At 38.1% G+C, this 144,179-nt stretch overlaps 1 protein-coding gene across 1 annotated transcript; it reads right to left on the bottom strand.

Moving 5' to 3' along the window:
• Positions 1–31,536: 31,536 nt before the first annotated feature.
• SLCO2A1 (solute carrier organic anion transporter family member 2A1) lies at positions 31,537–130,568 on the bottom strand. The gene is made up of 14 exons (XM_053709796.1): positions 130,246–130,568; positions 74,237–74,374; positions 72,011–72,173; positions 71,349–71,579; positions 71,164–71,262; positions 68,298–68,431; positions 61,114–61,195; positions 59,432–59,596; positions 58,772–58,970; positions 58,175–58,322; positions 54,601–54,761; positions 54,453–54,517; positions 50,263–50,386; positions 31,537–34,101 (listed from the first exon to the last, which is right to left on the bottom strand). The coding sequence occupies exons 1-14, from the start codon at positions 130,324–130,326 to the stop codon at positions 33,981–33,983; spliced, it is 1,911 nt and encodes a 636-aa protein (XP_053565771.1). The 5' UTR covers positions 130,327–130,568; the 3' UTR covers positions 31,537–33,980.
• Between the last annotated feature and the right edge of the window lie 13,611 nt (positions 130,569–144,179).

The raw sequence follows: 144,179 nt of genomic DNA, 5'->3' as shown, positions 1-144,179 counted from the left end.
ACGTACAGGTTCAAAAGTGACCATCCAACTGGCTAATTTCAGCTCATATCATTTCCCTTATCTACTTTAGTAATCAACATAATTTATGAGTAGTCCTATGGATTCATTATTATTCCCAGTTAACATCCCTCCTGTCCTATGTTGTATGAGTCTTCGGGACCTCAGGAACAAAATTGCTGTTAAATAAAAAAATTAAAAAATCGAGGTTTATGAATGAGGCCCAAAAGTGGTCTCCTTGGGTACAATTTCCTTCTTTCGCTTCATTATTTCCTGTTACTTTTGTTGGCCCAAGAGTAATATATTGTGTCATATAGAAGGTTCCAGAAAGATCAGTATCCTATCTGTATAATGTTTGTGAGTCATGAAAATTGTTGGCTATACGTCTCTTTCATGTTTATTTTATTACTCCTGTAACATTGAAGCCTTTTCTCATGTGACATAAGAATGCTATTATGATCTATGTATACCTTTAACTAAACCTCAATAAAAATTACTTTAAAAAAAAAAAAAAAATCTGTTACACATCTACAACCACCAAAAAACACCCATGCTAAATAGTTTCTAAATTTTGTCCTGAGTTTAGAAATACCCAATGTTTACATTTTCTTTGCTTTTTTTGTAACTTATAGGGCCATAAATACAAGTAGCACTTTGCTATTTTCAAACCATTTTTTTTCAAAATTAGCGCTAGTTACATTGGGACACTGATATCTTTCAGGAATCCCTGAATATTCATTGACATGTATATATTTTTTTTTAGAAGACATCCCAAAGTATTGATCTAGGCCCATTTTGGTATATTTCATGCCACCATTTCACCGCCAAATGCGATCAAATACAAAAAATCGTTCACTTTTTCACAAATTTTTTCACAAACTTTCAGTTTCTCACTGAAATTATTTACAAACTGCTTGTGCAATTATGGCATAAATGGTTGTAAATTCTTCTCTAGGATCCCCTTTGTTCAGAAATAGCAGACATATATGGCTTTGGCATTGCTTTTTGGTAATTAGAAGGCCGCTAAATGCTACTGCGCACCACACGTGTATTATGCCCAGCAGTGAAGGGGTTAATTAGGAAGCATGTAAGGAGCTTTTTGGGGTATTTTTAGCTTTAGTGTAGTGTAGTAGACAACCCCAAGTATTGATCTAGGCCCATTTTGGTATATTTCATGCCACCATTTCACCGCCAAATGCGATCAAATTAAAAAAAAACGTTAAATTTTTCACAATTTTAGGTTTCTCACTGAAATCATTTACAAACAGCTTGTGCAATTATGGCACAAATGGTTGTAAATGCTTCTCTGGGATCCCCTTTGTTCAGAAATAGCAGACATATATGACTTTGGCGTTGCTTTTTGGTATTTAGAATGCTGCTAAATGGCGCTGCGCATCACACGTGTATTATGGCTAGCAGTGAAGGGGTTAATTAGGTAGCTTGTAGGGAGCTTGCAGGGTTAATTTTAGCTTTAGTGTAGAGATCAGCCTCCCACCTGAAACATCAGACCCCCTGATCCCTCCCAAACATCTCTCTTCCCTCCCCTACCCCACAAATGTCCCCGCCATCTTAAGTACTGGCAGAAACTCTGCCAGTACTAAAATAAAAGGAAAATTTTGGCTTTTTTGTGCATTTTTTTTAGCATATTTACATATGCTTATGTGTAGGATCCCCCTTAGCCCCCAACCTCACTGATCCCCCACCAAACAGCTCTCTAACCCTCCCCCTCTGACTTAATGTGCGCCATCTTGGGTACTGGCAGCTGTCTGCCAGTACCCATTTTAGTGAAAAATATGCTGTTATAATTTAAAAAATGTCCCTTTTCTGTAGTGTAGCTTCCCCCCCCCCCCAATACCAACCCCCCACCCCTTCCTGATCCCTTAGATGCTTTTAAAAAAATAAGTTTATTTTAATTTTTTTCACAATTTACTTGTAACTTTTTTCTGTAGTGTAGCGGTTCCCACCCGCTCCCGCCCCGTGCACGCGCCCGTCCGCCACCCCCCGTGCACGCGTGCGCCCCCGTGCGCGCCCCCGGCGATCCCGCCCCCGATCCCGCCCCCCTCTCTGACTAAGAAGCCATCGATGGCTGCCCACCCACCTCCCACTTCAGCTCCCACCCACCAACGAATGCGGCCATCGATGTCCGGTGCAGAGAGGGCCACAGAGTGGCTCTCTCTGCAACGGAGGGGTAAAAAATGTTATTGCAGGATGCCTCAATATCGAGGCATCCTGCAATAACCAGAAAACAGCTGGAAGTGATCAGGATCACTTCCAGCTGCTTTCCAAACCGAGGACGTGCAGGGTACGTCCTTGGTCGTTAAGTGACTTTTTTAAGAGGACGTACCCTGCACGTCCTCGGTCATTAAGGGGTTAAGTTTACCAGAGTTTTGTTTTTGAAGTCTATTGAAGGGCACACACAGATTCTTTTTGTAAAAGGCATTTGTCCTGATCTCCTCCTCTCCCTGATGTTATGCCTCTATCAATTCCTATTCTATTCTTAGACAGTCAGGATTTGCCTCATGTGATTCTAAGAAATTTCGGGCTACGCTGGTATCTCATTTAAATTGAATGTCATCACGATGCACTCTTACCCTATCTTTTATCTGTCATTTCGTTTTTCCCATGTAAAATTTTGGGCAAGAACACGATAAAAGATAAACTACCCCAAATGTATCGCAATTAATAAAGTTTTTTATGTAGTAGTTACTTTTTCATGTGCTGAAACTTTTTGTTCTGTGCATAAATGGACAATACACACATTTTTCACATGGGTGGTTCCCTACCGTGCTGTGTGCTGTAAGCCATATGTAAGCCGTATGGAACTTGATGCTCCATGTTTCTGGCAAGCCTTCAGGCTTTCCAGAAACACAAGTTATGAAGCAAAGACCACTGCTACATAACCTGTCTGCCTGCGCTGAGGTGGCGGCAGACATCGCCAAAAATCAGCCCGATCGAATATCGGATCATGGGGTCTATTTATCAAGCTCCGAATGGAGCTTGATGCCCCATGTTTCTGGCGAGCCTTCAGGCTCACCAGAAACACAAGTTATGAAGCAGCGGTCTAAAGACCGCTGCTCCATAACCTGTCCGCCTGCTCTGCTCCAATATGATCGGGTTAATTGACACCCCCTCCGATTGACCACGAATCTGCAGGGGGCGGCGTTGCACCAGCAGTTCACAAGAACTGCTGGTGCAATGATAAATATCGAGAGCGTATGCTGTCGGCATTTATCAATGTGCAGCGGACATGGTTCGCTATAGCGCACAATGATAAATGGACCCCCATGTCCGCTCGCACAATAATAATTTGGCCCCTATATTGGGACTACACCCTATTTTACCTCAAAAAATAGTGCTAGCGGCCTTTATTATGTTTACATTTAAATTTGATTCCTTTATATAAAAGGAGGTGCAGACCCTTGAACAATCATGTTTGATAAGGAACTAGAGATAAGAGAAAAACTAGGAAACTTGTAACCCTTAGTTTTTAGAAATAGATAGGGAATTCAGCACACTTTGTTCAGATAAAACTTATACTTGGTTTTTATTCATTCATTTATAATGCACACAGAGGTAGAACACACACAAAAAACACACATTTAAAATATTGCAGCAATAGAACTCATACAGGTAGCTGTAGAAGTCTCCATAAAGTTCACTGAATTAACCACATGTGGTAGACATATTATTCTTCCAACAATCATCCAGCATAGAGTAAAGTTAGTTCATGCATGAAAAAGCCGGCAAGCTTATTTGTTACACTGCAGTGTTTTGGAACTTTATGGAGACTTCTACAGCTACCTGTATGAGTTCTATTGCTGCAATATTTTAAATGTGTGCTTTTTGTATGTGTTCTACCTCTGTGTGCATTATAAATGAATAAATAAAAACTAAGGGGTCGATTTATGAAGCAGTGGATGCTGCTTCCGACCCACTCCGCTTCAGGTCAGCCTGAAGCGGAAGTTAAGAAGCAGCGGTCCTAAGACCACTGCTCCTTAACTCGTCCGCCTGCTCTGAGGTGGTGGACAGCAATCAGCCCAATCAGATACGATCGGGTTGATTGACACCCTCTGCTAGCGGCCGAATCTGCAGGGTGCGGCATTGCACCAGCAGTTCACAAGAACTGCTGGTGCAGTGATAAATACTGACAGTGTATGCTGTCGGCATTTATCGATGTGCGGCAGACACATACAGCGTATCATGTCTATCCGCACCTTAATAAACTGACCCCCAAATATAAGTTTTATCTGAACAAACAGATAGATTACGAGTCTTGCGTTAGCCTTAAAAAGCAGCGTTGAGAGGTCCCAACGCTGCTTTTTAACGCCCGCTGGTATTACGAGTCTTGCAGGTAACTCTCTCCCGCTCTGGTCTAGTTACCGCTTAAAATAATGTTATATAATTCTACACTGTGTGCCGAATTATATAACATTATTCTGATCCTTTACTGTCCCTTTAAAAATAAAAAGAACATTTTATTCTATGTGAAGAACATTGGAAAATAAAATATTTATAACTCGTGTCGGCTATAGTGCACTTGGTTAAATGCAGTTGGGTTAGCGCACTAGCGATAGGTGTTCATTTTTTTTTCTTACCTTTGCAACTTTATTGAAGTCTGTGGGGAGAAGAAGCTAGATCAGTCGCTATATCCAAAGTCCTGAAGTTATCGCACGTCGGCTTTCACTCGCACGCAAACAATTTACTTTCAATTTGTAATAAGCCAGCTAACCCACAAGTGTTAAAAGTTTACTTCTGGCTGTGTTTGTGTGCGAGCGAAACGCTAAATAGTGCGCCACTTGTAATGAACCACTTAATGGTAATACAAAATGTTTGCAATGACTGTCCTCAGAGTAATAACAGTTGCCTCAGACTTATTTCTTTGGAAATGTTTACATATAACTATCAGCTAGATTACGAGTTGTGCGTTAGGGTAAAAAAGCAGCGTTAAGAGGTCCTAACGCTGCTTTTTTACGCCCGCTGCTATTACGAGTCTTGAAGGTTTAGGGTCACCGCACACTTCTTTGGCCTTACCGTAAAACGACTTACCTAAACTTCGTAAAGTCTTTTTTCTATGGGACTGAGTCAGTCCTGGGAGGCCAAAAAGTGAGCGGTACACCCGTACACCGTAACGTATTTAAAAGTCAGTAGTTAAGAGTTTAATGGTACAACACCGTAACATAAAACTCCTAACTAAAGTGCTAAAAAGTACACTAACACCCATAAACTACCTATTAACCCCTAAACCAAGGCCCTCCCGCATTGCAAACACTATAATAACATTTTTAACCCCTAATCTGCCGCTCCAGACACCGCCACCACCTACATTATATTTATGAACCCCTAATCTGCTGCCCCCAACATCGCCGACACCTACATTATATTTATTAACCCCTAATCTGCCACCCCCAACGTCGCCAATAGAATCAGCCAATAGAATGCAAGCTCAATCCTATTGGTGATTGGATCAGCCAATAGGATTGAACTTCAATCCTATTGGATGATTGCATCAGCCAATAGGATTTTTTCTACCTTAATTACGATTGGCTGATAGAATTCTATCAGCCAATCGGAATCTAAGGGACGCCATCTTGGATGACGTCACTTAAAGGTACCTTCATTCGTCTTTAGTCGCCGAATGAAGAGGATGCTCCGAGTCGGATGTCTTGAAGATGGACCCGCTCCGCGCCGGATGGATGAAGATAGAAGGTGCCGTCTGGATGAAGACTTCTGCCCGTCTGGAGGACCACTTCGCCCGGCTTGGATGAAGACTTCTCCCGACTTCGTTGAGGACTTCGGCCCGGCTTGGATGAAGACTTCTCCCGGTAAGTCGATCTTCAGGGGTTAGTGTTAGGTTTTTTTAAGGGTGTATTGGGTGGGTTTTATTTTTAGCTTAGGGTTTGGGCTTGCAAAAGAGCTAACTGCCCTTTTAAGGGCAATGGGGAGCTTAGGTTATTTTAGATAGTATTTTCTTTGGGGGGTTGGTTGTGTGGGTGGTGGGTTTTACTGTTGGGGGGGTTGTTTGTACTTTTTTTAAAAAAAAGAGCTGATTACTTTGGGAAAATGCCCCACAAAAGGCCCTTTTAAGGGCTATTGGTAGTTTAGTTTAGGCTAGGGTTTTTTTTTTATTTTGGGGGGGGGGGGTTATTTTGATAGGGCTATAAGATTAGGTGTAATTAGTTTAAATATCTTGTAATTTGTTTATTATTTTCTGTAATTTAGTGTTTGTTTTTTTTGTACTTTAGCTAATTTAATTTAATTGATTTAATTGTTGTTAATTTTGTTAATTTATTTAATTATAGTGTAGTGTTAGGTGTTAGTGTAACTTAGGTTAGGTTTTATTTTACAGGTAAGTTTGTATTTATTTTAGCTAGGTAGTTATTAAATAGTTAATAACTATTTAGTAACTATTCTACTTAGTTAAAATAAATACAAACTTGCCTGTAAAATAAAAATAAATCCTAAGCTAGCTACAATGTAACTATTAGTTATATTGTAGCTATCTTAGGGTTTATTTTATAGGTAAGTATTTAGTTTTAAATAGGAATAATGTAGTTAATGATAGTAATTTTCTTTATATTTATTTAAATTATATTTAAGTTAGGGGGTGTTAGGTTAGGGTTAGACTTAGGTTTAGGGGTTAATACATTTAGTATAGTGGCGGCGACGTTGGGGGCGGCAGATTAGGGGTTAATAAATGTAGGTAGGTGGCGTCGATGTTAGGGACGGCAGATTAGGGGTTAATACTATTTAACGAATGTTTGCAAGGCGGGAGTGTGGCGGTTTAGGGGTTAATATGTTTATTATAGTGGCGGCAATGTTGGGGCGGCAGATTAGGGGTTAATAAGTGTAGGTAGGTTGCAGCGACATTGGGGCGGCAGAATAGGGGTTAATAAATATAATGTAGGTGTCGGCGATGTTGGGGGCAGCAGATTAGGGGTTCATAAGTATAATGTAGGTGGTGGCGGTGTCCGGAACGGCAGATTAGGGGTTAATAAGAATAATATAGGTGTCGGCGATGTCGGGGGCAGCAGATTAGGGGTTAATAAGTGTAAGATTAGGGGTGTTTAGACTCAGGGTTCATGTTAGGGTGTTAGGTGTAAACATAACTTTTATTTCCCCATAGGAATCAATGGGGCTGCGTTAAGCAGCTTTACGCTGCTTTTTTGCAGGTGTTAGATTTTTTCTCAGCCGGCTCTCCCCGTTGATTCCTATGGGGAAATCGTGCATGAGCACGTATGACCAGCTCACCGCTGACTTAAGCAGCCCTGGTATTGGAGTGCGGTAAGGAGCAAAATTTTGCTCAACGCTCACTTCTTGTCTTTTAACGACGGGTTTGTAAAAACTCGTAATACCAGCGCTGTAGGGAAGTGAGTGGTGAGGGAAAACTGCTCGTTAGCACCGCATAGCCTCTAACACAAAACTTGTAATCTAGCCGTATGTGTTTAACCACTATCAGGGGGTTAAACACGTAGTTAAAGTCAGCTGCAGAGTACCAATGCCTCCTGATGGGGCCTAGCTGCAAGCAACTGGTGAGCCAATGACACGAGGATATGTTAGTAGTTAGTAATCACAAGATTGCTGCCAGTAGTGCATCACTGTTCCTGAGCATACATTTTCGACAAATATACCAAGCAAAAAAGTAGTTTGACACCAGAAGTAAATTGATGTCTTTTTATAATTGTATTCTCTATCTGAACCATGAACGTTTTATTTTCCCTTTTGTGTTCCTATAAGAAATAAAGTATAAAAGTAAAGACGTTAAAATGAAAGATCACTATAAACCACAGTGGTTTACAACGAGAATGCAAAATTATCAGTGCTATTGTTCATTAACATTGCTAGAGCACAATTATAAGGATATACATTTCTAGTTGCCTCTCCTACTATCAAACCCAAAGATCATGAACCATTCAGTTTGAACTCTTAAATAAAAACACTGCACACTTCCTTTTTGTGTGAGAAAATACCCCCCTTCCAACATAGATGGAGGATTAACTTTATTAATAACTTAAAGCAAAATAATTTAACCAAATAACTCAAATGTAGAAAATGACTGGCCGGCAAGACAACCTAGACTACCACCCACACTAGAAGGGGTGCAGTAGAACACCCTGGGGAGGAGGATGCCCCCCTTCCCACCTACAAATGCAGCAGGGGAGATCTTGCAGCGGGCCACCTAGGTTAGCCCTTTGTGACTGATGTCCTATTGTACCACTTGTCCTTCCTCTCTAGAGCTGGCAAGTTGAATCCTGCCTTCCTGGAGCCCATGTGTCTCCAAACATTCCTCGATATAATGTTGGACCACGTCTGGAAACTGTGCTAGCAGCCATTTGACATAAGAAGCCATCACACTTAACAAGCCACCTACATCATTCCCACCTAAATGGAGCACAATAACACCTGGCTGCACCCATCTCCCTCTTGCCTCTGAGATTTGAGCTGGTAAATCTACCATACATAACACCCTCAAATAATTCCAACAGGTTTAACTGCTATGTAAAGGCCTAAAATGTTTTTTGTACCTGGCAGATGTCCACCTACCTATCAATTTTATTTGCTCGCTATTACATCCTGCCAAAGCTACATCTGTCATAGCCCAAATCCTAAAGGAATGGGGTGCTACCACCCTGGGATCCCAACCTAATCTAGACACAGCTTGCATCACAACAGTCCTGAAAGGAACTATCCTGATGTACCAAAAAGCCCCCCTCAACCTTTTGGTCTAACTGCAACATATATTTTCCCTAATGCTACTAGACAAATAAAAGGCTCCACCTGTGACTTTAAATTGAGCCATTTTCTCCTAGCCAACTGGCCAGTCTTTATATTTGTCCAATAAATGAGAATGGTCTTCCCCTTCACTATCACATGCTCCATGAACAAGCAAGACCCCGACGCTGACATGGACTTCGCTACCAGTTCACTAATCTGTAGAACTATAAAGTGAGAAAAAACAAAGGCAACAGCAAGCAATTGCCGTTTATAACTGGAACTACATAAAACAGTCAACATACCAAACAACCTAGTTCTCTATGATTTATACCCTTTCTACCTAACTTCTACACACCCTTTGATGCTACCCGAGCCAGAAAATTCCTGGGAATTTCCTCCACTCCATACAAATTTGAAAAAAGGAAACTGAAGCGATGCACCCACCTATAACCCCAGGTGATAAGTGTCTATCAGACAACAAAGCCAACCATTCAATAAACAAGGGTACTGTAGGGTCTTGCCTCAACACCCCTTTGGATAGCAGAAACTCATGTCACTCATGCCACTGCATCATACGCCTGTTCTAGGTGCCAGCAAACCTCTCAGAAGCCGAAATGCAGTTCCCCAGAATGCATCACCTGCCAAAGATAATTTGGACAAGTTTTACCTCTGGCCGCAGCACGGGAAGCTACTTCCCTAATTTTGGACCACTGAAACCACAAAAGGGAGTACGCTATAATGTTATGCACCCCTGGAACATGGCAAGAGCTAAAATAGAATATTGTGTCTCAAACATTTCAGCACAAGCTGCCTAAGGACAGGGTGAAGATGCAGAGAAACGATTAATGTAATGAACAACGCTCAGGTTTCTGACCAAAAAAACACTGCTCTATCCTGCAAGCACTCCTTCCATAGTTCCACCACCACTTATGTTGGAGATAGCTCTAACAGTGTCAAGTTCCTAAGAAAACCTAGCCATTCTAGGGACCAGGGGGCAGCACACCAATTGTGACCAAAATATGCTCCAAAACCATGACTGCCTGCGACATCAGTAAAAAAATGTAATGCTTGGTTGGAAACTGGAGGAGGCAACCATAAACTCACCCCATTAAATTCCCTGAGAAATAACAGCCAATCTTTTAAGTCCTCCTGATGCCTGCAGAAAGCCTAACCTGCACTCTGGGATGCTTCAACCCTCTGGTGACCATCTCCATCCTGCTGTTAAAGACATGCCTCATTGGGATCACCTCTGTGGCAAAGTTGAGCAAACCTAGCAGTGATTGCATCTCGCACAATGTAACCATACCCCCCATCCAGAATGCTTATAAAATGTATTTAGGGCTAGATTACAAGTGAGGCACAAAGTTTTTGCACAAGCAATAATGTGTTTCTGTGAGAATTGTTAATTGAGCTGATATTAAGCTACAATTCTTACCATGATCTCAGAGCTGTGGTTAACTTTTTTTTCGAAACAAAGGGCTCCAATGGCTATGACCCAGTTATAGTGAGACTCCAGCCCTTGGCTTACACCTCAATGAGACCCACTTGAAAGCTCCTGAACTCGCTCTATCTCTCGCCCAATCTGGTTGATGAAATCTCAACCAAAATTATCTTTTATCTCACAATCAATGACAATGAAGAAGTAAATGACTTCACCCTATGGAGCTCCCTCAAGGCCTACTTGAGAGGACTTTTTATAAAAAAAGCGGGTGGAAATATGTAAACAAAAAGGGTCTTCCTTGTGGACCTGCAAATGTCACTTTGCCAACTCCAGGCTCTACATAAGCGGACTCTTGATTTTAAGGTCCTAACGAAATTAGAAAAGATTCAGCAGTCTACACAAAATTTGAACAAGACCACATGCAATCTCACATTAACAAGTTTTGACTCACTTTCTAGGCGAAGGGGAATAAAACGCATTATATGTTATCCAATTAATTGAGAGATAGAACAGAATTAGCACGTATTCCACAAATTCAATCTAGAGGCCGCACCTTCACCCACCCGGGAGATAGAGGGAAAGAATTTGCAGCTTACTATTCACAATTATACAATTTAAAGTCATCAGACAAGCAACTTCCTCTGTCCTCAGAAGCAATTCAAGCATTCCTATTCTCAATGAAACTCCCTCATCTCTCCCAGAATCAGAAGGAATATTTGAATAAACTCTTCTGAGAAGTTAGCCACATAAATCCCCACGTAAGTCCCCATATCCAAGTGTATACACCAGTATTTTCTATATAAAAAAATTGTGCCTTTCTTATCCTCATTGTTACCTCAGGTGTTTTGGAAGGTTCTGCACTTGGGTCATTACCCCCTGAGTATCCTCAGGCCTCTATTATCACTATACCAAAACCATTAAAAAAAACCCCTGACACATGTGCTAACTTTCGCCCAATTTCTTTGCTCAATATTGATGTTGTTATATGCCATACTAATCGCCTCTCGCCTTAATAATATACTACCTACTCTAGTTGATACCAATCAGGTTGGCATTAAGCTTGGCAGGCAGGGACCTGGCAATACAATGTAGATTCCTTAATGTATTCATGGAAGCCCACTGACAAAGTCAGCAATGTATAACATTTTCCTAAGATGCCGAAAAGGCATTTGACCTTGTTGATTGGGGGTACATGATGTCTGTGTTGGGCAAGTTTGGATTTACAGACACCTTTTGTAAATTAGTATCTGCATTATACTTCTTTCCATCTGCGCAGGTTCGAGGCCTGGGTTTTTTCTCCCCCTCCTTTCCTATTATTAATGGCACCTGCCAGGGTTGTCCTCTGTCACCATTATTGTTCTCTTTAGTCGGAGCTCCAGAGTAATTGAAGGGGTCCCACTACATGGTGCAACTCAAAAAGCAGCACTTTTTGCCAACAACCTAACTGTAATGATATCTAATCTGAGTAGTTCAATTGCCAGATTTATTCTCTCTCTAACGTAAATTCAGTTCCATCAGCTATTACAAGCTTAATCTTACTAACAATAAGACGTATGCAATTTAATTATTGCCACCAGAACGGCTAGCTCTTCAATCCCGATACACTTTTTCCTGGTCCTGCGAGAAACTTAAACACCTTGGGGTTTATCTTTCTCATAACATCTCGACAATCCTTTCATGCAATATTACACCACTTCTTAAAACAATTACAGAACTCAGAACCAGCTGGTGTACATAAAATCTCTCATGGTGGGGTACTACCTACTCTAGTTGATACCAATCAGTTTGGCATTATGCTTGGCAGGCAGGGACCTGGCAATACAATGCAGACTCATTAATATATTCATGGAAGCCCACTGACAAGGTCAGCAATGTATAATGTTTTCCCAAGATGCCAAAAAGGCTTTTGACCGCATTGATTGGAGCTACATGATGTCTGTGTTGGGCAAGTTTGGATTTACAGACACCTTTTGTAAATTAGTATCTGCATTATACTTCTTTCCATCTGGGCAGGTTCGAGGCCTGGGTTTTTTCTCCCCCTCCTTTCCTATTATTAATGGCACCTGCCAGGGTTGTCCTCTGTCACCATTATTGTTCTCTTTAGTCAGAGCTTCAGAGTAATTGAAGGAGTCCCACTACATGGTACAACTCAAAAAGTAGCACTTTTTGCCAACGACCTAACTGTAATGATATCTAATCTGAATAGTTCAATTGTCAGATTTATTCACTCTCTTATGTAAATTCAGTTCCATCAGCTATTACAAGCTTAATCTTACTAACAATAAGACGTATGCAATTTAATTATCGCCACCAGAACGGCTGGCTCTTCAATCCCGATACTCTTTTTCCTGGTCCTGCGAGAAACTTAAACACCTTGGGGTTTATCTTTCTCATAACATCTCGACAATCATTTCATGAAATTTTACACCACTTCTTAAAACAATTACAGAACTCAGAACCAGCTGGTGTATATAAAATCTCTCATGGTGGGGTAGAATAGCAGTCTTAAAAATTAATCTCCTCCCCAAATTAAATTTTTTTGTAGGTGCCCACCTATCCCCATTCCAAAATCTCTGCTAGCTCAATCCCTAAAGGTGTGCAATGCTTTTGTTTGGAAACAAAAGCATCCTAGGGTTGCAATGAAAATTCTGCAACAACCAATCTTGGGAGGGGGAGCGGCGGCTCCAAACATTTCCGCGTATCATGAAGCCTCGCAATTGACCCATGTGCTGGCTTGGGGGACAACTGAAGGAAGTAGTAAGTGGTTAGAACTTGAACAGGCCTCTCTAACTGGATCTCTCCAGATAAGAGACTTAATATGGGTTTCAAAACACTCTACTTTTATACCTAACATCTAATTATACTGTTTGTTCTATCTTAAAATTTTGGGACAAAATTCACAATGTACCCAATGTTGCTCCCCACCCACCTTCAGTTTATTCTATCGAGGGACTGTTACTAGCTCTCCAGAATTCCCACCCGGTGTTATTCTCTAATGGCGGGGTAGCCATACTCCAGGAATTATTTAATAAAGACACCCTCCATCCTTTGCACCAATTTCAAAGTCAGTATTCGCCACATAAAATTCTTAACTTTGAAAATTTGTGCTTAACCAATTTCTTGAAATCTTGGGGATTCACCTCTAAGCCATTCTACAAATTGTGAACATAGGTGGCAATTAGGTAAACCAGTCCCTCATGCCTTGTATATTTCATATTTGGATGTGTTGTATCCCTTTGTATTTGTGAAAACACCTTACATCAGACAATGGGAATTATCGCTATCTTTTAGTGGAGATCTTGGTGAATGGAGTAGAGCGGATATTACAACTTAAAAAGCCAAACACTGTACCACATTGTTTGAACTATACTTTAAATACTCACACAGTGGCACCTTACACAAGTGGGCCTCTTTAAAATTTCCCCTACCAACTCAACACTTTGTTGGAGGAATTGTGGAGAATTGGGTTAACAAACACGCATATGTGGGAATGCCCTAGAATTGGCTGACTTTGAGCTCATTCCGCCATTTTTGTAATAAAATAGATACACAGATAATGGTTACCCCACAAATAGGTTTTGTTCCACATTTAAAATCTGCCATTCAAAACCTATGCATTTATCACTTTATGGCAGTCCAAATGGTCAGCCAAAAACTGGCATTGCCCAGCTTGTCCTAGATGGTCTCAAGTTTTATGCATATATGGATTATATAGAAACAGTGGAAGTGAAATATTCACTAGCAATAATAATACTGAACTCCATTGTGCGACCTGGACCTTATGGGAACAATGTAAAATTGAGAGAGATGGGTAGTCTAGTCTAATTGACCGTTAAGTCTTTTGAAATAATTCAAACTCATACATACCCAACAGTGACACCAGAGTTGATGGGAAGGAAAGAGAGTGGATGACTTATTTAGTATGTTCTCGTTCTTCTTTCTCCCTCTGTATCTTTTTTTTTTTTTGGAAAAAAATATTATTAAATATACAGTACATGTCCACATTTTTAGCAGTGTAAATAAACTTGCCCTAACCTACAAAAATAGCTTGTCTTCTCCATGATGTGGCCCCATGTACCTTTGAAATCAGACATCTTGACCTCTACTCTTGCAGAATCAAAACTAGGTTCTCGAAAACAAACACTCTATTTACATAGTCACCAGCTTGTCCCTTGTTCAATTCAGTATGTATATAGTTTATGAATATTGTGTGCAGTGCAGTACTCCCACCACAGAGGGCGCTGTAGCATTAGTCTCATTGCTTAAAGCATGTATTTTTCTGCAGTTTTCTGTGGTCTTCTGTTACGCTGAAGTTTAGAATTGTGAGCTCACTTGTAAGTGAAAGCCATGACATGTGCTATATAATAGCAGGGAGGGTAGGACACAAGGGGCGATTAAGTATATACTGAGGCTTTGCTTAGCAGGGGCTTAACACATCAGGTTTTTTATGTGCTTGGACTGGAATTCACAGAACATACAAAACAATCCAGATTTACTGGGGCATTTCAGGGTCTATTAACCTTTTGCTATCAATCAGTGCAGCAAGAAAGATAAAACATGGAAAGTTACCTCATAAAATGCCATCAACTTTTGAAACTTTCAATAGTGTCTTAGCAAAAGTAAAACATAAAAACAAATCCTTAATATATATACATACTAGGTGATAAGCCTGGCCAGAGGGCAGTCTATTTAAAATTACTGGGGGAAAAAAATGATCAAAAAACAAAAAATAAATAAACCTTACCTAATACCCCTATGCAAATAAACCCCCTAAAATAAAAACACCGCCTAATCTAACAATAAACTACCAATAGACCTTAAAAGGGCCTTTTTAGGGCATTGCGCTAAGTTAAACAGTTCTTTTACCTAAAAAAATTACTAAGTACCCCCTAAAAGTAAACCCCCTCACCCACACAACCCCCCAAAATAAAAAAACCTAAGTCTAAAACACCTAAGCTACCCATTGCCCCTAAAGGGGCATCTGTATGGGCATTGCTCTTAAAAGGGCTATCAGCTCTTTTGCTGCCCATTAAAAAAAAAAAATCCCTAATCTAAAAAAAAATACCCACCCAAAAAAATAAAAACAAATTCCTAAGTCTAACCCCGAAATAGGTGCTCACCGTTCACACCGTTATCATTAGTCCTAGAGGTGTCAGTGTATGTGTGTAGCATCAGTCCTAGAGGTGTCAGTGTATATGTGTATCATCAGTCCTAGAAGTGTCAGTGTATGGGTATATCATCAGTCCTAGAGGTGTCAGTGTATGTGTGTATCAACAGTCCTAGAAGTGTCAGTGTATGTGTGTATCATCAGTCCTAGAGGTGTCAGTGTATGTGTGTATCATCAGTCCTAGAGGTGTCGGTGTATGTGTGTATCATCAGTAATAGAGGTGTCAGTGTATGTGTGTATCATCAGTCCTAGAGGTGTCAGTGTATGTGTGTATCATCAGTCCTAGAGGTGTCAGTGTATGTGTGTATCATCAGTCCTAGAGGTGTCAGTGTATGTGTGTATCATCAGTTCTAGAGGTGTCAGTGTATATGTGTATCATCAGTCCTAGAAGTGTCAGTGTATGTGTGTATCATCAGTCCTAGAGGTGTCAGTGTATGTGTGTATCATCAGTCCTAGAGGTGTCAGTGTATGTGTGTATCATCAGTCCTAGAGGTGTCAGTGTATGTGTGTATCATCAGTCCTAGAGGTGTCAGTGTATGTGTGTATCATCAGTCCTAGAGGTGTCAGTGTATGTGTGTATCATCATTCCTAGAGGTGTCAGTGTATGTGTGTATCATTAGTCCTAGAGGTGTCAGTGTATGTGTGTATCATCAGTCCTAGAGGTGTCAGTGTATATGTGTATCATCAGTCCTAGAAGTGTCAGTGTATGTGTATATCATCAGTCCTAGAAGTGTCAGTGTATGTGTGTATCATCAGTCCTAGAGGTGTCAGTGTATGTGTCTGGCAGTAAAGGTCTTCTTCCAGGCGGTGACATCTTCATCCAGCGCAGGGACATCTTCTATCTTCATCCGGGGGGAAGGCGGCGCAGAGCGGAGGTGACAGCGGAGCAGGACCGGCAATTGCAGAGCAGGACCGGCGATCGCGGAGCAGGACCAGCGATCGTAGACCAGGACCGGCGGTCTCGGTGCAGGACGGGTGTGGAGGATTCACTTCATGCGGTCACTGCTGCAAACTGAATATTGAATGCAAGGTACCCCATTAAGGTACCTTGCATTCCTATTGGCTGAAATTTTGAAATTAGCCAATAGGATGAGAGCTACTGAAATCCTATTGGCTGTTCAAATCAGCCAATAGGATTTCAGTAGCTCTCATCCTATTGGGATGATATAAATGGGGTACCTTGCATTCAATCTTCAGTGTGCGGCGGCGACCACATGAAGAGGATCCTCCATGCTGGATGGCTCTGCGGCTGGTGTTCTTGCTCCGCAGTCACCTCTGCACCGCCTTCGCCCTGGATGAGGATAGAAGAGGTCCCCCCCATTGGAAGAAGACCTTCACCGCCTGGAAGAAGACCTCCGCAGGACTTCAGGAACTGTGAGTACCTATTTTGGAGTTAGGCTTAGGGTTTTTTTTGTTTGTTTGTTTTTGGGGTGGGTGGGATTTTTTTATTTTTTTAATGGGCAGCAGGCAAAAGAGCTGATAGCCCTTTTAGGGGCAATGCCCATACAAATGCCCCTTTAGGGGCAATGGGTAGCTTAGGTTTTTTTAGACTTAGGTTTTTTATTTTGGGTGGTTGTGTGGGTGGGGGGGGTTAGTTTTACAGGGTAATTGGTACTTTATTTAGGGGGGAAAAGCTGATCACTTTAGGGCAATGCCCTACAAAAGGCACTTATAAGGGCTATTGGTAGTTTAGTGTTAGTGGGGTGTTTTTTTAATTAGGGCTTTTTTATTTTAATTGGCAGCAAAAGAGCTGATTGCGCTTTTAAGGGCAATGCCCATACAAATGCCCCTTTAGGGGCAATGGGTAACAGGTTTTTTTAAACTTAGGTTTTTTATTTTGGGGGGTTGGTTGGGTGGGGGGTATAACTGTTAGGGGGTACTTTGTCATTTTTTTAGGTAAAAGAGCAGTTTAACTTAGGACAATGCCCTACAAAAAGCCCTAAGTTATTGGTAGTTTAGTGTTAGATTAGGGGTGTTTTTATTTTGGGGGGCTTTTTTATAGGGGTATTAGTTTAGGTTTAAAAAAATTATTTTGGATAATTACGTTTATTTTTTTTCTGTAATTTTAGATTTTTTTTAAATTTTTTGTAATTTTAGTGGGGTTTTTTTTAATGTTAGATTTTTTAAATTTTTGTAATTAGTTATTTTAATTTAATCTTGAATCTTGTAAAATAATTTGGGTTAATTTATGGGGTTTTAGGTTAAGGGGCTTAGAGATTAGATTGATTTTTTTGCATTGTGGGGGGTTGACGGTTTAGGGGTTTATATTGTAATTTGGTAGTTGGCGTTAATAGTGTAATTAGGTAGTTTGTGTTGTGGGGGTTTGGCGGTTTAAGGGTTAATATTTTAATTTGCGGATAAGTGGTTTATTTATTTTATTATTTTGCGATGTGGGGGTTTGCGGTTTAGAGGTACATTTTGCGATAGGTGTTTGTAAATATTTAATAAAGAAAAAATGGTCCTAAGAAATACTGTGGTTATATATCTCTTTTGGGTGGACTTGTTTATCTGAATTATCTTATTTATTCAAAGAGTCAACATCCAAAAGTGTGCTGAAGCATTATATTGTATAAACATACACAAATAATCTATTTATAGATAGGTGCACAAAGAAAATGCTGTAAGCACAAGGAGCAATATCAGTATCATTGCTGAGCGGTGATAAGTCACTATCAAGTATACCCTTAGTAAGTGACGTGCTGTCATAGGAGGCAGGAAAGGCAGCGTCTCACCTGTCCTATGTGTGTATTTACACCATTTTAATAATGTTTAAAAAAAAAATAATTAAAGTTTTTATAAAAAAAAATGTTTTGTACTTATTGGTGCCCCCCCAACCCCCCGCCACCCGCCTCATCAGCTATTATATTCTGAATTTAATTATTCTCAAATTACACTCATCTCTAATATTCTACCCATTACAGTATTGCGCAAGGAAGTAGAGGCTGTCCGTTCAGCAGCTCCCCTTCCATAGCGCAATATGATAGCATTGTTTGTATGGGCTGCTAGAGACTGCCACCCAGTGGCGAATAAGCTTATTGCTTTTCTCTTCGCGGCCCATACCATTTCCAATAGAGGCTGGTCTATAGCAGCCTCAGGAGCCCTACCCTCAGGCTCAGCCAAATTAGCCAATCAGCGGTCTGACTCCAGTGGACTGGTGCCGTGCGGGAGATCCGACGCGAGGCGTGGTGTGAAATGCGCTGTCACGTGCCGGGGTGAAGAGAATTGCAGCCAGTCACTCAGATAGTGACGGTGTCTTGTGGGCGAGAGGATTAGGTGTGAGAGCTGCGGCTGCCGTCCACTCCCGTGACCCGCGTTGTGACGGTGACCTCAAGAAGTAACTGTGCTCAGTGACAGCAAGGCGTGGAGTAAGATGCCAGTGAGGAGGACACGGTCAGTTGTCAGTGTGAGCTGCCGTCGTGACTCACTAGCCAAGCCACCCGTAAGCCTTAGCCAGCTGAAAGCTAAGTCAGCGTCTATTGTCTTCTTTCTTCTTCTTGATAGTACGTAATGACAACTTCAAGTGACTCACTCGTCTCAATCAGGTCAGTGCAAACTTTAGTAGTTACTTTGTGAAGTTTGTGGACTAATGGTAGTACTGCTGTACTGGGATTGAATGATAACCTTACCGTTACCCAAAAACAATTCAATGCATTAACTCTTTGTTTGCTTTAATTTAATTTAATTTTTCCACTGCCAAACTCTTCCTTTCCCTTGCTTTAAAGTTTAAGAGGAGCCAATAAGTAGTAGGGCAAGGACAGGGCAGGCCAGGGGGGCTTTATTAACGTTTCATGGCGGCAGTTATGTTTGAAACAAATACACACATACACTCATACAATGCACATTAGTACCACATCCATATGGGTAGGGTTGTTACTGGTTAGCATGGTTCCTTTTGTTTTGGGGGCATTGAAACCAATGACAGAATAAACATATAGTCATTAAACAAAACAACCCTGCAAATGCTTTTTATATTTGAAACTACAGTTTCATGGAGCTTCCAGTGTGTTTTCAGTGTCACTTTCTTCATTGTCTATCTCTTCCTTGTCTCTTCATTAAGTAATAAAGACAAAAGGAGAATAACTAAATAAATCCATATGCCTGAAACCATATATTATGCCATAACATACAAAATAATCAATATTAATCCACTCATAAGTTAACCATAAGTTAACCAAGAACAGTCATCATATGATCTGCTAACGTTTGTCACCCATAACAAAAGGAACCATGCTAACAACTCTACCCATATGGATGTGGTACTAATGTGCATTGTGAGTGTATGTGTGTATCATCAGTCCTAGAGGTGTCAGTGTATGTGTGTATCATCAGTCCTAGAGGTGTCAGTGTATGTGTGTATCCTCAGTCCTAGAAGTGTCAGTGTATGTGTGTATCATCAGTCCTAGAGGTGTCAGTGTATGTGTGTATCATCAGTCCAAGAAGTGTCAGTGTATGTGTGTATCATCAGTCCTAGAAGTGTCAGTGTATGTGTGTATCATCAGTCCTAGAAGTGTCAGTGTATGTGTGTATCATCAGTCCTAGAGGTGTCAGTGTATGTGTGTATCATCAGTCCTAGAAGTGTCAGTGTATATGTGTATCATCAGTCCTAGAGGTGTCAGTGTATGTGTGTATCATCAGTCCTAGAGGTGTCAGTGTATGTGTGTATCATCAGTCCTAGAAGTGTCAGTGTATGTGTGTATCATCAGTCCTAGAGGTGTCAGTGTATCATCAGTCCTAGAGGTGTCAGTGTATGTGTGTATCATCAGTCCTAGAAGTGTCAGTGTATGTGTGTATCATCAGTCCTAGAGGTGTCAGTGTATGTGTGTATCATCAGTCCTAGAGGTGTCAGTGTATGTGTGTATCATCAGTCCTAGAGGTGTCAGTGTATGTGTGTATCATCAGTCCTAGAGGTGTCAGTGTATGTGTGTATCATCAGTCCTAGAGGTGTCAGTGTATATCTGTATCATCAGTCCTAGAAGTGTCAGTGTATGTGTGTATCATCAGTCCTAGAGGTGTCAGTGTATGGGTGTATCATCAGTCCTAGAGGTGTCAGTGTATGTGTGTATCATCAGTCCTAGAGGTGTTAGTGTATGTGTGTATCATCAGTCCTAGAGGTGTCAGTGTATGTGTGTATCATCAGTCCTAGAGGTGTCAGTGTATGTGTGTATCATCAGTCCTAGAAGTGTCAGTGTATGTGTGTATCATCAGTCCTAGAGGTGTCAGTGTATGTGTGTATCATCAGTCCTAGAGGTGTCAGTGTATGTGTGTATCATCAGTCCAAGAGGTGTTAGTGTATGTGTGTATCATCAGTCCTAGAAGTGTCAGTGTATGTGTGTATCATCAGTCCTAGAGGTGTCAGTGTATGTGTGTATCAACAGTCCTAGAGGTTCACTGAACACACACAATCATAATTAACCTGCCTGATTAGACTGACATTTCATGATAACCAGATCTGTAACAGCAAGAGCAGCAAGGAGAATACATAGCTGGAATGCAACTAAATAGGGGTAGAAACTTAAAGCATTCCCTTTTTCACGAGAATTATTACAATAGTGTGTCCTTGCAGTCTGTTTTTTTTATCTCTTACTGCTAAACATAAATATATTTGGTTTGTCCTTTTGCAAACTATTGTAGCAACCCTTGTATGCCGCAGTATACAGATTACAAGATTATAAACAGAAAAAAATACATCAGCTTTGTATATTTTTTTCCAATAAAAGTCAGAGCTTCGGTGATCGAGATAGCTATTATCTCATGCTTGAGAACTTAAAATACATAGATATATTTAATGGGGGGGAAATGATAATAATTATAAACAAAATGTAATCCTTGGAGCTATTTAAAATTATACATAGATAAATGAAGCAAATTTGCTAATAGAAGTAAACTGGAAAGCTGAAATTTTATGTTCTATCCAAATCATGAAAGAAAATGTTGGGGTTTCCTGTCCCTATAAGTTGTATTTAGTAGATGAAGGTTAATTTGTTTTACAACGTTAAAGGAGCATTAACCACATTTTTTTTCTTTCATGTTTCAGATAAAAAAAAAATACAATATTGAACAACTTTAGATTTTTATTCTGTTATCTATTTTGCTTTTTCCTTTTCGTATCCTTTGAAAAGCATACCTAGGTAGTCTAAGGCGCAGTCATGCACTACTGGGAGCATCTGCTGATTGGTGGCTGCACACATATGCCTCTTGTTATTGGCTCATTTAATGTGTTCAGTTATCACCCAGTAGTGCTTTGCTGCATATCCTTCTACAAAGGATACCAAGAGAATGAAGCAAATTTAATAATAACAGTAAATTGGGCCTGCAACCTGCCAATTAAATAGCAATTTTTTTTATTTTTTTTTAATTTTTTTTAAATTTTATTTTTATTGAAGTTCAGTTAAAGGCTTACATGCATGTCATCAAAAAGAAAACATATAGAATAACTGGTAGGTAACATACAAGCAATAGAAGGTTAGAATACACAGTACGTAATAATGACACATTGTGGAAGTATATATATATAATGCTTGCCTATCCAAACTGTATACCTCCTAGATGATGACTGAGGCCGCTCTTGGACCTCCTATTAATATGAAGAGTGCAAAGCTACAGGAGGTACCCTCTAACTGGGAGAGACCACTCTTGGATCCCATATGTTTAACATTTATTTTTATTACTTTTATCTTTTATGTTTCGGTATATTTATGAAATAGAGGAAAAAAATAGAATTTACTATCTAACAGGATGGATTTACCTTAGGAGTTTTGTACAGAAGGACATGACTGGAGCCATACTACACACCAACATCAAAACAATTACATAGGGTCCCGGATGAGTGCACATTTGCTAAAATATGGGGAGTTAGGGTCATGGGTATAACCTAGTTCAAGGGCATAATATTGATTAGTAGGACCTGAGAGACATAAACTGTAAATAAAGAGCTATTGGTTATCAGGGGGCATGCTTTAACTGGTAAAATAATACAGCTCATATCCTTAGCTAAGCAGTCCTTTTTAAGTCATATAATGTAGGCTTGAATTTATTAATGGGAGTATCAAACAAAAAAGAAATAAGGGGGTAGTTTTGGCCTCAGCTGACGCAGGAGCGTTAATGTTTCAGGGATCAAGGTGTGAACCAGGCAAAAGAGCCGCTGGGTTGCTATAATAGTCAAAAGTTGTTAGGAATGCTGGAGCAGGATGATATCTTGCGACCTGTCATGGCCGCCGCCCGGAAGTTCCCCCCAAATAGCATTTAAGCTGCCTCTGGTTCAAATAAGTGTTTCTCAGGCGTATCACAGCCAGTGCTTCCCCAGCCTCACTGCACGTCACTGTCACAACCCATTTTTGGACAAACAAACATGTAATTTTAGGCTGGACACAAACCAAGCAGAGAGCTCAATAAAACACACACACAGAACTCCTGACGCGGTCGCATTACACATTACGCTTCCTCAGAGGGGGTGTGCTGGGCCGCAAATTGCCGATATTTATGTAAGTCAAGATCACGCCTACTTGGACGTCGGAACATATCCGAAGCCGTGATTGGCTTATACCTTATTGAATTCTACCAATCAGAAGTTTGCTGCTATTATCGTCATGTTCAATGGTCATGTTGAGAAAGCATGCACGCCTCCGGTGACGTAGGGACATTAGAACGATTTTAATTGGCTATTCGAATATGAGGGATGATCAGGTCTAATAGCGATGTTTGTATACAATGCAGCTACTGGTTTACTATTATATTATAGTTGATTATCATGTTTAGTGATACGAACTTGATGTATTGTTATATTCAATGCAGTTATATTGTGACTCGCCTCCGAATGCTAGTGCGATCGCACATGCAGAGGAAACTTACTCATATAACTATCATAGTATATTTTAAGAGTTCAAAGGGAATATGGTTTATTACTTTCTTAGATAAAAGATACTGTATATGATTGTGCTTTAAATAAACAAAGTGTAGAGCGCCAAAAGGTAAATTAAAAGGTTTATAAAAGGTTTACAAAGATAAAAATACCATTGGGTATATGTCAAATATCCATACCATCTATGGATATAAACAGTAAAAATCACAAAAAGTAAATTAAACAATGCTATGTGGTATTAAAAACAAGCAAGTAATAAGGTGCACCCTAAGCATATATATAAAAAGAGAGTCTAAAAGATTAAATTTAAGATAAGTCCTAGTCCCTGTAATCCATTAAGCAAAAACAAAGTCAATGTCAGTAGTATCCAAAAAAATAAGTATCCAAAAAATATGTATAGGTGATATGTGGCTCCGGTGTATGTATTTTTTTACCATTTTTTCACTATTTGATCTCTTTTGAATTTTTTCCTGACGGTTTAACACACTTTTTACGATCACCTATATATTTTTATATTTTTGATATTTTTTATTTTTATTTTATGTTTTCTATTTTTGTTATTTACATCTATTGGATTCTTCACGAACATACACCGGAGCCACCTTAAGCATATATATAAAAAGAGAGTCTAAAAGATTAAATTTAAGATAAGTCCTAGTCCCTGTAATCCATTAAGCAAAAACAAAGTCAATGTCAGTAGTATCCAAAAAAATAAGTATCCAAAAAATATGTATAGGTGATATGTGGCTCCGGTGTGTGTATTTTTTACCATTTTTTCACTATTTGATCTCTTTTGAATTTTTTCCTGACGGTTTAACACACTTTTTAGGATCACCTATATATTTTTATATTTTTGATATTTTTGATTTTTATTTTATGTTTTCTATTTTTGTTATTTACATCTATTGGATTCTTCACGAACATACACCAGAGCCACATATCACCTATACATATTTTTTGGATACTTATTTTTTTGGATACTACTGACATTGACTTTGTTTTTGCTTAATGGATTACAGGGACTAGGACTTATCTTAAATTTAATCTTTTAGACTCTCTTTTTATACATATGCTTAAGGTGCACCTTATTACTTGCTTGTTTTTAATACCACATAGCATTGTTTAATTTACTTTTTGTGATTTTTACTGTTTATATCCATAGATGGTATGGATATTGGACATATACCCAATGGTATTTTTATCTTTGTAAACCTTTTATAAACCTTTTAATTTACCTTTTGGCGCTCTACACTTTGTTTATTTATATCAATTCCTTAATAGGTGAGCTAGAGCCCCTTTGTGCAGAGCGACTTAAGGTACTGCCCCAAGCGCTTGGTCTGTCCTTCCACAATTATGATTGTGCTTTATTTGACACATTTAAATAATGTTATTCAGTTTGTGCTGATGATTGTTGAGAATATGGATTCGGTCAATATTTAAACTAGGAGATTAAATGTAGGTATCAGAGTAATACAAAGATACTGAGAAATGCCATTGACATGTCTACTTGTTTTCATGATGGAACATTTGTCTTGGTTATATAAAGATAGCATATTTAAATATGAATCTTGAAAGAACACTAAGCTAAAATTATATCTTTGATGCTCTGTATGGTGATAGATATGTTCATTTTGAATTTATTATTATACAGATTGCAGGATCTTGTTGTATTGTTTATAGTGAGACTGATCATGTGAAACTTACATAATAAAATGAAACGGGGCGGAGCCAGCAACCTATCATGGCAGGCGTGTTAATGTGAGCTCCGTCATTATCTAAATGGAAAATCTTTTTACATGAGCCGCACCACACCAACCTTTGCATTTTTTATATGGGAGAACATTCCTATTTCTTGAGACGATCTTCAGACTAGCCCTGAGTCAGATTGTTAACTCTAACACCAAATGAGATGAGATACAATTAACTGCGCCATCGAGGCCTACTCTGTCTGTCATACCCAGCTCGTTAATTCTACCGTGCATAAGAAGGTCAGAGAATGAGTAATATACCTCGTCAGATGTATGGAATAGGTCACTGTATGGGAGGAGGATGTCAAACGAATGTTGGACTACCATTTTAAACGCCTGGAACAGTGCCTTACAGCATTGATAACAGATGTGATGCAGGCTTCAAATCCAGACATCAAACAGGAATCAGTGGTAGTGGACTCAATTGATTCACTAAATGGAGAACAAAGCAGACCGATATCTACTACGGTAGTTGAGTATCCTACTGCGCAACCCCTTTTTTTCACCTAGCGCAGATCGTTCAGCTAACAGGGGGCAATCTGACTTAAAAGGGTACCGCTTTGAATCTTTTCCACCTTCTGAGATGATCATCAGGGATCTCCTTCAGGAATCGGCAACATGTGGTTCTGCAGGAACGATGATGCACTGGAGATTGACGGCCATCTTCCCCAAGTAGTTTTTCACTGAGGTGTTTTTTAATCTGACCAGCATTTCACTTGGTTGCAATAACTCAGTAGATGAAGATGTGCAGCTGGCTAAGATTCTGATGCCTTAGAAGATTTTCAAAGAACAGACTTTAAAAATTCTAAGACTTGGAATGGGCTAAGTAATTCTATATTCAATCTGAAAGTGGACTCTGCACGAAGTCTATTTATCCTTGTATACATTAATAAGCTATAGATAAATATATGGTTGCCTTTCTTATAGTTTTACATGAGATTATGGCTCTAGGTTCTTTGTTTTAAAGATGTAAGTTTCTTTGCTGCAATACGGTTTGTTGAATAGTTGACCTGATATAAATAATATGCTCATTATATTGTTGGAGCTTCCCTGCCAGATTTTATTATAACAGTCTTGATACCTATCTAAATTGTTTGATAAGCATCCCTATTCATGTAAATCTTTATTGGTTAAAAATATGCTGTTGATATGTTACCTTCTGTTACATTATTTAGCTCTACTAGGTCAGCAGCCACATGTACTTCCCCATAACTATAGATAACCCTATCATATGACCATGAGAGTGGATATGCTAGGGACAAAGAATAGCTCATTATTAGGACCTATCTAATTTTTAATTCAATGGATTCACCTGCCGTTGGGTATAGGGCCCATGCCCAAGTGCAGGATCTCATTATCCAAGATGGTGGAACATGAATCTCCCTTTATTAGGGTATTAGTATATTCGGAGTTAGGTTCTTAACTAATATGGGACTGGTCTGATTTTATTTGTAACAGGACTGCAGATCCTCTATTTTAGCAGTTAGAGCTCCATAGTTTTATAGTTAACAGCATAAATATAACTTTTTAAGTAACTAAAGATAACTATCCTTATTAAATGCAAATTACACTTTGCAACCACTGTGTAGCTCTTATCCATAATTAGTAGTTATCTTAACAGCTTTCAACTATTACACAATAAATAAGAGTCAGAGTTATTTATTTGGAATAATAGATTTTTTTTCTAAGATTGCAGGCACCTTTAGGCTGGCAGCTCCGCAATTTGTTGGCATGGTGTAGTGTATAACAAGACGAAGCAACTATTTTAATTTATATCAGGAGTCAGATTGTGTTTTTTTTGTTAATATCCCATTACTTAATGTAGGCTTCATGAGTGAACTGCTGTGATTCAAATGATCTATTTAACACCATATACTGTAGGTAGCTTTCAGACCTGATAAGCTTCATATTGATATATGTTTGTGCAGTTACATGTTTAAATGCCACTTGAGTTATAACTGTTTATCATACAATGACTACTTTAAGCCTTGTTTTAGAAATATATGCGCACAAAACCTATTTTGCTACATCTTTATTGGTCACACACTATTAGTAGTTGTTTGTTGGCTATCCGTAAAAATACTCTATACTAGGCGATATGATACAGATTTGTTTTTCACCATATACCTCCTTTATACATATAATCTACTAAGATCGCTAACACAGCTATACGTCAAAAGTGCTTATTAAGTATGATCCAATGTTTTGAACTTTACTAAATCTGACACTATGAAACATATTTAAGGTACCAAGCCTACAACACTCCTCTTGTTATCAGGCACACTGAAAGCTTGCTTTTCTTTCCTTTTGTATTGTTGGGTGGCTGGTCTCCTGCCCCCTCTCCCCCCTCCCTTCCCCATATGTTACACTCTGGCGCATGTGAGTGTGTCCAGAGTGCTCTGTGTGGTATCCCTTGCAACATACCGCATATATCATTATATCCCATTACATATACTATATTTAACGTTTTATTAGTTCTTTATATGCTTCTGATAATACATTCTAACTGGATACATTAAGCTTGAGAGGCTCCTATATGCTCTTTAACTCAATTTTTCTGACTAGTCTTATATATAGGGTACCTCAGTTTAATGTCTATTTTTTCACACCTTCTATTGGATGTTAACGAAGCACCTTTTGACTTTTTGGTATGTCATAAAATAAGTTATATATATTTTTAGAATATTTCAAAGCAAGAAAAAACTAGAAAATGTGAGGTTGTGGCCCCTATTTAAGAAAGTCTAGCGGACCTGATCCGACAGTGCGGATCAGGTCCGCCAGACCTCGCTGAATACGGCGAGCAATATGCTCGCCGTTTTCAGCATTGCACCAGCAGCTCACAAGAGCTGCTGGTGCAACGCCGCCCCCTACAGACTCACGGCCAATGGGCCGCCAGCAGGGGGGTGTCAATCAACCCGATCATACTCGATCGGGTTGATTTCCGGCGATGTCTGTCCGCCCGCTCAGAGCAGGCGGACAGGTTATGGAGCAGCGGTCTTTATGACCGCTGCTTCATAACTGCTGTTTCTGGCGAGTCTGCAGGCTCGCCAGAAACACGGGGCATCAAGCTCCATTCGGAGCTTGATAGATAGGCCCCTAAGTGTATTTTTTGCATGTGATGTTACAGGCACGACTTTATATTCTCAACGATATGCATGTTGTGATTCTTTTCTCCTGTATTCATGCATCGTTTGACATCACATGTGGGTTGTATTATGACTTTAACCTCAATAAAAATTATTTAAAAAAATAATAATAATAAAATGAAACAAATAGTTACAATCTCTCATATGTATAAAAGAGAATAAAATAGACCATTTGTGAATGAGAAAGTGAAACAAATTATAATTTGAGACTGATAAAAGAATACTGATGATAAAAGAAAAGAATTATCATTAAGTGCTCATGATTGAGTGGTAAAATTGTGAGGATGTGAGTGGAATGATGTGGGTGAGTTAATTGTTAATCAGTGACTGAGAAAAAGTAAAGCTACTTAAGTAGCTGGGATTATATTAGAAGTGAAATTATATGCGTTGGACTTCTATTTGTGACCTAAAATGGTGTTGAGAGTTATTACAAAAAATGTCATTTGGTGACCTTTAAAAATTGAGCTACCGAACATAGCTAGGATGGTGTGAAATTTTAATAATATACGCATTCTAAAGGAACATGCATTATGGGCTAGATTTATCAAGCCCCTACGGCAGCCCTACGGCAGCAAGTTCTCACAAGAACTTGCTCGCCGTGATTTAGCAAGCAGCGGTCACCAGACCGCTGCTTCCCTAAGATCTTCGCCACCTCTAAACTGGCGAAATTCAATCTCCCCGGTCGAGTCCGACCGAGGAGATTGACAGCTCCTGCCCGTGCGTGATTGGCTGTGCGCGGACAGGGGGCGGGATTGCACGCGAGCGCAAAATTGCGCTCGTGTGCAATGCCAAATACCTGCGGGTAATTTCGCCCCGCCACAGGCGAGCTGAGGCATACAGGGGCGCGTATACGCGCCCCTGTACGCCTCAGCTATAATAAATCTAGCCCTAAACATCTATCTGTAACCTAAATTGAAATTATGAGTTATTTTAAAGATATACACCAAAATTGTTGAAATAATTTAATCCGAAAGGTTTTACACAGTTCAAAAGATGGATCCACTTGCATTCCATCTGTAATAATAGACGTTCCAGAATGCCACCTCTAATGCCTAAGGTTGATTTTTGAATTACAGCAAATTTAAGATGTTTGTCATTATTGCTATGTTTTAGGTTGAAGTGTTTAGCTACACTGGTAATAGTTTTACCATCAGCTAAATCTTTTGGAGCATTCCGTACATTTCTGCAGTGCTCTTGAATTTGTTTGCTTGCCTGTCTAGTTGTCATCCCTGTATAGATTAAATTGCAAGGGCATTTTAATATATATATATATATTACACCAATGGTGGTACAAGAAAAGTAATTTGGTAATGTGTGTATATAATTATATCGCCACTGCTAAGGCCAGTGCACAGATTTAACGTGTCTACATGGGCATTGATGAGTTGGGCTGCTTGCTTCAACTACTATTTGTGGATCAGAAGCTGCAAAGGCTTAGATATTTTTTCTGTGGTAGTACAACTTTGATTCAAGATAAACAAGCACTTACATATATCCAATATGTTTCCTGAACATATTTTAGAGACTTTCAGCCGTAATACATTGCCATTATTTAAATACATGGGCGATAAATATTATATTAGTGTCCCTTTAAGATCAATCTTTTCAGGGGGCTTAACCAATCAAATGCCAGATTTATTTCCACTTAAAAACAAGAAAAACACAAAAGTGTAAATATTAACATGTAAGAAAAATATTTAAATTTTTAAAAATGCCTTTTGTACCTGATATATGCTGTACATATATCATGCCGTAAAGAGTTTGTAAAAGTTTGTGAAGATTAGTTAGTAATTCACTGTACGGGAGTGTCAGACGACCTCCCTCAGCTCCAGCCTTTTTTTAGCTCCAGCCAATCGGATTGTTACAGATTGCGCTTATGCATACATTGATGGCGCACAAGCAGACATACCTTACACACAGTGCTGTTTACCCCTGTGCTTGCACTTGCATTTGGAAAGTGGAGGGCTAACTAAGCACGCAGCAACTTAAGGGTTAACTTTTGTCTTAACTGCTAGTTGTTTCTGTTTAAGTGTATTAGCTGATGTTGCAGCTAGAGGGAGATGTTGCAGAGCCTATATTAGTGTCTGCAGGCAGGAAGTAGGGTCACTAACCTGTTTCTTGTCTTCCCTCCCTTCCCTCCCAAGTAACAGGTGTTCCGGTTTCCAGTTATGGATGCAAGGTTGGACCGTTCCAGTCCACAGCAGACCGCAGAGACGCCGGAAATAGTTTCACTTTGGCTGGGGGCTGAATAGTCATTCGGACCTTGGTAAGACCAAAGTGATGTAGTGGTGCTCTTAGGGACCCTCCTTCGGAAATAACAGTCTTTTGGCAGAGGAACCGTTTGTCTTATAAGTTTAGGGGTCCCTCGACTCCAATTTTCATGGTAGGAGCATGGCGTAATGTACCCTGTTGCGGCGGCAGCGGGGTGCGACATATCTGTGGTAGGCTCAGCCTGGCGGGGTGAAAGGGGAGGGGGACATGTGAGCACATTCAACGTCAGCTGCAAGGGCTGATGCTCGGTGGCTCCATGCACAATCTCTCCTAAAAAGCCTTCCAGGCTGACGGAATGGGGGCATCCCCATTCCTTTAGGGCGGTCGCACCCCTTTCTTAGGAGTTGTAGGACAGGGATGATCTTGCTGGCCAACGTTAAGTTGTTAAGTTATTTAAGTTAAGTTTAAGTTATTGTTTTAAATAAATACAACCCTTGTTCCCGGATGGGGAAAGGGTTTTTCTCCCATAACTTGTGTCTGTGTGTTTATTTGGGTTATTATGTTGTTAAGGGTATTGTCATCCCCTAGTGGGTAAGGTATAGAAAGTTTTACCTTTAAGGCCCACGGCAGTAGATGGGTAAACTATCTTACTGTTTACAAATATTGTGCATAGTGTCTTTAAATCAAATCGCTTTTTATATAACAAGCATTTTTATTATATATATATATATGTGTATATATATATATATATATATATATATATATATATATATATATATATATATATATATATTTTAATCTGGATATCAACACACAATAAATAGATTATAATAATATTCAAGGAAGATTACATAATTATACATTTTATAATTATGATTGCTCCTTTTAACTTATGCAAATGCTGATTTCATATTTTTTTGTCTACTTCTATATTTGCCATCAAATAAGATTTTACAAGGCAACATTTATTTATGTATATCTTGATTTGTCTCATATCTTCTGCGGGGGAACACGGGAAGCTCGTGAGCAAGATTAGTTGGAAGGGCAGAGGGCGGGTGGCATCTTTATTGTGGGCTGTAAACGCTCCTTAGAAAAGTGCAGCTTAGGGGAACGGCTGAAGGAACCGTGAAAAAAATGTAAGGTATAATATCTCTTAATACAGTTGTCATTGGTCATATGATATTTATTATAATTGTGAATTTAATAGTGATTGTTTACTGAACCTTTAATGCAAGAAAATAATCAGACAACAAAGATAGATATAAATGTTTTTTATATATATAATTTATAAGAAAACATGTATATTATACCAGTGTTAGGTTTAACAAAATATTTCTTCATACAAAATACAAATGCCCTCAGCAGGACAGTAATGGTTACCGAAGAAGTTTACGGCAACCAATCTACATTGGACCTCTTTACCAGCAAACAGATAAAGCAGGGTCTGGTTGTAGATGTACATATAAAATAAACAAAATATATTAGTGTACATATTTCAATTAACCTCTGCACCTAATTGCAAGTCTATGTTTTTTGTACACAAAAATTGACATTGTGAGTGAATAGTAGTCAATGTCATCCCAGTGAACAGATTAATAGCAAAGTGGCATAAAGAAAAATTACAAACAGATTTATATACAATTGGCATTTTGTTGTGATACATACAAAATGAGTTGCAGCTGGTCAAAGGAATTCACTGTAGAACTTATCTAAATGCCTTAATGATATCGAAAACAAGGTTTCCAGTAAACTCACCACACTATGCTTCAGCAAAGGATTCTGGGTAGGGACATGCAAATAACTATTGCTCATCTGCTTATAGATGTAATAGTTGGAAACCTAAAACTACGTGGATACATTTATTTCTATTTTTGGTGTATAATAAATCAATATGTGCTATACTAGAAAAAAAGGAGTTTCGGAAGCTCACAGAGAGTCTTTCACAGGATGTGATGTAAAAGAAGGGCCAGCTTCTCAAAAGAGGTAGACACTGCAACAGAAATACTTATAAAGATCAAATGGAAAACATTAATATTTTAACCCTTGAAACAAGCTAACACATAGTTTGGGAAATCTTACAGTGTGTTTCTGTCATTTACAAATTCATTATACCAAACTCCATAAGGTGGCAGCACTATACTGAGTATTCCGGTATAGTTTCCGCCTTAAAACTATTATTAATGCCATATGCAGAAATGAGCTTCAAAGCTCTCTGGTGAAGGAAATTATTTAAATACTCAGATCACAAAAGGATTTTTTTTAACATTTCAAATAAACCATAAGCAAAGCATTAGAAACTCTCAATTCTATCTAATTATTTAAAATAATTATATAGCAGAAATGAAACGCATAATGAATAGCACTTTGTCATCTAGAGAGGGCTGCAATACGTTACAAGGGAGCCAATTAGTTTACGTTTTTTAATCAGAAGTTAGATGGATGTCCCCTATAAATGTTTTTTTACTAAAATGAATTCAATTTAAAAAAAATCCCAAATAAATATCTTAACCTTGTCAAATCTTCCGACTGAGGTCTATTTAGCCAATCTCTGCTAAAGCCATATACTATAATCATTTTATATTTCTAATTTCAACCACATATCCTTGAGTTTGCAACCTTGAATAACCCTGTAACCTTTTACAAAGCCACTTTCATTAGTAAAGTCCCGGTTATCCACCATTCACAAGATAAGCCTGTTCCTTCCTGCAAATGGTAGGGCGATTATGATCAGGAATTCATTTCCAGCTACAGTGCTGAAGGTGAAATGACTTTAAGGGGCACATCTGTTTTTAGTAATAAATTACCTGAGCAGAGCACTTTCACTGTAATCACTGGTGAAAATTTGGTACATACACTAAATTCTGAGTCTGACTCACTGTTGCCTACCGGATTCATAACATACTTGTTCTTAGCTATCTGAGATGATGATAAAGACCAATAAGAATGGGTATTTAGAATATAATTTGGCAAAACACTGTCAGTCAAACTGATGATGACAGCTGAAACTCTATATGATCTACTGAAAATGAAACACAATAATACTGTCAAATATATCTAGAGAAACGCGCTGCTCCCCTACAGGATTAAAAAAAATACACTAATTTCTCTTCAAAATGGTGACTACTGACCTAAGTTCATAGGTAGTATAAACATTTAGTATCCCCATATCATAATATCTGATAGAAACTCAGACATGCTTTTATCTTCATTTCTTTGTTATAGTTCACAATCTTTTTCATCTTATCTATAAAAAGATAATGTTTCATCTTGTAAAACAAGGAGTCATGCATGTTGATGTGATATCTTCACACAACCCAACAGTTCATACCTCGGATAAAATAAAGAATTCTGATTTCTTCTAGCTAAATTAAACTAAGCAAATAAGGGTTGGTGAGATATGAATATTGTCATGTTCTGTGATGTGTTCCTGTAACATATATGCAATATGTTCATTATTTGCATCTCACAGGAAAGTTTGCTAAGAACATAAAATTTCATAAACATGCAGCTTTTTATCTCCTTGGTTTAATTGGGTCTTTGAAAGTTTTTTGTCTTGATAGCATAAATTCTTCTCTGTGCTGTAGCTCACATTGCTAGGAGGGACTCTGGCAATGCTTATAATTTCAGGACCACAAGGAATAGCAAGTCTTAGGGAAGAGCAAAAGGTTTGAGTACAACAGTCTCAGGGCTGGGAGAAAGGCTATGCCAAGCCAGCTTCCTTCTCTTGAACATTGTATTCTTTACTCTTTTTAACCTTCCAAACAATAAAACTGAGCAGCAATATTCCCAAAACTTTGTATCCCATCTGTAGACCAAGGTACCTGCAGAGAGAATGGAGTTGTGATTTAATCTGGTAAAGACAAACATCATGACATAAACCTTTAATATTTTACACATTATTTACTCATACTGCTGATCCTATAGCATTGTTATTGAGCTGACGTTCTCTAGTTATTATCCTTACCATCTCTATTCTATACTATAATCATTTCTCCTTTCCAGATTTAGGCCTTTCCTCTGCTCCCCAAACTTGCCCCCATCCACCATTTTTACTTCAAAGAAAAAATTGAGATTAGTAGACATGCCATCTCCATAAGACATTCTTCTCTTGACATCTGAATGTGTTCATTTCCTCAAGTCTGTGAAGATCTGCCTCAGGGCCTATTTATCTCAAGTTCGCAAGACTATTTAAGACGTCTAGTCGGTAGTGTGAGGTATTATAAAGGCAAATTTTAGCTTGAGAGTTTTTTTTATCTTGCTATGTTGGGTTCTGAATGTGAAGGACAGACAGATACATTCCAATATAAAACTAAAATAATACAAAGACTTTCTGTGATTTCTCTCCTTGCCGGGGATTTTCTTGGTAATCAGGCCCTCAGGGAGAATAAAATCAAATGTATGCTTACCTGATAAATGTATTTCTTTCCGGATATGGTGTGTCCACGATGTCCTCAATTACTGTTGGGAATATCACTCCTGGCCAGCAGGAGTAGGCAAAAAGCACCACAGCAAAGCTGTTAAGTATCACTTCCCATCCCACAAACTCCAGTCATCCGACCAAAGGGAAATAGAAAAAGGAATAATACACAGGTGTAAAGGTGCCTGATGTTTAGTCAAAAAGAACTGTCTTATAAAAAGGGCGGGGTCGTGGACTCACCATATCCGGGAAGAAAGACATTTTTCAGGTAAGCATAAATTTGGTTTTCTTTCCTAAGATATGGTGAGTCCACAATGTCCTCAATTACTGTTGGGAACCAATACCCAAGCTAGAGGACACAGATGACTAGGGAGGGAGAACAAGACAGGCAGACCTAAACAGAAGGCACCACCGCCTGAAGAACAAGACAGGCAGACCTAAACAGAAGGCACCACCGCCTGAAGAACCTTTCTCCCAAAAGAAACCTGAGCCGAGGCAAAAATATAAAATTTGGAAAAAATATGCAAGAAGACCAAGTTGCAGTTTTGCAAATCTGTTCCACAGAGACATCCTTGTTCAAAGTCCAAGAAGAGGAAACAGCAGTCTCATTAGCAGACGAATTACACTTCTCAACCATAAAGAAAGAGAAGAATCAGTAGCTTTCTGACCCTTACGGTTTCCTGAGAAACAAACAAGCAGGGCAGAGGACAGGCAAAAATCCTTAGTTGCCTGTAGATAAAATTCAGAGTATGCACAACATCCAGGTTGTGCAACAAACGTTCCTTATGAAAAGACGGATTAGGACATAGAGAAGGAACAACAATTTCCTGATTAATATTTCTATCTGAAACCACTTTAGGAAGAAAAACCCAACTTCGTACGAAGAACCGCCTTATCAGCAAGAAAGATAAAATAAGGCAAATCACACTGCAAAGCCGAGAGTTCCAAAATTTTCCGAGCAGAAGACATAGCAAAAAGACACAAAACCTTCCAAGATAATAACTTAATATCTATGGAAAGCAAAGGCTCAAAATGAGCCTGCTGCAAAACTATAAGAACAAGGTTAAGGCTAAAAGCAGAAGCAACATTCTTAAAGACAGGCCTGATCCTGACAAGGGCCTGACAAAAGATTAAACAGTTGGATGTTAAACAAAACAGATAATGCAGAAATCTGACCTTTAAGAATACTGACTGACAATCCCTTCTCTAGACCTTCCTGGATAAAGGACAAAATACTAGAATCCTGACCTGATTCCAAGAGTAGCCCTTGGATTCACACTAATAAAGGTATTTACGCCATACCTAATGGTAAATCGTTCTAGTAACATGCTTACAAGCCTGAATCATGGTCTCAATAACAGATTCAAAAAACCATGCATAGATAGAACAAAGTGTTCAATCTCCAAACAGTCAGCTTCAGAGAAGTGAGACTTGGATGAAGGAATTGACCCAGTGTTAGAAGATCCTTTCGCAGAGGCAACCTCCAAGATGGAAGAGATGACATCTTCACTAGGTCTACCTACCAGATCCTGCGAAGCCATGCAGGCACTATTAGAATTACCAATGTTGGGGGGGCGGAGCCGGAGCTCAACTGAGACAGACGTGTTCCTGCAGAGCTCCTGAGCCCAGTGCTAAATAAACATTATAATATTATCAAAAAAAGTGCTGAAATAATGAAATTTCGATTTTGACTACAGAAGATTACCACATCTCAACTGTGACTGCAGTCCTGCTTTCCCAGTACCGAAGGGAGAGAAATCATTTGACCCACTCGCCTGCGGAGCTGTTAGCTCCGGATCGCTCACGCTTCCAGCTCGGGCACCTGCCACCTACGAGGTGTCTTCTTCACTCCGGAGGGTCGGGGCTCCGCTCCGGAGTGCACCTACACTACCGTCTATCTGGGCTGAGGTGACCGGGCCTGACCGCACCCAAGATCCGCTAGAGGAAGGAACTGCTCCAGCGATCTCCGGTCTGTCGGTGACTAGGCCGTCAAGTTAACCACGCTGTGGGAGAAAGCCCGGCGACAGAACTCAGCGGGTAAGCCCAATAAGCTCCTAATACACCCTACACCTGCCGCCTCACAATTACCCACTAGCCGGTCTGAGAGGCCTTGAACCGCATCATTGTCAGCCCCCACCATAACGCGCCATCTTTAGAAAGTGCGTGCATAAAATAGACTTACGATTTCAAACCTAAACCTTTCAAAAAGGGGGTCAACACAACATAAGGGAGAGTATAGGCAAGTTCTGGGGAAAGTTTTGAGGCTACACAATATCTGGAGAGGAAGACTATAACCGCTGTGTATTCAGAAAATTATTAAGACACGCAGTCATTTTCCAGTTTCTACCACGAGGTATTAATTAGGCCCACCAGCCAGCAAAGGAGACACAGTTCAAAGAAGTGGGACCTGTCACCTTTTCCCCACCTTATAATCTGGTGTGGGGGTATCTATAGAGATCACTGACTAAATACACAGCAGAAACCTATAACCTGCACAGTTGTGAGGGAAGTTTTAACACCGCTCAGCACCTCAGATTCTATCCTTCAAATAACTGAAACTTAAGAAGCACTGTGACATATTACTCCCTGATCATTCTTAACATAATCAGAGAGGTTGACCCAGCTTTCATAGACAGTCGCTGCACTATTCACACCCCAGCACAATCTAGGCAGCCACGTGGACAACATATCTATAAGAGACTTTTTTGGAACGCCAGTGAACTGGTACTGGACATTAACCAGCCACATATCTAAGCTGAACCAAGCTCTTAGCACATTCTGTGATACCCCCTATACTGGCTTCATATTGATATCCCTTACTTAGAAATCCCAGCCCAGCTCAGCGTTCAGTCCACATAGCCTTACCCCACTCATCTCCCTGCTACCGGGTGGCAACAGGCCCAGAGAGGCTCTTGACTTTTGCACTGCACCATCCCCGTGAACGAAACATACAATATCCACCCAACTATAAAAACCACCCAGCTGCAACCTAAGCTGCCTTAGCGATAGCATAACTTACCCAGCTTGATCTTTCCTCCCTCCTCCCCACCGGCCCTTCTTGCCTGTGGGCCATACCCCTAGTGCCTTCTCCCATACCACCTTACAGAGGCAGCTCCCCAGGTGAGAGACCAGCTACCCTGAATTACCTATTGGATAAGGTTACAGACTCTCTTATGTTCCCATAGAGACTTGGACCCTAAGGTATTCTAGGTACACCCCCCTTTCACCAAGGGGCTCTAGAACACTATAACATGTAAGCTCTCTAACAACGGCCCATACCCCCGCCAACCCATGAGTGCTTAATCAACATACTAAAAGTAAGCGGATTCCCAGGAACAGAGGATAAACCATCAATAACAAGACAGCTTAAGATCACGCCGAGGGGCCCTGATTTGAGATGTCTCAGCTCCATAAAAAAAAACAAAAGTCATATAATACCCCCAAGAGAACGGTCGCTGACCACTTCCAGCACCCAAGCAAGATGGCACACACTAGATCTGAAGACGAGGGATCTGACACTGTGAGTTTCTCAGATACCCATCCTGGCAAAACGCTAACAAAAAGGGCCTCCCGACTACCATCAGTAGAAGGTGCTCCAAATAATTTAATGGACTCTATCACAACACTGCTGGCATCCCATCATGACTCTCTATCGAAGAAATTCGACAAATCCCATGCTGACCTCAAAAAAGATATCGGCAGCATTGGTGAACGTACAGATGGGCTGGAGCGCAGACAGGAAGATCTGGCAGTGGATCACACGAACCTTCTCAGTTATTCCCAATGCCTGGCCGGCCAAATAACAGACCTGGAACTAAAACTGGCGGACCTGGAAGACAGGTCGGGCCGTAATAACATACGAATCCCAGAGACTGTCCCACCTCAGGAACTGGATACCTACCTACAGGACCTATTTAAAGCAACACTAGGCACTGATCTAGGAAATTAAACCCTTATTGACAGAGTGCACAGGGCGGTCAGGCCTAGATCTGCAGATGAAGGGAAACCCCGTGATGTAATAGCCAAACTTCACTACTACACGTTTCGAGAAAAGATTCTCAGAGCCCGTGCTCGAGAAAAGTCGCTGCCAGACAAATATGCCGACTTACAGATCTTTCCTGACCTCTTCCCACACACCCTACAGCTTCGAAGACACTATCAACCATATACCAAGATCCTTAGAGATAAAGGCCTTAAATACAGATGGGGCTATCCGGTACGTCTGTTCATCTCCAGAGACAGCCAGCAATTTCTTGCCACAACACCTCAACAAGCCAGAGAATTATTACAGAAATGGGATCTGCTCCCGCCAGACTCGGAGGACCGAGAAATGGGCCCTGCTAAGAACAACGGCCTTAGGGCCTCTGCACCGTCTTGGAGACCCCTCCCACAACGACCAACACCTACCTCCAAAAGATCCTTGGACTCTAGAGACCTAACTATAGCTGAAGATATATAGGAAATCCGCTTACAACCCTATGAACATAACTTCACATCCATCCAGAGACATTGAGTCTACCCCATGCACTTTCCCCAATGAAAACTCAAGACCGCAGATGAAGATGGGTGAGACCTTTAGGTCCTATGCTAACTCAGACTGTCTAACATAGTATCTCTGTAATATAAAGCTCAATTGGTACCATTAATATGCATTGTAGTTCAGATACAAGTCACCACTGTTCTCTCTGCTACCACCCTATCCATAGAGGGCTCAATATATGTATCAGTAATACTTAGTGTAACCAGACCTGCTATTTTTTCTTTCTTTTATACCTATTTTTTGACAAGAGTAGAAATCACATTGCAACACCACCGGTCTACAAAGTACTATGAGAGTAACCTGACCAACTATCCCCACACTACTTTTTCCTACCTGTTCCATGACCACACAACCAGTGAGACTTTATCTCCTTTATCCCCACCTGACAGTATAGTAATATCAGATTATTGGTGATTCTGGACCTACCATGGTCTCTAAGAGAATAGCAGGAAACGGGTACATAACTTAGCCAATGTCATATTACAGGCCCACCCCAGCTCCTTGGCAGATATAACTACAGTGACGGAATGAAGACCCCATACCTCTCTAGACATGACACATGACAAACAGGATACATAAGATATACCAACTTACTATTCCGGTCACGACACATAGCCAGACACCCATGCAGCTCTGACTAAGCATCACCCCACCCACCTGGTCTGAGAGTCACCTGGTCTGATAGTAGAATATATGTTTTTTTCTCTGGTTTAAATATGTTTTGTGTTCTTGTTCATTAATGTTTGCTATGTTACGAATTCATTTAAGTATGTTTTGTTGTATTCATGTTTGACTTATGAAAGCAGCACCGCTTTCTGGGTTTGGCGGGGATTACGGCTGATTTTTGCTAATCTCCACCCCACAAAAATAGTTGTGCCCCCCTGATACAATTCAGGGGATACACTCATTGCGAAAGTGATTTTCCTGACACTTTTCTTTTGTTACTCCTTTCTTCCTAGAGTCAAATCTGGGACATTTGATCCTTTAACCATAACAGGCATCCCAGCTTGGTAGACACCAGTGTCTGGCTCCTCGGCTACAAATTTAGTGATCCCCACGTCCCCCACCCAGATCTTACCCTTCCCTCTGTCCACAACCGATATTCATATGGCCCCAATTCGAATAGCTACCCTTAATGCACAAGGGTTAAATTCCCCAACAAAGAGGAAACTCCTACTTAATTACATCCGTACTCACAAGGTCCATATCCTGTTTCTTCAGGAGACACATTGGTCTACGGACTCACATACCATTAGGAACTCAAGATACTACCCTATCTGCGAGATGGCCTCAAATAATACGGGGAAACTAGAGGAGTAGCAATTCTACTCAGTAGGGACTTGACCTTCACAGTAGAACACATAGAGAAAGACACGGAAGGCAGATTCCTCATACTAATCTGTAAGCTTAATGGCATACAATACACCCTAGCTTCAGTATATGCACCAAATGCGAAACAGATCCCCTTTCTAAAGCAGTTCCTTACCAGGATAGACCAACTCAAAAGAGGCCACCTAGTCATAGGAGGAGACCTTAACATGGTATGGGACCCACACAAAGATAAGAGATCCCTCCTCACCGCTCATTCAGATAGAAATGTCTCGTCAACCTCCAATGCCTTCCGAAAACTTATGTTCCAGTATCACCTTTATGATGCTTGGAGATGCTTAGCCCCCACAACTACCGACTTCACACATTATTCCAAAGCCCACAATTCGTACTCAAGGATTGATTATGTCCTGTGTGACTCTTGGTCCCTAGACAAAATGACAAACCCAACTGTACAGCCATGCACATGGTCAGACCATGATATGGTCTATCTAGACTTCTCTGAATTACAGACCTCGACCAGCAGACCCTCCTGGAGACTCTCTGACCACTTACTGACCGAAAGAGAGATGCCATTGCTCCTTAGGGAAATAACTGACTTCTTAACACACAATGACACAGGTGCCACTGACCTAGACATGGTCTGGGCAGCCCTTAAGGCGTATTTGAGAGGGTACTTTATCAAAACCTTAGCTCATCAACGTAAATCAGGTAACCAATCTTTGGCCAAGCTCTATGGAGATCTTTATGCCCTAGAGACCAGCAACAAATCCTGCCCTGAATCTCTATTATCCCAACAGATAGGCCACATTAGGGAAGAAATTGCTAGAAGGGAAACTTTACGAGTGCAAGACAATTTACACAGACTTAAGCAGTTATATTATTACTAAGGCAATAGAGCAGATAGGCTACTAGCTCATAAGCTCAGGAAACGCACGCAGCAGAGCAGAATAGCATCTATCTCTACTCAACAGGGCCCAGTCCACTCCCCAAGAGCAATAGGAGTGGCCTTTGCGGATTACTATTCCTCTCTCTATAATATTGCGTCGACAGAGTCAACGCCTAAGGCCACCATGGATGACATCCGTCAATTCTTGGGAGAACTGCATCTACCCACATTGACTGATGATGCCAGAACCGCACTAGAGCAGCAATTCACACTGGAAGAGGTCAGCATGGCCATAGCCGATCTGACCCCCCACAAAGCCCCAGGACCAGACTGTCACCTTCTATCAGAACCTTAGTTCTACCCTCACCCCGATACTGCTCTGCCTCTTTAATAGAGTAGCCCAACGTGGTGTGTTTCTACCAGAATTTCTGGAGGCCAACATCACCATAATCCACAAGGAAGGCAAAGATCCATCACTATGCTCTAGTTACAGACCCATATCACTAATTAATGTTGATGCCAAGATCTACGCCAAGATTCTCGCCAACAGGCTGAATGTGCACCTTCAGTCACTCATTCACTTGGACCAGGTGGGTTTCGTCCTCAATAGACAGGGCTCTGACAATACTCGCCGTCTCTTGAACATATATACGGAGGCAGCAGACCTGGGCCTACCCATGCTCACTCTGTTGCTTGATGCCGAAAAGGCATTCGACGGAGTGAGGTGGGACTATTTAACCCAGACCCTGGAGGCGTTTGGTATGCCGGATATGTATATCAGAGCCGTTATGGCACTCTACTCATACCCCACCGCTGTAGTGAGAGGCTTGGGCTTTGGCTCCCCCACGATACGGATCATAAATGGGACAAGACAGGGATGTCCCCTGTCCCCCTTACTGTTCGTCCTAGCGATCGAACCCCTGGGAGCAGCCATCAGGAGATGCCCTGAAATACAGGGACTCCAGCTTCACGACACCATACAGAAGCTAGCCCTGTTCGCGGATGACCTCACGGTCTTCCTTACGGAGCCTCTGGACTCACTCCCTTCCCTGTTCCGACTGCTACAGAGATTTGGCGAACTCTCCTATTACAAAGTAAATGTCAGTAAAACCGAGGTGTACTCCCTTAACCTCCCCTTAAAGGAAGAGCATAGCATCCGACTCCTCTACCCTTTTAAATGGTCCAAGGAGGGGATCAGGCATCTGGGAGTATTTCTTTCCCACTCTAAACAGATTACCATCAAAGAAAACTTTGAGAAACTACTGAAGGAGATAACATTTGATCTGAACACCAACAGATACGGTGAGATCTCGTGGTTCGGTAGGGTGGCGGCCCTTAAAATGATGATCCTCCCCAGACTCACATACACGTTTCGGTGTATACCCATCCCAATTCCGACTTCCCTGATTCGGAAGTTCCAAACTCTCTTTAATGCCTACACTTGGCGAGACAAAAGACCCCGGGTAGCGGCCCATATACTGCAAGCCCCTATAGAGAGGGGAGGAGCAGGCCTCCCTAATGTGAGGAAATACCATGAGGCAGCAATGATCACCCACGCCTCGGCGTGGGGTAGTGGCCTACCTGCAACCAGATGGAGAGAGATAGAGCAGGCTTCCCTGCCAGCACTGGTGGAGTTGGAGGACCTCCTGTGGCTTCCTCCGCATTGGAGGACGAAAATCCATATCTCTAATGGCATAGTCAAGGGATGCCAGGAAACCTGGCTGAAATTGCAACATAGCAGACTTATTGCCCCACATCCCTCACCTGCACACTCTATCCGGGGCCTCCTTCTGGGATTACCCGATATCCCTATCGGATCGCGGTTTGCTACAGAGGTAGCCTCCCTGTCAGATTTCTATGACAACAGGAGACTGAAAACCCATACGACCATGCTAGCACTACCTACGGTAACCCCGAGACTCCATTTCACGCTATTACGCCTTCGAGCGCTCATGAAATCCTGGGGCTTCCTGGAAGATGAGCTAAGGAACCCCACAGTGTGGGAGCAGCGTTGGAGGGCAAATCTCCAGCTTTACAAACCCCTTTCAACGCACTATCAGTGCTTATTGGGAGATCCCACTCCCTCCAAAACAATCCATATGGAGGCTTGGGAAAAAGAGCTACGATGTACTTACCCTTTAGAAGTTTGGGAAGAAACAATATGCATTACCAAAAGGGCTACTCACTGTGTCACCTTATACGAGCTTTATTTCAAAATAATAACAAGATGGCACCTGGTCCCCACCAAACTGCAGAGACTCTAGCCTGATCACTCCCCCATGTGTTGGCGTGACTGTGGAGAACGGGGCACTCCGATCCACATCTGGTGGTCCTGCCCAAAACTGGCGGGCCTGTGGAGAAGGGTCGAATCCATGTGTAGGGAACTTGGACTGGTGGAAACACTGGGACAGGCCCTAGCGCTCTTACATTTAGGGGTGGACTCACTCCCTAACACAAAACGATGCCTACTCATATACATACTCATTTCCACCAAACTGCTAATAGCCAGAAACTGGAAGAAAAGTCAGCCCCCCAAGTGGCGAGGAGTAGTAGAATGTGTGAATTACATAAGAAGCATGGAAACCTATGTCTATAGTGAATGCAAGAAGCTTACTGATTTCTGTCTTATCTGGGAACCCTGGGACGCTAGCATGCCCAGGTGAATTCACAATTAGACTACATAACCTTAGACGTAACCAATATACCCTTACAGACCTTACCTGAGACCCTACCAGCCGAGGAGACCAGACATGGGATGTCCAAGAAAACCAATTACCAGATGAAAATGGTTTCTCTTGACCCCCATACAATTAATGATGAGATGCCTGAATCTCAAATCTCCAATTTCCAATTCCCAGTTGTCTACACCCCTGATGTACCTGTAACACATGTTACTCACTAGTCCCTATGACTCTATTCATTGAATAAAAAGCCGTCCCAGTTACATATCCGCTAAAGTGGGCAAACATGTTTCATACTGCCCAATTAGTTCTCAAATTACGGCCTCTGTAAAAACGAGGTACAAGCCCCATTCCAGGGGTAAACCCGCCTTATGTCTCACAGTTTATATACCATGTCATGATGTTGTTGTTTATCTTATTGCAATGCATAAGCTGTATGCCTTTTGACTTACCTCAATAAAAACTTTTTGAAAAAAAAAAAAAAAAGAATTACCAATGTTCTCTCCTGTTTGATACTAGCAATGACTCGTGGAAAGAGAGCAAACGGAGGAAACAGATATTCTAGACTGAAATCCCAATGAACTGCCAGAGCATCTATCAGGGCGGTCTGCAGATCTCTTGACCTTGAACCGAACCTTGGAATCTCTGCATTTTGCCGAGGTGCCATCAGGTCCGACTCCAGCATGCCCCATTTAAGGTTTATCCTGGGGAACACCTCCGGATGAAGAGCCCACTCCCTGGGATGAAAAGTCTGTCTGCTCAGAAATCCATTTCTAAGTTGCCCACTTCTGGAATGTGGATGGCAGATAGACAATTGTCACAGAAAATATGAACCACCTCCTTCATTGCTAAAGAACTCAAGGTTCATCCCTGGAGGTTGATGAAAATCCACTGAAGTGTCAATGTCCTACTGGAACCTGATGAACCTGATAAGCCAAGCCACCAGAGCATTAAAAATCGCTCTCAACTTCAAAATGTTGATTGGTAAAGCGGACTCCTCCTGAGTCCATAGGCCTTGACTTGAACAAGTCCCAAACTGTTCTCCAGCCTAGCAGGCTGGCGTCCATGGTCACAAACACCCATGAAAATCTCTGGAAGCATGACCCCCGAGACAGATGCTCCTGAGAAAGCCACCACAGGAGAGGGTTTCTTGACGCTGATCTAGATCTATTCTCTGAGAGAGATCCGAATGGTCACCACTCCATGCAAAACTACAGAGCTCTCAAATGGAATCCAGCAAAAGAAGATGTACATGGAACTATCATACCAAGTACCTCCAAACATCGAGCCACTGATGCCAAACAGTAGACTGCAGAGAGAGGTAAGAGGAAAGAATCTAGATTTTTTCCCCTGTCAGAATAATCTGATAGATAGAGAATCTATTATGGTTCCTAAGAAAATCACCCTTGTAGCAGGAACAAGGGAACTCTGTTCCAGATTCTCTTTCCATCAATGGGAACATATAAAAGACAAGATCTCTTGAATGAGAGTCTGCTCAAGGGAGGGATGACACACAAACAATATATTGTCCAGGAAGAGCACCCCTGCAATTCCCTGAGACCTGAAAGAATCTTTCTAGAATGGGAATCTCATTATCTTGAGAAGATCCCGAAGAATGGGAACATGAAAATACACATCCTTCAGGTCTATGTTCATCATGAACAGACCCTCTTTGTCAGGGTTTTTTCCCTGTTGTGTTTGCCATGTGCTGCTGGCAGCCATTTTACTCACCTCTCTTCCTGGCTATGGTGCATTGTGGGGGATGCTGCTCAATTTCTGCACTTCCTTTTATGGCCAGACTGGTGTGCATCATCCATGTGAGACAGGATGCAGTCTCAGAATTGTGATGTCATCACTTATTATTTAAAGGGCCTCTATTCAGTATGCTTTGCCTTTGCGTTGTCTCAGACCTGTTTGTGAGAGTTCCTGTGTATTACCTGGCTGCCTGACGTCCTTCCTGGTTCCTGATCCCTGACTTGTTCCTGACTCTGCTGTTTTCCTTGTTCCTGATTCCGGCTCATCTGACTATTCGCTTTGGCTCCTGACTCGGCTCGTCTGATTACCAGCTCTGGTTTTGATTCCTGGCTTGTTATTTGACTTGTGGACATTTTATTATTTTTTGCTATTAATAAAGGTGTGATTATTTTTGCACTTCTCGTCTCAGTCTGATTCCTGGCACCCTGACACTCTTGAACCAAAGGAGAATGAATTCCATTTTGAAGGATGGTACTGTGAGAAACTTTGAATAATACCAAGACCTTGTTCCCTTACCGGAAAAGGAATTATCACTCCCACAGAGGAAGGTCCTGAACCCAGTTCAAGAATGTCTCTTATCCTACCTGGACAGCAGATATTCTAGAAGGAGAAATCTGCCCCTGGGAGAAAAGCTTAGATTGCTTTCCCCTGGACCAGGACTGTTTGGGTGGGAAGACTGTACTGTCCCTGAAGTCAGAGGAAACGGAAGACTTTCTTTTAGTCTATTCCTCTTGACGGTATTAGAAAAGACCCTTTTCCACCCATAAAGACAGAAGTGATGTCTGCCAGACTAGGTCCAAACAAGGTCTCACCTTATAAGAACGCGCCAGAAGCTTGGACTTGGAGATAACATTAAAAATATACCAAATAAGGCACGGATGGCACGTATCTGTCAATTTGGATACTGAATCTGCATATGCAGAGTTGAAGAGCCTAGGCTGTACCACTAAACCACAGGTAGGCTTCTCAGCTGACCATAATTTCAGCCACTAAGCCACGGGTGCTAGCACAGCAAGTCCAATTAGACAAGGCATCGCACCAAAAAGATGCTGCATTTGACACAGAGACAATACAAACTGCAGGTTTCCATGAAAACCTAGATGATCAAATAAACCTCCAGCTTCTTGTTCATTGATCCGTAAAAGAGCAGCTATCCTCTGTAGGGATCAAAGATCTCTGAGCCATAGTAGAAATGGTCCCTTCTACTCAAGGCACCATGCATTTGATGGAGTCAGCGACAGGAAAAATCATTTAAAAGATAGTAGACAGGGAAAGGTATCTCTAGCTTCTCCTGTTCATGTGAAAAATCTCAATAGCACGTCTAGGAACACTTCCACATAGGGAGGAACATCAAGTAATGATAAGTTTACTAAACTTCCAAGGGTTGACAACGGCAGGGGTATCAATGTCGTCCAAGTATCCAAAACCTGCTTTAACAATATAGGAGGTGTTCAAGCATACATCTGAAGGAGATCACTTCAGCATCAGATGAAGGAATTATACTGTTTACATCTGAGATTTTATCCTTAGAAACTACCTGTGAAACCTCCGCACCAGATTTAGGAGTGAGGAAAAAAGGATAAAACCACTGATACCGCAAAGGATACCTGAGCTGCAAAATCTGCAGGCAAATACACTCCTCCAGGAGATTGAGAGAAACTGCAGGACACTGCATGTGACGCCAAAAAGGCTTGGGACGTTAAGGAGAAAGCTGTGGCATTGCCTGAACAGCATAATCCTGAGAGACATGAGGCTCAGAAAAATCAAAAGGAATTTTCCTCTAAATTTCTCATTAAACTCTATAATGCAAGGTAGAGCAGACGTATGTCCGTAGGAGCAGATTTCAAGCTCTGGAAACAAAAACAAGCACACAAAAAAGAATTTAAAAAAATTGTGCTGTCACATTAAAACATGTAAAAATGCCTTAGTACATAAAGCACTAAAACACAAGAGCAACCCGTTCCAAAACAATATAAAGAACTGCCCATAGTATTTATTAAGGATTTTCCATAATATATACATACTGTCACTTTAAGGACTTTAATAAGAACTGCCCATAACATATATTTAGGACTCTATATACAAATATACTGTCACTTTAAAGGCTTTTAGAAGACATGAAAAGATAAAGAAAACTGCAGGTTTCCCTCCTCTTAACCAGATCTCTACAATTGGTACTGAACCCCTTAGAACTCAAAAGTACAATTCCAACTTAGCCCCTTAGACTACAGATGACCGTAGCACACAGGGACAGAAGCCATCACTGCTCCGATCTCGGAGAAAGGAGGTGGGGTCACGTGACCAAGTTCAGAAAGAGATTGAAAATGGCGCGGCCACTTCATTCCTAAAGTAAAGAAGGAAGGCGGAGACAACATGGCGCCTTATACTCTAATAGGAGCGCAAATATGAAGGACTCTATGAGAAACAGAGCACTAGCTTTCTCCTCATCTCAAACAACTGACTACCCCTGACTAGATAATTAAAAACATAACAAGACAAGGCTGTAAAAAAAAGTAAAATAAGCCTATACGAATTTTGCATCAACATAAAAAATCCTAATAAACAATCTGTTTCCAAAGAAAATGAGCCTCACACACGGATTAACCCCTTCATCACCCATGAAGGAGAAGCAGTCTGTCTCTCACATAAGTCACAATAAGTGCTTGCACGCTGCCAAAGAAATATCCCAACAAGGGTATATAATGCCCCAATCAGTGTTGCAGAATACTTAAAAGTGCGCAGTCTCCCATACTTCGAAGATCAAAGGCACTTACCTGCATCAAGCCGTCCGGCAGGAGGAGAGCTTGCAAGGCATGAGAGGATACATCTCCTCACAGAGACCTGCAGAGAAAAAAAGAACAGAGTAAACCTACTCTGGCTTTCTGTATCATGGGCAGCAAACATGTTAGGAAAACACAACAAGGTCCACCTTACACGTTCCTAACTGCTTTAAAACCACCCCTGCCCTACTGAAGAGACTAATGTGAAGTATGGCTAGACCTAGACTGAAAAGGAAAGATCAGAGTAAAACTACTAAGGCTTTCAATTAGTTAAAATCTTGCTTGAAGTAAAGAAATCCAATTTTTTTCAGACACAAAAACTTCACCTCCTCCATGCACCAAAGGCAAAGAGAATGACAGGGGTTTGTGGGATGGAAAGTGATACTTAACAGCTTTGCTGTGGTGCTCTTTGCCTCCTCCTGCTGGCCAGGAGTGATATTCCCAACAGTAATTGAGGATGTCGTGGACTCACCATATCTTAGGAAAGAAATTAGGCCTTTTTTTAAATCCACTCATCGTTGTACTTATTCTCCAGTCCTATGCTCTATTTGAATTGTGAAAGGCAAAATGTGGGTTTCACATCTCTGTAAAGATACTTCTCATGACTTGCCTTGGATATTTTTGACCACGGAATATTTCTACACATTCTAATCTCCCCTATCTTCTCTATGGTACTATCCTTTTATTATTCCTTCTGCTTCTCTTTGTCCTCATTTCTCTTTCACTTCCTTTGATCATAGACAAATATGCAATGTCTACTTGTGTTGCTTTTGAACTTTTAACTCATGCTCCTATTCCATTGCATATGTTTGTACCTACAATGTCATGAATATTTTATATACTATATAAAGGAAAATTTATCAAGGATACAAGTGGACAAGTTCTCAAGTAGGGAACCTGTCCTCCTGCAATCACCACTTGCAATGCAGCAACATGTGGTGAAACTCAACATTGCACAATGCCGCCCCGGTTCTCCCACATCCAATTGTGCGAGAGCAGGGCATGTCAATCACCCTGAACAAGCGAGTGTTGGGATGATTGATTTCGCCATTTCTAAGGTAGAGAAGAGGCTAAAGAGGCAGTTTTTACTTCTTACAGGTGTGGTTGCAGGCTCACTAATGCGAGCCTGCACCACAAAGCCTCAAAAGCTGCGAATGTAGCTTGGTACATTTTTCTCTATATTGCTATTTAAATAGTCTTTGCTAATATCTGTTACTTTCTCCCGAAAACTGCATAGTTTCTGAAACTGAACTTGTACCACATTGTGCTATTGTTTCTTCCCAGCCATATCCAGCACCTCTCTGCAGATGGTCACTGCTACAGGTACCTCTACTGCATATGCCAGCTGCCTTGTAGTTATATTTCACAACATTCTCTTCAGCCATCATAATCTTTTAATTTCACAAATACTGACAAAATTTAGCAATTCTGTATTGATAATTAATATTATCGGTGACAACAGTATTTACATTTAAAGCTGTCAGTTTTTATGTCTGACTTGTTCTCCATTACATCTTACTATAAAGCATCAATAGGTATAAATAATGTTAGTAACAAAATAAATTACAAAGGATAATAAATTATAATTTACCTGTTGCGCAGTAGATCATTGTTGTAGTACCGGCATGCTCCTCCCTTCCCCTGGCAGGTCATACTCCACCATATGCAGGTAGAATCAATGACAAGTCCAAACAGAGCAGGTGCAGGCAGCCAGGCTGTAAGAAGCAAAAAAACAAAACAAAAACATTATACCATTATACACACACACACACATGCTGGCTTCCAACCACACACACTGAGAACTCCCTAGGGTGTCACAAATATTTGTAAACTTTCCTAGACACATACAAACCCCAGGTGGTTGTATTTGCAATCAGTGACTCGGGCAGTTAACCCCAGATCAGCCTGGGTGCCAAGCTCACTAGGAGAAATGACACAAAAATATCAAACACACAGAATAGTCAGTACTCACTTGGATGAATAAAGCTAGTCTAAAACTATAAAAGTAAGGAGCATTTGGCCAAATGGTTATAAGCCCAGGAATCACTTCATGGGGGCCTGTTTATTATAGTGCGAGCGGATATGATCCGATTTTGCGGATCATGTCCACTGCACATTGATAAATGCTGACTGCATACGCTATCGGCATTTATCATTGCACCAGCAGTTCTGGTAAACTGCTGGTGCAATACCATCCCCTACAGATTTGCAGCCAATCGGCCACTAGCAGGGGGTGTCAATGAACCCGATCGTATTCGATCGGTTTGATTTCTGTCCACTGCCTCAGAGCAGGCGGACAAGTTATGGAGCAGCGGAGCTTGATAAATATGCCCCTTGGCCTCTTCTTACCTGGGTCCTAACCTACAGCCGACACATGCTGACTTCCAACTAAACACAATGAGAACTCCCAAGGGTAGCACAACTATTGGCAACCTCCCCTAGACACATAGAAAACCCAGAAGTGGGCTGCACTCTCAAACCAGAGTGGGCACAAATCCCAAGCCAAGCAAAACAACAGGGAGTTGCCTGAGTCACTGATTGCAAATATAGCTGTCTGAGCTGATGAGAAAATGACAAGAGGTATATGTGCATAGCCACCAGCTAGCTCCCAGTTGTGCATTTCTAATCCAGAACCTGCCAAGGTATTCTTTTCAACAAACTATTCCAAGAGAAGAAAGTACATTTAATAATATAGGTAAACTGAAAAATCTTTTTAACTTGCATGCTCCATCTGAACCATAAAAGTTAAATTTTTGGCCCTTTATGAATTCCACATAAAGGGCCAGATTACAAGTGGCGCGCTATTTAGAGGCTTTGCTCTCGTGCAAAAACCGCTGGAAATAAACTTAATGCGGGCAGGCTCGCTTGCATAATACAAGTAAAATGTTTGCATTCAAGCGACTAACTTCAGCACTTCGGATATCGCGACCGCTATAACTTCTTCTTCCTATAGACTTTAATGGAGCAAACTATTAAAAAACAAAACAAAAAAACCCTACACTTATTGCAAGCTCTCTAAGCTGACATAGTATTAGACCTAGAGCGCTAAACCCAAAGGTAGTTATGCATATTTTACATTCCAATGTTCTTCACAAAAAATATTTTTCTTTTTAAATATATATTTCTCTATATATCTGATTGATTTTTTTAATATATATATACCTACCTATATATCTATATGAATATATACAGATATAGATATATACAGATATACATATAAGAATATATACTGTATTTAAAAATTCTAAGAACACTTTCTACTATGTGAAGAACATTGAAATGTAAAATATTTACAGTAAATACACAGTAAAACACATTATAAAATATGAAAATGTAATAAAAATTATTTTTCATATTTAAAGTTATTTGAGTGGAAAGCGCTCAAAGTATGTGTATGTATGTATAAATAAAAAGAGAGAAGCGCTCAACCTGGGTACGAACAATAGCATAATAGCTTGTTCTATGGCTAGTTACGACCCAAGAAGCAGCCTCTTTTTGTTCAACATGTGCCTTTCACAGAGAAGAACTTTCCTGAAGCATATCAGTCTGATCCTGACTTAACAGTACAGTCCAGCCCCAGGAATACCAGGCAATCCCTCCATGAACAAGAGAAACAGCAAAACCCCAGACGTACGTTTCGGCCTATTGTGGGCCTCGTCAGTGAGGTGCAGCCATATCCCTCTAGGCACACTGAGCAACGGGTCCACGTCTGGATTCCTGCATCAGACTTAGGGAGACTTCCCTAAGTGTCATAATTTGCATAAATAAAAAGAGAGAAGCGCTCAACCTGGGAACGAACAATAGCATAATAGCTTGTTCTATGGCTAGTTACGATCCAAGAAGCAGCTTCTTTTTGCTCAACATGTGCCTTTCACAGAGAAGAACTTTCCTGTAGCATATCAGTCTGATCCTGACTTCACAGTACAGTCCAGCCCCGAACTACCAGGCAATCCCTCTCTGAACGAGAGAAACAGCAAAACCCCAGACGTACGTTTCGGCCTAGTGTGGGCCTCGTCAGTGAGGTGCAGCCATATCCCTCTAGGCACACTGAGTAACGGGTCCACGTCTGGATTCCTGCATCACACTTAGGGAGACTTCCCTAAGTGTCATTATTTGCATAAATAAAAAGAGAGAAGCGCTCAACCTGAGAACGAACAATAGCATAATACCTTGTTCTATGGCTAGTTACCACCCAAGAAGCAGCCAATGTGCTTAGAGGAATATGGCTGCACCTCACTGACGAGACCTACAGAAGGCCGAAACGATCGTCTGGGGTTGCCTTTTCCTTATTCAGAGGAGAATTGCCTGGTGTTTTGGGGCTGGACTGATATACTACAGGAAAGTTTTCCTCTGTGAAAAGCACAATTGGGCAGAAAGAAGCTACTTCCAGGTGGTAAACGGGCCATAGAACAAGCTATTGATGCTGCAGTTTGTTCCTGGCAGATTGCTTCTCTTTCTGTTTGTGTGTATATATATATATATATATATATATATATATATATATATATATATATATTTATATAAATATGTGTGTGTGTATGTGTATATATATATATATATATATTTATATACATAAATACAAGTGTGTGTATATATATATATATATATATATTTATATAAATATGTGTGTGTGTATGTGTATATATAAATATATATAAATATGTGTGTGTGTATGTGTATATATATATATACATAAATACAAGTGTGTGTATATATATATATATATATATATATATATATATATATATATATATATATATAAATATGTGTGTGTGTATGTGTATATATATATATATATACATAAATACAAGTGTGTGTATATATATATATATATATATATATATATATATATAAATATGTGTGTGTGTATGTGTATATATATATATATATACATAAATACAAGTGTGTGTATATATATATATATATATATATATATATATATATAAATATGTGTGTGTGTATGTGTATATATATATATACATAAATACAAGTGTGTATATATATATATATATACACACATACACACACACATATATTTAGAGATATCTGTGAAAGTTGAAAAGAAACAGAAGTGCCACATGGCCTAGTACTGTATGTACTCTTATAGTAAGATGCATAAAGTTTTTCACTCACATGTGAGAAAGCACCCCTCTTGGTGCAAGTAGCGCAGGCTGGAACCCACCCTATACAATATATGGGACTTCCTTTTGCCATTTTACGTCACTATTGTAATATAATTTGCATTTAATATATATTTAATTATTTGTTCTCTCATTCGTTTAGGGAGATTTTCATATTTAAATTTGTTATTGACTTAGGGCGCCCCCTATTTCTTTTTGTATTTATATTTAGAGATATATACATTATAGCCCTTTCCATTAAAATACCTTGTCATATACCATATACCTTTTAACCCTAATATACATTTTTTATTAATATTTATATACAGTGGGGCATATTTATCAAGCTCCAAATGGAGCTTGATGCCCCGTGTTTCTGGCAAATTTATTTTTAACTCTTACACTTTACGTTAGGTCTCCACTTGTGCAAACCCAGCGCATACTAAATTTGTTTGTGCTCCAGCAAACAAGTTTACTTTCATCTTGTAATATCCGTGCAAGTTGGCGTAGGAGCGATATTGGTTATCACAACCAGCACTAACAATAGCATGCCACTTGTTATCTAGCCCAGAATGTTTAGCCATTTAGTTTCTCCTGATAGAGGCTGCAAAAAAGGTTCCATATGTTTAAAGTCTCAATAATAATTGAGTCTGACACTCACCTAAAAGTCTCATAAGAAGAAACTGAACACCAATTGCAAATGACTTTTCATCTTGAGGTACCACCCTGTGAAACAAAATAAGTGGTTATTAGGGTATTAAGGGATAAAGATTGTGAGTGCAATACAAATACTTTCTTATTTTGCTTACCGTAAGACCATCATATACATGGGGTTGTGAGACAGGCAAGCAATAAGTCCAGCAAAGGAGATGAGGAACATGACTGGCAACAGAAGGTGGGAGCAGCTAACAAGGCAAGATCCAGTCTTTGCTGTGAAATCTCCACCAACACAGGAGCAGTTCACATATGTCTAAGAGACACAAGAAAAATAGGAGGTTACAAATGTAGTCATAGCAATATCTAAAGAACCCTTTATGTGTATCTATTGCCATCATTACACTTTCCACTGTTCTACTGATTGTATAATGGTATTGATTAAGGACAAGATTACAAGTGTAGCGGTATTTAACGCTCCTGCTCGCATGCTAGCTCCGCTAGAAGTAAGGTTTTGGCACACGTCGGGTAGCGAAACACAAATAAACATGACCACAAAAAAAGGCATGTAAAGGGTCTTAAAGGGACACTCAGGTTAAATTAAATTTTCATGATTCAGATACAGCATCTAATTTTAAACAACTTTCCAATTTACTTCCATTAAAAAAAATGTGCACAGTCTTTTATATTTACATTTATATTGAGTCACCAGCTCCTACTGAGCATGTGCAAGAACTCACAGACTATACGTATATGCATTTGTGATTGGCTGATTGCTATCACATGGTACAGGGGGAGTGGAAATATACATAACTTTGAAATGTGTTAGAAAAGAATCTACTATTTATTTGAAATTCAGAGTAAATGCTATTGTATTGTCTTGTTATCTTGTATTTGTTGATTATGCAAATCTACTGTGTTTACTGGTCCTTTAACAGAGATACATACATATACTGTACACCTCTAAAGATGTATATGTATGTATATACTGTATGTATATATACTGTACATATATATATATATATTGTATATATATATATATATATATATATATATATATATATATATATATATATATATATATATATATATATATATATATATATATATAGTACATACATATACATCTTTAGAGATGTACAGTATAAGTATGTATCTCTGTTAAGGCCCTTTACATGCCTTTTTTTTCTGCATGCATTTTTTTATTCTAACACCTGAGACTTCATATCATTGAGGCATTATAACTTTTTATTAGATAGTGTTATGAGTGTAACTACTTTGTAATGTATTTTTGATGTTTTGTGACACTTTTATGTTTAGCGAAGCAGTTAACCAGAGCTCTGAGGACGCTGTAATCATTCTAGCGTTTACTTTCAACTTGTAATTCAAAACCTTGCCTGCATGGAGAGCATTCAAGCAAAATCTTTGGGATTTTTTTAGACCTTGTAATGTAGGAGTCTATGGGGCATATGTATCAAGCTCCATATGGAGCTTGATGCCCTGTGTTTCTGGCGAGTCATCAGACTCACCAGAAACAGCAGTTATGAAGTAGCGGTCACAAAGACCGCTGCTCCATAACCTGTCCGCCTGCTCAGAGCAGGTGGACACACATCTCCGAAAATCAACCCGATCTAGTACGATCAGGTTGATTGACACAACCTTGCTCGCCGTATTCAGCGAAGTCTGGCGGACCTGATCCGCACTGGCGGACCTGATCCGCACTGGCGGATCAGGTCCGCCAGACTTTCATAACTAGAGGCCTATGTTTCACATAAAGAGCACTAAATAGCAAAATAAACATTTCTCAAAATAAAATTTATGTTTGTAAATTGTTTTTAAGTGCCTCGCTGTACCGACGAGACTTCTTAAAATATCTCACCGAGATTTTGAATATCAGGCCCCTTGTATTGTTAAAATCTGTTAATCAGAACATTTTGCTTTAGTCCAAAACTTGGGTCATTATTTTGCTTCAGTTAAGAATACTGTATATTTAGTTAATACTCAGAAAAGCACTACACACATTTAAGGCATTGCTGAATTCTCCTATTGTTTAATCCAGGTATGGACTACTACAAGGGCTCCCACAAATTACTCCTGACCCTGCTGTTCTCCAGCCTCTTTTCAAGATTTTTCTTTCTCCTAAATGGATAAATGCACTTTGTTTTGTTGGGTCTTGTACAGTCAGTAATAAGAAAAACACCTTAAAATCTTAAAGGGACTTGAAACCCAATTTTGATGATTAATATAGAGCATATCATTTTAAACAACTTTCCAATTTACTTCTATCAATGTTTTCATTCTCTTGGTATCCTTTATTGAAGGAGCGGTAATACACTACTGGGAACTAGCTGAACACATCAGTAAGCCAATGAGAAAAGGTTTATATGTGCAGCCACCAATCAGCAGCTAGCTCCCAGCTCCTGGGTCTACCTAGGTATGCTTTTCAACAATGGATACCAAGGGAGCAAAGCAAATTAGATAATTGAAGTAAATTGGAGAGTTGTTTAAAATTGAATGCTCTATCTGAACCATAAAAGAAATGTGTGTTTCATTTCCCTTTAGCCTGAAACGACAAATGTGCAAACATTAATTACTCATAAATTCTGTCAAATCTAATTGTATTGTACTTGAGTAATTTAGTATTCAGTGCTATGAAATAATATGACTTTACAAATTAATGATAATACAGTAATAATAATCATAATCATAATAATGTTTTCACATGAACATACCTCAGCCTTGCTCTGCCAATGCTCTTGCATTACTCAACATGTCAAGAGGAAATCACACACTCAAGTAGACTTTCTCCATTTAAAATTCTTACTGCAGTTGAATTCCACTGCCCTTACCCTATCTAAATAAACATATTTCCCTTGTTTCTGCTTCCCTATTCTCAAATGCCTCTTACAGTATCCCAGAGTACAGAGAGTACACCCCTCACATTTTTTTAAATATTTTATTATATCCTTTCATGTGCCAACACTGAATAAATGCTCTGGTCAACTCCATGCCCGAGAGGGTTAAGGCAGTGCTGGAAAATAATGGTGGCCACACAAAATATTGACACTTTGGGCCCAATTTGGACATTTCCACTTAGGGGTGTACTCACTTTTGTTGCCAACGGTTTAGATATTAATGGATGTGTGTTGAGTTATTTTGAGGTGACATCAAATTTACACTGTTATACAGGCTGTACACTCACTACTTTACATTGTAGCAAAGTGTCATTTCTTCAGTATTGTCACATGAAAAGATATAATAAAAAATTTACAAAAATGTGAGGGGTGTACTTACTTTTGTGGGATACTATATATACCATCAGCACCATCCTCTACCCCCCGACCCTCATCATCATCCAACGTCACAGCCAACCACATTGCCTGTTATTTTCAGACACAACTAAATGCCATAAAGCCAAGACATGAATGCACCACAAATTCAAGTATTTGTCATAGGCACCATTTTGATTTATAGAAAATATTTAGGTGGCTTCATCAGCAGTCAAATATTATTTAATGTCTGACTCTTAGGTCTGATATTACTATCATTTAGTTATAAAGCTCCATTGTATTCCACTGTGCAATTACAGATTTAATTAAATGGTATTTTTTTATTTATTCATTGTTGAAAGCCACATTTTATATGACAAAAACCAAACAAAAACATAGTCTGTTGCAATCCAACCGATTTTAAATATTGGTATAATAATGCATGAACTTATGTACTCACCACAGATGTTTTTCCTAATGTGGAGGTGTTGTATGATCTACAGCCCGCGTGACAGGGAGACAGATATTCAACCCCGTCAGATCCACAGACAGGATTGAAGGTAGTATCTGGACATGCACAGTGACGATTACAAGTCCGAGAACTTCCACTGCAAAGCATATAAAATGCATTATTACTTTGAATATAAGAAACAAATACATTTTTTTTTTTCAGTAAGAAGGAAAATTATGTATTGATTTTTTGTGAGATAAGGTATATTAAAAACTAATAAGCAAATAAGGCTAAATTACAAGTGGTGCACTATTATTAGAACCGGTCGCAATAACCAATATAGAGACTGCTGTAATCTAGCCCATAATGTACAAAAAAAATAATACAATGAATTTGATTACTTCAAAAATGCCTGTGATAACCATATGGCTATATACAAACTAATTAATGTTACACTTCTTATCTGTTGCTAAATCTATATTTCTTACAAAAACAAGAAATTTTAATACGATAGTTGACTATTTTATTTAATCATATTTTATACAACTGCTATGATCTTGAATGTCACAATATGATCACCGATTGGAAGCATGTTTTCTTTAGTACCTGTGTGGATTCTTTAAATCAATGTCACCGAGCTCCTGGGTGGAACAACCCATGAAGAAGAGAGGAACACACAACAGAACAGAAAGAAGCAGGACAGAAATTGCAAAACGAGGAATGGTCTTTAAGGAGAAACAATATCTCTTCATGATGATTCCTCCTATTAGCATTCCTATAGCTGCTGCTGGCAGATTGACTGCGCCTGTATAAGGAAGAGGATAAGTATGAAGCTTTTGATTCTACATGAAATTCATATTATGCAGCTATATACTAAATTTTCTTGAGAATATGTGACATTTTAAAGTGGGGAATGTAATCACTGTCTATAGCCTATCCTCTCTCTCAATTAACTTTATCAATTCACCTTGTTTTTACCAGCATTAAATAGCCTATACGTTATGGGCACTTGTTATAAATTATTTATATGTCAATAACTCAGGTAACGTACAGTTGATTTAGTTGCGTACAAAAAATCTCCATTAAATCACATATTCCAAAGAACTGTTATCGATAAATTGTAACCCCAAGTGTGAACTCCTATATTTTATGATTTATTGCTTTATTTTTCAGTATAGGTTTTACCCCTCTCTGTCTGTTACTCTGCTTTTTACCAAATTCTGTGACTTCCCAGAGAACAGTGAACACAAAACAAACTCTACTGACCTATGAGTAGGTTGGCGTAAGATGCAGTAGTGCCATATTGCTTCTCTAGAAACTTGTTAAGGAAAGTAGATAATGCAGCGATCACAGAGGAGAAGCTGCACTGAGTCAAGACCAGCATCAAAAAGAGAGGGTTCATGAGAAGGCGAACAAAGTAGCGGGGAAACTCTGCCAAAGAGAAGAGAGGTTCAAAAGGAATGGTTAACAGAGAACAATGAGTGAAATAAACAAATGATTATCCAGGATATATTGATGACATTCTGATTTGGATCAATGGCTTCACCACTAAGCCAACAAGCGTTAATGTCAAAAACACAGAGAAACGCTTGGATGTGTGTGCTAACTTGACAATATGGTTTGCATTATGCAAAGTACACAGATTTAAAAAATGTTTTTTTTTATCTTTAAACTCACTATTAAAACAGCTTTTGGATTAAATTCTTAGTTCCTTTTAAAACATTTCTGATGATTCTTTGAAAGCACTTAAAGGCATCATTACTTTTACTTTCTGAATTTGCAGCCCCATAAATTACTCTTATATTGGCTATGGGTTGGCTTCTGCAGTTCTCAAAATGAATCCCTCACCCTTAATACCACCCTCCTCACTGTGCTGTATCTTCTGTCTTACATTATTCTGACAGCAGATTGTGAGGATATTTCAAGACAGTGGGTTCAGCATGCACCTTTTAATTGTAACCATTACGTCCCTTTAAATGGAAAAGTATCATATGTTTTTCTATCTCTGTTGGTGCAGCAGATGACTAAGAGCAACCCTCAAAAGGATACCTTTTACATTTTGACGACGCTGGTCAGAAATTAAAATATTTTAATATTAAAGGGACACTAAATCCAATTTTTTTCCTTTCATGATTCAGATAGAGCATGCAATTTTAGCCAACTTTCTAATCTATTACTATTATCAATTTTTTTCTTTGTTCTCTTGTTATCTTTATTTAAAAAGCAGGAATGTGATGCATAGGAGCCGGCCACTTTTTGGTTGAGAACCTGGGTTAATGCTTGTTTATTGGTGGGTAAATGTAAGCCTCCAATAAGCAAGCGCTATCCATGGTGCTGAACCTAAAATGGGCTGGCTTCTAAGATTTACATTTCTGTTTTTAAAATAAAGATAGCAAGAGAACAAAGAAAAATTGATAATAGGAGTAAATTAAAAAGTTGCTTAAAATGTCATGCTCTATCTGAATCATGAAAGAAAAAAAATGTGGGTTCAGTGTCCCTTTAAGTTTAATGAAAATATATATACAAGGGTGAAAATATTAGTATGATTTACTAGTCAGGTGAAAAAAGTTACTAGTCCACTCAATGTTAAATAAAGGGAAAACCCTAATTTCTTATTCAGCCACCCTCAATAAGCTGCCTATATGAATTTACCATCTACACTATTGTTGGTATAAGTTTTGTTATATAGCAACTGAAGCCATGAACCCATAATGGTAGTTCCACTAATAAATAGAAGTAACCTAAAAAACTCCTTAATCATTATTTGTATTTTAATCATACAGTAACCAAGGGAACTCTGGAACTGTCAAAGCCCTGTAGTTTTACAATAAATGACTTTACACGGACTGATAATGACAACAATAAACCGTATATCTGGAATGAAGTGTACACAGCCAGTGTTTTGGCACTGCAGGATAGTGTTCTCTGCCTTTCCTGTGTGTACTTACTTTTTATAAAGTCAGATAAAGAGTCTTCCTCCGTTTTGTTGTTCTGCATTTTTCTCATAACGTTCCCTTCTGATGCACTTTTCTGCCAATGAAAGAGATAAAACCTAAATGACTGAATAAAGACATAAAATGGACTGAGAGAAAAGAAGAGGGGAGAGAGGGTTGTTAGACTGAGAGAAGCTGAAGAAGACCTCCTTAAAGGGGTAAATCATACAAAATGGTGAGTCTGGAGCATTTTCAATTGTTTATATATTAGATGAATTCTTCTTTGAATGAGTTACAAGCAGGATGAAGAACTAAGTTACTATTATTCCTATGCCTTATTGTATAACTTTTGCCCAGTGACATGTTTATTTAATACAAATGTACTTTAAAGGGACAGTCTACACCAGAATTTGTATTGTTTAAAACTGTGTTGGTTATGCAAAACTGGGGAGTTATATTAATATACTTTTTATCTCTGTCATTCCCTTGTATCTAAGGCTCTGCAGACTGCCCCCTTATTTCAGTTCTTTCTTTTTTTTACAGGCTTTCATTTTAGCCAATCAGTGCTGACTCCTAGGTAACCCCACCGGCATGAGCACAATGTTATCTATATGGCAAACATGAACTAACTCCCTCTAGTGGTGAAAAACTGTCAAAATGCATTCAGATAAGAGGCGGCCTTTAAGGACTAAGAAAGCCTACCTAGGTTTAGCTTTCAACTAAGAATAACAAGAGAGCAAGCAAAATTGGTGATCAAAGTATATTGGAAAGTTGGTTAAAATTGCATGCCCTATCTGAATCATGAAAGTTTATTTTATTTTAATTATCGCTTAAAACAGTGGTGGACAATTGATGGCCTGGGGCTGTCCTTAAAGGTCCTTATCCTCTTCTCTGGAGTAGGTAATAATGTTATTATTTTAGCCCCAGAAATCACAAACTAAATGTAGCCTCCAATCAGCAAGCACTATTCAGGTGCTGAACCAAAAATGGGCCGGCTCATATGCTTACTTTCCTGCTTTTTCAAATAAAGATAGCAAGAGAACGAATACAAATGTATAATAGGAGTAAAATAGAAAGTTGCTTAAAATTGCATGCTCTATCTGAATCATGAAACAAAAATTTGGGTTTAGTGTCACTTCAACTGTTTTGTGAAACAAAAAAATACCACAAAACACATAAATACATTAAAAAGTACAGTTACACTTATAATAACACTAATAACACAAAAAAGTTATAAGGACTCAAAGATATGAGGTCTAAGGTGCTATAAAAAAGGCAGGCAAATGGCTTTTACATAGAGATACATACATATACATGTCTAAATAAGTATATGTGTATATATATATATATATATATATATATTATATACTGTGTATATATATATTTATAATGTATTTATATGTGTATATATTTATTTATTTACAGACATATATATATATACACACACACACATATATATATACCGTATATATATATATATATATATATATATATATATATATATATATATATATATATATATATATCAAAATAACAAGAGATTTGCTTTGAGCAATGATACTTTTTTTATTGGACTAACTATACATTTATAAGATGACAAGCTTTCGGAAGAGTTCCTTCCTTTATCAAGTCTGAAGTATTGCTTGATAAAGGAAGGAACTCTTCCGAAAGCTTGTCATCTTATAAATGTATAGTTAGTCCAATAAAAAAAGTATCATTGCTCAAAGCAAATCTCTTGTTATTTTGATATCTAAATCTCTGGACTAACATGGCTACTCCAATCAACGTATATATATATATATATGATCATTGGAGCTGTTTGTTTTTAAAGGGACACTCAAGTCAAAGTGAACTTTTATGATTCAGACAGAGCAAGCAGTTTAAAGGGACAGTCTACACCAGAATTTTTATTGTTTTAAAAGATAGATAATCCCTTTATTACCCATTTCCCAGTTTTGCATAACTAACACAGTTATAATAATATACTTTTAACCTCTGTGATTATCTTGTATCTAAGCCTCTGCAAACTGCCCCTTTATTCAGTTCTTTTGACAGACTTGCAGTTTAGCCAATCAGTGCCTGCTCCCAGATAACTTCTCATGCATGAGCACAGTGTTATCTATATGAAATACGTGAACTAACACCCTCTAGTGGTGAAAAACTGTTAAAATGCAATCTGAAAGAGGTGGGCTTCAAGGTCTAAGAAATTAGCATATGAACCTGATAGGTTAAGCTTTCAACTAAGAATACCAAGAGAACAAAGCAAAATTGGTGATAAAAGGAAATTGGAAAATTGTTTAAAATTACATGCTCTATCTGAATCATGAAAGTTTATTTTGGCCTAGACTGTCCCTTTAAAGACACTTTCCAATTTACTTCCATTATCAAATTTTGCACAGTCTTTTTATATTCACACGTTCTGGGGAACAAGATCCTACTGAGCATATTTATGCAATATTCATATTTAATAGAGTGTTTAACTGTGTATTTACATTGTAATGTAAAATATTCATTTTTTCATGTGGGGTTAGCGCACTTGAGAGTATGCGATCGGGTTTTATGCGGGTTTTATATCTGTTGGTTTAGTATAGAGATCAGTATTCAATCTATTACCTTGTTTGTATACAGTAGTGTCTAAAAAGTTAACCTGCTGTGTGGAATATGTGAGAGTTTGTGGGGATTAGATTTACACTCACACAGCAGGTTAACTTTTTAGACACTACTGTATACAAACAAGGTAATAGATTGAATACTGATCTCTATACTAAACCAACAGATAGGAATACCTTGCTAAGATATGAAAGCTTTTATCCAGAAACTGTATTTAATTCTATACCCAGGAGTCAGTTACTTTGTACAAAGAGGATAGTTAAGGACGAAGAGATATTGCCAGACAGATTAAGATCTATGGGCAATAAATTAATTCAAAGAGGTTACCCAAAAGAGATCATTACAAAGAGTATTGAGGAATTGGATAAATAGTGAGAAAAGACTGGCACTTATTGTCTAAATACAATCCAGAAGTGGAATCCTTCAAAATTGCCTCCTATGCTATCATATAGAAGGGTAAAAAATCTTAGGGATAACCTTGTTAAAGCAGATGTGGGTACCAATAAACCATTTAGTACTAATTATCTGACTACACCTAATAAGGGGTGCTACCCCTGTTTACATTGTGCTCAATGCAATTCAATTATAAAAGGAAAATTCCTAGCACAAAATTATAAAAGGAAACAATATATAATTAATGAATTGTATACATGTCAAACTAACTATGTAATTTATCTACTTAAGTGTCCATGTGGGCTTCGCTATATTGGCGAGACCACCCAGGCCGCCAGGGATAAATTTAGTCAACATAAAACATCTATTAAATCAAAGGACATGTCATTACCAGTATCTGTACACTTTACACATATGGGACATACAGTTAGTCAGCTCCGGTTTCAAGTAATAGACCACATCCCCATACACAGCAGAGGGGGGTAACAGGGAATTAAAATTGAAACAAAAAGAGGTATGGTGGATTAAGCGTTTGAATACATTACACCCTTATGGTCTGAATAGGGACTATGATTTGTATTTGTTTTTATAAATTAAAAAATTAGCATGGTATATACTCTCATGCCACTAGAGGTCACTAATAAAAGGAATTTCACAATACCTGGACAGTTATTAGTTAACACAATTAGCATTGGAAGTTGAAACCTGATTGGCCCAGATACCCTTTTTAAATGTGTGTTTAATTGTTTTTAACTATGCATGATTAAGGACTATGTAAGTCCGAAACTTCGCTTTTTAAGGTTGTGATATCCTAATAAAGAGAGAATTTTTCACCTTTAAAGAAAACTTTGTATTGTGGTGCTGTCACACTTTGTGCATGGAATATATATATATATATATATATATATATATATATATATATATATATCAATTTTAAAATACGTAACGTGGAACATTTGCCCCTATATAAAGAACATTGGAATGTGAAATATTTACAGTGAATACACAGTAAAACACATTATTAAATATTATAATAGAATTATTATTAAGACACACACACACACACACACACACACACACATATATATATATATATATATATACATATATATATATATATATATACATATATATATATATATATATATATATGTATATATATATATATATATATATATATATATAAACAAGTCCAGAATAACTCCAACATATACAACTCCCTAGAGCACTGCTAAATACTGATACAGAGATCCATACTATATCCCAGAGCTGGCCAGAATCCCCAGGCCTGCTGTATATTCTGGGGATTCTGGCCAGCTCTGGGATATAGGGGCCCATTTATCAAGCTCCGAACGAGTCTAGCGAGTCTTCAGACTCGCCAGAAACAGCAGTTATGAAGCAGCGGTCTAAAGACCGCTGCTCCATAACCCTGTCCGCCTGCTCTGAGCAGGCGGACAGGAATCGCCGGAAATCAACCCGATCGAGTATGATCAGGTTGATTGACAGCCCCCTGCTGGCAGCCCATTGGCCACGAGTCTGCAGGGGGCGGCGTTGCACCATATTGCTCTCCGCATTCAGTGATGTCTTGCGGACCTGATCCGCACTGTCGGATCAGGTATGCAAGACATTTGATAGGCCCCATAGTCTGGATCTGGCTCTCTCTCTCTCTCTCTCTCTCTCTCTCTCTATATATATATATATATATATATATATATATATATATATACATGGCTCAAAATTTCCACTCTTTACTAGCCATTGGCGAGCGGAAATTAAATATTGCTGAGTAAAAGTTAGTGAGTGAAAAAATGTACTCTCCTATTGCAGCATTGACAAACACACATCCTAGAATGGGCAAGGTTATGTAATTCCTCTAGGGCTGTAGGAACACCATTTGTGCTTACTTCTGAGTGGGTAAACGGGAGCAAATAGAGAGATTGGCGAGGAAAAGTAAAAATGGAGAAGAAAATAGCTTTACAAGAGAGTGGATAAAAAAAAGATATGAGGGAGGTTAAGAAAGAGTGTAAAGAGAAGATATGGCCTGAGACATAAGAGAGAGGGTAAAAAGAGAGATTGAATAGAGGAGGAAAGGGAGAAAGATAGTTAAGCGAGAGAAGGGAGAGATTATAATTTATTAAAAGAAAATCTCCAGGTCTGCTATGACCTTCCTTGACCTGACTGTCAGCACTCTCTTTCTCCACTCTCTCACTTCAACAACTTCCTATTTCTATCCAGCTGCTGTCTTACCCAGAACCACCAAGTGCATGTTGCTAACTGCTTCACACTTATTTTTGTTAATCTATTAGTGTATGTAGCATTATTTAATTTGTTAAGGTATAAAATAAAAAAATATTAAAAATGACTGCACAATGATGTGTGTGGGCAGGATCAGAAGTGGCGAGAAATATTTTAGCTTGGCTAGTAGCTTACGACCTGAAATTTTGAGCCCTGTATATATATATAATAGCCATTTGCAGTCAAATACATGGCCATATACTATATACCTTTGAAACCTTATAAATAATTTCTATTAATATTTATTTGAATATTTTTTATCAGATAGTGTTTATGTGAGTGTAATTGTTTATGTTAATGTCTTTAGGTTGTGTTTGGTGCAACTTTAATTTTAGCCCTAACCCTTTACGCAAGGGGGTAAATTTAACATTGTGCGGGCGGACATGATCCGCTGTAGCGGATCATGTCCATTGCACATCGATAAATGCAGACGGCAGCAGCATTTATCATTGCACAAGCATTTCTAGTGCATTCGCGCTAGCAGGGAGCGGCTAGCAGGGGGTGTCAATCGTATCCGATCTGGCTGATGCTGTTCGCCGCCTCAGAGATGGCGGACTAGTTAAAGAGCAGCGGTTCTTAACTTACATTTCCAGTGATCTGGAAAGTACAGGGTTAGATTGTTAAATCTACCCCAAGGTCTTCAGTCACGCTAACCTGACAAGCACAAATCTAGATTGCGCTCAAGCAAACGCGTTAACATTCAACTTGTAATACACACGCAAGTAAGAGCGGGTGCAATATTTTAATATTGTGCTCACTAACATTAGTGTGTCTGCTATAATCTAGTCCTATATGGGCAAAAGTATGTGGACACCTGGCAATCACACCTATTATATGAGCTTGTTGGACATCCCATTGCAGAATCTTCGGCATTAATATGGTGTTGCTTGGCATAGCAAATGTTGCTGTGAGGCTTGTGTACAGATGCTCAGCCATGGAAACTCATTTTATGAAGTTCTTGTGCTGATATTGCTTCCAGAGGCAGTTTAGGACTCTGCAGTGAGGGGTGCAATAGATGATAGCTGATGGTTCCACTTACATCACAATAATAGCACTTACAGTTGACCGGAGCAGATCTAGTAGGGCAGAAATTTCACAAACTGACTTGTGGCAAAGGTGACATCCAATGACAGTGCCACGTTTAAAATCGCTGAGTTCTTCTGTACAACCAATTCTATAGCCAATGTTTATCTTTGCAGGTTTCATTGCTATGTGCTGGATTTTATGTAACTGTTTGCAATGGCTGTGGCTGAAACACCTGAACTCAATAATTAGTGGGATGTCCACATACTTTTGGCTATATAGTGTATTATTGTATAGAGACACATAGGACAAAATAATAAAAAACTGGTAAATCAAAAATGCTTTATTTGCTATGCTGTTATCATAGAGCACTGGTTTTCAAACCTGTCAGAGCTCCCCAACAGGCCAGGTTTTCAGGATTACCTTGGATGAGAGCAGGTAATATAACCATGTTTACTAATCATCTGATTATTTCCCCTGTGCTCCAGTTCAGATATCTCCCAAATCTGGCCTGTTAGGGAGCCCTGAAGACAAGTTTGAAAAGTGTCATGGAGCCTATTCTTATTTGCCCAGTCTCCCTTGAAAACAGCGTCAAGCTTTAAAGAAACAATAAACACATTGAGATTTTGTTATATAAAAATGTTTAGTTATGTGTAATGAAAACAATATATTTTCATTATATGTTTTTGCTTCATTTTCATGTAATTTAGCTCTGCTGTTGTATCAATGCTAACCCTGCTACATATCTTTACCTTATTGGCTTTAACTGATAACAACTGTAAACCAATGCTTTTTATACTAACATTATGTAAAAGTGATGTTAATTTGTTTAAAAAAATGCTTAGACTTGGCTAATATGTCTTTACCAGGCATATTACCTCATTTCTTATCATGTGTCGTGGAAAGAAGAAATAAGGGATGGAGGTTATAACTAGACATCCTGAGGCAATAAGTAGACCCAGCCACCATGCACCTATCCAGCGAGGATCTGTTGGGGTCAAGTTCACATCCTCTGAAAAAACAAACATGTAGACAGAGTTTTCAGCATTGTGGTGAGGAAATGTGTACAGGAATATGAAATATTTATAGAAAAACAAGCTGTTCTCTTTCTTCCAGCTATAGAATTTAACATCTATTTAATTCTTAAAGGCACATTGCATAACATACATTAAATACATTAATTCATCTCTTTAAAGGGACATTAAGCACAAAATAAATCATTGCTTGAATGATGTTTTCAGAACAAAGAATAGCCTGAGAATAATTTTTACATGTATTTTTTAGAAATGAAGGGCCAGATTAGAAGTGGAACGGTATTTTGCGCTTCTGCTAGAGTGCTAATTTCGCTAGAATTAAACATTTTTTCTTGTCAGATTGCGCTGGTATTGTGAGTTGAAAGTTAAGTTATCCCTCTCACGCTAACCGGATAAGCACAAACAGCTTACTTCTAGCGCAATTAGACTGTGGCGCAAACAATAACCTCCATAGAAGACAATAGAGAAAAAAAGTTTGAAAAAAATATCTGACTCGTGCGCAAACACGACTGCATATTTTCATATGTGCATACCTGATCACATATTTTAATATGCGTGTAACTGATCACATATTATAAAATGCGCAAGCCCAACATGAAAATATGACTATTGCATAAATATGCTTTTAAAATGTTTTCATTGACTTAACGGCAAATGGCTCCAAAACACTTACGTATATATATATATATATATATATATATATATATATATATATATATATATATATATATATATATATATATATATATATATATATATATATATATATATATATATATATATATATGTATACATATGTATTTATGTTTTTATATGTGTATACATGTCTGTAAATACATAAATACATAATACATTAATACATATATACACATATATAGACATAAATAAATATATACACATATATAGACATAAATAAATATATACACATATATAGACATAAATAAATATATACACATATATAGACATAAATAAATATATACACATATATAGACATAAATAAATATATACACATATATAGACATAAATAAATATATACACATATATAGACATAAATAAATATATACACATATATAGACATAAATAAATATATACACATATATAGACATAAATAAATATATACACATATATAGACATAAATAAATATATACACATATATAGACATAAATAAATATATACACATATATAGACATAAATATATATATACACATATATAGACATAAATAAATATATACACACATATATAGACATATATATATATATATATACTGTATATATATATATATATATATATACACATACAAATACATCTTTAGTGATGTATATGTATGTATCTCTATGCTAAAGTCCTTTGCCTGTCTTTATTTTTCTAACACCTGAGATCTCATATCTTTAAACCCTTTTTTTAGTGCAATATTTTTTATTAGATAATGTTATTATGACTGTAACTGTACTTTGTAATGTATTTTTTATGTGTTTCGTGACACTTTTTATTTTTGCAAAACAGTTAACCACAGCTCTGAAATCGCGGTAATGAATCTAGTGTAAATTGTGATTGTGCTCTCAACTTATAATATGAGCGCAATTTTACCTGCGCACAAACGATCGCGAAAACCCTTGAAAAAAAGTTTGCGTGCCACTTATAATCTATCCCGATATTAGTTGTTTAAATATTGAAAAAATGTTTATGTCCATAAAGCAGTGGGCGCCACCATATAGTACCTTCTGTTACCTTTTCTGCTGAGGCCAATTAGGAATGGTTATAAATGGCTGACTAGAGTGTGCAACCAATGACTGTGTGGAATATAGCTGAGTCTGCACTTTAATGTTCAATATTAATTGGAAAGCCCACAATATTAAGAATCAAATGACTAGAAATGAGTACAATATTAATAATGAAAGTATATTTCAAAGTTGTTTTACTACATGTAATAAAACATTTTATATTAATATTTTGAGGTGTTTAATGTCCCTTTAATGATACGGTTCTTGATTGATATACATACATGCATACACACACCCTTGTGTCTGAGTGAATTTACAAAGTATTAAACTGTTAGATCCATTCTGCTATAGTAAATAGAATTATTATAAATATAAGAAAAGCTTGCCACTAATGAACATATACTGTTGCAAATATATATATATATATATATATATATATATATATATATATATATATATATATATATATATATATATATATATATATATATATATATATATATAAAAAAATACCAAACAGGATCCCACACTCACTGCTCCTTATTCAACCTCCGGGGTGCTCTTTAAACAATTGATATACCAGAAGAAATAAGAAAGGCACTCTCCGTATTCTGTAGTGAAATAACTTTACTTAGGTGAACGTTTTCGGGGTCACCACCTTCCTCAGGTCTGAGGAAGGGGGTGACCCCGAAAACGTTCACCTAAGTAAAGTTATTTCACTACAGAATACGGAGAGTGCCTTTCTTATTTCTTCTGGTATATATATATATATATAAATATATATATATATATATATATATATATATATGTTCATACATATATGTTCCCAACATCTTAAGGAAATTGTCTGTAATTACGAATCTCAAAGATTTCTTTTCTTTTTTTTTAACTAGTGATAAAAATATTTATAAAAATAGCAACAAAATAATTAACATTATCATTTAGATACTGACAACACAATTATTACCATTATCATTTAGTTACTCACCAGGTTTGATTCTTCCAATGTCCACAAACATCCTCAACACCATGGAACCCAGAAGATAGCCAAAAGCTGGTCCAAACACAGCAACTGCAAATAGAATGGCTGGGGGAAAAAAAACAGAGGATGAGAATGATGACTACAATACATCACCGTAGCTGCTTCTACTCTGCATACCTGAAGCTGCTTACCAATATACAAGGGAGAGTTATTTGGTTCTGCAAAGTCATCTACATAAGAGATTCCGAAAGGTTGAATAGGAACAGTACCAATCCCAGCCAGAAGTTGCCCCACCACCATTACTGCCCACATGTTGGTAGCCTCTGGGTTGGTTGATTGTGGTGTTTGATGGCCGTGGGTTCTACAGGCAGATGTTCTGTTTTCTTCGGTACACATCTCGGCAATTGCAAATGTTCTATTGCCTGTCCAAAGAAAACAAAGGCTAGTTTGTACAGAGAAAATGTATGTGACAAGATAAAATTATATATGTATGTAGGTTAAGAAAATATATCTAGATACATTGTGGTCACTTTCCAAACACAAATTTCTGTATATAATTGATGGTTTCCAGACTGCTGGCTGAAGGGAAACAAAAGGTAGTTTTTTTTCCAGCTAACACTCTATGAAGTAATCTTACCCTCTTTACAAACAACACCTATGACAATGGTGACAACATCCATTCTTTCTTTAGTACTCTTTAAAGTGTTGTTTTCATACATTGTTGTCAAACTGTGACAGCAAGTTAACTCTGTCTAGTACATACTATGATGAAGAACGGTGATATGTGTGTACATTTTGCCACATTGAAAGATTATGTCTTTAATCAGTTACTTGCCTTGAAGGAGGAACATACCATTGTCCATCTCATTGTAGTTATAATGTCCTGATAGAAAGTGAGGCACTGTCAGAAGGAATGTTCCCAATGCTAACATAAGACCTCCCAGGCCAATTAAACGTGGTCTATGAACTCGACTTCCAAAATAGCTGACAAAGATAATGAGCACAGCATTGCTGATCTGAATGGACAAAAGACAAATAAAGGTCAATGCTTGTCTGGACAATGAACATTGAAAAAGGTTATCTCTCATCTACAGCACTAAGAGAGTTTAGTAAAGAAATAAACACTGAGACAGGTCAGCTCTGATTTAAGCCAAACAGAGATAAGTATTGATCTGTGCCTTAGGCACTAGAGGAATAAATCAGTAAGGGTCTAGTCTGAGAGAGGATTTGGTACCAGTCTTGAAAATGAGTAATGAGAGCAGTCAATACAGTCCTAGTCAGTAAGAGGTCAGCATTAATGTAGGACAGTGAGAACGCAGGGCTAACCAGTAAGCATACAGAAAGGTCAGTATTAGTTTGACCTGTAAAAAGGAAGAGAGTTTACTACTAGTCTCACTGGTCTGTGCAAGAAAGAACAGTAGTAGTGTGGGGAGCAGTGAAAGAGTGATAGGTCAGCAGGGAGATGGGTCAGTATCTGAATGACCTACGAGCTTACAATGATAGAGGTAAGTATCTGCATTACTTGTGAGCATGGAGAGAGGTCAGGATCTGCATTACTTGTGAGCATGGAGAGAGGTCAGGATCTGTATGACCTGTGAGCAGGGAGAGAGGTCAGTATATGTATGACTTGTGAATAGGGAGAGAGGTCAGGATCTATATAACCTGTAGCAGGGCAATAGTTCAGGATCTGTATAACCTGTGAACAGTTAGAGAGGTCAGGGCCTGAATGACTTGTGAGCAAGAAGAGAGGTCAGGACCTGTACGGCTTGTGAGCAGGGAAATAGGTCAGTATCTGTATGACTTATGAGCAGGGAGAGAGGTCAGTATCTGTATGACCTATGAGCAGGGAGAGAGGTCAGTATCTGTATGACCTATGAGCAGGGAGAGAGGTCAGTATCTGTATGACCTAGGAGCAGGGAAAGAGGTCAGTATTTGTATGACCTAGTAGCAGGGATAGAGGTCAGTATCTGTATGACCTAGGAGCAGGGAGAGAGGTCAGTATCTGTATGACCTAGGAGCAGGGAGATAGGTCAGTATCTGTATGACTTATGAGCTGGGAGAAAGGTCAGTATCTGTAAGACCTATGAGCAGGGAGAGAGGTCAGTATCTGTATGACCTATGAGCAGGGAGAAAGGTCAGTATCTGTATGACCTATGAGCAGGGAGAAAGGTCAGTATCTGTATGACCTAGGAGCAGGGAGAGAGGTCAGTATCTGTATGACCTATGAGCAGGGAGAGAGGTCAGTATCTGTATGACCTATGAGCAGGGAGAGAGGTAAGTATCTGTATGACCTAGGAGTAGGGAGAGAGGTCAGTATCTGTATGACCTATGAGCAGGGAGAGAGGTCAGTATCTGTATGACCTAGGAGCAGGGAGAAAGGTCAGTATCTGTATGACCTAGGAGCAGAGAGAGAGGTCAGTATCTGTATGACCTAGGAGCAGGGAGAGAGGTCAGTATCTGTATGACCTAGGAGCAGGGAGAGAGGTCAGTATCTGTATGACCTAGGCACAGGGAGAAACTTCAGTATCTGTATGACCTAGGAGCAGGGAGAGAGGTCAGTATCTGTATGACCTAGGAGCAGGCAGAAAGGTCAGTATCTGTATGACCTAGGAGCAGGGAGAGGGGTCAGTATCTGTATAACCTAGGAGCAGGCAGAGAGGTCAGTATCTGTATGACCTAGTAACAGGGAGAGAGGTCAGTATCTGTATGACCTAGGCACAGGGAGAAAGGTAAGTATCTGTATGACCTAGGAGCAGGGAGAGAGGTCAGTATCTGTATGACCTAGGAGCAGGGAGACAGCTCAGTATCTGTATGACCTAGAAGCATGGAGACAGGTCAGTATCTGTATGACCTATGAGTAGGGAGAGAGGTCAGTATCTGTATGACCTAAGAGCAAAGAGAGGTCAGCACTGGAGTGAGTAATAAGTGATAGTCTAAGCAAAAAAAGCTCAGCACTGACCTGAACATGGAGAGAGATCAGCAGCAATCTAGACAGGGAAAGAAGCCAGCAGAGGACAGAGACCAGAAATGTGTCCATATATTGATAGAATATATCACAGCACACAAATATTTTACTAACCTCATGGATACTGGAGAGAAGGCCAGAATAAAAACTTGAAAGACCAAATCGTTTTTCAATGGTGGTTAGGCTGCTCTTAAAGTAAGCGCTGTACAGGAGCTGAGAGAGCTGTAGAAGAGCGTGGCAAAACACAAACACCTAAATGGATGAAAAGACATGTGCAGAAGTATAAGCCATTTGTTATCTCACTCCCACCAGGCATATGAAAGATGTAGAAAGCACAAACATTAATTAAATACAGAAGCTGAACAGATGACAATATGACCCTCATAATCAAGCCTAGCTGCTTGGGGTGCTACATTGTGTAAAACTATCCTTCCTTATTGACAGCTTGTCCTAACATACAAGATAATATGCAAATATGAAGAGCTACACCACGTGTACAACAGAACAGCATACTTCATGGAAAGAGGTCACTTAAACAGTAGTTCAGCCAATTAAACTCAAAAGTGAGGGCCACATGGTTAATGTGCAAGTGCAAGTGCTGACTAGGTATTCTCTTCAACAAAGAATACCTTGAAAATGAAGTAAATTTGTTAATAAGTAAACTTGCAACTTGTTTTCAAATTGCATTCTCTGTATGAATCATGAAAGCCATGAATCCTGTACTTTTAAAAGACAATGCAACAGCACTCTGAATTTCTAATGAGTAGTAGTTTTTACAGAAAACTTCAATGTTAAATGTACATTCAAGTCAAATTTTAAATGCACATAGATTAATTACATCTTTAAATAGAAACATGTTTGCAGTATGCATCTATTGGCAAAAAATGCTTCTAGTAAAAGTTAACAATGTTTTAGTAATAACATTTTTCTCTGCATGTGCATGTGAAGCATAGCTAAATATTCTCAGTGCACCAGCATTTTATATACTGCAGCTGCTCAGTATGTTCCAGTGGGGCCTGTATCACGTCGCCAATTAACAAATTAACAATTTGAGTCATTATCAGATGGTACAAGCACCTTAGGCTCTCTGAACAAGTGCTGTGTTTAAAATGCTGGTGCACGGTGCATACTTAAAGGGACATGAAACTCAAATATTTTCTTCCATGATTTAGAAAGAGCATGCAATTTTAAACAACCTTTCTAATTTACTTCTATTATCTAAATTTGCTTCATTCTCTTGATATCCATTGCTGAAAAGCATATCTAGATAGGCTCAGTAACTGCTGATTGATGACTGCACATAGATGTCTCGAGTGATTGGTTCATCTATGTGCTTTGATAGTTCTTCAACAAAGGATATCTAAATAATTAAGCAAATTAGATAATAGAAGTAAATTGGAATGTTGTTTACAATTGTATTATCTATATGAACCATGAAAGAAAAAAAAATGGGTTTAGTGTCCCTTTAAATACACTTTTCAAACAGCTCAGCTATGTATATCGCAAAACTGCTTCTATTAAAAACTGAAATGCATCCATGTGGATTCTAATTTTGGCAGGAATCTCCATTTTATTTCATTTTTACTCCCCCTGTATCATGTGACCAGGGTGGATTTGATTGAAATAAAATCGATTCAAATCATGATTTAAATCACAATTTAAACCACTAGATTTAGATCATGGTTTTCATTTTTAGAATATTTGTTTATTTAGCTAAAGAAAAATAGTCATTACCTTTATTAATTAATTCAAATAGTTTTTTTTAACTAAACCAATAACATTATATTCATTTTTAATGCTTGCCCCTCCCTCCTCACACTTAGGTCCTTGTGCAGATCTATTCCACTCCAAACAATCTTCTATTCTGTGAGCTTCTTGAAACTTAGTATGGATTGATTCTGTGTACAAAGATTTGCAGGGGAGCAATGGCATTAAATGAACACTAAAGTCAAAATTAAACTTTCATGACTTACAAATAACATGCAACTTTAACCAATTATCCAATTTACTTATCTTATCTAATTTGCTTTGTTCTTTTGGTAAACCAATGGTGAAAAGCCTGCATAGGTAGGCTCAGAAGCGATACACTACTGTGAGCTAGCTGCTTGTCACTGCCTCACCCCATGTGTTTAGCTAGGCCGCAGTAGAGCATTGCTCTCCTTTAACAAAGGATACCAAGACCACTAAGCAAATTTGATATAGTAGTAAATCTGAAACTAGTATGCTCTATCTGAAACCCAAACGTTTTATTTCATGAGTATGTCCCTTTAAGGTCTATTTCTCAACTATATATGTTTATTTGTAACATTTTTTGCTGTGAAGAAAGGAACAAATATATATATATATATATATATATATATATATATATATATAAAAACTCTGGAACTATCTATCTATTTATATATATATATATATATATATATATATATATATACACACACACAGTCATGAGTCATATTTGGGTGTGCATGTCATTTGCATATTAATGTGGAACAAGTGGTAACAGGGCAGCCAAAAACAATATATGAGAAAGCCACTCAGATGTGACTCAGTATTAAAAATGAGTGTGCTGCCTTTCACAGTGACCCTAAGGCTTCGTATTTCTGCTATTCAATATAGCTAGAGGAATTCATTCAGCAAGTGGTTTACTTTATTACTTTATTAAAGCTGATTAAAGGCACAATACAATAGTGCCCTTGCAAACTACATTGTCCTGGTATAAATACTACTTACTACTGGATACTTCTTAGGTCTGTGCATGCTCCTGAATGCTTGGGCAGTGGGTAAATATAAGTCATGCACGTGCAACAGCAGGTACCAGTGGGATGATGAATGTGCATATCCCTCTCTGTGCTCTCTGTTAAAGTTGCTGACATTGGCACATGCACAGGACCCACCAGATTCTAGCACTCATATTTTCTACCTAGTTAGACTCATATAATAAGTCTTATAGAGGGCTTGGAGACAGGGACAGAACTAGCAATGGTGCGGCAAGTGCAGTTGCACCAGGGCCTAAGTGCTGAAGGGGCCCATAGCAGCCAGTCTTTCTATACATAGGTGTGTGCAGCATGTGTCCTAATGCAGGGGAGCCCTTTATTAGTGCAGATTGCAATTCCTTCAGTCCATCCATCCTCCAAATCGTTATACACAGCAGCATGTATATTATTACTACTGAGTTGCCTTTGGGGGGCCCAAAAAATGTGCACCAGGGCCCTCTATTGAGTAAGTCCACTACTACTTGGAAATATCTTAATATTCAAGCAGGGATGCTAAAGGAATATACAGTAATTTAAAATATATTGTTCTGAGGGTTAACTACAAAACTGTAAAAATAAATAAAAGTTTCATGTACCTTTAAGGTTTTGGATTCCATAACAATAGGTGCCCCTTGTATATAAACCCAATCATGTGTTCCTCTGAACTTTACTGGGGGGTTTTCAAGGCATAACATATAAAAAAATATAAAAATATGACTGAAATCTGCAAAGATGCTGAAAAAAAAAAAAGATAAAGTCAGCTTCAGAGCAGCAATGCACTACTGGGAACTAGCTGAACATATCAGGCCAATAACAGGAGACCTGTTTGTAGACACCAATCAGCAGCTAGATCCCAATATTGCATTGCTGCCCCTGAGCCTAGGTAGGTATGCTTTTCAACAAGAAATTCCAATACATAGAATTTGATGGTAGATAAGAACCAAAGGCCCATCAAGTCTACCCATATTACATGTTACTGTTTTCTTAGGACAGCCTTATGCATGTCCCAGGCATTTTTTTTTATTATTTTACAGTCCCTGTGTTTACCACCTCAACTGGAAGTTAATTCCATGAATCTACCACCATTTCTGTAAAAAAATGCTTTCAGGTTTCATGTTATTAAGTGCCTTCATATATTTGAAGTTTTAAATCATGTCACCTCTTTCCCTTCTCTTCTCTAAACTATACATATTTATATAATAGAATCTTTCTTTGTATGTTTTATATTTTAGACCATGTATCATTTAATTTAACTTTTTTTAAGTTTATTTATATCCTTCTAGACATATGGGGGCCGATTCTCCTTAACTCCTTAACATCTAGTCTGCTTAAGACCGCTTCTCCTTAACTCGTCTGCCACCTCTGAGGCGGCGGACAGTAATCAGCTCGATCGGATACGATTGGTTGATTGACACCCCCAAGGAATATTTGTGCAATGATAAATGCCGACAGTGTATGCTGTCAGCATTTATCGATGTGCGGCAGACATGATCCGCTACAGCCGGTCATGTCTGGCCGCACAATGGTAAATCGCCCCCCTGGTCTCCAGAACTGTACACAATATTCCAGATGATGCCTGTAACATAGCATAAGAACACTGCTATATCTGCTATTAATACCTCTCCCAATGCAACTAAGTATTTGACTGGCCTTACTGGCTGCACTGCTGCATTGTCTACACATTTTAAATCATCTGAAATAATAATTCTCAAGTCCCGTTCCTCTTTAGTTAGTCAGTAATGTACCATTGACTATAATTGGGATATTTTTTGGATCCTATATGCATAATTTTGCTCTTGGTAATATTACATTTTAGATCCCAGTTATTTGCCCAGTCCTACAGTTTTTTAATTTCACTGCTCATTTGATCTACCCACCTGGAACATCAACTCTGTTACAAATGTTTGTATCATCAGCAAACAAGCAACCCTTCCCCTGGAGCCCACTTCCAATATCATCAATTAACAAATTAAGCAAAACAGGCCCAAAACTGACCCTTGGGGAATACAACTAAGTAAAATTGTAATGTTTCTTAAAATGTCATACTCTATCTGAATCATAAAGGCTTAATTATGACTTCCATGTTCTTTTAAACATTATTTCCTTTCAGGTGTGGATTTGTGAGTTATGCAATTCTAACTTTGCATATGATATGGGCTAGAAATTCCTCTGCTGTTTCAGTGTTTAAGGAAGTGAGTCAGGAAGAGTGTGTGCAGTAGAGACCTGCTTCCCTGGCACCCCAGGGGGTGTTTGATGTCTCAGTTTCAGAGACGGATGTTTTTCTATTCTGGGTTCTGTGGGATATCGCAGACAGCAGAAAAGAAATCACAAACATATTTAAACCATGCAAAATTAAGAAAAGCAGAAGGAAATACAGGACCTGCCAAGGAAGGACCACACCAGAGATGGAGGGAAAGAAAAACACTCCAAGGTTGAAGATAACCACTGCTGTCATAACCGTGATTCAACAATCCAAACAAAATATAGCTGGATAAAGCAATGTGTGCTATAGGTTAAAGAGACATGAAACCTAAAATGTTTCTTTCATGTTTCAGATAGAGCACACAATTTTAAACAACTTTCTAATTTCCTTCTATTACCCAATTAGCTTAAATTAATTATCTTGGTAACCATTGTTGAAGGAGCAACAATGCACCATTTGGAGCTAGCAGAAAACATTAGTTAAGTCATTGAGACAAGGCATATATGAACAGCCACCAATCAGCAGCTTGCTCCCAGTAGTACAATGCAACTACTGAGCCTACCTAGGTATGCTTTTAAACAAAGAATACCAAGAGAACAAATTAAATTAGATACTATAGGTAAATTGCATGTTCTATCTGAATCATGAAAATGTAATTTTGACTTTACTTCCCCTTTTAAGTGATATTGTAATTATACAGCACAGAGAAAAGGTACAGTGCTCCATAAAAAAACAACATTAGAAATGAGCATATTCTTATTCAGTGAGGGAAAGGTATTTGCTAAGGGGTTTATTTTACGAAACATAATTTATTCAAGAAAAACACAGAATATGAGGTATATTTATGTAAGTGCGAGCGGACATGATACAATGTAGCGTATCATGTTCGCTGTACATTGATAAATGCCCACAGCATACACTGTCACCATTTATCATTGCACCAGCAGTTCTTGTGAATCAATCCGATCATATTCGATCGGGTTGATTTCTGTCTGCGGCCTCAGAGTCTTTAGACCGCTATTTCATAACTTCTGTTTCCGGCGAGCCTTCAGGAACTCCATAAAGAGCTTGATAAATTGACCCCTGTGTCCTTAAACAGGAAGCACAAACTGTGAGTGGCAAACATACACTAAAAAATACATTTAATTTTCCATCCTTTTTTTATTTAAAGGGACATAAAAATTAAAAATGAGAGGCGTTTTAATTTACTTTGTTTTGTTGTTATCCTTTGTTGAAAACCATACCTAGAAAGACTCAGGAGCAGCAATGTAGTACTGGGAACTAGCTGGTAATAGGTGGCTACACACATATGCCTTGCAGCAGTTAAATAGATGGTTATATGCAACAGTGGAGTAATACAATAACATATCAGAGCATTCTCTTTTTGGACTCTTACGTCCATTTGTGGTATTATTGTTACCTTTAACCGATATATAAGAATTGTTACTCATTAGACATTACTCAGATTTTAATAAAAGATATATTAAATTAAAAAAATAAAGAATAAATTTTATGTATTGAAAATTTTTCTATCATTAGTAACACAATTCAAGCAGTAAACAAACAATGGCCCAGATTACGAGTTTTGCGTTAGAGGCTATGCGGTGCTAACGAGCAGTTTTCTCTCACCGCTCACTTACATGCAGCACTGGTATTACAAGTTTTTACAAACCCGTCGTTAAAAGACAAGAAGTGAGCGTTGAGCAAAATTTTGCTCATTACCGCACTCCAATACCAGCGCTGCTTAAGTAAGCGGTGAGCTGGTCGTACGTGCTCATGCACAATTTCCCCATAGGAATAAACGGGGAGAGCCGGCTGAGAAAAAGTCTAACACCTGCAAAAAAGCAGCGTAAAACTCCTTAACGCAGCCCCATTGATTCCTATGGGGAAATACATTTTATGTCTACTCCTAACACCCTAACATGAACCCCGAGTCTAAACACCCCTAATCTTACACTTATTAACCCCTAATCTGCCGCCCCTGACATCGCTGACACCTACATTATAATTATTAACCCCTAATTTGCCGCTCCGGGCACTGCCACCACCTACATTATACTTATTAACCCCTAATCTGCTGCCCCCAATATAGCCGAACCCTACATTATATTTATTAACCCCTACTCTGCCCCCCCAATGTTGCCGCCACCTACCTACACTTATTAACCCCTAATCTGCCGCCAAAACGTCGCCGCCACTATAATAAACATATTAATCCCTAAACCGCCACACTCCCACCTCGCAAACATTAGTTAAATATTATTAACCCCTAATCTGCCAGCCCTAACATCGCCGCCACCTACCTACATTTATTAACCCCTAATCTGCCGCCCCAACGTCGCTACCACTATATTAAAGTTATTAACCCCTAAACCTAACACCCCCTTACTTAAATATAATTAAAAGAAATAGAAATAAATATTCCTATCATTAACTAAATTATTCCTATTTAAAACTAAATACTTACCTGTAAAATAAACCCTAAGCTAGCTACAATATAACTAATAGTTACATTGTATCTATCGTAGGGTTTATTTTTATTTTACAAGCAAGTTTATATTTATTTTAACTAGGTAGAATAGTTATTAAATAGTTATTAACTATTTAATAACTAGCTAGCTAAAATAAATACAAAAGTACCTGTAAAATAAAACCTAACCTAAGTTACAATTTACAGAAACTAATTAACAAATTACAAGATTTTTAAACTAATTACACCTAATCTAATCCCCCTAACAAAATAAAAAAGCCCCCCAAAATAAAAAAAGCCCTACCCTACACTAAATTACAAATAGAGGGCCTTTTGCGGGGCATTACCCCAAAGTAATCAGCTCTTTTACCTGTAAAAAAAATTACAAATCCCCCAACATTTAAACCCACCACCCACACAACCAACCCTACTCTAAAACCCACCCAATACCCCTTTAAAAAAACCTAACACTAACCCCTTGAAGATCACCTTACCAGGAGAAGTCTTCATCCAACCGGGCCAAAGTCCTCAACGAAGCCGGGAGAAGTCTTCATCCAAGCCGGGCGAAGTGGTCCTCCAGATGGGCAGAAGTCTTAATCCAGACGGCATCTTCTATCTTCATCCATCCGGCGCGGAGCGGGTCCATCTTCAAGACATCCAATGCAGAGCATCCTCTTCATCCGACGGCTAACACTAAATGAAGGTTCCTTTAAATGACATCATCCAAGATGGCATCCCTTTAATTCCGATTAGCTGATAGAATTCTATCAGCCAATCGGAATTAAGGTAGAAAAAATCCTATTGGTTGATACAATCAGCCAATAGGATTGAGCTGGCATTCTATTGGCTGATTGGAACAGCCAATAGAATGCCAGCTCAATCCTATTGGTTGATTGCATCAGCCAATAGGATTGAACTTAAATCCTATAGGATATTTTCTACCTTAATTCCGATTGGCTGATAGAATTCATCTTGGATGACGTCATTTAAAGGAACCTTCATTCAGTGTTAGCCGTCAGATGAAGAGGATGCTTGGCGTCGGATGTGTTGAAGATGGACCCGCTCCGTGCCGGATGGATGAAGATAGAAGATGCCGTCTGGATGAAGACTTCTGCCCATCTGGAGGACCACTTCGCCCGGCTTGGATGAAGACTTCTCCCTGCTTCGTTGAGGACTTCAGCCCGGTTGGATGAAGACTCCTCCCAGCTCTTTTACCTGTAAAAACAATTACAAATCCCCCCCCAACATTAAAACCCACCACCCACACAACCAACCCTACTCCAAAACCCACCCAATACCCCTTTAAAAAAACCTAACACTAACCCCTTGAAGATCACCTTACCGGGAGAAGTCTTCATCCAACCGGGCTAAAGTTCTCAACGAAGCCGGGAGAAGTCTTCATCCAAGCCAGGCGAAGTGGTCCTCCAGACGGGCAGAAGTCTTCATCCAGACGACATCTTCTATCTTCATCCATCCGGCGCGGAGCGGGTCCATCTTCAAGACAACCGATGCAGAGCATCCTCTTCATCTGACGGCTAACACTGAATGAAGGTTCCTTTAAATGACATCATCCAAGATGGCATCCCTTCAATTCCGATTGGCTGATAGAATTCTACCAGCCAATCGGAATTAAGGTAGAAAAAATCCTATTGGCTGATGCAATCAGCCAATAGGATTGAGCTGGCATTCTACTGGCTGATTGGAACAGCCAATAGAATGCCAGCTCAATCCTATTGGCTGATTGCATCAGCCAATAGATTTTTTTCTACCTTAATTCTGATTGGCTGATAGAATTCATCTTGGATGACGTCATTTAAAGGAACCTTCATTCAGTGTTAGCTGTCAGATGAAGAGGATGCTCCGCGTCGGATGTCTTGAAGATGGACCCGCTCCGCGCCGGATGGATGAAGATAGAAGATGCCGTCTGGATGAAGACTTCTGCCTATCTGGAGGACCACTTCGCCCGGCTTGGATGAAGACTTCTCCTGGCTTCGTTGAGGACTTCAGCCCGGTTGGATGAAGACTTCTCCCAGGAGTAAGTAAGGTGATCTTCAAGGGGTTAGTGTTAGGTTTTTTAAGGGGGTATTGGGTGGGTTTTAGAGTAGGGTTGGTTGTGTGGGTGGTGGGTTTTAATGTTGGGGGAATTTGTAATTTTTTTTACAAGTAAAAGAGCTGATTACTTTGGGGCAATGCCCCGCAAAAGGCCCTTTTAAGGGCTATTTGTAATTTAGTGTAGGGTAGGGCTTTTTATTTTGTTAGTGGGATTAGATTAGGTGTAATTAGTCTAAAAATCTTGTTCTTTGTTTATTATTTTCTGTCATTTAGTGTTTTTTATTTTTGTACTTTAGCTAATTTTATTTAATTGTATTTAATTGTATTTAATTTAGGGAATTAATTTAATTATAGTGTAGTGTTAGGTGTTAGTGTAACTTAGGTTAGGTTTTATTTTACAGATCAATTTGTATTTATTTTAGCTAGGTAGTTATCAAATAGTTAAATAACTATTTAATAACTATTCTACCTAGTTAAAATAAATACAAACTTGCCTGTAAAATAAAAATAAACCCTAAGCTAGCTACAATGTAACTATTAGTTATATTGTAGCTAGCTTAGGGTTTATTTTACAGGTAAGTATTTAGTTTTAAATAGGAATATTTTAGTTAATGATAGTAATTTTTATTTAGATTTCTTTTAATTATATTTAAGTTAGGGGGGGTTAGAGTTAGGGTTAGACTTAGATTTAGGGGTTAATAACTTTAGTATAGTGGCTGCGACGTTGGGGGCGGCAGATTGGGGGTTAATAAATGTAGGTAGGTGTCAGTGATGTTAGGGACAGCAGATTAGGGGTTAATAATATTTAACTAATGTTTGCGAGGCAGGAGTGCGGTGGTTTAGGGGTTAATATATTTATTATAGTGGCGGCGATGTCAGGTTCGGCAGATTAGGGGTTAAAAAAAATGTTTGTGTTTGCGATGCGGGAGGGCCTCGGTTTAGGGGTTAATAAGTAGTTTATGGGTGTTAGTGTACTTTTTAGCACTTTAGTTAAGAGTTTTATGCTACGGCATTGTAGTGTAAAACTCTTAACTACTGACTTTAAAATGCGGTACCAGTCTTGACAGGAGAGGGTCTACCGCTCACTTTTTGGCAGACTCGTAATACCGGCGCTATGCAAGTCCCATTGAAAAAATTTACGTAAGTGGATTTGCGGTATTTCCAAGTCTGGCCAAAAAAGTTAGAGGTGAGCCTGTACCTTCAAGACTCGTAATACCAGCGGGCGTTAAAAAGAAGCGTTAGGACCGGCTAACGCTGCTTTTTAAGCCTAACGCAAAACTAGTAATCTAGCCGCAAGTATTTAATTATTAGCACTAAATGGTTTTCCAATAAATAAATGTGATCAATTATTCTAAAAAAACAGAATTCCTACGGGAAGAAATATTGTGGCAGCTAGGGTGATTTTCTGATTCTATTTCTAAGAAGAGTTGCTGTATTAATTCACTAATTACACATCATTAAGCAATCTGGAATGTGGATGTGTACATTTAATAATTTCATACAAATCTTAGTAATTTTATAATTAGCATTTTAATGTCCAGCAACTTAATTGCAAACATAAATTGACATTCTGATGATAGTATTTCATTTGAGTTTGTTTCATAAAATTGTAATCTTAGTAAAAAAAGCTTGGGTTTGTGCTCATCGGGCTTACTGCTGGTATTATGAGTTGAAAGTAAACGCGGTCGCTTAAGGGTGATCGCGATTTACGCTAGATTAAATAACTTGACTTCAGAGCTCTGGTTAACTGTTTCGCAAAAACATATAAGTGTTACAGAACACATCACAAATACATTACAAAGTATAGTTACACTAATTATGTATATGTATATATATGTGTATATATGTATTTATATGTGTATATATGAATTTACAGACATATAAACAAGTAAATACATATGTATACATATAGAGACATATATAGAAGTGCATTGGAGTAGTGCTAAAACTGCCAACACTAATACATATTTCCAGAACATCTGAGTTTCCTACACTTAAAGACAAACAAACATATCTTTCCGCAACAGGAAGGCAAGAGGATTTGTGGGCATTACCCATATTTTTTGGGGGTGGGACTATATCACAGAGGGTAGTCCATGGTTGTGCCATGGGTGGATAAGGTGTGCCATGTGTGTGCCTCAGCAGAGGTGAACATGTCATATGAGGTGAAGCTATGACAGAACATTAGTTCTGGCTCAGGACAGCAGGAAGACTTCCAAACTTGTGAAACTTGTGACAGTCCCACAGAATCCAGGATGGTTTGTTATTATTAATGATGGTGATGAATGGTTGATTGCAGTTTGTTACAATCTCCTAACAAGCCGGACAGATAGCTCAGCATGCTAAGGCACTGTGGCTGAGTTCTGTAGCAACCCAACGGTTGCAGGTTCGATCCCCGGAAAGGCCCACTAAGCCTTTCATCCTTCCGATGTCGATAAAATGAGCAGCGCCTTGAGACCCTTATGGGTATTAGCTGTGCTTTACAAGTGCCACATACAATTCATGACATGTGTGTAATTAACCCTTTACTACGAGTAAAAATCTAAATAACCTTTTTACAACACCCACACATTTAAAGGACCAGTAAATACAGTAGATTTGCATAATCGACAAATGCGTGATAAAAAGACCATAAAAAGCACATAGTCTGATCTTCAAAAAAATTCTGACAAATTTCAAACATGTCTATTTCCACTCCTCTTGTATCATTTGACAACCATCAGCCAATCACAAATGCTTATACTTATATACTACTATGAATTATTGCACATGCTCAGTAGGAGCTGGTGACTCAAAAAGTGTAAATATAAAATGACTGTGCCCATTTTGTTAATGGAAGCAAATTGGAAAGGTGCATAAAATTGTAAACCCTATATGAATAAATTTATTTTGACTCGAGTGTCCCTTTAATGGCAATCACAGATAAACATTCTGATGATTGTATTTCATCTATGAATAGTTTAAAGTTTTGGTAATGTTTCCAATTCAATATCCAGAACGGAAACAATAATTTAGATGGACTTTAATTCATCCATTTTAATGAAGACACGCTATAACTCATATTTTAATATAGAGATGAAATTCTTACACCTGCGCTCCGGCCCCCACTTCAACAGTATTTTTTTTTTTTTTGTGAGCCAATGGTTTGAAATGTGTGAGTGCCATATGGCTAGGGTGCCAATTGGAGAACAATTCAATCCATTAGCTCACCAAAAAAACAACTTTTGAAGTGGGCAGTCATAGCATGAGTATTAGAATTTCATCGCTATAGCATAGCTTCATTAAAATGTCCATCTAAAATATTGTTTCCATTCTGGATCTGATTATACAAATTAGAAACTTTACCATTGCTTTAAAAGTCTGATGTATGCACTGTTTTAACAATTGAATGAAAATAAATTAAACAACAATTTTAGGTAAAACTAATTATAGACAAGAGTAGACCCCCACTAAGTAGCGCTTGTAAGTAGTTTGACCTGATGCTCCTACTTTGAGCCAGACAAAACTAATCAACACATATGAAGCCAGAATATAGGCACCCCACCAATTAAATACGTGTCTTATCCTAAATCAGGGGTCGATTACAATCTTTTAGAAAAGCCTATCAAATGATGAATCTACAAAAATCCCCATAGACTTTAAAGGGGAATTTTGTAGAAAAATCCTTAAATAAACCTTAATTATGACCCTATAATTAAAACAGACATGATGTAATTTATAGTATATGATTAAGCCATGTGATTACCATGCTAGCTTTCAAGGCTGCAATATTGTATTCCTATATTTTATGTGAAATTAAACAAAACTATGTCACATATGTAACCTATGTCATCATCCTATGGGAAATTAGCCAAATGTGGGTGTCACATAAGTGAATTATCTGATCATTTAATTTAAAGTTCAAAACAACTGTGTCTCATACAAGTGCATGACGTCATTGTAACATTTTAAGCCAAACAAAATTGTGTACAGCACAAGTGACCTGATCATTTGTAAATGCAAACAAAACGATATCACACAAGTGACTGACCTGTCTGTCTTATGTGAAGCTGGAAAAATATGTGTCACACAAGAAACTGACCTGATTGTCACAAACAACAAGCAGATTAAAATTCCTCAGAACTAAAATATGTTGTTCATTAAGATTATCATACATTATGTTATCTGCATTGATTATTATGAGACAATAAAAGATACAATTATATGGCAGCAGTTTTGCAAATAAGTTTGAGAGTATTAAGAGTATTAGATGACAGCTGTGTTTTTATAATGTATAACATTGTTCAAAGCATTGTAGCAAAACTGCTGCCATATAGTGTTTCAGAGATGTCCATGCCGCTGACCCTACCTAGGTATACTTTTCAAGAAAGAATACCAAGAGGATGACGTAAATTTAATTTGTAGATTTTTAGATTGGAAACTTTTTTTTGTTTCTTTTTTTTATTGTGCACTCTATATGAATCAGAATAAAACCATTTTGAGTTTAATGTCCCTTTAATCTTTCTAGCATTAATATATAAGAACAGGTCATATCATATAAAAAGATTTCAATAGAATGTTTGCTACATCTGGGGAGCATTTCTATGAAGTAGCATATATTTGAGAGTATGCTGACACAATACAATACGGGTGGATAAACCTTAGATCTAGTGCCAACCCCTGAGATTTGGGTAATTGCCAAGAATAAACAATAACATCTATTTTAAAGGGTTTAGTAAGCTATATCCTGGATAAAGAAAGCAGGTTGTTCAGAGTAAATCAGCACAGGACCATGGTGATGCTAAACAATGTGATTCTCCCAAAATGCATATTTTGCTGATAATTTGGAATCATTTGAAATTCATGCAAGTGCATCATTACACTGTTCTTTTACACTGAGCTGGCATTTCTATACCCCACACCACTCCTGTGCTGAAGTGGTATTTCTCTACCTCCCCCTGGGGTGGCATTTATCATAGCTCGCCCTGCACTATTACATTACATTACAGTGGTGTTTCTGTAACTCATGCTTCATCATTACTCTGCCTATCTCTTTGCCTCACATAACTGCCTTACACAGGGGGTGGCTTTGTTATAATTCATATTGCTGGGCATAAACACTGTGATTTAGGCAAAACATGGGCACATAGGGGGCAATCTCCATCAACCTGTGTACCGCAACATGTAATGGCCAGTAGCTGACAAACAGGTCCTATTAGGAGTGTCCCAGAGCTAGTTAAGGAGTCTGGCGGGCTAGGCAGTGTGATGTCCCTTAGTGTGCTCTATCCCTATACCAGTTGGAGGGACCACTATTCCCTTCATTTTGTAGATGAAGTTACAGCTTCCTCACTGGTCTATGAATTGTATTAGCTCACCCTCTTCCCTATTTTTGAGAGAAGTGAGGGGGGCTATCTGAGCCCCTTTTCATGACTGCAAGATAAGCAACCACAATCTCACAACTAGACTGTATCAGGAGATGATCTGAAGTATTCTGAGATCTTGCAGCTTATGACAATCTATTCAGGAAATGGGTTAGTGCAAGGGTTAACTTTCTGGAATCATAAAAAAGACATCAGGATAATAAGCATATTTTGCTGCAGCCCTCTCGTGCATCCAAGGTGTCGCCAACAGCAATGTTGCATTAAACATTCCTGTATAAGTGGCACTGCTACTGCTATATTATAGGTCTATTGCAACATTGCAGTTATGGAGTCATCACAGCTGTGCTATAGCTTTCAGGACAACATTCCTGGCATAACAGACCAGCATTAGTTGTCACAATACAACACGAGAATTACTATCAGTAGAATGTCCCCATTTTATATATTAATGCCTTGCAGTCATCTATTCAGGCACTCTGTGGGTTAAATTACAGTTAATAGTAAAGTTGTCCTCCCCTGTCCCTCTAGTAGCCTTACCCTATTATTTGTGCATTAGAATTATATCCCCATAAAATGTTTGTTTGAACATAATAAAAAAGGAATGAAATGTGTATGATTTATTTTACTGTTATTTAAATGTAATATTTAGGTTTTTTTCCATAGCCTTTGGAAGATGGAGCACATACTGCATGCTTTGGTATGACCCTACAGCATGTTACAATTTTCAAAGGGCTCAATCCTGGACTCCCTGAGTGGGACTTTGCCTATGTATTTAACATTGTTATACAGGGTCAGTAATGAATTAAAGCAAGCATTTTTTTTAAAATAAAAATGTCCCTTTCAGTTATATATATCCCTAATTGGCCATATCAAAAGTGAAAAGATAAACAATAATTAAAGGGACAGTGTACACCAGAATTTTTATTGTTTAAAAAGATAGATAATCCCTTTATTACCCATCCCCCAGTTTTGCACAACCAACACAGTTATAGTAATATATGTTTTACCTCTTTGATTAGCTTGTATCTAAGCCTCTGCAGACTGCCCCCTTATCTCAGTGCTTTTGACAGACATACAGTTTAGCCAATTAGTGCAGACTCCTAAATAACTCCACGGGAGTGAGCACAATGATATCTATATGACACACATGGACTAGTACTGTCTAACTGTGAAAAACGTTAAAAATGCTCTGAGCTAGGATGCGGTTTTCAATGGTTTCAAAATCAGTTTGAGCCTACCTAGGTTTAATTTTTTTTAAAATACCGCCAAGGGAACAAAGCAAATTTAATGATAAAAGTCAATTGGAAAGTTGTTTAAAATCGAATGCCATATCTGAATCATGAAAGTTTAATTTTGACTAGACTGTCCCTTTAAGAAGCTTTTAAAAAAATATGATGGCAAATGACAATTTTGTTATAAATACAGCAGCAAAAATGTTTTATTTTACAGTGCACTGCTTGTTTGCTAATACTCATTATTCATGTATAAAATCCAAAGTCTTTTCATTGCAAAATAAACTCTAACAAAGAGTTCTATTTCTCATACACAATACACTATTATTTCAGTACAGGTTGAGGTACGACACTATAACAACTTATCTGTTAAACATCTGGGGTCTGATTGCAGAGAAACATTATATGTCAGTAAAACCACATTGTATATTACTACTCGCACAACCCAGATCCCCAAACCCCGGGGCCCCTCTGGCAGTGCAAACACAAATCATGTGCTACTCTCTCTGCACCCACTGATGCGCTCACGCCGCACTTGGCAGAAGACACCTCTACCAGAAACCTCCCTGATTTACATCCTGGCCAAGGATTGGAATCATTAAACAAGCAGAAATAAGCAAAATAACATCGCTTGAACACAATGTTCAGTTTTTCTCACTGCAATTCTTTGTCCCTTGCTTTATTTGTATAGTTTCCACTCTGGAAGAAAGAAAAAAATCTATTCCTTTAACTCATTCTGGACAGTAAAGCTGTGCAATGCTGTGCGATCTAGACAAATTCTGAATTAAAGGGACATGAGAGGCAAAAAAGAGAACTCTAAAGTGACAAAACAGTTGATTTACTGCTGAAAATGCTTTGTGATATTAGCGCTCCTCTGAGTAATACCAGCGCACGCTACTATGCGTTGGTATTACAAGTTAAGTGGAATGCAAACGCAAGCTCACATTCGCATTGCTAGTAACCATTTTGCTCACAACAGCACGCTTCCATAGGCTACAATGGGGTTAAGTAGCGCAGCGTTGGCAGCAAATATAAATATAAATGTATATGATTATATACATATATATTTCTGTGTTAATATATTTATATATACATATTAATACATAAATATATAAGTATATGAGCATATACATCTATAATTACTGGGAACACACAGTTCCCATAGACCCCAATGTAAAGGCACGTTTTTCTAACACCCCACACCTGCCAACTTTACCAACAAAATACTGCCTAGTGCAGTTATTTTATTAAAAAATAAAAATGGTCCAAGTTTTAGTTTTTATAAAATACACTACACTGTATTTTGGGGGCATATTTATAAAATTAATTAATTTTTTAAATGCTAATTGCTACCGTGAGCTTGTGGTAGCAATAACCAGCCACTTGTAATAGCTGGTTATTTATTGCGTGCCCTCAAATAGGCAAATTTGCCCATTTGCGGCCGCATGATAAATTAACGCTCCACTTGTATTCTAGCCCAAAAGGATTACAATTCTACTTAACGTCATCTCAGAACCAGCAATGCGCTACCGGTTCAGAACAAGACCTCTAACCTATATGTATATCCGCCATATCACTAGTTATGTTCAGGTGAATTTAACTGTTTTAAACCCTCTGCAGGGTTAAACCAATAGTTCTGTCCAAGCTATAGAACAATAATTAATTGCTCAAGCATATCAGAGCATGTTATTGTTGCTCTTTTATATCTATTTATGCGGCATAAATTTCTAATTTATCCCCATTTGTTGTGCCTAAATGTATTCAAATGTGTGTATGGTAGCCAATTAAAAGCAGGTTATATGAAGCTTAATATAGCTATTCATGCCATGTGTTAAAGGGACATTAAACACTTGGAAATGGTAATATAAAATGATAAATTATATATATATATATATATATATAAAAAAAAGTCGGTAATATACTTTATTTATTTATTTTGTCCCTTTTTACTGTAATTCCATTCTGAAATTGTGATCTTAACAGTTCCTGTTAAAAATAGAAGTACAGAAAACTATATTCCACACAGCCTTTGACTGCAAACTCTAGTGACCTATTTATAACTGTCCCTAATTGTCCACGGCATAGAAGGTAACCTACGTATGTTACTAAAACTTTACACTTATTTTATCAATATTTATACAGCTAATGAAACTTTAAAAAATACATCTACATGTTATTCTCATAGTAATCTTTTCTTGGAATGCATCATTCTATCTAGTATTTATTTAGGGCCAGATTACAAGTGGAGCACTAATTTATCACACACCCATAAACCAGTGGTAGCAATTAGCTTGAATGTTTGAAAACTAGCGGAGAGTCTTGTGGAGCAAGGCAGAGAGTTGCACAAGATAGGGGCAAGTCTTGTAGAGGTCATGAGCAGATCAAAGGGGATGGGAGGGAGAGTTTCTGGGGCGAGGTCGGACATATAGGGGGAGGAGTGTTTTTGAGAACTTTGAATGTCAGAGTCAGGCACATTTTGGAAATGTTTTTAAGGTGGAAGCAGCAGGAATTGGCAAAAGACTGGATGTGGAAAGTGAAAGAGGGATCTGAGGATGGGGTAATGATATTATAAACAGAAAAAAGTTGGGGGGGTAAGGATTTTGGAAGAAGGGGAGGAATAAGTAGCTCAGTTTTGGAGAAATTTAACTTAAAGTAGTGAGAGGACATCATAGGTTTGGTGCAAAGATTTTTGATATTGAAACTCATAGGACTTTATTAATGATGTTTAAATTGAGAAGATAAGGGGGACCAAGGACTAACAGAAAAAAGTGGCCTTTTGATTTTTTAGCAATTAGGTCATTGGTAACCTTAATGATTGCTGTTTCTGTGGTGTGTTTTTGGCGAAATCCAGATTACAATGGATCAAGGATGGAGTTTAATGTGAGGAAATGCAATAAACATGTATATACAAGCCTTTCCAAAAGTTATGAGGCAAGGAGAGTAGGGAAATAGAGCGTAACATATATATATATACATATATATATATATATATATATATATATATATATATATATATATATATATATATGAGTGTAATACTTTATTTTAATATGTTTTACATTAGGATTGCACTTTACTTATGTGCTAAACATGCTCTAGTAATTATTTTTTTACCATGGATTTGTAATGCCAGATTTTGTGCTAATCCTAGCATGGTCCTGCGATATAGATAGCGCATGTTGGGCTATCAACAGGACTCACCTGTAATATAGGCCTATCATTTTAAAGGCCTATTAAAGTAGAAACATTACAATCCTCTTATTAATTAGATCATGTAATTTTAAGATTAGCCACCCTGCACTACTGTCTCATTTACATCTGTAGATAACTGGGGAAAATACATTTCCAGGTCTGTGTCCCTGCACTGCAAAGCAATGCACATTTTGCTTACAAACATACTGCTTTCTAATGCACAGATTTTGCAATGCCTCTATAAAATATGCCTCTAATAACCTTTTAAGTTCAGTTTGCCTAGTATGTAGTGTGTTCACAGGGGAATCATTTTGCCATCTATTTCATAAATGTATTCACATTTTTGTAACCATCTTATAAGTTTAAATAATGTATAAAATGTGTACAAAGTATACAATGCTGTTGATTACATGTTGCTTATAAAGAGTTTAAAAAAAACATGGAACATTAATGCAAAACATGCAAAATTAATATGATGAAAACCAGAAAATACTGGGTGAAATTTAAATAGCTGTTTCCTACCTAATGCTGTTACTTTAATTTATGGCCACCAAGAGCTATGGACTTGCACAAGACGATGAGTGACCATACTACAAGGGGAAAGTGTCAGCGATATACTGGTACTCATCCAAGATATTTTGCATTCTCAGAACATCTGGATCCCTATCTCCCTTAAATGTGAGGGGAACTGGTGCTGGAATTTAAAAAACCCTACCAACAACAACTGTGGGATGGAGAAAGCCAGGACAGCTGGACATCTGTCTCAAATAAACAGTCCAACTGTTTGTCAGACTGTACACAGGCATACAGCTTTGTTACAGCTATATCTATCCCTTACCATTGCTCTGCCCATTCCCATTTGAGTTTTCTCTTTTCTTTTTTCATATGCTCATGGTCTCCTTAAAGGTGAAAGGGCAACAAGACAAAGGGGTAGATTTAACAATGCTCTCTATGCCCATCGTTTCTGGCTCACCAGAAACGTAAATTAAGAAGCAGCGGCAGACTGAAATCATCCCGATACGATACAATCGGGATGATTGACACCCCCTGCTAGTGGCCGCCGGTGAGCAGAGGGCGGCATTGCACAAGCATTTCACTAGAAATGCTTGTGCAATGATAAATGCTGATAGCGTATACTGTCGGCATTTAGCGAAGTTGATCGGACATGATTTTCTATAGCGAATCATGCCCGCTCACCATTTAATAAATTGACCCCATGGACTCCTTCCGCACTGTGGGATATAGCTGTAAAATTGCTTTGTTCAGGATAAAATTGGCTGATATTTGATATTGCAATTTTAAACAAGTTTCCGATATACTTCTATTATTTCATTTGTTTCATTCTCTTAGTATTCTTGACAAGCATACCTAGGTAGGCTCAGGAGCAGAAATGCACTACTGTGAATGCCTGCTGATTGGTGACTGCATGTATGTGCCTATTGTCATTGGCTTAACCAATGTGTTCAGCTGGCTCACAGTAAAGCTATGCTGCTCCTTCAATATCAAAAGAATTATGCAAATTTAACAACAGAACTAAATTTAAAAAATATTTAAAATTGTATGCTCTATCTGAATCATGAACATTTGTGGGGTTTCCTGGCCCTTTAAGACATTATAGAAAAGCCTTAAATAATTATTTCTGGATAATGGGAATGCTTCAGAGAACTCATGCCGGGGCTGTTCTTTGTCTTTAGCGCTTTTGGCTATGTACAACCTACTTAGGACTTATTTCGTTCAGAAGAACATAAGTTATGTACACAGGGAAGATTTTTTCTTACTGGGGGAGGGGCAAAAGAAAATACAATGCTTCAAACACAATTATAGGGGAAACATGGGCAACATATGCTTAATATTTTAAAAAAGTGGTCAATTGGAATCAAAAGAGTGACTGAAGTGAGTCATGACTGATACCCATAAAGGTCCTCTTTCTATATATTTAACGAAGGAAATTGCAGGCATGCAGTGGATGGATCATATTGGCCATTCTGTCTCTCTGGGTCTCACCAGTGACATATTTTATTAAAAACATTCACCTATTTCCATAGAAACTAATATTTTTCTCCCTAGAGAGTTTTGGAAAATTTGGAAATCCCCTATCCCTTAACATTCCTTTATAAGTACACAACATAAGAAATTGGCTGCTTCTGTATTATTATTTTTCTCACTTCAAGTTAAATAGCTTTATTATGCACAGATGTTGCACCTGCTTGGTTCTTTTTTGGAAAAAATAAAATAAAAATCAGATATCTAATAATCTGCTTAGCCTAAATCTATATGTTGTAGAAATGGTATTATGAGTGGCGTATTTGCCTGTTTTTTAATTTGTAACTAGCAAAATAATATGCAATAATAATCCTTAAAAAATCATTATTTAATAGATGGGGGGATTTAGATGCTGCATAATAACTAATGAATATACACAAAGTTTGACTTTAGATAAATTCAACCTCCACAGTGATATTATATAATTATGGGATATAAACCTTATGCACATTATTAGGAGGGCATTCTATTAATATATGATTTTATACTCATACCACAAAGATAAGTAGCATTATTATCAGTCAACACATTAAAAACTATATATTACATTTTGTGCTATCACGGCTCTATACTGTTATTCCCCCAAATCATGATTTTTATGACTTATTTGAAAATTGTTAACCATAAACAAAAAGAGAAAAATAACCAACCCCTTGGCACACACTTAAGGATTAATATCACATACCTAAAAGTGGGGCCAAAAAATAAAACATAACTTTTATTAAATATATTAAAAAGTATCAGATAGATACTAAAATAAAAGTAATAAAAAATAAAAATACAAGTAGTACTACCTGAGTACTTGGAATGGAAACACTAGCCAACCTAACGTTTCAAAATATAATAATACAAAATTACAATTACCAAATGTGGCAAAACTAATAACTAGTCAAGTAAATCCTAGAGCGGAGTAGACTTAGAGGCCCATTGTGAGATATCCAGTGAGTTAAAAAGATCCTTAGCATAATGTACTCTATGATTGTGTGAGCCCCACAACAATGGGATATCAGTGGGCTTAACAAGTATCTATCACTGAATGCTAACTCACAATTATTGTGAAAAATGTCTGGGAATCATCAAGCTCATAGGAATAAACAAATTAAAACACAACTCAGTCAAAGAAAAAGTACATAGTGTATTTTTTATCACATTTAATTCCAGAGTTAAGTTTTAGCAACTTTTTTGTTTAGCGCATATGAGTTAAATAATTGTAGATATTTTGAAGGAAGTGTATGTGTTTCAGTTGTTGACTAACACATTTGGTTTCAAGTCATAATAATGCACCTAGCCCTATAAAAAAGTTAACTAATTCAATATATGATATATTGGGAAGACTTCAATAATTACACTGGTGCCATTGGTCCAACCACAAAGTAGAAAAGATATCTTATCTGTATGATGTATCATATTCTGAACTACTAATATGACATCTACTAGAAGACAATGAGAAATAAATAAATCTCTTTTACTGAGTTCTGCTATAAGATACTGTTGCTATACCAAAAGGTAGTGTTTTAAACTGAGATTTCTTCCCCTTGACATCAAAGCTCAGGAACTGCAGATGACTGCAAGGTGCAGGATTGTAAAACTATACGTCCCTGTGCTCTCTAAAGATTAGAAAGGAGTATGTCTCACCACAGACAAAATGGATTCCATCTTGAATTTTCTCATACACCATTACTTATTCAAAGATCTGAGTGCTAGGAGTTCTGTCTGGCCTCCACATTCTCTCCTTTTTTCACAAGGGATATTCTTAAATTTAATAAAGGAACCTAAGCTAATTAACTTTGGCTTTTAAAAGTTTTCACATGGGCATGATGTTAAAAGTATCATAATAGGGGGAACTTCCGGGTAGCGGCCATGACAGGCTGCAAATTCATCAGCTCCTGCAACTTTCTGCACCAGAATGAGTAAAACCCCACTTTTACCACCTCATTGCATATTTTTTTGGATCTTGGATATACAAGAAAGGGAGCCTGTTCACACCATGCTATTATCTGTTGCACAGAGATAATACTCAGCGTACCGGAACGATTCAAGGGTTGCGGCCTACCATCTCAATACCCCCCGGCAGGACATTAATCTGTCTCTGTCGTTAAGAAGCAGCGAATCCTGCAAATCGCTGCAAATTTTCTCCTCTACAAGGCACAATATCTTTTCAGAGAACCACTGTGTGTTTTACCCTTGCTTGCGGTACTTACTTATATACCCGCTATGCAGATCCCCTCAAGCTTCCTGGGGGAGTTGCGCAGCTTGCTCCAAAACCATCATGCCGCCCTGGAAACTCAGCTTATAATGGCATTTGGTCTCGGCAGTGCTAATGTATCCTGTACTCTTACCCTACCTACAGCTTGTGAGATGGAAAGAGGGGAGGCTGGCGCTTTGGGGCCCCGGCGCCTAGCCCCTGCCTCCAGTACATCACATGTAAGCAGATTGCCTGGATCTACGGGAACAGTTCAGCAGACTGACCCAGAGTTAGGAATAATGACACCAGCTGTTTTGAAAAACTGTACCAGCATGCTGCAAGTGCAAGTTGGAGCCTTCCTAGGACCACAATTGAAGAGACCGCAGGTGCGTGAAAATATGGAACGCAACAGGCAACTACTTCCAGTACAAAAACAAGGCTGCTCCGGTGCGATTCCCTTGTCACAGGCTAAATGCCTCCCTTCAGCCGCACTGAAGCCGCATATGCTCCCCTGCGATGGAGCTCACGGATTGCCGATTAGGACATCATCATATATGCATTTCCATGTTGTTTGGGACCCAGGTGCCTTGCTCCCCTTTCATGCTCGAGGGGTGTCCTGAGGGCTAATAAGTATGGCAGTTAGCCGCTAACTGAGCATTAAGGTAAATCGTACTGACTGAGGAGCCAAGAGTGTGATGACTTTAAAGCCCATTACTACTTCAAGCATTGTCTTTTTGCTCCCTATATAAGGCTGATGGATCTTATTGCATGGACTTTAGGTTAATGTTCATTATTGCTCATATAGTTTTCCTTTTGCATGTTTACATTTTTCTTTCATAATTAAGCACAGTTTGATACTAAACAAGGGTGAATGCTCATGTTGCTCATATTCTATGAATCTGTGGTTACATTATATTCTATGTATTTAAGCATTGTACAGGTTTTTTGAATTTTACTCTGAGGCTATAACCCCCTTTGTATTGTGCTACGAAATTTTTCTCAATGGCCTTTAATGCAGGCTGGTCCTGCATATGTATCCTTACGTTGAGCTATGCTGGTACTTACACATATGCTACCTTGACCTGGCTTGAGAGCTGAATACCCGCAGGAGGTAGTATTATATTATACTGCTTATATCTTAGCATTCCCATTTAGGCATCCAGCATGGCCTATCCACAGTTATAACATTTGGCCGCATTAGCCCCTTCATTATCAATATAACCCTTCCTCTTACATATGCAATAAAGGGGATCTTCAGACCTGCAGTTACATATCTTGTCAATAGGATATAAGTTAATATTACTTGCCAACTGTATCATAAGAATGTGCGCCATATTCAGTATGTTTTTCCTTGCAGTGCCCATGTACAGTATCATATGTCAAAGTGAGCATAACATGCAGATCATTTTTTCTAGTACCATTGCTTGGCTATTTAGTTTTAATTATTTTGTGTCATAAGAAAAGATACATCGACTTAGGGTAGTGATTCATAATTGGCTATTAAGAAATACTAGCATGGTGTCTAGTTTTTAGGGCTTGTCTGTTTCCAACCTGACTCCCCTCCTCTTTACTCATACAATGGTGGGGATCGTTAGAACAGTAGTTAAGTTTTATGATTACAGTAAGCGTATTTTTTTTTTCCTTTTCAACTATTTTCTTTTTTTCTATATGTATAATAAGGGTTTATACCTTGTTTATTGTGTCAGCTTTACAGTTAACAGGTGTCACATTATAAAACTGAAAATTATGAGGTGAATATAATGAGACCCATGAGTGGTCTCTACTACTTCAGACAGACTTCTGTAAACATCATTTATTCCTCTACAGACTGGGGTCCAAAAGCGGCCTCTTCTCTTGGTAAAGAAGTCTTTGATTTTTATAGGCATTTATAACTTATGTCTCTCAGGGGCATAATTGATATTATCAATCTCAAGTTTTGTAGTTCATTATGTATTTTGTATAGATATACCTTGTTATTGCTACTTTTTTTTGTATAACTGTGTAATGCTTCACTGTTTTGCCTGTATGCCGAAATTTTCCCTCAATAAAAAAAAAAAAAAAAAAAAAAGTATCATAATAATAGCAATATTTTTAAACGGCGCCCATCTTGAAACCAAGGATTGGCTGTGAAATAGTATGAAGGGCTGAAATCTGTGTTTGAGGCAGTTTTGCCAAGAAGCGTTTTATTATACTTCTCTGTAGAAGACAATGCTTCTCTGACACTGGCGGAATTTCAAAGGCAGGATTGCCACCTGTATTGAAGGTTTAATGTAAATTATACATTTGCACAGTATTGATTGGCAATACAATTTACATGTGTCAACCAAAACTCAAATCCTTTTGTTACAACAGTTAACTAGGACATAACAAATACACCCTTATGAGCTGGGGTATTGTGGGTAATTATTGTACAGGTGCATGCATTGTGTTATGTGTTTGTATTATACTGTAAAATACTATAATATGTTTTTAAAGTATTATCGTAATTTAAATAAAGATGTTTTTCACTTTATGTGTGTTTCTTTTTAGTAAGTAGATTTTGTTAGGAATATTAATACTCTAATACTCCATACAATACAGTAGCTGCAGCTTTTTTGTTTTACAAAGGTGTGTTTTTTTTAGCTTAAATAATAACATGTTTGTTACAGTGTAGCCATAATATTAAAAGCAAAACATGCTCAGTACAGTGTGAATTTACATTGGATATAAAAATAGAATATTAAAAAAGGCGTCAATGCCAAACAAAAACATTTTACATAGTGCAAAGAAGAAAAAACGCACGTATGTAAAATTTAAAAGCTTGGCTACTGTTTTCTATGGAATATTACTATCCTGTACACTAAATATTTTTCCTAAAATGAAAAGAACATGCCAAAAGTTAAAACACATTTTTTTTAAATTATAAAAGTACTTTAAATACATAATATAGGTAATTTAAAGTATACTATATTCCTTACTCATCGCTCCTCTTCTGCTGCACCTCTCTGCCAATCCCTTCTCTGGTTCCCTCTAGCCTCCAGAATAAAAAAACAAATCCTGACCCTAATATACAAGACCCTCAATAATACTCCTCTATCTGAGACCTCTCACTCCCATCCCCTTTGCTCTGCTAATGACCGCCTCTTTCCCACTCTCTTGTTACCTTCTCACATTCCCATCTATAGGACTCCTCCAGAATGGCCCCTATTTTGTGGAACTCGCTGCCTCGATCTACAAAGCTCTCTTCTAGTTTTGAAAGTTTCAAGCACTCCTTAAAGACTCTGCTGTTCAGGGATACATATAATTTACACTAACTTTTTCTTATCTTAGTTCCTCTACTCCTTTGTCATCCCCTGGAACCCCCTTAGCATGCAAGCTTACGAGCCCAGCTGCTTTGTAGATCACCTTCATGAGAGCTGATTTACAACAGGGTCCTCTATCCTTTTGTCTCCCATAATATACAGTATATACTGTTCATGGCTGCACATAACATACGCTAACCTTTTCTTACCTCAGTTCCTCTCATCCTCCTTTGTCATCCCCTTGAAAGCCTACAAGCTCAGCTGTTTTGTAGATCACCTTCATGAGAGCTGATTTACAACAATGCAACTCTTGGCAGGGACCTCTATCTACTTGTCTCCTATAAATGCTACCTTTGCACATGATACCTATGCTTATAGCGCTGTGGAATCTGTTGGTTCTCTATAAATAGCGGACAATAATAATACATGCATATAATAGAAAGAAACCCAAATCCCTCCAGCTCCTAAAGATTTATTGTTAAGATGTTTTTTTTGTTTGTTTGTTTGTTCTTTATTAACATTGGTGAATATATAGGCATTCCATAAAAATGTTGTGGGCCTTCCATGTGAATAACCTGTATTTTAATGGGGAAACATTGCTGGGATTTTCTTAGTATAAAAGGACTATCTTCCATCTTAGGTGCACATTTTCACCCATACCAGTCTCGCCAGCCTTTCAGTGGTGAGATCTTTAAATGGAAGAAATCTACAGAATGTGCAGTAAAAATTAGTTTACATATATTCAGCTGTTACTACACAGAAACTATTTTCATTTTAAGTGAACACACATTCTGTGTTGTTTAAACATGCTTTGAGTACATGCCCATTAGTTACTGCCAAGATCCGAGTTCACTGGCGATGTGGGCAGATTTTTGCTCAGACAGTGATCCCTATTGTTTCCTATGGAACGCACTTTGACACCGGATGCATGGATTGTGAGACTGGCGAGACAAAGAAGGCCATTTCTCATGGGTCTGACAATCTTTTTATTATCGGGCACATGGTCTTATCTGAACACAATAATGTTCGGTTGATGAGAAAATGTGGTGATAAAATTATTTCTCTCTGATTATAAGCTCATAGCTAATGTGATCCTTACCAGCTATTCTGAGAATTCAAGCAAATTGACTTTGTTTTTCTCTTTCAATTTACTACAATGTGTGTAAAATTAGTTAGTCTTGCTCTTATAAGAAACACCTAAGCAGGCAAACCTTTATTGCATGTTTTTTGTTTTGTTTTTTGCTGGGAGGTGAATCCTCCATGGCCTCTATCTCTAGTTGGTGCCTAGGACTTTTATGTCTGGGGAAAAAAAGCTTGTTGTTTGGAATGAAACTAAAACTCTAACACCACAATAAAAGGACTTGAGGGACACATGACTGAAGATAGGGCCCAACTCTCTCAGAACACCAAGCGCTCTGCCAGTAAACCAAGATCAGGAGAAAGTCAGTCCTCCCACACGGAAAGACCTAAAAATCTAGGTCCTGCTTAGTGCAGTCACCTTTACACAGGTAAGGGGAGGAGTCTGTTTCAGTCCATACCCGCATGGTAATCATTGAATAGGTTGAGGCAAGATAACAATTATATTTATATAAATTTAATATATATCATTTGTCTGGGGTTAACTGTCTGTGACTCTGGGGACAGCATTGCTTCCTGTGAGTGCCATTGAGCACCCAGGGCTGAGCATGTTGCAGGGTCATGGTTTGTGTACCCACTCCAGTTTAAGGGGGTTATTTATCAACGGTCTGGGGGACCTAATCCATCAGTGCAGATCAGGTCCAACAGACCTCACTGAATGCGGAGAGCAATACACTCTCCGTATCCAGCATTGCACCAGTAACTCTTGTGAGCTGCTGGTGCAACGCTGCCCCCCTGCAGATTCGTGGCCAATCAGCCGCCAGCAGGGGGGTATCGTACTCGATCAGGTTGAACTGCAGCGATGTCTGTCCGCCTGCTCAGAGCAGGTGGACAGGTTATGGAGCAGCGGTCTTTAGACTGCTGCTTCATAACTGCTGTTTCTGGCGAGTCTGCAGGCTCACCAGAAACACAGGCCCTCAAGTTCCATTGATAAATGGGCCCCTAAGAGTGCAGTCCCATTCCGTGTTTTGTATATGTGAACCCATGATATTTGTTGTTTTTTATTTCTTTATGTACTTCTTGCAATGTAACTTTCTAAATATGAAATGAAAAATCTTTAATAAAGAATATCTCAAAATAAATTTACTCAGGGACCAAATTATAGAAGCAAAAAGTACCAGTACCAGTACATTTAGTGTTATTGTACGTCACATATGCACTCACCAGTAGAGGGAATCAGGAGTGCAAATCAGGGTACAAAGGAACATTTTTACAGTACTAATATTCTAGGAGTGCTACTTGGCTTATCATGAGCTTTCTAAAAGCTATCAACTGCAATATGTACAGGGTACATGGGTGGTCCAAGACCATAACATTTGGGGGTTCAAAATGTTGAACACAAAGTTAACTATAAAGGGTGCAGGGTACATTAGTGGGGAGTCCTCTTCAACTACCTGTTCCTATCAATTTTTTAAGGAATTAATTCTACACCTTTTTTACAGGTTCTTAGCATTAAAAAATGCTCTCTCCTTAGTGTGATATTTATCACTTTACTTGACAATTTAAGTACCTTCTGTGAGAGGAAAGGAGAACTATAAGTTAGGTCAGGGCCTATAAGTTTACATTGCAAATGCCCCTAAGTTATAATTCTTTTGAAAGACAAGGATGTCTGACCCTTTGGCTCAAATTAATATCCACATTCATTTTCCTGTCCTCCAAGCAACAGGCAACACAAGGTGACAGCTTGTCAGGCTACCTACTAAAAATTAATATGATCCACAGTTTTTTAGTGTATTATTTTCTCTTTGAAAGAATACCACATGCTTACAAACATAATTTACATCCCAGTAATTTAAAATGATTGATTATATGGGGTACGTCGAGCTGAAAAGCTTAACACAAGATTAATATAAAAAATTCCTAGAACCTTAGTGAAGAATATTATATAAATCAGTATTATTAAGCTTTTTACCTGGAATAGATTTTATGTTATCTTATCAAATTTGATGTTAATTAAGACATTAATTATAAATTCAGCATTTCCTATGTGTTTTTCTATGATAAACTGATCTGTAAATGACTACCAACTACATTAAAAAACAAGTAAAATTGACCCTAAATTTACAATATTTAATACAAATATGTGGATTACTTTAAAAATTTTTAAATCTGCATAAATGAATTTGGGCTTAACATGTACTTATGTGTACCGTATGTTTTTTTTAACTTTTTGAAATAAAGGAAGATTTTTACTTTTTCAATGTGGTTGACGCCTCCAACACTCCATTTTCCTTGGTGGGCTCTCAATGTATGAAGCCTAAAACCAATAAAACTAGTGTATAAGACAATTAGCTTGATAATGAAAATCTTGTTGCATATGGAGAGAAATCACACTAAAACTTTGAGATCTATTTAGACCTTGTATTGTAATATACATGTCTCCCCTTAACATACAGAACTCTGCATAGTGAGATAAACATCTCTCAATGGTAAAATTTGTGTTTCTAAAATTCTTTGAGGGACCTCGCTGTACTGATGAAACTTCTTAGATCATATCGCCTGAGCAGAGATCTTTAGCTCACCGGGCACTTAGACTGCCTACTATAATTATAGCATTTGTATTCCCTAATCTCCCATCACAGGAGTAATCTAGAACATTATAGATCTACTGGGGATAAATCAGTGGTTGTCATGCAGTACAAATACTGTGTCTATCTATCTATCTATCTATTTATCTATCTATCTATCTATCTATCTATCTATCTATCTTTATAGGCAACAAATATATATTAGCAAAGTCCCTTTAAACTTTGCAAAATTACTTTTATTTATTTGTATATTGGGCCCTTGATAGAACAATTACCAGTTTGCATCCTAAGACAGTCTATATCTGGGGTGTCCAGCTATTTCCCACGAAAGACCATCTTGGATTTTGTTTTACTTGGGAAACATTTTAGAAATACTTCAATCAAAACATGTATGTTACTTATAAATTAATAACTGTCAATTGAGCTACACTGGAACTGATAAATGCTCAGCGACACGATACAGTGTTTTATCTGTGTTATTGCACAGTTCCAGAAAGATATGCAAATATATCTCCACAAATGTATTGTTTACCCATCTCCGTCAGTTGAAAAACCATTAACCACTTCATGACAGGGTAAATTTGTCTACATCAGTACAACGTTCCTATGTAGCCAAATTGAAATCCCGCCATCTTGCGATCACAAGATTTCAGTTATGGGATTGGGTCAGGGGGGCACCCCTATGATGCTAGGTACACCCTCCAGACCGCGATTGCATCCTTGAAGCACTGTTGGCTTCAGGACAGCCAAATGGCTAGGACGTTCTATTCCATCCTAATGGCGTTAAAGCCCAGCGCAGTTAGGACGGAATAGAACGCCATAACGGCATTAAAAGGCTAAATACTTAGAATTGCATAATCAACTAATGCAAAGTAAAAGTGGCAATATGATAGCACTTGATTTGAATTTCAAGTGAGCAGTAGATTTTTTTGGACAAATTTCAAGCTTTCATTCCTTTTCCCTGTCCCCTGTATCATTTGACAGCCATTAACCAATCACAGACTGCCTACTATAATTATAGCATTTGTATTCCCTAATCTCCCATCACAGGAGTAATGTAGAACATTATAGATCTACTGGGGGTAAATCAGTGGTTTTCATGCAGTACAAATACTGTGTCTATCTATCTATCTATCTATCTATCTCTATAGGCAACAAATATATATTAGCAAAGTCCCTTTAAACTTTGCAAAATTACTTTTATTTATTTGTATATTGGGCCCTTGATAGAGCAATTACCAGTTTGCATCCTAAGACAGTCTATATCTGGGGTGTCCAGCTATTTCCCATGAAAGACCATCTTGGATTTTGTTTTACTTGGGAAACATTTTAGAAATACTTCAATCAAAACATGTATGTTACTTATAAATTAATAACTGTCAATTGATCTACACTGGAACTGATAAATGCTCAGCAACACAGTACAGTGTTTTATCTGTGTTATTGCACAGTTCCAGAAAGATATGCAAATATATCTCCACAGATGTATTGTTTACCCATCTCCGTCAGTTGAAAAACCATTAACCACTTCATGACAGGGTAAATTTGTCTACATCAGTACACCATTCCTATGTAGCCAAATTGAAATCCCGCCATCTTGCGATCGCAAGATTTCAGTTATGGGATTGGGTCAGGGGGGCACCCCTATGATGCTAGGTACACCCTCCAGACCGCGATTGCATCCTTGAAGCACTGTTGGCTTCAGGACAGCCAAATGGCTAGGACGTTCTATTCCATCCTAATGGCGTTAAAGCCCAGCGCAGTTAGGACGGAATAGAACGCCATAACGGCATTAAAAGGCTAAATACTTAGAATTGCATAATCAACTAATGCAAAGTAAAAGTGGCAATATGATAGCACTTGATTTGAATTTCAAGTGAGCAGTAGATTTTTTGGACAAATTTCAAGCTTTCATTCCTTTTCCCTGTCCCCTGTATCATTTGACAGCCATTAACCAATCACAGACAAATATATATATATACACTGTGCGTTCTTGCACATGCTCAGTAGGAGCTGGTGGCTCAGAAAATGTGTACATAAAAAATGTGCGCAATTTGACAATGGTAGTATATTTATATATTTATTTATTTTTAAATTGTGAATTCTAAATTATGAAAATTTTATTTTCACTTAAGTTTCCCTTTAATATGTTGGCTTCAACACTTCCAGAAATAGTTGCCATAAAACCTTATAATAAGTAATAGGAGAATTTTTCACATTGTTATTTTTTTTTATTTAAAGTTATGGTAAACTCTCCCCTTTTTAAAATCAGATCCAGAATGTTAGTGATATTTTAGATAGTGTTTCATTCATCAATTGTAATGAAGATGCGCTATAAAACTTACTTTTTAATATAGATATAAAATTTAAATACCCCACACTCCGCCGCCCACTTCAAAAGCCATTTTTTCTGTGAGCTAAAGGTTTGAATTGCTCTCCAGTAAAAGTGCCATATGGAAGATACCCTAAAGTTGAAATAAAATAAAAAATAGGGTATCTTTAATAATAAAGCAACCATAGTTATTTATTTTTTCATTATGAATTATAAAAAGGGGGTGTCAAAAAAATGTGCCAAACTATTAAGGACACCAGAGAAATTATAACCAGTTTAGAAGGTTAACAGATATTCTGCCCTTACTACCTGTGAACGTAAGTTAACTCACAAAAGGTATATGGACTTTGCCAAAGCAACCATAGTAATTTATTTTTTCATAATGAATAATAAAAAGGGGGTGTCAAAAAAATGTGCCAAACTATTAAGGACAAAGTGGTGATACACCCTTTTTCTCTTGTGGACATTGGAAAACAAATATTGGCATAAACTGAGATTAAAAATCTCACTGATGATCTAAGGAAAAGAAAAAATTCAAAAGGCTTATAAACAGTCTTAATTTTAGGCTATCGTAAGCTGGAGGGTAAGTAAATAAGTCAAAAACTACCAGAGGCCATTGATAAAATAGAATATGATGAAAATAAATATAAATGTTGTTTACAATAGCTCTGGTGCTTAGCATGAGGAGACGAAGTACAGACACACAGAGGGAATGACTGTTTTAATTACTTCATCCCCACAGGGCAGGATTGAGGTGTTAAAAGATTTAAATCTTTAGCAGAGAATGTCAGTCTGACAATACATTTTCATGGAATAAATGTTCTAAAAACATCTCTATGCTCTCTAAAAAAATGTACCCTGAAAGCTTGTATTTAGAAGCATGTATACTCGCAGAGCTGTGCATGTCTTCATGTACGTCAGTGAGCAAGTAAACACTTGAAGGGAATCTGAGGGGTTGTACAAATCTAATCTATAGTATTTAGCTTTCTTATGAAGGCAAATATGGACGTCATTGTAGCTATCCATCTGACTAATATTAGGTCATCTAAGGGAGTGAATCCCTAAACTAGCGTACTTGAAGCATTAGTCGCCTGGTAGATTTCTCTGGAATCCCAACACACAACTGATTCCACTGGAAATACATTTAGGATGACCAAGAGGTCATTGCCAACAGACTGAAGGCAGCATAATAAAACCACAGCAATTCACTAATATGTGATAACCAGCTGAGCTCTGCTCAGCTTATAGTAATCTGTCTGTGGTAGCCGTACGTTCTGCTCTGTACTGTTTCAGGGAGCTCACCAGAGAAATTACAACCAGTTTGGAAGGTTAACAGACATTCTGTCCTTACTACCTGTGAACGTAAGTGAACTCACAAAAGTTTGATTGACTTTGTCAAAGCAACCAAAGTAATTAGAATAAATACTGGGAACTGAGTGGGTTGTAAATGGACAGGTAAACATCCTTTTTGTAAATATGTTAGCACCAAGACAACTGTTTATACGCTGGTAGGAAGATTTATGCTGATACTTTAGGACAGCCATAGGCAACCAATTAATCTCCAAAAGATTTGTAGCCATCAAATGCTCCATGGGCTACGCATTGCAGTTAATACACAGACATCAGTCACAATTCACTACATGGCACGAGGGGAAGTACATAAAAGGGACATAAAGGAGCAATAATCAAATGCTCTAGTGTACTGGGACATTTTATTAGAGCAGCTTTGCTTGTAGAGAACTATGCATTCGCAAATGCGGTTAAACAAATAGGGGTCGATCACAATACTATAGAAAAGCTTATTAAATAGTTTATCAACAAAAATTCCCATAAACTTTATTGGAGAATTTTGTAGTAAAATCATTGGATTAACTTTTCTAAAGGATGTCATCGACCCCATAAATAAAGGGACAGTCTACTCCAGAATTTTTATTGTTTAAAAAGATACATGGGGTAGATTTATCATAGTGCGAGCGGACATGATATGATGTAGCGTATCATGTCCGCTGCACACTGATAAATGCTGACAGCATATGCTGTCAGCATTTATCATTGCACCAGCAGTTCTTGTGAACTGCTGCTGCAATGCCACCCCCTGCAAATTTGCGGCAGAGGGTGTCAATCAGCCCGATCGTATTCGATCTGGTTGATTTCTGTCCGCGGCCTAAGAGCAGACGGACAAGTTATGGACAAGTTCTGTTTCTGGCGAGCCTGAAGGCTTGCACGGAAACAGGGGCATCAAGCTTCATACGGAACTTGATAAATCAGCCCCATAATCCCTTTATTACCCATTCCCCAGTTTTGCATAACCAACATGGGTATATTAATACACTTTTTACCTCTGTGATTACCTTGTATCTGCAGACTGCCCCCTTATTTCAGTTCTTTTAGCCAATCAGTGCTGACTCCTAGGTAACTCCACAGGCGTGAGCACAATGTTATCTACAGTATATGTCACATATGCACTAATGTCTTCTAGCTGTGAAAAACTGTCAAATGCATTCAGATAAGAGTTGGCTTTCAAGGGCTTAGAAATTAGCATATGAGCCTACCTAGGTTTAGGTTTCAACTTAGAAAACTGAGAGAGCAAAGCAAATTTAATGATAAAAGTAAATTGCATAGTTGTTTTAAAATTACATGCCGTATTTGAATCATGAAAGTTTAATTTTGACTAGACTGTCCCTTTAAAGTTTGCTCTGAATAGTCAATGCACTGCCGATTGTGAGCTGAACATGGCTGGTGGTGATTGGGGGCTCTGTACATATGCCACTCCTGATTGGATTAGCTCTAGACCAGCAGTGCTTTGCTGACCCAAAGCTGACGTTTACTTTGCATTTAAAGGGATAGAAAGGTAAAAAAAGAAATATAACTAGGTGCATTTCAATTTTCAATTATAAGCATTTTTGCAATATACTTCAATTAGCAAAATGCTTCTAATAAAGTTATTACTGTTTTTCTGCAGCATACGCACATATCCTGTGAGAGTCAGTGCACCAGTATTCAAACACCTCACCTTCCCAGATGGTCAGCAGTAGCTTGTATGACACAAATTGCATCTTCATAAGCAATACATACCACCCCCACCTCTCTAAGCAGGCATGATGTTTAAATACTGCTGCACAGGCCCTCGCAGGATATGTGCATATGCCACTGAAATAACCTTTACTAAAAGCACTTTTGCTAATGAAAGTATATTACAAAAATGTTTATATTTCAAACTAGGCGATAAGCCTGCCCAGAGGGCAGTCTATGTTTAAAAAATCGAAACCCCCATGCTAATTTTACTAAAAATAAAAAATGTAAAATTACAGAAAAAAATAAACAAAGTGATCCAAAATAAAAAAATTAAACCTAAACGAATACCCTTGTAAAAATAAAAAATCCCCCCAAAATAAAAAAACCCCTAATCTAATACTAAACTACCAATAGCCCTTAAAAGGGCCTTTTGTAGGGCATTGCCCTAAGTTAAACAGCTCTTTTACTTACAAAAATTACCAATTATCCCCTAACAGTATCCCCTAACCCCCATCCAACCAACCCACCCAAAATAAAGAAAAACAACACTAAAAAACCTAAACTACCCACTGCCTAACGGGGCATTTGTATGGGCATTGCCCTTAAAAGGGCATTAAGCTCTTTTACTGCACTTAATTTTTTTTTCCTAAAACTAAGCCCCAAATAGGTACTCACCGTTCCTGAAGTCCAGCGGAGAAGGTCTTCTTCCAGGCGGCTCCGTCATCTGCTATCTTCATCCTGTGTGAGGGCGGCTCAGAGCGGAGGTGCGGAGCGGTCTTCCTCGATGTGCGGATCCGGAGCGGCGGTCCTCATCGTCGGTTCTCAGTGGCGGTCTTCGGCAGTGGCGATCCTCGTGGCGTGGAGGTTCCTCCTCATCCGATCTCCGGCGTACACTGAAAATTGAATGCAAGGTACCACATTCAATTTGGGGTAACTTGCATTCCTATTGGCTGAAATTTTGAAATCATCATACAGAATTTGAGCTACTGAAATACTATTGGCTGTTTAAATCAGCCAATAAGATTTTAGTAGCTCTCATCCTATTGGTTGATTTAAAAATTTAAGCCAATAAGAATGCAAGGTAAACCAATAAATATGGGGTACATTGCATTCAATCTTCAATGTGCGATGGACGATCGCACTAAGAGGAGTCTCCACGCCGCTAAGGACCACCGCCCCTGAAGACCGCTGCTGAGGACCGCCGCTGATGATCCGTGCATCGTGGAAGCTAGCTCCGCACCTCCGCTCCGTGCCGCCTTCGCCCTGGATGAAGATAGAAGAAGATGGAGCCGTCTGGAAGAAGGCCTTCTCCACCGGACTTCTGGAATGGTGAGTACCTATTTTGGGCTTAGTTTTAGGATTTTTTTTTTAATTTTAGGGATTTAATGGGCTGTAAAAGAGCTGAATGCCCTTTTAAGGGCAGTAAAAGAGCTGAACGCTTTTTTAGTGTTAGGTTTTTTATTTTGGGGGGTTCGGTGGGTTTTTACTGTTAGGGGGGACTTTTTAAATGTAAAAGAGCTGTTGAATTTAGGGCAATGCCCTACAAAAAGCCTTTTTAAGGGGTATTGGTAGTTTAGTTTAGATTAGGGGGTGTTTTTATTTTGGGGGGGCTTTTTTAATTTCAAAGGGATTAGGTTTAATTTTTTTTAATTTTGATAAATTTGTTTATTTTTTTCTGTAATTTTAGAGTTTTTTTATTTTTTGTAATTTTAGATAATTTTTTTGTAATTTAATGTTAGGTTTATTTTAAGTGTAACTTAAGTATTGGGGTTAATTTAGGGGGTGGTAGGTTAGGGGGCTTAGTAATTAAATTAGTTATTTGAGTTGCTGGGGGTTGGTGGTTTAGGAGTTAATAGGTTAATTAGGTTTATTGCGATGTGGGGGTTTGGGGGTTTAGGAGTTAATATGTTAATTAGGGGGTTAGCCGTTTAGGAATTAATAGGTTAATTAGGTTTATTGCGATGTGGGGGTTTGTCGGTTTAGGGGTTAACAGGTTAATTAGGTTTATTGCGATGTGGGGCTTTGTCGGTTTAGGGGTTAATAGGTTAATTAGGTTTATTGCGATGTGGGGGTTTGGGGGTTTAGGAGTTAATATGTTAATTAGGGGGTTAGCCGTTTAGGAATTAATAGGTTAATTAGGTTTATTGCGATGTGGGGGTTTGTCGGTTTAGGGGTTAACAGGTTAATTAGGTTTATTGCGATGTGGGGCTTTGTCGGTTTAGGGGTTAATAGGTTAATTAGGTTTTTTGCAATGTGGAGGTTTGTCGGTTTAGTGGTTAATATTTTAATTATGTTATTTGTGGATTAGGGGTTAATAACTTTATTATTTTGCAATGTTTGCGGTTTCGGTGTTTGTTAATACTTCGTGCGGGAGGTTAGTTTTTTTTATTTCTTGCGGGAGGTTACGTGTTTTTTCGTTGTTTTGTTCGGCACGAGTTTTTTTGAGGCTTCGTTTGCCTACGCTGAATCCAGGTGGATTCTGAAAATGGCAGGGTGGTGAAAGAATCCACCAACATTCTTTTGGCTGCCTCGCACAGCCAACATTCCGTTGAGGATGCATGCGCAACTGACGACGGCGATGGATGCGTTACAAACACGATTATAGTACAGATTGAAGGGCATCTATGTTCATTTCATTTTTTACCTTTTCATCCCTTTAAGCCCTTTGCAATAAAGTGCAAAACTGCAATAATAAAATCTTACTGCATAGTTCCCAACATTTGAAAAAATATATATATTATAGATCACATATCATGGCTTTCCCTTACCTGACCCCTCACTACACACAGCTAAACTTTAGTATAACAGAAAAACACAGATAAAGAAAACTGCGGAAAAAGCATTCTGTAAGCAATGTGACTAATGCCACAGCGCCCTCCTTGGTGGGAGTACTGCACTGCACACAATATTAATCTATATATATTAAAGAAGTCCTGACTGACTGACTCATTAACGTCCATCTCAAACCCTTTAACCTAGGAATGTGAAATTTGGATACGTTGTTTTTATGATGAAGGCACCCACTAAGGAAGGATTTTTGGAAATTACGTCTCTAAGGTGGTGAAAAAGGGGGGGGGGTGCATTTTTTTATGAGGGCACCTATATCTCAAAAACCGACGACGTTACAGACGTGAAAATTGGAATTTAAATTCATCTTGAAAAATAAAGAAACATGTGTTTTACCATTTCCCTAAAATCCACTTAAGGGGGGGTCAAAAGGGGGGGCTAATTTATGATATACAGACTGAATTAAACAAGGGACAAGCTTAAAAGTAGACATGTGCATGGCGAAAAAATTCTGTTCGGTTCGGATTGATTCGGATTTTTCGAATTTCGGTTCGGATCGATTCAAATTCGGCAAAATTTGAATGAATTAGTTTCGGATTTATTTGGATTCGAATAAATTCGGCTGAACTCGGTTCGATTCGGTTCCGAAATTCGGAAATTCGGTATGTGTTAGGTGGGATATGCTGTGTATTAGACTAGTATTATGTACTGTATAAGGTGTAACCCATAGCAGAGTGATATAAACTAAAACCTAATATACTGTACATAATACTAGTCTAATACACGGCCATCCGAATCTACCGAATAAAGTCAGTAGTTAAGAGCTTTATGGGCTAACACCGGAATATAAAGCTCTTAACTACAGTGCTACAAAGTACACTAACACCCATAAACTACCTATGAACCACTAAACCGAGGCCCCCCCACATCGCAAACCCTATAATAAAATTATTTAACCCCTAATCTGCCGACCGGACACCACCGCCACCTACATTATAGCTATGAACCCCTAATCTGCTGTCCCTAACATCGCCGACACCTACATTATAGTTATTAACCCCTAATCTGCCCCCCAATGTCGCCGCAACCTAACTACAAGTATTAACCCCTAATCTGCCGACCGGACATCGCCGCCACTATAATAAATGTATTAACCCCTAAACCGCCACACTCCCGCCTCGCAAACACTATAATAAATTTTATTAACCCCTAATCTGCCCTACCTAACATCGCCGCCACCTACCTACAATTATTAACCCCTAATCTCCCGCCCCCAATGTCGCCTCTACTATATTAAAGTTATTAACCCCTAAACCTAAGTCTAACCCTAACCCTAACACCCCCCTAACTTAAATATAATTTAAATAAAACAAAATACATTTACTATAATTAAATAAATTAATCCTATTTAAAACTAAATACTTACCTGTAAAATAAACCCTAATATAGCTACAATATAACTAATAGTTACATTGTAGCTATTTTAGGATTTATATTTATTTTACAGGCAACTTTGTATTTATTTTAACTAGGTGCAATAGCTATTAAATAGTTAATAACTATTTAATAACTACCTAGCTAAAATAAATACAAATTTACCTGTAAAATAAATCCTAACCTAAGTTACAATTAAACCTAACACTACACTATCATTAAATAAATTAAATAAATTAAACTAAAGTACAAAAAAAAACAAACACTAAATTACAAAAAATAAAAAAATATTAAAAGAATTTTAAACTAATTACACCTAATCTAAGCCCCCTAATATAATAACAAAGCCCCCCAAAATAAAAAAATGCCAATGACAATTAGACTTTAAATGTAACTATTAGTTATATTGTAGCTATATTAGGGTTTATTTTACAGGTAAGTATTTAGTTTTAAATAGGATTAATTTATTTAATTAATTTAATGATAGTGTAGTGTTAGGTGTAATTGTAACTTAGGTTAGGATTTATTTTACAGGTAAATGTGTATTTATTTTAGCTAGGTAGTTATTAAATAGTTATTAACTATTTAATAGCTATTGTACCCAGTTAAAATAAATACAAAGTTGCCTGTAAAATAAATATAAATCCTAAAATAGCTACAATGTAACTATTAGTTATATTGTAGCTATATTAGGGTTTATTTTATAGGTATTTAGTTTTAAATAGGATTAATTTATTTAATTATAGTAAATTTATTTTGTTTTATTTAAATTATATTTAAGTTATGGGGGTGTTAGGGTTAGGGTTAGACTTAGGTTTAGGGGTTAATAACTTTATTATAGTAGCAGCGACGTTGGGGGCGGGAGATTAGGGGTTAATAATTGTAGGTAGGTGGCGGCGATGTTAGGGAGGGCAGATTAGGGGTTAATAAAATTTATTATAGTGTTTGCGAGGCGGGAGTGCGGCGGTTTAGGGGTTAATACATTTATTTTAGTGGCGGCGATGTCCGGTCGGCAGATTAGGGGTTAATACTTGTAGTTAGGTTGCGATGACTTTGGGGGGGCAGATTAGGGGTTAATAAATATAATATAGGGGTCGGCGATGTTAAGGACAGCAGATTAGGGGTTCATAGCTATAATGTAGGTGGCGGCGGTGTCCGGTCGACAGATTAGGGGTTAATGCTTGTAGTTAGGTTGCAGCGACGTTGGGGGGGCAGATTAGGGGTTAATAAAATTTATTATAGGGGGGGAGGAGCCAACTCTGCAACTGAGCGGCAGCAAATTCTCATAGCTCTGAACACACTGTACCAAAATTTCATTAAATGACCGTTTTGACCCAAATATCTGGACATCATTGTAGATCAGAATACCTAGTGGACCTACATGATCAATTTTAAAGGGTTACAGTGATCTCAGTACCCGGGTATGTACACCTATGGCCGATAACGGACACTAAGAGCAGCCATTTTGCGGCCTGTACGATATCTGTGCTGAAGCTGAGGATTGATCTGAGCTTATTGTAATACCCTCTGAGTAACTGCTCAATTATGGAAGGACCGGAGCGCATCATGGAGGAGATACGCAACTTTTTGGATGGCTGCCGTGAGGTGTTTGAACACTCAGATGTGCTGACAGCAAGACAAGCAGAACACGCTGGCTACAAGCTTTTCCCTACGACTGCTCCTAAGATAGAGCCGGCGTGCACGAAAGGGATGGGCACCGATGGTGCCGGGACTGCTGCTGGGCGCTCGGGCCCCTTTAGTATTGCTGGCACTATGCCTGGGATTTCGGATACAGCGGAACACGCTTCTGAACTGAGATACCAACTGACCGCAACGCCACAGAGGAGGACATGTCATAAAACGACAATGGAGCTACTTTACATACGTCATAGCTGGATGCAGTCCTTAGGCGAGGATGATAAGGTCCCTGCGACTCTACCTGAGTCTCTGACTTTCCTGTATGGGGCAGACAGTTCAGTGCAGGAGACACCCTACACGTTAAAATCAGAAACTCCTCTTATTCATCTAATGTTCGTGGAGGTTGAGGAGACAGGTCAACATTTCATCACTGCAGTCAGGAGAGTATACCTAGCCTTGAGATCTGGGGTGGGATAAATTTACTTCCAGGAAAACTGCTGTGTATTAGAGACACTTATATTGCCTGATTTCCATACTGCGCTATGATTTCATTAATCTGTTACTATCTAGACTCTTACTACTCTTACACTGCAGAATAAAGCACACATGTACCTCCTTAAATTTATGTTATATATAGTATTTCACATGAAAGTTGTTAATACACATATTGTTCTTGTTGCATATATACTTAATATGGGATGTAAATACATTTAGGCTGTTTTACAGGTTTATTTCTAATTTTATAAGAGGTTTTGACTGTAACCAGAGACAGTGCTACCAGGAAAATTGTTGTTTGTTGGGGACATTTCTGTTGGCTGCTTTGTCCATGATTTATATATCCCTATAGTATCTGTATTTTAAATATCATGAGGACCATGCTTGTCAAAAGCCCCTATCCACTTGTTACACCCATAGTTGCAGTACAACCACCTGTCTTAGAGGTAACATTTTGTAGGGGTTCCTACCTTCTATATGGGTCTTGGCACTAGGTCCGAGGATATACCCACTTTACAGCTCTGGACATTCTAGTTAGGGTGCCAGGCAGAAGTATTAAACCTTTACTATAGCATATTATGGGTTGTTATAGCCTCCTTCCCCTAGGTGATGTTCATATATGACCTTCTGTTCCTGGATGGTGGGCCCACATCCGGGAGTTAGAGTATTTTAATTCTTCAGGAGGAGCTATTTAATGGTTAAGTGACACCTATATATTTCTGCCTGGCTTCGACCTCCTATAGCCTGTTCAGTGCCCTGTCCCTTAATAATGCCAAACACTGCTTAATTACACTGGGAACTGTTACCTATATTTTACCTACCCTTCTTGTCTACCAGATAGCATTAGGTTATCACACACCCAGGTTTAATGATTTGAGCACTATATTTTCAGCATTCTACTCCTAAAATTTAGAGTCTGTACAGTTGTTCATCCACAATACCTTACCCAGTTTAACCTACTCTACAAATTGAATTTAGACAGTCATGTCAAACAGCTGTAGAAGATTATTGATATTGTATTAGCTGTCCCAATTAAACTTTCTAACATGTATAAATATTTGGTGCACACGGAAGATAGTCAGACATCTTATCTGCTTACCATATGCAACTCATCATCTCCTGCCCCCTCACCCCACATAATAAACATCCCTTAGCAGGAGGATTAAATCAGTTAAATATCGGCATCACAGCTCATTTCTTAGTCCTGCAGTGCTAAACTGGGACATGCAGTCTTGTATCAAAACGCCCCTCAGATGCCTAGCGCAGGCTGGACCTGCCAAAGCCCTACTATCTCCTAGCCATAATACCCCCTGTGACTCATGTTACCCATTACAATTGGTGCAGTTTAGTCCTTAGACCTCTCTAAATTGAGTGCAACCACAATCCAGTGTACAATCAGCTAACTATCCCATATAACAGCTGACAATTTATGTACTCACGAGTCTTCCATCTAGACCATTAAACTTGAATTACCACCTCCTCCACCCCCCCCTCCCTTTTTTACTTAATGTGCCTCCTGTAGTAGGAGGATTAAATAAGCGGTTTCTCTAACCTATACCGCACCCCTAAACTCTCTATAAGTATGCCCTGCTACATAACTGAATACAACATTTACCCTTCTTTTTTTTCTAATTTAGCAGGATAGTTTGATTGTATCGCATTTAAATATATAGAAATATAAAATTACTATAACTTTAAAAAATAAATAAAACTGAGGTAAATAACATAAGATCCATGAGTGATCTCCTACATAGTTTGTAGCCCCCTACCATGGTAAAACTCACACTTAGTCAGGGGTCCAAGAGTGGCCCTTTTTTACAAGAGGAGAGGCTTAAATCATCATAGGTAAGACTGTATTGTATTCTCACAAAACTTTTCTATTTTTCTAATCCTATTTACTTTGGTGTTTTGCTAGATTATATCGCTGTTAACACTTTGCAGCATTTTTACTATATGATGAACCTTGCACTATGTTACTTGTGATGGCACTTATGGAATGTTTTACATGTCTTGTTTGTATACCAAACTTTACCTCAATAAAAATAAAATATAAAAAAAAAAAAAAAAAAAAAAAATAATAAAAAAAAAAAAAAATTATTATAGGGTTTGCAAGGCGGGAGTGTTGCGGTTTAGGGGTTAATACATTTATTATAGTAGCGGCGAGGTCCGGTCGGCAGATTAGGGGTTAATAAATGTAGTTAGTGTCGGCGATGTTAGGGGCAGCAGATTAGGGGTACATAGGTATAATGTAGGTGGCGGCGGTGTCCGGAGCAGCAGATTAGGGGTTAATAAGATAATGCAGGTGTCAGCGATAGCAGGGGCGGCAGATTAGGGGTTAATAAGTGTTAGATAAGGGGTGTTTAGACTCGGGTTCATATGTTAGGGTGTTAGGTTTAGACTTAGTGTTTCCCCATAGGAAACAATGGGGCTGCGTTAAGAGCTGAACTCTGCTTTTTTGCAGGTGTTAGGTTTTTTTTCAGCCGAAACTGCCCCATTGTTTCCTATGAGGGAATGCCGAATTTTACCGAGCTAATTCGGATTTATTCGGTAGATACGGCAGCTAATTCGGATTCATTCGGTAGATTCGGAAGTATTTTAATTCGGAAATTCGAATCGATCCGAATCTCCGAATTTACTGAATTTTCAGAATTTCCGAATAAATCCGAAACGAATTGCACATGTCTACTTAAAAGACAGGGACAGGAAGCCAAAAAAACGGGACTGTCCTGACAATAATGGGCAGCAAAGTTATAGCATTTTCTATTTTATAACAAATCCTATTCCTTTGAGCATTTTACAGATTCTACCATAAAAAAACTTCCTTTCTTCACATGACACTGCAGTTTTTGTACCTTCTGCTGCCATCCAAATGAAAGCTCCAATGTATCTCTTCCTTATAAGGTCTGAGCTGGCTATACGCATAAGCCTGCTTTTAACGTAAAGTGATGCAAGTGTGATATATAGCGGTGCGTTCAAAAGCAGAAATGAAGGTGTTTTCAGAAAGATTAAGAATGAAAATAAGAGAATTTTTATTATTGTTAATATCATTTTATTTCCAGAGTGTCATTAAATTCAATAGTGCTGATTTCTAAGGTTTTAAAGTTAAAAATATAACTGCATGAACGGGAGCTTCTCTATAGGATAGGGAGTGGGTTTGTAACAGCATATGGTACCAGCGGGCATTAGTTGACCAAACTGCACCTTAAATTATTATGGATTAAACTATTTCTCTGCCATCTTACTGAAAAAAAAACCAATCAAATAGAAATTTATATCTTATTGTTTATGAACTTTATTGGCAGCTATAAAAGCTGGGACAAGTCATCATTTAATCTGGGTAGGATCTTTGTTTGCACACTTTATATTGCAAAGGGTGTTAAAACCGTATGCTGTGGCTGCACCAGTATAGATTTTATGGTCTTTTAAAGGGACACAGAAGTCTTTACAAGGTATTTTTGTTATTTGTTTTGTAAAATGAGTGTTTATGTACTAAGTTAAAATGTTTTGGATTTTTATGCTTGTGATGTCACTAATATAGCAGTGGGAGATCTGCTTTTCAGCCAGTAATCAGTCAGTCCTTAAGGCCAAAAGTTACACTTCCTGTTATAATCTAAAATGAAAACAAACAGCATTAAACAGACATACAAAAATAGATCTTTTATGTTTTAGATACAGTGTAAAATGTAAAAAAAAAATATTTTCAGTTTACTTTTATTATTACATTTCATTTATCATCTTGGTATCCTTTGTTGAAGAGCAGTTATGTTGACTTAGTTGCAAGCAAGTGTCTCAAACTATAGAGCAGTGTTTTCACAATCTGCTGCCTTACAGTCCACCAGATTTATGCACAATGCCTATCTAAGTATGCTCCTCAACAAAGAATACCAGGAGAATGTAGCAAATTTGATACTATAATTAAACTGGAAACTTTTTAAAATTGTATGCTATGTCTGAATCATGAAAGAAACATTTGGGGTTTAATTTTCCTTTAACTTAAGCTATTTCATGCAAAACAAAATATCTTAACATGTTTAAAAACTGCTCTTTTATATAATTTGCTTGATAGACAATTTTTCTGTCCCTTTAATAACAATGGGATAATCCAAAAGCTTGGGGTGCCAACTGTTTCCACCCATCTCACCACTTACTAATTAGAGGAAGTCTGACACTTCAAACCACTTTTTGTTTGATGACAGTTTTTACAGACACATAAGTTAATGACAGTATTAGATGGAAGCTAAACAGAGATTATTGTTACGCATGGTTTAACCGTTGCAGCTCATCACACCACCCTTACCTCACTGGGTGTGTTTACATTTGCTCTTTTATTTAGATAGAGCCTTAAAGGGGCATGAAACCCATTGTTTCTGCCTGTTCATGATTAAGATAAAGCATACAATTTTAAACAACTTTCAAATTTACTTTGGTTATCACATTTGCTTCATTCTCTTTGTATCCTTTTTTGAAGAAGTAGCCATGTACTACTGTGAGCTAGCTCAGCACATCTTGTGAGCCAATGACAAGAGGCATATATGTGCAACCACCCATCAGCACCTAGCTCTAAGCAGTGCATCGCTGCTTCTGAACCCGCTTAGTTATGCTTTTTAAATAGAGTAAACAAAGAGAAAGAAGCAAATTATAAGTTGTTTAAAATTGCACGCTCTATCTGAATCATGGAAGTTTAATTCTGACTTTACAGTCCCTTTAAAAAAAGTTGTCTACTGCACATTTGTGAAATCATAAACACATAAACTGCACTTTATATAGTTTTGTCCCGAATCTCTCTTCAGGGCAAAAGCTGACATTGAAAAATAAAGAATTAATAGTTATGGGGAAAAAACACACAAGATTAAGACATATTCAAGGATATAGTCCATAAATAAATCACAGTGAAGAGAAATACATGTTAGATAATGCAGAACAGTGACCTTAGTCAGGGCTGATAAGTATTCTATATATAGATAGATAACCTCTATAACGCTCACAAAGAAGCATTATAGAGGAGCGGCCGGGTGTAACCCAAGATTAGCACTTACAGATATTAATTGTTGTTACTAACTATATTTTGCTACTAGACCATGCTCAGTGCTATGTGTATTTATGTAATAAGGCACAGTATGCATCTGCATAGGGCTTCCTTAGTTGACAATACTGACGAGTGATGTCATCTTTCAAAACAACTCTGGTTTACCCACTGCACATTCTGCTGAGCAATATAGATATTCAGACATGTTTTGAAGGGACTCTGTACATAGAAAAGAAACCCCTTTAATTTAAAGGGATATTAAACACATTGAGATTGTAATGTTTAATTATATGTAGTAAAACAAAACATTTACAATATACTTTCATTTTTTATTTTTTTGCCTCTTTTTCCTGTAATTCAATTCTAAAAATTGGATGGGGGTAGTTCCAATACCTGTTAAAGGTGGAAGTACAAATTCCTGATTTTTCACTGATATATTCCAAACAATCATTGCTTGCACAGTTTAGTGACCCATATATAACTGTCCCTATTTGGCTTCAGCAGATAAATAAAGCTAATTCACAATTTTTTTTTATAAACAATAGTTAATTTATTTAGTGTTTAATACCTCTTTAATGTGAAAAGATCAGTTGCTTTTATATATAAATATGCAAATAAAGCATGTATGATAAAGCACATTAGGACATGAAATATGACCTCACTAATGAAGCTAGTATCCATTCATGTGCCTACAGCCGCTACCTACATATGCCTACTCACATGTTATCTTGGGAGGTTTTTTTGCATAGTTTTATGGCTAAAGCAATAAATATTTTATGCAAGAGTTTGAGTTAAAAAACAATTGATATAACATTTTAGAGCATTTTTTCCTGAGTGCCAGAGATAAGGATACAGTTAGTGCCATGGGCACAGCTATCAGGGGGCCACCAACAGGTGCTTACAGCCAAAGGGAACTTAAAGGCACAGTATACTGTAACATAGTTTTTTCCTTAATGTGTTTACAATTGCTTTTTTACCAATTGCAGAGTAAAAATGTATGAAAATTAGCTTTTTAAAGTTTATTTGTGTATATTAAAGCTCTGATGTTGTGTTTTGAAGCCACAACCTAATAAAATGGGTTGAGCTTGTTGGTATAACCAGACCTCATTACTGTATCACATTAGGTACACGTACCTGCTTCTTTATCTTATATCTGTCCATAAAACAATCACCAGTACTTGGAGAGAACAATGGAAAATTAATATTTTATTACCTTATCTCTGTTATATCCTACTGGGAGTGTAATCTCTTCTGCTGGTTGTGTTTACAAAGCTTATCTATAGCTTGGACCTGCGGCCACAAACTTTCAGAATAGGTGGGGATACCACAAGCTAAATCAACTATTTCAATTGCCAATATAAGGCTAAAGGAGCAACTTGTAAACAATTTAATACACTCCGCAGGTAAAGTGGATCATTGGGAACAAATTAAAGTGAAGAAAATTTTTGAGTAAACTGTCCCTTTAATCAATAAATATTTATACATGATGTGTAGTATTTTATGTGTTTAGAAATATATGCATATTAAATTAACATTCTATTGTAATAAAAAGCTCTAATATGTTGGAGTATTTTATTATTAAACAACTGCTCAGCACTAATTATGAATAACACCACTAAGAAACAGATCTCCCAACTGTTCCAATTTGTGCGGGACAGTCATGGATTCTGAGCTCTGTTCCCGACTGAGGCAGCCATATGTCCCGAATTGCATTATTTCCCACGCTGTTTTAAGGGACTATATTAGCTCTGCCCACTCACTGACAGGACACAGCCACCATCTGCCCAATTACCACCACCAACCACCCATGCATTTTTGCCCCAGGCCTTACATCTTCGCCCCAGATAAGTGCAAATTCTAGTCTTCAACTCACTGAAATGGCAAATGAGGACAAATGTTCAAGTAACCTGCACTATATCAGGCTCTAGATATGCATAGCCAAGCCTAATAATATGTTTATATAAAGACACATTTACTGCTTATGAGATACTACAGAATGGATGCTGTGAAACTGGACTACAGGCAACGAATTATGAATTCACAAGAGGGTTGTACAAAAATTGAAACTTATTGTTGAAATCCTAAGGATTAATGGGAAATCCAACCTGATAGTTTTAAACAAATAGAGGAAATTAGCAGATTAGATGAGTTAAAGTGACGTTAAAAGCAAACACACAAACTGCAATATTATAGTTTATTATTTCAAAACTTATTACTGTCGAATACACTTATCTGATGACAAAATAAAACAGTGTTTCATGGCAGCTCCCTGTACATATAATGTTGCTATAGTCTTGGTATATTTGTCTTTTGGAAAAAAAAAAGAAAGAAAGAAACATTATTGACTTCTGCAGCAGATCTTCATACACAACAATGGAAACTTATGTAAAAACAAATTTTTCTTTTCATTGAATTTTTCATGTCCATTTAAGTTGTTTTTATGTGCTGCAAAGTCTACAAACAGAAAAGTAGCTATTATTTAGCAAACAGCATTCTTTGACAGGAGCAAAAGATTTTGTAGTTTAAAGGGACATTCCAGCCAAAACAAGAATGCACATGGATGCATTTTAGTATTGAATAAAATCATTTTTGCAATATACATGTATTAGCAAAAATGCTTCTAGTAAAAGTTATAGCTGTTTCAAAAGTGTATTTAAGTATGCACCGTGCACCAGCATTTTAAAGGGATAGTAAACACCAAAAATGCTATTGTTTAAAAAAATAGATAATCCCTTTATTTACCATTCCCCAGTTTTGCATAACCAACACTGTTACAGAAATGTACTTTTTACCTCTGTAATTACCTTGTATCTAAGCTTCTGCTTACTGCCTCCTTATCTCAGATCTCTTGACAGACTTGCATTTCAGGCAATTAGTGCTGACTCTTAAATAACTTCACGTGCGTGAGCACAGTGTTATCTATATGAAACACATGAACTGACGCCCTCTAGCTGTGAAAAAAAATGTCAAATGCATTCACATAAGAGGGGTTTTTAAGAGCTTAGAAATTAGCATATGAGCCTACCTAGGTTTAGCTTTCAACTAAGAATAACAAGAGAACAAAGCAAATTTGAAGATAAAAGTAAAATAGAAAGTTGTTTAAAATGACATGCCCTATTTGATTCATGAAAGTTTAATTTGGACTTTAATATCCCTTTAAACACGACACTTGCTCAGAGAGCTTAAGGTGCTTGCATCAGCTAGTAATAACTAAATTTGTTAACTGATGACATGACACAAGCCCCACTTGTATTCTGAGCAGCTGCCGTATTTAAAATGTTGCCTCACTGAGAATATCCAGCTATGCTTCACATGCACGCGCAGAGAAAAATGCTAAAACTAAATCAGTGATAACTTTTACTAGAAGCATTTATGACAATACATGTTATTTTGCAAATATGTTTCTATTCAAAGATATAATTCATCTATGTGCATTTACATTTTGACTGGAATGTCCCTTTAAGTGTAAAACACTAGCAGTTATCCCCAGTTTTGATTGATGATTTCCTTTATGATCACCAAAAAAACCCAAAAAAAACAAGATGGAACAATGTATAATAATGTTATTCATAGATATTATCGATACTGTGCATTACACAGTGTTTCTTCGTCACATATATTGGAAGGAATGATCACAATTTTCAAAGTTTCTGTAAAAGTACTTAATGCAATGTTCTTGTAGAAACTATTTTGAAATATTTAAGAGCCTTCATGTGTTTACCCACTTGTGTAAATAGACAGATGAGAGCTATGTGGGTTAAATCACTATGGTGACCTACCATATACTATAGAAGAGTCCCAGGTCACAAAAACAATACAATTGCCTGTGCACATGAAATGCTGCCAGCATTTTGGAAACTCAGACCACTTAACATGAAGTGTAGTTACAGAAGTCTAAAAACTAATTAAAATGACTGCAGATAAACAAGTATAAATGCGTAAGTAGTCAGTGGGATAGTATCACTACTGAATGTTGTTTTTGGATGGATATGAATTCCCTAGTGGGCTGGGTCCATGATTCTGGTAGCACTTGTTATAAGTGTTGATCGTATGCTCATCAGTGGGAGGTATATAAAGGGGTAAAATTATTTTCAGTTATCAGAAAGATTCTACATCACTAATATTTAGCATCAATTTTGATAAATTTAAAATCAAATTACTCAACATATTATTGTATAGAAATGTCATACCATGTATTAAATTATGTAACTGAAAAACTTTATTTCTTTCTATCTTTTATTTATTTCTATCTATCTATCTATCTATCTATCTATTCATCTAGGAGCTTCTATATTGCATAAATTGGGACATTTCCTGATTTAATTAAAAAAAACTCATAAAAGAAAATTAGTTTAATGGGGCATCCTTTCAGATGTGAATAGTGACTTTATATATTCCATAGGTTACATTAATATAGGGCTCCATTTATTATTGTATTTCTCCTACATTTGTGCCTATAAATACAATGTCGTAATCGTTCTATTTATCATCATAAAATACGCCTAAAAATAAGCAAATACAACAGCAACATTCTCCCACTCTATTCTCTCTCGCCTAGGTGCACATGTGTGCAAAAGAAAACACAAAATGCCCCTTTTCTGTCGTATTTTTAAAAATACGCCTTACTACTCGCCGAAATTCCGATTTATCATTATTTTGCACCTTAGGAGGACTGAAAATTGTCCTACTAATATGACCACAAAAATTCTCCATAATCACTGTGGAGAACTTTGAATTTACTCCACTTTTTTTGCGAGAGAAGATGAAACATTTCTTAATTTTGGCAGCTATTTCTTTGGCAAGGGGCTGTGAAAATCGTCTTAATGATGGAAATATGCCCTATTTATAGAATAAAGCTAACAATATTAGATCAAGTAGAGATGTAATACATGTACAAACTTCTTAACATATTTTTGGTCACCACTGTCAGTTTTGCATATCTATAGGAGTCATAAGTTAGAATTTTAGCACGTGTAAACAAATATAATGCTTTCTTACACGAGTCAAACATAAAAAAATGCATTTATTGGTTAAATTACATGTATTAGGTTACCTGTTTTTTCATAATTCAAAAAGAAAAAAATTATATATTTTTTTTATTACATTGTTATTATATTAGGTTTGTATCGAAATATTGAAGATTTCCATAAAAAAAAGCTTGACAGGTTCTATACAAAAATCAAGTATATTTGGGAGTATTTTTAATGATAAATAAGGCGCATATATTATGCTAATGGAGAGATTTATCATTAATCCGCTGCAGCTCGGAAATTGGCGTGAAAATACTACCGTTTTTATGATAAATATGGGCACACATGTGCGCCCCTCCAAAGGTGAGCTGCGGAGAACTGATAGGAGAACTGAAAGTTGTAATTCCAGAATGAATGCTAAATAGAGCCCATAGTATCAGAAATCAGAAAGAAAAAAAAAAGATGAAAATTAAGTTGTGGTTCTTATTGCACAAATGGGCAGAAACTCTGGATAATCTCTGCAACTGTTTAAGCTATGAATATAATTTAAAATCTTAACGGGACACTAAAGTCAAAAATACACTTTTGTGATTCAGATAGAGCATGCAATATAAAAATAACAAAAAACTCTCCAATTCACTTCCATTAGCAAAATGCTCACAGTCTTTCTATATGCACACAAGGCACTAGCTCCTACTGTGCATGAGCAAGAATTCAAAGTATATGCATGTTGTGATTGGCTGGTGGCTGTCACATGATATAGGGGAAGAAAAATGGAAGTAACTTTGAAATTTGCTAGAATGTGTAAGAATTTGTAAGAATATGTTTGTTTTACCAGTTAATTCAATGACTGTTTTTTGTTCCCAACAAAGAAAATGGGTAAATCTTTTTCTCTATTTTATTCATATCCCCCATGTCGTTAGTTCAAAATGGTTAAAGTCAACTGAAGCAAAATTATTACTTTTATGCAATTTTATAGCTATTTTTAGCTAGCTTTGTTTTTTTTCTTAATGAATCTATTATATAACTTCTAGATAATCACGTGTAATACAGTACATCAGGTAAATACTAATTAACAATGTCACAAGCTGTCATACATGGCAACAAATGAGGAGTAAGTGCCAAAATAAGCTGGGGACTGCCCAGAATAGCTACTGGAAAAGTGAATGTAATCTTAACAGGTAGTGACTGTCACCAACAAACAAACACATTATCCACAGAGTGCTTATCCCTGGGTTAAAGGTGCCACCGTGTGAGGTACAATGTACTTTAATGTACATAAAGAGGGAGCAGCAGACATTAATCACTGTAAATCAATGGAATTTAAGGCTTTTGCCACCTGCCAATATAACATAGCTCTCATTGATTACTCTTCTTAACCACTTAAAAGGGACATTAATGTGCAAAATAAAATTCTCTCACATTTTAGAGGATTTCCTTATTGCCGTATTGCTTGCAAAAGGGTTAAACACATAGTTAAAGTCAGCTCCAGAGCAGCAACGTACTATCTGAACTCATCTAGTGAGTTAAAGATATATGAAACAAAAAAAGTCTGTATTAAAGATCTATAGTTTTTGTATAATTTGTTTTCTAAACTCCCTATACCCCATACCTGGGTAGCTGATGGCTCCCGAGTACTAGCCTATGCGTATGTGTGTGTTCAGCGTGTGACGTCACTCTGAGCGCTTCGGTGGCCGTGAAGGTACAGAAGAATTTCTCATTGCAGTATTCCTGACATCTGCAAGTGTGTTGTTGAAGCGAAACGAAGCTTCAGCACACAAGATAAGTATTTTGGTTGCACTAAAATAATTAATTACCCTTGGACTAACGAGCAATCAGTGAATGAAAGTATTTTAATATTATCATTGTTTGATGAAATATGACAATCAAACTATCAAAACGTTTTCGCTTCATTATGAGTTTGTGACTCGGCTATTTATTCCCGGATCTGATTTAGAATAATGGAGTCCTGGAATGCAGCTCCGTGTATTTGTATCATTATTTATAAATAAGTATTATAGTATTATGTCCATGTATTAAGTATTTAATGCTCAAGAAAGCATTGTTTATAGATCTGTTACTACTAGATCTGTTATTAATGAAAATCACTGATCGCAGAGTTCAGGACAGTTTTAAAGGAACAGTCTACACCAGAATTTTTATTATTTTAAAAGATAGATAATCCCTTTATTACCAATTCCCTAGTTTTGCATAACCAACACAGTTATATAAATACACTTTTTACCTCTGTGATTATCTTGTATCTAAGCCTTTGCAAACTGCCCCATTATTTCAGACTTTTTGACAGACATGCATTTTAGCCAATCAGTGCTGTCTCATAGGAACTCCACATGCGTAAGCACAGTGTTATCTATATGACACACATGAACTAACACCCTCTAGTGGTGAAAAACTGTTAAAATGCCCTGAGAGAAGAGGCGGCCTTCAAGGGCTTAGAAATTAGCATATGAACTTTCTAGGTTTAGCTTTCAACTAAGAATACCAAGATAACAAAGCAAAATTGTTGATAAAAGTTAATTGGAAAATTGTTTAAAATTACATTCCCTATCTGAATCATGAAAGTTTATTTTGAACTAGACTGTCCTTTTAATTATGCATGGGTAAAGACAGTAATAAGGGTTGGAAGGTAAATCCTTACAGAGTCCAGTGCGCATGCAATGAGCTTCTTCCTGTACTGCGCATGTATATGAGTGCGGCAGCGTACAATTTTAATATTCATAAGTGATCAAGAAGATTGATTGGATATTTTGAGTTTAGAACAGCTCATTTTTGGGGGTTGTCTTGCGTGATCCCACTCTGCAACTAAAATAATTTAATTTATACCTAAAACAAGCTTCATTTTCAGAAAAAGTAAGTCCATTTTACTAATATTATTGTGCTACATCGATTTATATGTTTTGTTTATAACTTATTTTGCATAGTTTTATAATCATTTCATGACAAACGGTATATGTGCTTAATCACCCATCACCATCTAGTTCTCAGTAGGGTATTACTGGGAGCCTACCTGTCACAAAGGATGCCAAGAGAACAAGGTTGAGTTGATAACAAAAATAAATGAAAAAGTCTATTAAAACTGCATGCTCTATATAAATCATGAAAGTTTATTTAATATCCTATTATTTTCCATACTGGTATTTATAGTTCAAGAAGTACTTTACATAAAACTACATAATGTAACTATTTCTTCCTTATGTTATGATACTGGGATAGCCTTGGGCATATATTAATATTAATACTTAAGATGTAAATTTATGTGCCAGCAATACCTTACCTACCTTTTACAGAAAATAATAATGCAGCTTTAGAGTTTGTATTATTAATATTATTATTATCATTTATTTGTATAGTGCCACAAAATTCCGTAGCGCTAGGTACAGAGACGGGGATGGGTGAGCTCGGAGTTCTTTGGTAATATCAGTGTTATTACAGTACAACTGCCAGTGCTGGGACAGGAAAATTGCATTCCAGGAAAATAGTTTTTTTTTGTTTCAGGACATTCTGGCAGGGATTAAGTTGTCGAATTCACAGTGTATTATACGTGAGATTGTTTAACGCAACAGAAAAGATAGAGCGGAATAGATAGTATACAGTGTTTTATAAGTTACTATATTGTAAAATGTCTCTAAGCTATCAGCACCCTTAATATGCACACACTTTCCCAGCTACGTTATATATTGCCCCAATAGATCTCTACAATGTTACATTGAACATGTTTCATAACAATATAAATAAAGAACCAAAAAAAGCTAAAATGTAGAGCAATAAGTTATAAAATCTACCATTATTTTATTAAAACAATATAAAATGTATAATAATTTGGACAAAACTCTCATTACACCTTTTTGTAACAGATTTATCATTAGAAATGTTGCTGTTGATTATTCTAACATTTCCTTGCAAATACTTTGAGTGAAACAAATATTTTAGATGCTGACAAATTACTGTAAAGTCATAGTACATTACCTTAATGTTGTTGAAGATTCCCTGCCGGCAGCCTGCCATGGATCTGTTTTCTACCTTGTTATCTCCGAGCTTGACTCCCATGTTAGAAGTAAACAGAATTATTGTTCAAGAAAGTTGTGTTAGACTCCAGTGTCAGATGGTGCAAATGTCTACAGAGAGAGCATATTATAACTAATGTCTATCTTCACTTATCACAGCTTCTACCTGTTGCTCCAGTTGCCTGTGTGTCTCTGTTTAATGGAAGCGTTTCTCTCCTAAGCATTCTCTAAACTGAACTGTCTGTCAGCTTTTCTCTCTCTCTGTCTCAGCTCAGGTGTCTACTGAGGTTTAAGTTAAAGGGGGAAGGATTTATAACTTTACACGATGACAGATTCCTTTCCTCTCTCCCCGCCTACATTTCAAACAATTGGAGAAGAGAAAAATGCAGGAGCTAACAGAAAAAATAGTGAGAGGGAAAGTGAGACGGAGTAAAAAAAGGAAGCGACAGAGGAAGAAGGGAAAGATATTATGGAAATATGATGGGGGAAATATGTGGATCTTTCAGTGCAGCATTAATCACAGAACATCATAAATCACTACAATATAATGTGTCTATTTATGTGCTTTATAATCAAACACTCTTGCAATTGTCATAAGATTCCCTACTAGACATTTAAAGGGACATAAAACCCAATTTTTTTTCTTTCATGATTCAGACAGAACATACAATTTTAAACAACTTTCCAATTTACTTCTATTATCTAATTTGCTCCATTTTCTTGGTATCCTTTGTTGAAGGAGCAGTAATGCGCTACTTGGAGGTAACTGAAAGCCAATGACAAGAGGTATATATGTGCAGCCACCAATCAGCAGCTTCTGAGCCTGCCTAGGAATACTTTTCAACAAAGAATACAAATGGGATGAAACAAATTAGATAATGGAAGTAAATTAGAAAGTTGTTTTAAATTGCATGCTCTATTGTCAGTGTGTTTTCCAGTGATCACAATCCCAAAATACTTCTGCTATAAATACCGCTGATGCTCAAATTCGTTACTTCCCAAAAAGAACATGAAATTGTGCTCTGTATTGTTAATTTCACAATTTTCTAACAACGAATTGTTCAAGATTAACAACAAACAAAATGGCAATTTTGCTGGTTTAGTGAATACATCACAGGATGAGGGGAATGTATTTTGAATGGTCCTGCATTACAGCATGTACTGATGCTAATAGGTGACGTGTGCAATTAACCTGTTGTGCAGCAGAATTTTGAGTGCCTAGGGCAGCACAAAACCTAAATACACCACTAGTTTGATACTTGTTGGTGAAGATACACAAAGAACATTTGGCTGTCACAGCAAGAATGTGATTACACTGCCAGATGTGGTATGTCACTGGTTAATTCTATAAAACTAACTGCAAAGGGTAATCTCATGTGCTGTAATATGTGTGCCAGGTAATACTACAAACAATAGGAGCCACATGCAGATCAGTAATACAAACCCAGCTATCGTTATATGGTCACTGTTACCAAACCCTAAGAGATTATAGTCAAGCAAATACTGCATTTCCTACTTAAGCATGAAAATCTAATTGTATTTCTGTCTTACAGAAATTATTGAAGGGTCAGTAAATTTAACACATTGAAACGGTTGCATGTGTTAATAGTTATAAATAAAACTCATTTGCATCATTTTTTGTTATAAAATCTAACTATTATATATTAAAATTAAACTTACTTTTTAAAAATAAGCTGTTGCTATTCGATACTTTTCCCTCCCCCAAACCACACCCATTATTGGGAGTTGATATACTCAATAGTACAGCCCGCCGGTGACATAATTCACGCCCCTTTTTCCTTCCACCAAAGCTCGCTCATGATACAGTATGGTGTTTGAGTGTGAGACATACTGATTTTAGGTGATGTGATTTATTTGTTTAAACTTTTATCTCTAATGCGGTATATCTAACTGTTTTTCCTTTTCCCCTCCACTCATTCAATGAGAGTGGAACTACTTTTCATTCATTCATTCTTTCTTTCTTACTTTCCATAAATAATTTAACAGTTCTTTCTCTAATACCGTTTTATCTATTTCCACTTTATCTGTGTTTTAATAACGTATTTTATATCTTTTCTTTCAAATACTCTAACATTGTAATTTCTATTTGTGCTGTTTTCGCTGATAAATTTGTTATTTCATGGTTTGTGGCACCCTAGTGGGCGTTCATTTTATACCTGTGTATTCCCACGATTATTGCACGAGCAGCCATCTTCTTCTACCCCTTCTTCTAATTATGGCTGCCATCTTGGATCATGTGACGCAACGCTACATCTTTTGCGCAGCGCCACGTGACCACAGCCATTTTGTTTTGCTATTTTCTTCAATTGCACCGTTTTGCAATCCCGTGCAATCCTTTCTTATTTTACTGAAATTCGTTCAATTCTGACTTTATTTGTACTTATTTCATTTATATTGTTTACTATTTTGTAAGTATTTTGTGTTATTTTGTGTTTACTGAAGGTGCCATCACTGCACATATACAGGGAGTGCAGAATTATTAGGCAAATGAGTATTTTGACCACATCATCCTCTTTATGCATGTTGTCTTACTCCAAGCTGTATAGGCTCGAAAGCCTACTACCAATTAAGCATATTAGGTGATTTGCATCTCTGTAATGAGAAGGGGTGTGGTCTAATGACATCAACACCCTATATCAGGTGTGCATAATTATTAGGCAACTTCCTTTCCTTTGGCAAAATGGGTCAAAAGAAGGACTTGACAGGCTCAGAAAAGTCAAAAATAGTGAGATATCTTGCAGAGGGATGCAGCACTCTTAAAATTGCAAAGCTTCTGAAGCGTGATCATCGAACAATCAAGCGTTTCATTCAAAATAGTCAACAGGGTCGCAAGAAGCGTGTGGAAAAACCAAGGCGCAAAATAACTGCCCATGAACTGAGAAAAGTCAAGCGTGCAGCTGCCAAGATGCCACTTGCCACCAGTTTGGCCATATTTCAGAGCTGCAACATCACTGGAGTGCCCAAAAGCACAAGGTGTGCAATACTCAGAGACATGGCCAAGGTAAGAAAGGCTGAAAGACGACCACCACTGAACAAGACACACAAGCTGAAAAGTCAAGACTGGGCCAAGAAATATCTCAAGACTGATTTTTCTAAGGTTTTATGGACTGATGAAATGAGAGTGAGTCTTGATGGGCCAGATGGATGGTCCCGTGGCTGGATTGGTAAAGGACAGAGAACTCCAGTCCGACTCAGACGCCAGCAAGGTGTCGGTGGAGTACTGGTTTGGGCTGGTATCATCAAAGATGAGCTTGTGGGGCCTTTTCGGGTTGAGGATGGAGTCAAGCTCAACTCCCAGTCCTACTGCCAGTTTCTGGAAGACACCTTCTTCAAGCAGTGGTACAGGAAGAAGTCTGCATCCTTCAAGAAAAACATGATTTTCATGCAGGACAATGCTCCATCACACGCGTCCAAGTACTCCACAGCGTGGCTGGCAAGAAAGGGTATAAAAGAAGAAAATCTAATGACATGGCCTCCTTGTTCACCTGATCTGAACCCCATTGAGAACCTGTGGTCCATCATCAAATGTGAGATTTACAAGGAGGGAAAACAGTACACCTCTCTGAACAGTGTCTGGGAGGCTGTGGTTGCTGCTGCACGCAATGTTGATGGTGAACAGATCAAAACACTGACAGAATCCATGGATGGCAGGCTTTTGAGTGTCCTTGCAAAGAAAGGTGGCTATATTGGTCACTGATTTGTTTTTGAATGTCAGAAATGTATATTTGTGAATGTTGAGATGTTATATTGGTTTCACTGGTAAAAATAAATAATTGAAATGGGTATATATTTGTTTTTGTTAAGTTGCATAATAATTATGCACAGTAATAGTCACCTGCACACACAGATATCCCCCTAAAATAGCTATAACTAAAAACAAACTAAAAACTACTTCCAAAACTATTCAGCTTTGATATTAATGAGTTTTTTGGGTTAATTGAGAACATGGTTGTTGTTCAATAATAAAATTAATCCTCAAAAATACAACTTGCCTAATAATTCTGCACTCCCTGTATATACCATTACAAATCTGCCTTTTTTTACAAAACCGAATAACATCTGGAAAACGTATCCTTTATTGGACAATAAAAATATATATATTATTTCATAATTTTGTGTTACATTGCGTTACTCGGACGAGCTCCGCTGCAGGCTATTACTAATAAATTATTACTGTTAACAATCCTTATCATACAATCAGATTTATCATGTCTGATTCAGAACAATCCCAGGACATACAGTCCATGATTTCCGCCTCAGTTGCTAAAGCCATATCATCGGCTATGGGGGACATGTCAGCCCTGGTGAAAAACCTCCTTCAAGAGTCTTTAGAAGATCAGTTAGATACTGATCAACCTAAAAAGAAATCCAAAAAGACGCATAATCTGGAGAGCAACCCATCCTCCAGTGATAATTTTCCTGCTATGAACCCCACCCCTGGGGTAATAATAAGGGAGAGTGAAAACTCTGCAGAGGAAATATAAAAAAAATACCCACTCCTTTAGATACGGAGTATTACCCAGATGAATATTTATCCGATGAATCGGACCACGACCCATCTAATGAACATATACCCATACCTGAATCACCAGAGGTTGTAGAAAATGCCATTATGGGCCCTCTTGGTCAACCCATGTTTGATCCTGCTAATTTGAGGAACCCCAGATCCTCTGAATAGTCCCCTGCCCCACATTTTACAAAATGTTTACAACATTGGTTATGTAAACCCCTGACTTACTCAGCCAGTAATAAATTACAGGCGGAATGTCCCCATCCTATTCTCCCCGACAAAGAAGCACATACCCCAGAATTGTCACTTTCATGCCCCGAAGCGGTCGAGACCCTAGAAGGGGCATTGACAAGTCACTAAAGTCCACTCAGGATAAACTCCAGGACCTAGTAGGACCGCTGACACAGATCCTTCAGTTAGCAGACAATGCTTTAATGTTTTCACAACTAGACCCCCTCCAAGTTAGAGAATGGGCACAAAGGTCAATATGTCTTCTGGGAAATACAAACATATCTTTGTCTATAGAGCACCACAGAGTGGCCCTTTCTCGCCTCAATCCTAAATTAGCAGAAATGGCCCGCTTGGAAGGAGGTTCCGCATCAAAAGGGTTACTATTTGGCAAATTCATTTATCAGGGGACTCAGCCCAATCTAATGTACGAAGGGTACTATACGCCCAAAGGGGTGTTTTTTCCAAGGTTGGCAGGTTCAGGGGGCGCCTGTCCAGCCATGCTAACTTCAGAGGCTCCTCCTGGCAGACCTACACTATGCCACAGATTAGGCCCCTTTTCCCCACCAGGGGTAGGAACTTCAGGAGCAGAGGTGCCCCTTGTCAACTACAAGCGTCCCCAGCAGGACCTGAACAAGGTGAGCAATACTCTATCCCTTCTTGTTTTTCACAAAAAGTTGGGGGGCAGACTTGCACATTGTTTTTCAAGATGGTCACTAATCACCTCAGGCCCATGGGTACTTCAGACAATCCAGGGTTTCCACCTAGAATTCGTACATTTCCCAACCCAACCCATTCCTCCGACCCCCCATACCTTTCCCAATTCAAATGCAACATCTGATAGATTCAGAACTGCAACAACTATGGCAAAAAGATGCTATCGAGGAGACCAACTCAGAAGGTTACCTCAGCAACATGTTCTTAGTAAAAAAGAAGGATGGGGAGGCCGTCTGGTCATAAACTTAAAGGAACTCAATCGATTCCTAGTCTACAGACATTTCAAGATGGAGGGCATCCATCTTCTCAGAGACATTCTCCAAATAAACGATTGGATATTTCACCTAGATCTGCAAGATGCCTACCTAACAGTCCCCATGCACCAATCCTTTTGCCTCTACCTTCAGTTCCTATGGCAAGGACGGACTTGGCAGTTCACCTGCCTTCCCTTTGGCCTCAGTTCGGCAACCTGGTTCTTTACAAAGATCATGAAACCAGTCACAGCTTTCCAGGGTCCAGGGGAATTCGCCTAATTGTATATATAGACGATATTCTCATTCTAGCTCAGGACAAATCCATCCTCTTACAACACCTGTCCACTAAGGCCTCTCTCCTACAAAATCTAGGTTTCACCATACATTTAGAAAAATCCTGTACCTCTCCTTCCCAGACCATGAAATTCCTAGGCTTTTCTGTGAATTCCTTTTTAGCGTCTATGGCTCTTCCAGAAACCAAGCTGTAAACGATTCGCAAGGAGCTCAGTTCCACGCTAAAGAAGTCACACATTTCTCTACGGCAACTAGCCCGAATCATTGGTCTCCTCTCAGCCTCAATCCAGGCAATCTTCCCAGACCCTCTTTACTATCAAGCTATGCAGAGATTTAAACAGACTCTCCTCTCGCTCTAAATCCCTCTTATTCTCAATCCATTACCCTGACCCAAGAGGTCAAACAGTAAATGTCATGGTGGCTTCACAATATGGAGGCATGGAATGGCAGGGCTATTTTCAGATCCCTGCCAGACTATATAAAATAATTAGATGCCAGCCTTCTGGGCTGGGGAGCATCCTGCAACTTCCAATCTACAGGGGGCAAATGGACTCCAGAGGAATCCTTCTTACACATCAATTGCTTGGAACTCATTGCAGGTTCTTTTGCAATACGCTCTTTCACAAATTCTTTGATGAATTGCTGTGTCCTTCTCCGTATGGACAATATATCAGCGGTTCAATATATCAACCGCCTAGGTGACTCCAGATCACAGACCCTGTCATCCTTAGCAAAACAGTTCTACCAATTCTGCTTCGAACACAGAATATCAGTGATAGCGGAATACTTACCGGGTCAGTCCAACGTTGTAGCGAATTGGTTTTAACACTATTGGAGAGATGTGAGCGATTGGCACCTGCTCAAATCAGTGTTTTTAAGGCTTCAGTTTTGGTGATAAAGTATGGTAGATTTGTATGTGGCATGTAAAATAGTGATAGAAGAATGGTTAAAGTGACATAGTTATGCTTGTTCTCTTATGCTTGGTCTCTTAATATTGCTTTCACTGAAGCAATATTTTGCGCTCAACTTGTAATCAAAGCCCTTTCTGTTTGTGAACTGCAAAGTTTGCAGATCTCAAGTAGTACTTTATTTAGAGTCAGTACAAATTAAAAAATGAGAACATGTATCCTTTGCATTAGTCTTCCCCTTTAAACACGCTTATCTACTGCACACACAAACATTTTATATATAGATACTATATACTGTATATATTACTTTAGTGTCCCATTTAAACACATAGGTGTCAACCACAGTCCTTTGGATAAACGTATTTAATGGTCAGGGCAAGTGCTAGGATTTTTGGCTACACAGGAAAAGAGACATTTTGTCAACACCCCCACTGAAGAAATAATATACCCTGTCATTACTGCTTCTTAACACAATATCCTAATCATGTGTTAAGCAGCTATAGATAACTATTATCAAATCAAATTCTTGACTGTTAACCTGATTTATTAAAACTATAATAGCTATAATGGTTCATTTCTGCATGACATAACACAGCAACATAGCAAATCAGGGGTGTCTCTGCATAATAAATCAAACAGTGGTGAATATATAAACATACAAACCCGGAGGAGGGATGACCTATTTTCTTTATCACAGTTATAACTAGACTGATACTAACATGTCTAACAGGAAAATGTATCAAGCTGCAGAGAACCTTACTTGCCAAAATGTAAGACTGCAGAAGAGCTCTGGTGTTCAATCCTGCCCCCTGCTCTTGGTCAACTAAATGTGTGAGAGCAGGGCCTGTCAATCACTGCAAACAAGCAAGTTTGAGGGGATTTTTCTCTGCCATCAAGAATAATAAGCAGAGAATGATTCTTAAAGGGACATGAAACCCAAACTGTTTCTTTCATGATTCAGATAGAGAATACATTTCAACTTTCCAATTTACTTCTATTATTTAATTTGAATCCTTCTCTTGTTATCCTTTGCTAAATGGTTCATCTAGGCAAGCTTATGAGCATCAAAGAACCTAGGTTCTAGATGCTGATTGGTGGCTGCATATATATACCGATTTGTCATTGGCTCACCCATGTGTTCAGTTAGAAAACAGTAGTGCAGTGCTGCTCCTTCAACAAATGATACCAAGAGAATGAAACAAATTAGATAATAGAAGTATATTAGAAAGTTGTTTAAAGTTGTATCCTCTATCTGAATCACAAAAGAAAAATGTTGGGTTTCATGTCCATTTAAATTAGAGGTTACAGGGGCAGAGCCTGGAGGAGCACAATGATGGACGCTTAGTCACTGAGCTCCGTGCATGCAAAGCAGTGAAAAACAACCAAAATAGACTTAGGCAGAAGTTAGCTGATTGATTTTGCAGGGGGAGATCTCTCTAAACTCTTAGGCAGTAGTCCTGAGCTACAACACGCAATATGAGACCGGGCTGAGCCGAGGCAAAGGAACACATACGCAACTCACAGCGTGGCTGATCCGCCATCTTGATGAAAACCCTGTCGCGGCCAGCGTGAGGAGACTGCAGGACTGATGCCGACTAGACATTAAAGAGGCACATGAAAAAGTATATATCGCACACCGGACTATGACATGAAGGGGGGATCTGGAGGTTAGACCACTGAATCACCACTTACTCCGGACACAGTAAAATATCTGGAAGACATATCACACAGCGCATACAAAGACAAAGACAATATCCTGCTATAGATATTATCATCTACAAGTAATTGATGTGACAGTGAGTATACCATAGTATTATACCACTAAGCAAAAAGGAACATGATTTATTACGCAGTACTGTGGCAGGCCTCACTATATAAATGCAATGTCATCTGATAACTGCTAACTCACAATTGTGGAGGCTGACGGAGGGCGCAGTGTATTTTGGATGCAATATGGGACCAGCTTAAGTGCTTTATACCGCAACTATCCTCATATTTAACAAGGCTCTAAAGATCACAATTGTGGCTCCTACACACAAAGGTACACACATACTACTGTAGGTATTCTGATTCCTAAGAGGAGACATAAGGGAAAGGAAAAAAAAAAAACGAAGCTATCAAAAATTTTGCAACGAAGCAAACTTGTTAAATGCAATATCTCTTGGTCAGGTTTTAAGGGGACTTACTTATTTAACTGTAATAGACCTAGGGCTAGATACTACTTTTTTTATATCAAGTGAGGAAAATGTCTACCAGAAAACTGAATAAATCAATACCAGCAACTAAAACAGCAGCACGGCACCTTTTTTTTAAAACCTTCAAAGGAAGGAAAAGCTCAGGATATGCAAGCATCTATTCCTGAGGATGAACTAGAACCAGACATGGAACCACTAAATTCTGATACAGCTGCATAACCAGTAACAAAGGCGGATCTCCAAAATCTAGTTTCTAAACAAAACATAACCACAATATTTGATAAAATGTGGGACAAAATGGACACACTACAAAACACGGTGGCCAGCAGTCTAGCGGAAATCAAACAGGATATTCTGGATCTGGGGTCTAGAGTTGAAATCCTAGAAGATAAAGGGGACACTGAAATGGAAGAAATAAATAATATATCCCAACATATGTCCTCTCAGCAACAAGACATAGATGAAATCCAAGACAAAATGGAGGACTTGGAGAACAGGAACCGCAGTTAAGGTTAAAAGGCATCCCTGAATCTGTGACACCACCAGAACTTAATGATTTCCTTCTTCAACTATTTCAAACCATAACAGATGATAAAGAGGATGGTAGATTCCAAATGGAAAGAACCCATAGAGCCTTACGGGCAAAACCCAAAAAAGGAGACCCACCTAGAGATATAATAGCAAAAATATTTTGTTTCTAGGAGAAAGAGGAGATTCTAGCAGCGGCACGGAAAAATCCTACCTTTAAATTTAAAGGTTCAGTCATACAATTTTACCAAGACCTTTGTTTAAGTACATTACAATAACACAGCGCACTGCGCCCCCTTACGCAGCTCCTTTGGAAAAACCAGATACCCTACAGATGGGGATTCCCATTTGCAATACACATTCAACATGAGGGTAGATCTATCTCATTCAAGGACCCGACAGAGATTTCAGAGATATGCAAATATCTGAGGCTAGACTGTCCGGATCTCCCAACTTCACCTCAAGACAATAGAAGATCCAAGCACCCCATACAACATGGATCAAATACTGCAGAAAAGTAGTCTAAAGTCATAAAAAAGAAGCAGAGGCCTTGATTTTTCGTCACTTTGCTAACCCTATTCCGGGACAATAACCCAGTGGATATGTCAAGATCCTTTTGGAATAAAAAGGACTCTATACTGACGAGATTCATCTGACAAAGACATCTGGCAGATGAGTATGCTTTCATATACACACACTGCTTCAGGAGACACTGAGACTTTACGCTGACCCTGTAACAGACTCTAATGATTGAACACTGAGAGAGGAGGAGGTGGAAAACTCCTTAATCTCTCTGTTCACTTACTATTTAAGATAGATTTTAGTTTACACTCTAAACCTTCTTAAAATGTGGTCATGATTATTCTTATAATATTAGGCGACTAGGGACTCCCCTAGGAACTACAAAAAATATTTTCACTACAGAATGTATGTAACTCACATATCTACGTATTGCACATTTGCCCTGAAGTGTATTAACCGAATGTCAATAGATTACGTTTATAATCCATACACTGTTAATTTTGTGTTGTTTTGTTGTATTTTTTTTTTCGTTGCAATATTTTGTGGAACATGGTTTTGTTCATGTTATAAATTTAATATGTTTATTTGGTCACTGTTCTATAATGATCATTTAGGTTTTTTAATTGTGTCACACGACTTGAGGAGGAGATTGGGAACCCATGCAAGCAAATGCCATCTACCAACACATTTTAGATTGACTGCAGTTACACAAGACAGTACTCAGTTACCTAAGTATACAACTTATACAGAGAACATTAACTACACAAGATATCTTACACCCCATACTATTTATGGATTCTTGGGAGGTTAATTTGATTTCACATAATGCCAGAGGGTTAAACTCGGACATTAAGCGTAGGACGGCAATCACACAGTATAAATCTATGGGAGCTAATGTGATCTTTCTTCAGGAAACACATTTCTTAAAATCACATATACCTAGATATTGGACTAGAGATTTCCCACACCATTTCCATGCAACAACGGATACCAAAAAAAGGGGGGTTTCGATACTTTTACACTCTTCCCTACCCTTTACACATACAGAGACCATAGAGGATAGGGAGGGCAGATTTTTAATAGTGAAAGGACGAATTCAAGACACTGATATCTTATGCTGCAATATTTATGCCCCCAATGAAAAGCAGGACACCTTCTTTAGACAGGTAATACATCTTCTGACGGGATGGTCACAGACCAGGATAATTCTGGCTGGAGACTTTAATGTGGACTTGGCGTTACGCTCCAGAAAACAACTCCAACTACTAACCAAGAAACAGAATAAACAACATAAAATGACTAGGGTGATACAAGACTACTTACTTACGCATTCATTAATAGATTCCTGGGTAGCACTTTATGGTAATACCATGGACACTACATATTTCTCAGCGGCACACAAAACATATACAAAGCTAGATTATATATTTATTAGCCAAATATTGTAACCCGCTCTTACCATGTCCAGGATTCACTCATGTGTATGGTCAGACCATTCAATGGTACAGCTCAAATTAGGCAACTTTCAAACTGTAAATAGAAGTAAGACATGGACGTATGACCCGTCGTATTTAAAAAAACCAATAATCAGACAACATCATACGGCATATGGCCGAATACTGGGACATTAATATAGGAACGACTGACAATCCTGTTTCAACGTGGGCAGCCCACAAAACTTATCTAAGAGGTCTACTTATAAAAAAAAAAAATCTATTTTTAACAAAACACTTAATACTCAGAGACTAAACCTTCAAAAGAAATAGATAACCTGGAGAAACAACATAAATTGACTCACTCTAATAATATATTTAAACGACTTCAAGGCAAACGCAAGACATTGGCCAACATCCTTAATGATCAGGCGGTTAGAGCAGCATTCCGACTTAAGACAAACTATTATATCTATGCTAACAAACCGGACAGATACATGGCACACAAAATTTGTGAGAAAATTATATTAGCTACGATAGCCCAAATTCAGAAACAAGATGGTAGTATAACTACTCACCCACAGGAGATCGTCGACGGTTTTGCCCACTATTATAGCACCTTATAAGACGGAACTAAAGTAACACATTCCCCACAGACTGAATACCTATTAACTGAATTCTTTAGAAAAGCACAACTGCCCTCCTTATTAGACACTGACAGGGATGGCTTAAACCGAGCAATCACTGTCAATGAAATACAAGCCATAAGAGATCTAAAACCGGGCAAGGCCCCAGGCCCTGATGGTCTCCCAGGAGAATACTACAAATTGTTTAAATCCTCTTTAATACCTCATCTAGTTAAATTTACTAACCACATTATGCAGGGTTGTGAGATACCTATGGACCTTCTTAGGGCTAAAATTGTCGTTATACCCAAACCAGGGAAAAATCTGAAATGGTGCGCCAGCTACAGACCCATATCCCTTATAAACCAAGACCTAAAGATTTTTACTAAAGTCTTAGCGAATAGGTTAAAGACCATTCTTCCGGACTTGATACACGCGGACCAGGTTGGGTTTGTGGCGGGCAGAGAAGCTCCTGACAATATTAGAAGTATAATAACAACGATTGCTCATCTGACTGAGACAAGAACGCCTTCTCTGATCCTATCGTTGGATGTGGAGAAGGCGTTTGCTAGAATTGATTGGGTATATATGTTTAGAGTCTTAGATAAGATGGGATTTAAGGGTCCTTGTGTTGAAGCTTTGCATCTATTCTACACCCACTGCAAAAGTAAGAGCCGCTGGACACCAATCTAACATTATAAACATAGGAAATGGCATGAGACAAGGCTGCCCATTATCCCCGCTATTATTCGCCATATGCATGGAACCTTTGGCTGCCTGTATCAGACAATCTCCTGACATTACCGGACTGAAAGTAAAAAAAATGACTATAAAATAACCCTCTTTGCAGATGACATCCTATTGACATTGACCAAACCTTTGACATCCCTCACTAGTCTTTATGATATCCTACACCAATTTTCTACAATATCAGGTTATAAAATAAATATGGAGTGAAGTAATGGCAATAGCATTACCAACCCAGACGAAAAAACTAATAGAATTAAATTTTACATTTTCTTGGGTTAAATCACACATTAAATATCTAGGGGTCAATCTAACAACCCAATATACAAATTTATATAAAATAAATTATCTTCCCTTATATAAAGAATTACGTAGAGATATAGCTAAATGGAAACTTTTTAACTTTTCCTGGTATGGCAGAATATCTGCACTCAAGATGAATATTCTACCGAGAATTTTATATCTGTTTCGTACACTACCTATACCAGTTCCAAGAAATGACCTAAAATCTCTACAGAGAAGTTCGCCCACTTCATAAACAACAAGAAACACTCAAGATTTCCCCTTCAGACACTAACTAGACATAGACAACTAGGAGGCAAAGGGGTCCCTAATCTACTGGATTATTATAATGCCTCTAGGATAGCCCAGAATGAATTACTAGGATCTATTAGAAAAGCTGTAGTGTGGACTAGACTCAAGTCAGATTTGGGAGATTATGAGTCGCCGGAGGACTTGATCTGGGACAAATCTCTACACCAACATGAACACCAAAATTACCCTCCGGTTGCCAGTTTCTCTAATTGTCATTGGAACAGAAGCAGTTATTGAAACAGAAGCAGCTGCTGCCGGACTTCTCCTCTAAAATGCCAATTAGATATCTTATTCCAAATGAATTTAAGAAACAGGCAAA

This window comes from Bombina bombina, chromosome 4, assembly GCF_027579735.1.
Source record: "Bombina bombina isolate aBomBom1 chromosome 4, aBomBom1.pri, whole genome shotgun sequence".
Classification (NCBI taxonomy): Eukaryota; Metazoa; Chordata; class Amphibia; order Anura; family Bombinatoridae; genus Bombina; species Bombina bombina.
This window is presented reverse-complemented; position numbering and strand designations above follow the sequence as displayed.

Excerpts from the sequence above, each read along its gene's own strand:
- SLCO2A1 (XM_053709796.1), bottom strand. The coding sequence starts at position 130,326 with ATGGGAGTCAAGCTCGGAGATAACAAGGTAGAAAACAGATCCATGGCA. Across the intron at positions 74,375-130,245 it reads GAATCTTCAACAACATTAAG|GTGTTTGTGTTTTGCCACGC; the intron begins GTAATGTACTAT and ends TCATCCATTTAG. Across the intron at positions 72,174-74,236 it reads TTCTCTCCAGTATCCATGAG|ATCAGCAATGCTGTGCTCAT; the intron begins GTTAGTAAAATA and ends TTGTCCATTCAG.